Source organism: Xenopus laevis, chromosome 1S, assembly GCF_017654675.1.
Source record: "Xenopus laevis strain J_2021 chromosome 1S, Xenopus_laevis_v10.1, whole genome shotgun sequence".
NCBI classification, from domain to species: Eukaryota; Metazoa; Chordata; class Amphibia; order Anura; family Pipidae; genus Xenopus; species Xenopus laevis.
In genome coordinates this window covers 91,359,128-91,503,306 of record NC_054372.1, presented here as the reverse complement: position 1 = coordinate 91,503,306, position 144,179 = coordinate 91,359,128, and the positions used below count along the sequence as shown (strand labels likewise).

At 39.5% G+C, this 144,179-nt stretch overlaps 4 protein-coding genes and 1 non-coding gene across 8 annotated transcripts in view; 2 read left to right on the top strand and 3 right to left on the bottom strand.

The window, feature by feature from the left end:
• plppr3.S (phospholipid phosphatase related 3 S homeolog) overlaps positions 1 to 543 on the bottom strand; it is a 15,409-nt gene extending 14,866 nt beyond the window's left edge. Inside the window, exon 1 of one of the 2 annotated variants that reach the window (XM_018243618.2) lies at positions 314 to 543. The gene's annotated coding sequence lies outside the window, so the exon portion shown is untranslated. The other variant, XM_041579911.1, reaches the window with a different exon arrangement.
• A 9,842-nt stretch (positions 544 to 10,385) lies between these two features.
• On the top strand, positions 10,386 to 15,061 carry prtn3.S (proteinase 3 S homeolog). Its single transcript, XM_018243617.2, has 5 exons — positions 10,386 to 10,491; positions 10,594 to 10,747; positions 11,466 to 11,607; positions 12,589 to 12,822; positions 14,178 to 15,061. The coding sequence occupies exons 1-5, from the start codon at positions 10,434 to 10,436 to the stop codon at positions 14,325 to 14,327; spliced, it is 738 nt and encodes a 245-aa protein (XP_018099106.1). The 5' UTR covers positions 10,386 to 10,433; the 3' UTR covers positions 14,328 to 15,061.
• A 23,526-nt stretch (positions 15,062 to 38,587) lies between these two features.
• Positions 38,588 to 56,659, bottom strand: med16.S (mediator complex subunit 16 S homeolog). Of its 2 annotated transcripts, XM_018243615.2 has the most exons (14): positions 56,230 to 56,658; positions 54,035 to 54,142; positions 53,686 to 53,855; positions 53,021 to 53,452; positions 51,654 to 51,759; positions 51,398 to 51,553; positions 51,095 to 51,303; positions 50,307 to 50,513; positions 48,849 to 49,059; positions 48,439 to 48,572; positions 44,407 to 44,599; positions 43,100 to 43,313; positions 41,929 to 42,012; positions 38,588 to 41,322 (listed from the first exon to the last, which is right to left on the bottom strand). In XM_018243615.2, exons 1-14 carry the CDS (start codon positions 56,363 to 56,365, stop codon positions 41,196 to 41,198), a joined length of 2,487 nt encoding a protein of 828 aa, XP_018099104.1. In that variant the 5' UTR covers positions 56,366 to 56,658; the 3' UTR covers positions 38,588 to 41,195. The 2 variants fall into 2 exon arrangements, with proteins under 2 accessions (XP_018099104.1, XP_018099105.1); XM_018243616.2 differs by lacking the exon at positions 50,307 to 50,513 and having other exon boundaries at positions 56,230 to 56,659.
• A 253-nt stretch (positions 56,660 to 56,912) lies between these two features.
• Positions 56,913 to 57,019, top strand: LOC121399607. Its single transcript, XR_005965208.1, has one exon. It is a non-coding gene; the product is annotated as a U6 spliceosomal RNA (small nuclear RNA).
• A 6,348-nt stretch (positions 57,020 to 63,367) lies between these two features.
• r3hdm4.S (R3H domain containing 4 S homeolog) lies at positions 63,368 to 79,064 on the bottom strand. Of its 2 annotated transcripts, XM_018243613.2 has the most exons (8): positions 78,910 to 79,064; positions 75,592 to 75,746; positions 73,303 to 73,424; positions 70,477 to 70,594; positions 70,059 to 70,144; positions 67,217 to 67,302; positions 65,301 to 65,356; positions 63,368 to 64,489 (listed from the first exon to the last, which is right to left on the bottom strand). In XM_018243613.2, the coding sequence occupies exons 1-8, from the start codon at positions 78,957 to 78,959 to the stop codon at positions 64,386 to 64,388; spliced, it is 777 nt and encodes a 258-aa protein (XP_018099102.1). In that variant the 5' UTR covers positions 78,960 to 79,064; the 3' UTR covers positions 63,368 to 64,385. The 2 variants fall into 2 exon arrangements, with proteins under 2 accessions (XP_018099102.1, XP_018099103.1); XM_018243614.2 differs by lacking the exon at positions 65,301 to 65,356 and having other exon boundaries at positions 64,354 to 64,489.
• Between the last annotated feature and the right edge of the window lie 65,115 nt (positions 79,065 to 144,179).

Sequence of the window (144,179 nt, the reverse complement as noted above, 5' to 3'; positions counted from 1 at the left end):
AAGACTCACACCCTCTGCACAAAGAGACCCAGGCACATATATATTCAGGAGTGACTGAGAGGTTTACCTGTCACAGGAGCCAGAAACAGTGCAAGGGGAGCAGGAATCAAACCATTCCACAGGAACAAAGAGAGCAGAGGAGGATAGAAGGTAGGGCAGTAAAGAGAGAATGAGGGGAATGGGAAGTAGGAGAAGAAAGAACAGAGAGAGAAAGATGTTTCAGAGAAATCTGTATACTATTTTCTAAGAAAAGAAGAATATCTGTGTTTAAAGGTTATATGGGGAGCTGGAAGAAAAAAGACAGAAACAGCACCTGGAACCCGCCGTCAAACATTCAGTCCTATGGTCCAGACAACCTTTCAGTGTGTCTCCACCCCCTCAAATATTGTCCTGCTTTAAACAACAGCAGGAAAAAGCCTTATCAACCTGGTCTCTTTCAGAGGCTCATGGGGGCCCATCCAACCTAGAAGAGATAGAGGCAAGGAGAGAGAGAAAGGCTGGTGGGGATCAGGGGCAGAGCAGTGTGTTGGAGGGACAGACAGAGGAGGAGACAGATGTAGGGGCTGAGTCTGCAGCACACACAAAAGCAATCACGATGATGGAGTGTGTGTACCTCATGCTGTGCATCTCTATCTCTGTGTGGGTGTGCCATATGAATGAATGAATGAACGTGTTCTATCTTGATATCATGTTCATATTTAAATGCAATTTATGCCCAAATATTTTGGGCAGTATGTAGGCTATTATTGTATATAGTGTGTGCTTTTCTGTGTAACTATATCATATTCACGTAGACTGCATTTTTATTTCAGATTTAAATGTATACATGACCTAACTCGGCTTATAGAATGTGTAATGGAATGAAATAAAGGATGTTTTAAAACTGCACTTTATCATATCCTTTATTGAAGTTGCAGCTTTGTTAAGACACATTTATAAAATGTGTTGGAGCGATATTGTATGCAAGCCTATATTCAATGTGACAATGAGCTTGCTCCAGCATGCAGAATGATGTATGGTTGCTGTATATAGATATGACCAGCCTCAAGCCTGGTTGCCATGGAAATATTGTAGCGCTTAAAATGAACAATAATACTGGACAAGCCTAGCAATTGCTCGTCCATAAGGGCCTTTGTTTGCCAGCCAGCAAAAGAAAACATAGGGAGGGAGATGGTGAATGGGGGGGGGGAGGGCTGTACAAAAGGTGAGGGGAACAAAACAATAGGGCCTGGGACAAGGAGGTTAGACAGAGAAGGGAAATACAAGTACGAGAAAGTCTGTAGCATTGTCGAATTCTTTCCACAGGTTTGGTTAAACTGAATTACAGAAGGGAAACCAACTAAAGGCCTGGATCAAGCAAATATATACAGGGTTGCCATTTAGCCGGTAAAAATGATGATCAATCCCTAAGATTATTAATAGGGAAGAAATATAAATTTATAGGGTGGCTGGTATTTTTTCTCCAGAAAAGGTAGCAACCCCAAGTATATATTATCTGCCAAGAGGTAGTAGCAGTAGATGGATTAGCCAGAAAAAGTGAGATGAAAACATCTCCAGACCCTTTAGCCTAGAACACAATTCATGCAGCATTATATTCATGCTTTTTCTCCAGTGACAGATTAAACCAAACAGGGATTCTGTCATGATTTTTATGGTGTCGTTTTTATTTCTAAATTACACTGTTTACACAGCAAATAATTCACTCTATCATGTAAAATGGTATTCTAACCCAACAAAGTGTACTTTTTTAGTTGTTATAATGGTGTGTAGGCACCATCTCAGGTCATTTTGCTTGGTCGTGTGCTTTCAGAAAGAGCCAGAAAGCACTATGAAACAGCTTTCTGAGAGGTTATTGTTTGTCGCAGTGTTGCAGTGGGACATGGATTTTTACTATTGAGTGCTGTACTTATATATACCAGGAAGCTGTTATCTGGTTAGCTTCCCACTGTTCTGCTGATGAGCTGCTGGGGGGAAGGTGATATCACTCCAACTTGCAGTGCAGCAGTAAAGAGTAACTGATGTTTATCAGAGCACAAGTCCCATGACTGAGGGCACCTGGGAAACTGACAATATGTCTAGCCCCATGTCAGATTTCAAAATTAAATATAAAAAACCCATTAGCTCTTTTGAAAAACAGATTTCAGTGCAGAAGTCTGTGGGAGGAGCACTATTAACTGGTGCATTTTGAAAACAATCACGTTTTCCCATGACAGTATCCCTTTAACCTCTACCATCCTCTTCCCTACATCAGCACAACTTACACTAGCAACCATTTCTTCTCCCGTTTGGCCCAGATTTTTGGGTGCTGCACATAGGTTTCCATAAGAAGTTCCAGCCTATCCTATCCTTACCATGGATGGGAATGGTCCACCCAAAATGCTGGATGCCATCACTGTCTTCTTGGTGCAATTGAGAGTAACACGGAATGCCAAAGCACTGAATGCAGAGGAACTGCATAAACTAGTAAATATATATGGAACCCATTTTTTTTGAATGGCTGCATCAAGTTTCATGAGCTTAATAATTTGGTTCCACTAAAATGATAATAATGCCCTGCATTATAATAACAACCTGCAATGTCCCATGGCCCTCTATGTTTCCAGAATTATGTCAGAAAATGCAGGATTTCCCATTCTATAGCAATTTCAGCAGGGATGGAGCCCTTATCTGCCTGGGCCTTGGAATAATTATTCGTTTTTTACCAGTAACTCTCCATACAGGTGGCAGAATCCAGTCTCACAGCAGCCCACAGCTCCACAGACCCTTCAGCAGCAAAAGAGCAAAGGATTTACAGCAGCCAATCCCCCAGTAACAATATAGACTCAAAGCACAACATTGGAGGAACACACTGCAATAATGTCTGGCTGTGAAAGTCAGAAGTCAATGCTGGCTTTATTGAAACTGATGTATCTGATGGGAAATAGCTGGAAACAGAGAGAGGTACACCAGAGGAAAGGGGATTTTAAAAAATCAAGCAAAGGTTACAGAAATCAAAATACAATGGTTAAATGAAACAATGTAGACAGCTCTAGAATTGAAGGGGTTGTAATAATCTTTTAGTAATATGTAGTTGGAATTGGTATTACATTTTTTTTCTTTTTGTGCATTTTAAATTAATTACCTTTATTTGGTGTTCAGCTCTAGCCTCTTGGGCTTGTAATTCTTACAGCTATCTGGTTACTAGTGTAATTAAGCTCTAGCAATCAGATAATAATTAAAATTATAGGTAGCAGTCTGCAAGTCAGAATGAAAGATGAATAGTAAAAGAGCCAGAACATAAAAATAATCAACCCTGGTGGCTGTAGGTCTCAGTGTAGGTGGGACTAGTGGAGAGAAAAATCAGTTTCAAGCTGCGGAGGGTCAGGTATGTCCAGAAGTACCTGTGAAGTAAGCCTATACCCCCTGAACAATGTAGGTCTCTATAAAAATATATTGCATAAAAGAGCTCATATGTAAAACCCTGCTTCATGTAAATAAAAATTTTCATAATAATATACTTTTTTAGTAGTATGTGCCATTGGATAATGCTAAACAGGAAATTGACATTTTAAAGGGCCACCCCCTGGGATCCTATGATTCACAGTGCACACAAACTAACCATACATGTTAAGTCACATGAGCCAATTAACAGGCAAGGTTCTGTCTTTGCGTTTACACTTCTTTCTTTTACAGTCTTGTAGTATTTCTGGTCAGGTGATCTCTGTGACAGCACAGAAACACAAAGACCATCACAAAAGGGTGATTCAAGGCAAGAGATGTAAAAGAGCAATATTTACTTAAATATATAAACCAGTTTGGTAAGATTCTTTAATAAGCCACTTAATTTGATTTAAACTGTCTGTTGCTTAAAGGGGTTGTTCACATTTGTGTTACCTTTTAGTATTATTTAGAGAGTGATATTCTGAGACAATTTGCAATAGGTTTTCATTTTTTATTATTTGTGGTTTTTGAGTTATTTAGTAGTTTCAGCAATCTGGTTGCTAGGGTCCAAATTAACCTAGCAACCATGCACTGGTTTAAATAAGAGACTGGAATATGAATAGGAGAGGACCTGAATAAAAGTAGTAAAAAGTAGCAATAACAATAAATGTGTAGCCTTACTGAGCTTTTGTTTTTAGATGGGGTCAGTGACCCCCATTTGAAAGCTGGAAAGAGTCAGAGGAAAAAGGCAAATCATTCAAAAAATTTAAAAAAATAAATAATGAAGACCAGTTGAACGTTTGCTTAGAATTGGCCATTCTATAACATACTACAAATTAACTTAAAGGAAAACTATAACCCCAAAATGAAAACTTAAGCAACAGATAGTTTATATCAAATTGAATGACATATTAAAGAATTTTACCAAACTGGAATATATATTTACATAAATATTGCCCTTTTACATCTCTTGCCTTGAACCACCATTTCGTGACTCTATCTGTGCTGCCTCAGAGATCACCTGACCAGAAATACTACAACACTAACTGTAACAGGAAGAAGTGTTGAAGCAAAAGGCAGAACTCTGTCTTTTAATTGGCTCATGTGACCTTACATGTGGTTTGTATGTGTGCACAGTGAATCTTACGATCTCAGGGGGCGGCCCTTATTTTTTAAAATGGCAATTTTCTATTTATGATTACCCAATGGTACATACTACTAAAAAAGTATATTATTATGATAATGGTTCATTTACATGAAGCAGGGTTTTACACATGAGCTGTTTTACTCAGTATCTTTTAATAGAGACCAACATTGTTTGGGGGGTATTGTTTTCCTTTAAAGGTGAACCATCCCTTTAAGTATTTTGGGGTATAGTTTTCCTTTAAAAGAAATAGCATAGCAGGCTAGTGAGCCCCTAGGGATACTGCAAGTAAATGACAAGAGAGCATGGGGAATAGTAATGGTCTGCCCCTCAATAGTTCACAACATTCTGCTGGTGTAATTCAAGGCTACTGTTGCCACTGAAGACTGTGTAAATATAGAAGAGATACTGAGTGTGCTAAGTCTATACTATGCTTTTTTTCCACAGTAAAGGCCTACACAAATACCAATCAAGTGACGGGAGCTCTCCAGTCATGGATGGCCTCATTACAGGGCCACTGGACTGGGGCATGCCAGGATTTTGCCCAGTATTCTGGTGGTCCAATGCAACTCTGGAAAAAGCTAATAGGAGTCTATCCCAACCAGTGACTTTAATGATCCAATACCCTAAACTAGCACTCTTGTTTATAAATGACAACAGGCCAAGGTAGTTTTAGTTAGGCCAGGCTTTCACAATCTCCTCTCTTTAATCCAGGCATACCTTACCCCAGCCCTGAACTTTTTGGCCAAGTGTCTGTGTGTATTCCAAGCCTGACCTTGTTTTGTGATTGTAACATTAGTGGGTCTGTATTTTCGGGGGGGGGGGGGGGGGTGAGATTATATTGTTTATGTACTGTAAATAAGGTTGCCACCTTTTCTGGAAAAAAAAAAACAGCCTTCCTAAATATTTATCTTTTTTCCCTATTAATAACATTGGGATCAACCATGATTTTTACCAGCCAGGTGGCAACCCTACCTGTAAATTGTGTATATAAACTATAGCCCTTAATTATTGCACTACGTTTGTGTGTTGTGTTTTTACTATGCAAATTGATTTTTAAATATCTGTTCTATGTGGAACATGATATGTAATAGTACAAGCGTTTTACAATGTAAAGTCCCACACTGTTGTGAGTCTTTGCTAATGAAAACTAAGCACAGGGCAGGAAGAGACCACAGCCACATGTGTGATGCATGAGTCACTATGCCCAGAAAGAGCTGTAAGTGCTGAACATGGCAGGTGCCGTATGCCAGTTTCCTAGCAACCAAAGTGATGTGCCTTTCTCTCCGCTACCTGCCTCCTAACCCTGCCTCGTTCCCACGAGTATCTTCTATACCTTCAGGCCACAGAGAGGAAAAGAAAGCTACAATTTAACCCTGTGGTGAACGCAAAAAAAAATTCAGACATTTTTTATTTTTGCTTAGTATCCCAACTAATTAGCATTTTTATAGTTATTTCATCTTTTGACAAGTCAGTTTAATACCCCTGGTATTCTGAATCTGATGCCCTAGTGTCTGCAACCCAGGGAAGACATTGGCATATATTATAAATGGAATTACTGTACTACAGAGGGGATATGTACATAGAAATCTTTTAGGTGTAAAGGTCTGTTTTTTTTCGGAATCCATTTAATTTAGAAATATTTAAATCATTCGATTTTTAAATGAACATTAGATTTAATAATATTCTTGCAGAAATATATATCTCCCAAAAAATTCTCTTTGGGAAACTCTTGGCTTAGGTATATACATTATTAGTTATAATCTATATTTTGGCAGCCTGTGCGCCTTAATAACCTTAAAGTTTTAAATACACCTTCCTTTGTATTTGTTAAAATGACAATAGCCAATTCACACCTCCGTATGAATCCTAAAGCCAATCCAAACAAGCTATTTGTGGAAACTCCATTAATGCCTAAACCCAGGGTTACAAGATTTGCAGAAGACTGCCCTGCTGCAACTCCAATGGTACAATCTAACAGCATTAAAAAATTCCTGCCCACCAAGTCCACACTGCTGTTGGTATGAGTGGGTGGTTGTGAGCACAATAGGGAGGGGGAGTGTAGAAGCATGGTAGGTGGTGACTAGATTAGGAGAAAGAATCCTGTATTTATTGTTTCAGGCTACATGCACCCAGGCACTGTTCAATCTTATACGATATATATATATCTATATATATCTATATATATAAATATCACAGTAACTAGGGTATGTATGTTTTCTTCATATCTTACATACGGATTATTTTCTCTAATTGCAGTAGAATAAATAGTCTTCTAGCTGTCCTTCATCCTTTCAGCCCTTAGCATTCATTTTAGCAATCCTTAGGGGTCATTTATGGCCACAACTACAGTGGTCTAAGTGCAATTTTACATTCACCTTGTAGTTTACCCACAAAGTAGCGTTTTGCCCAAGATTCCAGCTTACCAGGAGAATTGCAGGCAATGGATCAAAATGGAAACTGCACACAAATCAGACACAATTGTGCTGAAAACTTTCTATGTCTGATCACATCATTTTTGACATTCAGCATGAGTGACATGTGCATCCTATTCTTCTGGCACAAATGCACTGTGGGAATTGATGCAGCCTACATTGGTGACCAGCCCCCCAAATCAGAAACACATTGGTGACTAAGGTCCCCCCTTTAAAGTAAAAGAAATATAGTAAATAAGGGGAAATAATAATAATACTGCATCCTATGTCACTTAAGGCCAGGATATGATTTAGTCTTCTTGTCTTACTAATTATGCTTTCATTTACATCCAATTACACTTGACAGGCTGAACAAAAAGGCTTTTGTTCCAGGTCACTTGGCTCCACTCTGTGGTAATCACTCATTCTTGAGCTCAAATCAGTCTCAAGGTGCTCCTCTAAATTAAAAAAAAACCCTTCTTCAATTCCCCACATGAAAATTTCAAAGTTCATTTTCCAGGGAAAGGTTTTTTTTATACTTAATTCCACAAAGTTGCATTGTTTTATGGCATTAAAAGTCGAGAACACATGCATTTTGACATGCTCTCATTTAGAATGTACAATGGAGGAATGCCAGGGGAAGCCATGCATGCCACCCTTTAGTGCCATCTCTAAAAGCAGGTATTAAGGATTCTCTTGGGCCTGTGTGCACTGTGATCTGGATACTTGCACAAGATTTTTAATAAGACAAAAGCTACACTGTTCATATTGCACACGCCATGGGTATAGGTGCAAGTGATCTGTTAATGTGCTCTTAAGAATTCCTGGACTGTACCCATTACCTATTACTTTGGTTTTGCTTATGCCACCTTTCACTAGACTACTCCCCACAGGGCCAGAACTAGGGGTAGGCAGAGTAAACGCCCGCCTAGGGCGCAATCATGGGGGGGCGCTCTTTTAAGAGGAATTTTCTTTCTTTTTATTTTTTAAAGAAAACCTTTAATAGTTTTTCAATTTTATAAACCACCTGTTCCAACCCCCTCTTGCCCGTCATTAGTACTGCAGGCAGAATCACTCCCCACCTCCTTGGCAGCTGCTGACACAGGTACATATTTGTGGGAAATATCTTGGTTGCTACTTGCACAGGTAAACAGATGATATGATGGATTTTTGGCTGCTGCTGGCACAAGTACATATATGGAGGCAATGTTGCGAGTTTTTTGGCTGATGCTGGCACAGGTACAGATTGGGGGCAATATGAGGGATGGCTGCTGCTGGCTCAGGTACATGGGGCAATATGGTGGCTGCTGGTACAGGTACACAGATGTTTGGGACAATATGATGGATTTTTGGCTCCTGCTGGCACAGATACAAATTAGCAATATGATGGATGTTTTGACTTATGCTGGCACAGGTACTGATTGGGGGCTTGTAGGCAATCGGAGGGATTGACTGCCATTGGCATGGGTACAAACGGAGGCAATATGATAGGTGCTGGCACAGGTACATGAGGCAACATGACGGCTGCTGGCAAAGGTACAGGGGGAAAAATGATAAGGTGGGAAATGGTAATGCAGGACCAGGTGGGGGGGGAGCACTGATTGAAGCCCTTGCCTAGGGTGCCAAAATACCTTGGCCCGGTCCTGACTCCCCGTGCCATACTGTTATTATTATGTCCAAGTCGACGATTGAAAGAAGGACTTCAGAGGACATAAGTAGGATTTTGAGAAAGAGAGAACAACAGGTTTTATAGACAGAATTTACCAGCAGAAATATGAACTGTTTTGTATGCATTCTGTATCAGCCTCCAAGGTAAGGTAGCACAAAAATATATTTTTAAGGGGGTGCCATCACTAAAACAATCTACAGTGTATAAGGAGCCCTACTTAACAATCCTAATCACCAGTGCTTTTGTTTGCCAGACATCTAACCTACTCCTAAACACATTTGCCACTGCATTATTCAGGAATTCCCAGCTCATAAGTCCCCAGAGTGTGCTGCTTTTCCTCTTGCTTCATATGCCACTGTTAATCACATGTGTTCAGAACCCAGAAGCGCTCTGCTGCAGCAGGGTATTCTACTATGGAGCAAGACATTTACCAGCACTTTGCTTAAATTTAACAGTGATATTTTTTTGTTAGTTGTTAGTGTGGGGAGAAGAAGTGTGTTTAAATGGGTGAGATCTACTTTGAGTGGACTTATTATTGCAGGAGAGAAAAATGCAAAAGATTGTGGCATTAGAAGACACTCCAATGAGATGTACAATGTAGTACTAACACTGATAAACCAGCAGTTATCCACTGGTCTGCTCATTTTTTTTACTTCTGAATGTACGGGCTCCAGTAATACAGAAATTAACACAGTTCGTCCTTATCATCAACAATATTGCATTGCCTTCCACGTATTAACAAACTGCCTTCCTATCATCTGATATAAGGACCAAGAACTAAAAGTTTTGATTGTTCCCCCAACACTATTACCTCTTCTTGGGTATACTATAGAGGCATTTTTTAGTAGGTTAGAACAGGTGCCCCAAATGGTTAGTTCCTGGTCGTGTTCCTGTTGAAGCAGCAGGCAATTTGGAAAGATTCATATGTGGAATCCCCTCATCACCTGTGATTTGCTTTTTAACAAAAATAGGCATGAGGGGTGAAGGAACATAGGTTAAACGAGGATCTGGTAATAGTAGGGGAAAATTGGGGTTGAGTGGTGGATGGGGATTTCTTTGACATGACGGGGGGGGGGCAGAAGTTGTATCGTCACAATATACAAAATAGTAACAGAAATACATGTATTTTTAATAATGCAAGAAGCTTGTAAATTGCCATCAGTGAGAATGCAACTCAGATCCCCTCATAAGAAAAAAGGTATAAGTAGTGGCTAATGCTCTTCCAATAGAAGAGACTGCTAGTTTGGGCCAAGGCTTAATTATGGGTCTTTAAATTACTCGAATTCTACCTGGCAGAACTGTACTGTGAAGACATTATTTAATGGAAGCAAGTTTATAAATTTGCTGCAAGATAATTTCATGTCACAAATGGTCGAGTCTCGATACCTGTCCCATAACTTTCCCAATTTCACAAGGTGCAAAAATCAGGCAGACCATAGAAAGGAGTGCTTACTGAATGTTCTTCTTCTGGTCAATTTTAATTTCACTTTAAAAGTTGTCATTTATTTCACCCTTATTTGCCTTGAATCTTGCATTCATTTTGTGGTCTGTACTGTTTAACTGAACCATACCTGGACATATAACATAGTTGGTACATTTCCCGCACTCTTTATTCTTCACACTTCTTGTTCAACTTCCCCCTCTTCCAAAATACACTACGGTTGTGGTAAGTTGCAAACCTCTTTTTCAGTTAGACATTTCTTGTTAGAAGAAAGTTTTGCAATCTCGTCACCTAGCGCAACCTATAAAAAGTGCTGAGCCTCTAGCATACACACATTAACAAAAGATGGAACATTTCCTGCTGGTTACTTTGGCACTTTTGTGGACGAGTCAAGTAAATGGAGGTAAGCTGTGTGTTTATGCTGGTGAGTGTGTGAATCACTGAAAGTGTTTAAATTAGTGGGTGAATCTATATTTATAACAATGTAACATACTCTCTCTCACAGGTTCCATGCAAACTCAAATTGTGGGTGGCAGAGAGGCATCCCCAAACTCTCATCCCTACATAGCTTCATTACAGCTGAGAGGTCGGCATTTCTGTGGGGGGTCTCTTATTGCCCCACAGTTTCTCATGACTGCTGCTCATTGTATGGAGAATACGTGAGTAACTGATCTCATTAAGATCTATTTAGAGACTGATTGAATGCTTCATGGTGTGACTAATATCCTGGTATAAGAATATTGTATGCTGGAGAATAAATGTGGTGGGTAGTGTTAACAAATATTACATTTAAATGGGGTGTTCACCTTCAAGTTAACTTTAAAGTATAATGTAGAGAATGATATTCTGAGAACATTAGAAAATGGTTTTCATTTTTTATAATTTGTGGTTCTTGTTTAGCTTTTTATTTAGCAGCTCTCCAGTTTGCGATTTCAGCAATCTGGTTGCTGGGGTCCAAATTACCCTACCAACCATCACTGATTTGAATAAGATAATGGAATATGAATAGAGTAGAAAGGCGAGTAATAAAAAGTAGCGACATGTTACCATACAGAGCATTTGGGTTTTTTATATGGGGTCAATGACCCCCATTTGAAAGCTGGAAAGAGTCAGAAGTAGAAGGCAAATAATTAAAAAACTATAAAAAAATAAAAAACAAATAATGAAGACCAATTTAAACGTTGCTTAGAATTGGGCACTCTATAACATGCTAAAAGTTAACTTAAAGGTGAACCACTCATTTAAATATAACACTGTATGCCACTATATGATTTTGTAATCACCTGCGCCCTTCCTGTTGCCTTATCAATTTCCTTGTCTTTGTTTCTATGTTTAATTTCCCTTTTATCTGTTTCCCAAACTTTCCTCATTTTTTAGTGCACCCAGTGTGGTGACAGTGGTGTTGGGGGCTCACTCCCTTCGTGAAAATGAAGAAACCAAGCAAAGGTTTAGGGTGAACCAGGTCTTTGAAAATGGCTTCAATCCACTGACTTTGGAGAATGACATTGTCATACTAAAAGTAAGAGCAAGTAAGAGTTATTTCTTTTCTGTACGTATAAAAATTGAGGAAGATTCCATGAATATTATCACAGAGTGCTATTAGCTTTTGTGTCTCCAAACAAATTTTATCTGGTCCCTAAACAAATATGGTGTCTTATTTACTAATAGAGACAATGTGTAATAAAATCATTGCAATCTACCAATTTTTTTTAACCATGCTGCATTTTAGCTCCAGAATTCCAGCATAACTACACACATCAAAAGCCTGAATTTAATCAACCAGGGCTCCCTTGCACCTCTATGACTTTACTTTGCAACTTGCTTCTCTTTCAGATTAATAGGTGGGTGCATGCTCACTGGGTCAGACACTTAAAGCAGAAGTGCTTTACATACATGTTAAGTGCCTTATATACATGTGCAAACTATGCAATGTACCATATAAAATTAAGGGTCAATTTAAATATGAATATGCTTTTAAGTATCATTATGTGAAAATGTATATGCGTAAATCATTTTCTGAAGTTACTTGTCCATTATAGAGAAATTGTAATGACTGATATGAAATAGTATTTTGAATTATACACATTGTGCAGATATACATATTGAACTTTTTAAAATGGAAGAGAGCTTCATAATTTGAAATATATATTATATGCTGAAGCCAAAGAGAAAAGGTCATTTTATGTAGCAAGTATTTAATTCTGTTCCCCAGAAGGTAAGGTAGATGTTCCTGGCCTTATGCCAATTTTTTTAAAGCTTATTTATTAGTCATAGGGTCCCCTACCACAAGCAGGTAAACAGTTCATATATTTGAACAATACTGTATGCACCATAGAAATGGGGATATACATATTTATGAATGATGTATCATAATTTTTCAAGGATAATATTCAAAATATATATTAGTATTGATAGAAAGATAGACATACAGTATGTACTATGTTGTGCAAATCTGCTGAAATTGCTTTCTGAAATTATTTTCTGGTTCTTACATTGCCAGCTTGATCGACCTGTGTCTTTAAATGGCAAAGTGCAGGTGGTGTCTCTGCCCAATGCCAATGAAGATGTCCCTGCAGGGACTCAGTGTGTGACTGCTGGGTGGGGCCAACTTTCCACAGAAGGACGGATACCCGACCGCCTTCAGGAACTTAATGTCACCGTAACCAGCAGAAACCTGTGCCGCCCCAATAACATCTGTACAGGGGTCTTCATGCAACGGGCTGGCATCTGCTTTGTAAGTCTGAGATTTCCAAATGGAGGGGAAGAGGAATGGAAGATGCTAAAGAAGCAGGGACTGTATTTTATGTGTTTTAGGAAAGTATATCTGCCTTCAACAGCTTAGTAAATCACAGAGTAGACCAAAGTCATAATGAAGAACATATCTCATTGGGACTTGTACCCCCATGATCTATCCTTTTTAGTTCAGATTCCATTAGAGACCTAATAGCAAACAATTCCATTAAATAGTAAGTAGTATCATTCCTGTAACTAGTAGTATATGAATGTGCCAGACATACCTGGTCAGCAGTACATCTAGAAGCATGGCAAGCTAGCACTGGGCTACGCAGAGAGGAAGAGCTCTGTGTCCAGTTTTATTACAACAGAACAAGGCACAATTTTGTTTTGCTCTACCCTTATCCTTTACTCTTTATTCTAATATAGTAACACTGCAAAAGAGCAACCAATCCAGTAATTTGCTATTTCCCATTGGTGAGTAGCTATGACCAAAACATCACTTAGCCTCTTTCTATAATGGGTACAGAGCAGGATAAATAAATATAAAAATAGATTATCCCATGGCACATACTTCAAGAAAAAAATATATTCTATGGAAAGGCTTCATTCATATGAAACTGTGAATAATGATGAATAATAAAAAGTACCAGTGACAATAAAATTGTAGCTTTACAGAGCATTTAAGGTAGGGTCAATGACCCCCATTTGAAAGCTGGAATGGATTAAAAGAAGGCCACTAATTAAAAAAAACTATAAAAAATAAATAATGAAGACCAGTTGAAAAGTTGCTTAGAATTCTATAACATACTTAACTTAAAGGTGAACCACCCCTTTAAAAGCAAACATTTTTGGTTGCTAAGGTAACTGTACTTGGGCAAATTATGGGCCTTTTTCATATATGTGATGTTTGTTAGTCTTCATATAACAAACATTTCACCCATCAACAACACCAATGCCACATAGTACCAGTTCTACATTCCCTGCACTTCCATTTATATAGTGGATTCTTATCAAAGTCAACCCTTTTGCTTTTATTTTTATAAATAATCAAGTGTTTAGAGATTCTCCATATCCCTACTTGTTCCCTGTAGTCTTCAGAGTCAGGAAAACTTAAGATATCCAGTGTAGCACTATATAATTTGGATTGTATACTTTCTATCACACAACACCCACTATATGGAACTCTACCATACACAATACAAATGGAATCTTGTTTGGATATTTTAATTAGGTTTTTTTCACCCAGTCTATTTGAGGACAAAAAGAAGCATCCAAACAGAGAAAAATTGTATGAAAAAGTTATAACTATCTGTACAGGGACTATGACATACTAATCATTGCTCTCTCTTGCAGGGTGACTCTGGTGGCCCACTTGTGTGTAATGGCGTGATCCAGGGCATAACTTCCTTCATTATCCGCACTTGTGGGAATGGCAGGTCTCCCGATTTCTTTTCAAGGGTTGCCCTTTTCCGGAGTTTCATTGACAATGCAATTAACAGCTGAATTATGCACAGCCTTCTTTTCCACCAACATTTTTCCTAGTCTACTAAATAATTCCTTAATTACTGCAGAAATAAGCAAAGTTTAATGTTTCAGTTGTAGAATTGCTTTGGACTTGCTAATGGAAGATGCTTGGGAGTTGTAATTCTGCAAAATTATGAGCATCATTATCATTGGGTTTTCATACCTTCTGTCTCCTCACTTTTAATAACCTACCTTATGCTTCATGTATTAGACTATTAGGCACTTACCTAGTTCGATATCTGAGACGAACCTGTTATTATGTGTTGTCCATAAGATGAATATCCATCTTACAGTGTAAACTATAACCAAGAGCAGCCATAGGGAACAGACAACTCATAACATTTTGTTAAACTACACCTCCCAGAAGTCCCTGGTGTTTTGGCATTACGGAAATATTTTCACGTTTTCTACACAATCTTCAGAGCGGCAGTTTCCTGTTAGTACAGAGGCCATGGTCAGACTTGCTTTTTGGCAGCCACAGTGTACTATGCCCACATAAATGGCATACCTAATGAGCATGACAATTGTAATACCTACAACTTATAAAGTAAGGGCAATCATTGACAAATACTAAGTGGTCACAGCAAAAATTAAAATATCCAAAAAGTCTGTGTTGTTTGTTTTAAAATTTGAGTAATTAACAAGCCAAATAATTCCAGAAATGCCTGCCAATCACAAATCAGATGCTAATAAATACTTTTGTGAATGTGAAATGTGTTCACAATGTGTACTGTGTATTATTGTATCTTTTGGGTGTTTTTGGGTGTCTTTCTATGCATGGTTTACATTGAATAAACCATCACATTTTTTTGTATATTAGGAAATTATTTCATATGCTGTCCAAGGTTATTTATCACGTCCAATATTACTTACAGCAGTTTGAAGGCATACTGTATATTGTGAGTAGGTCCCTAAATTCAGATAACTGACAGCAGAAATGGGGAACTATTGTGAGGCACATACAGTATCTTCACTGTTAGATCCTTGGACTGGTGCAGAGCCCAAAAACATATTATGTAAGATGTCTAGAATGATTCTTTGATGAGTTTAAGTTCAGTTTTATCCAAGTGATTTATCAGACTTAAAATAAAATACTAACTAACCTCTAGCAGGAGAAGGTCGTGATACTTTTTGGTAGAATTATACAATTGATGAGGGATCTCCCTGAGCACCTGTACAACTATTTTACATCACATGCCGTTTTGAAATAGGGCTGAAAAGAGAAAAATTGTGTGATGAAATAGAATTCAGAAGTTATTAGATGGTAGTAACTAATTGAATGTGCAAATTAAATGACATTTTTGGGGGAGGAATGGAAACGATTATACAAGAAAGTGTACCTGCCAGTGGCACAGTGTGCTGCACTCAATACCCATTTATCAGATGGGTTCACATTGGTGGACTCCATTCTGCTGAACAATGTCATAAAAGGCCTGAATTCTTCCATCGAATCCTGCCCACCTAGAATACACCCACGTTGCTGACAAAAGACCAAGAGAAATGGAGGCCATATTTAGAACACAGTTTCTACAAATAATGTAAGAAACACAAACACTCATTATCACAAACATACTGCTGGAATGGCAGATGCACAGCTATACACAATGCTGTAGCTTGGATACATTTTTCCTCATTAATGAACAACATTCAGTAATAGCACAGCATTCATGGCCAGATATTTTCTCATTTTTCACTTGTGTTTAGATATTTCCCTCTAGATGGAAAGTTATTTGCTTAAAATAGTTATGTTTTTGGGAAATAAATAATACTGGGAAAGTTACTGAGACTTCTTATTCTTGCATGTAGGAATGTATTTCCTTGTAAACATGTAACTTATTCTTGTGCCAAACAAGAGCAGGCCCATTTTGCTTTACAGCACAGATTCTAATTAGTATCAAATACAATAAGGTTTTAGATTGCAAACACTTGGGCAGGCCCATTTGATCCTATCTGTATTCTATTGTCAGGCCCGAGGGCCCTGAGGTAGTAAGGACCAAGGAGGAGGTAACAAGTCCGAGTTCGCAGTACAAAAGGAGTAAGCAGAAGAATGGTCGTAAACAGGCAGTAGGATCAGTTCAGGCAGACGAGGTTCAAAGACGAGAGTTCAGGCAAGGTCGGTACACAATATAATCAAGACGAAACACACCCAGGAGTCAGCAAGTGAAAACCTATAATCGGGCACTGAGGAAATCCTGGAGCTGCTTTAAATAGGCCTGGATTTGGCGCCAATTTTGGACGCGCTGACGTCATGACGCTGACGCACTGACGCCAGCGTCCTGACGTTGACGCACATTCTGACGCCGGCGTCCGTTCCGACGCCGGCGACCAATCCGGGAACGGAAAGACGCTGACGTCACAGTGCTGCGACCAGCAGGATCCAGGAGGCCGCCATCTTGGAGAGGATTTTCGGGTTTCCTTACAGTACCCCCCTCCTCAGGGGGGGCCTCAGGACCACCTGGGCTGGAAGGGAAACTCCGGTGAAATTTTTGGACCAAGAGAGGAGCATGGACTTCGGAGCTTCTTACCCAAGAGCACTCCTCAGGACCGAATCCCTTCCATTCAATAAGGTACTGCAGGGTGCCTCTAGAAATTCGAGAGTCCAAAATCTTCTTTACCTCGAACTCTTGATGTCCATCCACAATGACCGGAGCTGGGGAGGAAGAAGAAGAAGACGAAACTGCAGGTTTAAGTAAAGAAACATGGAAGGCATTAGGGATCCGCATCTCAGGAGGAAGTTGCAAGCGCACAGCCACAGGATTGATGATCTCAGTGATAGGGAAGGGACCAATAAACTTGGGACCAAGTTTAGGTCAAGGGACTTTGAGGCGGATATTGCGAGTAGACAACCAGACCTTGTCACTGGGAACATACAGAGGGGAAGAAACCCTTCTCTTGTCAGCAAACTTCTTTTGTGCAAGAGAACTCTTCTCCAGGTTGACAGTAGTAGTCTCCCAGATGGCCGACATGTGGGCAGCTTGATCGTTGGCGGAACATTTGTGAGCAGTAGATCTTGAGGAAAGGCCAGGGGGTTAAGACCATAAACACAAAAAAAAGGAGATTTTTCAGAGGAAGAGTGTAAGGCATTATTATGTGCAAATTCGGCCCAAGGAATAAGGTCAGCCCAGTCATCCTGACACAGGGATACATGACACCGAAGGAACTGTTCAAGAGCCTGGTTAACTCTTTCTGCCGCTCCGTTAGACTGGGGATGATATGAAGAAGAAAATTGAAGAGAAATATTCAGGGCTTTACAAAGGGACCTCCAAAACTTTGAAACAAATTGGGACCCCCGGTCAGAGACAATCTCAGCAGGAAAACCATGGAGACGAAAAATATGTTTAATAAATAATAACGAAAGTTCTGGAGCAGAAGGAAGTTTCCGAAGAGGAATAAAGTGTGCCATCTTACTAAACCTGTCAATCACCACCCAGATGACAGTGTAGCCAGAGGAAGCAGGAAGATCCACGATGAAATCCATTGCCAAATGGGTCCAAGGGCGGGAAGGAACAGGTAAAGGTAAAAGTAGGCCTTTGGGAGGAGAATGTCCTGATTTGGATACAGCACAAGTGGAGCAGGAAGAAACAAAGTCTTTAACATCTTTTCTTAAAGAAGGCCACCAGACGAGACGAGATAAAAGTTCAGTCGTTTTTTTAATTCCAGGATGACCGGCCTGCTTTGAACTGTGAGACTGGACCAAAATGGAGTGACGAAGCTCAGGAGGAACAAAGGCTACGCCCACAGGAGTTTCCACAGGAGCAGAAGATTGAATGGACAAAAGATGAGAGGCAAGGAAAGGGAACAGGGCGGCGATGATCTTTGTAGGAGGCACAATGGATTCTGGTTCTTCAGAGATGGGATCTTCAGGGATAAAACTTCTGGAAAGAGCGTCCGCTTTCTTGTTTCTAGAACCAGGACGAAAAGTTAAGATGAAGCTAAAACGTGAGAAGAACAATGCCCATCTGGCTTGTCGGGGATTGAGGCGCTTAAGGGTCTGAATATACTCTAGGTTTTTGTGGTCGGTGAAGATGGTTACAGGGACCGATGACCCTTCAAGTAAGTGTCTCCACTCGTCTAGAGCAAGTTTGACCGCCAATAACTCACGGTTCCCCACGTCATAATTCCTTTCGGAGGAGGAAAACTTTTTGGAAAAGAAGGCACACGGATGCAGTTTGCCGTCAGAAGAGGATCTTTGGGATAATATTGCTCCTGCTCCGATATCCGAGGCATCCACTTCGATGAAGAAAGGTTGGAGAGGTTCAGGGTGCCTAAGGATTGGGGCAGACGAAAAGGATTCTTTAAGAGTCTTGAAGGCTTCCAAGGCTAGAGGAGGCCAATGCTGCGGTTTACCCCCTTTACGAATAAGAGCCAGAATTGGAGCAATCTTTGACGAAAAACCTTTAATGAACTGTCTATAATAGTTAGCAAAGCCGATGAATCTTTGCACAGCCTTAACACTGGTGGGGAGAGGCCAATCTTGAATTGCCGAAACCTTGGCTGGATCCATCTTGAAGCCTTGTTGGGAAATGATGTATCCTAGGAAGGAAATGGATGATACTTCGAAGGAACATTTCTCCAACTTGGCAAACAGGTTGTTCTTTCGTAGACGAGAAAGTACTTCTTGAACTTGAAGACGATGTTCTTGGAGGTTTTTGGAAAAAATAAGAATGTCATCCAAATAAACGACCACATATCTCCCCAACAGATCCCGGAAGATATCATTAACGAATTCTTGAAAGACCGCAGGAGCATTGCAAAGGCCGAAGGGCATAACCAAGTACTCATAATGCCCATCACGAGTGTTGAATGCGGTCTTCCATTCGTCTCCTTCTATGACCCGGACAAGATTGTAGGCCCCATGTAGGTCTAATTTGGTGAAGAGGCTTGGACCCTTGAGTTGGTCAAACAATTCTGAGATGAGGGGAAGAGGGTACCGGTTTTTCACCGTAATCTTGTTTAAACCCCTGTAGTCAATGCAAGGCCGCAACCCGCCGTCTTTCTTTTCCACAAAGAAGAATCCAGCCCCAGCCGGGGAGGAAGATGGACGAATGAACCCCTTTTGGAGATTCTCCTGGATGTATTCTTTCATAGCAGAGGTTTCGGAAGGAGAAAGTGGGTATGTGCGGCCCCTGGGAGGCATGGATCCAGGAAGCAGTTCCACAGGACAGTCATAGGGACGATGAGGAGGTAAGGTTTCAGCAGACTTTTTATTGAAAACATCAGAGAAGACTTGATAAACTGGAGGTAAAGAAGAATTCGGGGTTACAGAAGAAACTTTGATAAGAGGTTTGGTAGGCAGACAGTTCTGTTGACAAAAAGGACTCCAGCGGGAGACCTGAGCTGAAGACCAATCAATAACCGGATTGTGAATATTCAGCCAGGGTAGACCTAGCACAATGGGAGTTGAAGGGCAGTCAATTAAGAGAAAGGACAGTCTTTCGAGATGCATTGTACCCACAATGAGAGAGAGTTCCAGGGTAGACTGTGAAATAACAGCAGAGGATAATGGACGATCATCAATGGCTAGAACACGGAGGGGAACAGCCAAGGGTTGAAGAGGAATGGAATGTCTTTCAGCAAAATCTTTGTCCATGAAATTCCCTGCTGCGCCAGAATCAAGGAAAGCTTGAGAAGAAATCTTTTGGGTTCCAAACCGGATCTGTACAGGAAGAAGGAAACGTAGAGTTGAAGAATGGGGAGAAGGACCAATTCCACCCAGGTAAGTCTCCCCAAACATACCTAGGTGTTGGCGTTTTCCGGCTTCAGAGGGCATTCATAGGCAAAGTGGGCCTTGCCCCCACAGTAAAGGCAAAGGCCAGCAGCCCTTCTTCGAAGCTTCTCCTGTTCGGAGAGACGAGCTCGTCCAATCTGCATCGGTTCTACAGCCGGAGGAGAAGACATGGCAGGAGTCACAGGAGAAGAAGGAGAAGCTGGGGAAGAAGCCGAACTGGGAAGAAATGGTCTTTGGAAGCGAGGAGCCAGTACAGGTTGGAATCTCTGGAATCTCCTTGTCCGCTCCCGATCAACTTGGTGCTCCCTCTGCCGGGTATCCACTTTTACTGCCAAGGCAACGAGATCTTCCCAGCGTGGAGGTATTTCACAGGATACAAGATCGTCCTTAATGCGCATTGCCAGACCATTATAAAAGGCAGCATGGTAGCTATCATTGTTCCATGAAGTTTCAGCCACCAGGGTACGAAATTCAATGGCATACTCAGGAACTGTACGAGTGCCTTGCTGTAGTTGGAATAGGCGGGCAGAAGCAGAAGCAGATCGACCAGGGGCGTCGAACACCGTGCGAAGGTCACGGATGAAGGCCTGGGCATCGTCAATGACCGGATCCTCCTTCTCCCAGAGAGGAGAAGCCCACTCCAGAGCTTTCCCTTGCAGGCGGGTGATGATGTAGCCCACCTTCGCTCGCTCCGAGACTAACTGACCTGGAAGCAGGGTGAACTGGATCTCACACTGATTGATGAAACCACGGCATGATTCCGGATCACCGCTGTACAGGGGAGGTGCAGGGATGCGAGGTTCGGAAATCTGGAGCGGAGTAGCAGGAACAGGCTGACGAACAGAAACCGCTGGAGACAAGGCAGACAACTTCTCCAGGATGGCTTCTAGTGCCTGGCCGAAGTGGGTTTGCTGGGCTTCGTAGGTCTGCATACGAGAAGCCAAACCGCAAACGGCTCTGCCGACATCCGTAGGAACTTGAGGCTCCTCAGAAGGGTCCATGGCCCGATTATACTGTCAGGCCCGAGGGCCCTGAGGTAGTAAGGACCAAGGAGGAGGTAACAAGTCCGAGTTCGCAGTACAAAAGGAGTAAGCAGAAGAATGGTCGTAAACAGGCAGTAGGATCAGTTCAGGCAGACGAGGTTCAAAGACGAGAGTTCAGGCAAGGTCGGTACACAATATAATCAAGACGAAACACACCCAGGAGTCAGCAAGTGAAAACCTATAATCGGGCACTGAGGAAATCCTGGAGCTGCTTTAAATAGGCCTGGATTTGGCGCCAATTTTGGACGCGCTGACGTCATGACGCTGACGCACTGACGCCAGCGTCCTGACGTTGACGCACATTCTGACGCCGGCGTCCGTTCCGACGCCGGCGACCAATCCGGGAACGGAAAGACGCTGACGTCACAGTGCTGCGACCAGCAGGATCCAGGAGGCCGCCATCTTGGAGAGGATTTTCGGGTTTCCTTACATCTATAACCCATATTTGGTAAATAAGTACATTTATAAAATATGTAAAGTGGTGTGTAACTTGCTTGCTCTATATAGATGTGATGATAAAAAGGATAGGGACTTTAAGGTAAATTAATCGCACATAGTTACATAGTTAAATAGTTACATAGTTAAATTGGGTTGAAAAAAGACAAAGTCCATCAAGTTCAACCCCTCCAAATGAAAACCCAGCATCCATACACATACCCCTCCCTACTTTTAATTAAAATTCTATATACCCATACCTATACTAACTATAGAGCTTAGTATCACAATAGCCTTTGATATTATGTCTGTCCAAAAAATCATCCAAGCCATTCTTAAAGGCATTAATTGAATCAGCCATCACAACATCACCCGGCAGTGCATTCCACAACCTCACTGTCCTGACTGTGAAGAACCCTCTACGTTGCTTCAAATGCAAGTTCTTTTCTTCTAGTCTAAAGGGGTGGCCTCTGGTACGGTGATCCTCTTTATGGGTAAAAAGGTCCCCTGCCATTTGTCTTTAATGTCCTCTAATGTACTTGTAAAGTATATGTCATGTCCCCTCGCAAGTGCCTTTTTTCCAGAGAAAACAACCCCAACCTTGACAGTCTACCCTCATAATTTAAGTCTTCCGTCCCTCTAACCAATTTAGTTGCACGTCTCTGCACTCTCTCCAGCTCATTTATATCCCTCTTAAGGACTGGAGTCCAAAACTGAACTGCATACTCCAGATGAGGCCTTACCAGGGACCTATAAAGAGGCATAATTATGTTTTCATCCCTTGAGTTAATGCTCTTTTTTTATGCAAGACAGAACTTTATTTGCTTTAGTAGCCACAGAATGACACTGCCCAGAATTAGACAACGTGTTATCTACAAAGACCCCTAGATCCTTTTCATTTAAGGAAACTCCCAAAACATTGCCATTTAGTGTATAACTTGCATTTATATTATTTTTGCCACAGTGCATAACCTTGCATTTATCAACATTGAACCTCATTTTCCAGTTTGCTGTCCAGTTTTCCAGTTTAGACAAATCACTTTGCAAAGTGGCAGCATCCTGCATGGAACCTATAGTTCTGCACAATTTAGTATCATCTGCAAAAATAGAAACAGTACTTTCAATGCCCACCTCCAGGTCATTAATAAACAAGTTGAAAAGCAAGGGACCAAGTACAGAGCCCTGTGGTACTCCACTAACAACACTGGTCCAATTAGAAAATGTTCCATTTACCACCACTCTTTGTAGTCTATCTTTTAGCCATGTAGTCATTAAATAAATAATGAATACATATAAAGTGTTCTTAAGGTACAGAGCAGGTTCCAGTTCAGCACCTGACACTACAAAAAGTGTGTATCTGTCAGGTGAGCACTCCGCATTAATAAGTATGAAAGTGCATACATAGGTGGACACATCATAAAACAGCTGCACAAAAAAGTTGTTAAAGGGATACTGTTATGGGAAAAAAAAAAATTTTTTTCAAAATTAATCGGTTAATAGTGCCACTCCAGCAGAATTTTGCGCTGGAATCCATTTCTCAAAAGAGCAAACAGATTTTTTATATTCAATTTTGAAATTGACATGGGGCTAGACATATTGTCAATTTCCCAGCTGCCCCAAGTCATGTGACTTGTGCTCTGATAAACTTCAATCACTCTTTACTGCTGTACTGCAAGTTGGATTGATATCACCCCCTCCCTTTTCCCCCCCAGCAGCCAGACAAAAGAACAATGGGAAGGTAACCAGAACACAAGATAACTGCTGCCTGGTAGATCTAAGAACAACACTTAATAGTAAAAACCCATGTCCCACTGAGACACATTCAGTTACATTGAGAAGGAAAAACAGCAGCCTGCCAGAAAGCATTTCTCTCCTAAAGTGCAGGCACAAGTCACATGACCAGGGGCAGCTGGGAAATTGACAAAATGTCTAGCCCCATGTCAGATTTCAAAATTGAATATAAAAAAAATCTGTTTGCTCTTTTGAGAAATGGATTTCAGTGCAGAATTCTGCTGGAGTAGCACTATTAACGGATGTGTTTTGAAAAAAACGTGACCGATGACAGGATCCCTTTAAACTACATCTCACAAGATAGATTGCAGCTGGCTAGAGGTATTGGTAACTGTAATGCAGGTCTGGACTGAGAATTAAAATAGGCCCTGGCATTTCAGGTACTCACAGGCCCAATCAGCCCACATAGAGGCCCAATCAGCCCCCCACCAGCCCACTAATACTGACTTTCTATGGCACCTTAAAGCGGCCCCTCTGACATTTGCCAGAACCCACAGATTGCCAGTCCGGGCCTGCTGTAATGGTGCATCCCTAATAAAAACATCTGGATGCAGAGTACCTTGAAATACATACATCTGCCTAGGTACACTTTTGGAGGGAAAAGGTTTTCTGGTTTGTGCGTGTTGCCAAAAACATGCAATTATGCATTGACTGATATAAAATGAATAATATTTCACAGAAGAGGTGCCTACTGACCAATGGCATAACTAAATATCACTGGGCCCCACAGCAGATAATTTTTCAGGCCCCCAGGCTGACCAGCTTTATTTATTTAAACTGTATATGAAATAGGACCTCGTGGGGCCCTTTTACCTCCTGCCCCCCCCCCCGGAATTCGCAGGGTCTGCTTCCTCTATTGTTTCTCCCCTGCTACGTACCATAGGAGGCAACAGTTACTGTAGTACCAGGACCATCACGTACAAAGCCCAGGAAACATTTATGTTTGACACTCAGTCTAACTCCGTGTGATGTCTTCCTATTTATAAAGTAGCACAGCTCCCCCAAATCAAACAAAACTTTCCTGTGCTGACTGCACATAATCCCAGTAATAAACAGGAAGCAGGAGATGAAGGGGATAAGAGAGAATGTGAAGGAGGATTAATTATTTTCTAGCTGAGAGTTCAGCCAGCAAGCAAAGATTCACTGGTAACCTGTTTAAAGAAAAAAATACCCAGTTTAAAACAATGGCTTACATTAACTTCTCTAACTGTTTTGAGGGCAATTAGAAATTGGAAACCAGGTTATTTTTCTTTGAAATAAGTGGGAGCTGTCATTACACAGCAGCTCAATGAGTAGCACCTTTGCTTTTCAGTCAGGCTAACTGACTGAAAAACTGCAATAGGGACCTTAGATTGCAAGCTCCACTGGGACAGGGACTAATGTGAATAATGTGTAATCTCTATAAATGGTTTAAGAGATGTGTTGGCACTATATGAATGACAAATACAAATTAAATAATGCAGCTAGTTGTTGGGCTAGTTGTGCACACTCTGACATGGGTCCACTCAGTCATCTCTGTCTAAAGGGCAAACACCTTGACATTTTTAAAAATGTGGATTTTTTGCATAAAGTGGAGTCTATGAGAGACAGCCTTTACATAATTCAAAGCTTTCTGGATAATGGGTTCCCAGGTAACGGATCCCATACCTGTATATATATACATATATATCGGATGCAGAATTTTTAAACCTCCCTTGTTATATATGGGTACACATAGGTAACAATGACAAAGTTAGAGGAGGTGGTGAAGACCTCAAGAATGGTTTTTAAAAACTAGGTGTAAAATTGAGGGCGAGGACTCCCAAAGTAATTTTCTCAGAGATATTACCTGTACCATGAGCAACGTTTAGAAGACAACGAGGATTTAGGGAGATGAATGCGCAGCGTGCAGGTGTAAGGAGGAGGGCTTGGGGTTTTTGAAGTTTTTTTTAAGTATATTAATAGTAAAAAGATGCTGGTTGAGAGTGTTGCCCCTTTAAAGGGGACCTGTCACCCTAAGAAATAATTTCAAATTCTTTTCTATCACGTTAGTTGAGCAAAATAAACTTTACTTACACTGTATTTATTATTTAAATTTTGTTTCCTTCTGTATTGGAATTATACAATCACAGCAAGCAGGCAGCAGCCATTTTGTGGACACGGTTATTAAGGGAAATTGTGTATCACCCCAAAATCTTGTGTATGCACCAGAATGGGGGACCTAATGTCCATGTGCATTGCCCTACACAATTATAGAGCCTGAGGAGGGACGGGGGAATGTGGGGAAAGCAGTGACATGTAGGAAGTGCTGAATGGAAAGTGAAAGTAATTGACTGCCCCTCCTCTATGCCACGGGCATAGAGGCGGGGCAGGTAATATTTGATTGACAGTTTAGATATTTAAACACCTTCATAACAGGTATGGATGTTTTATTGAAAAGTTTTTTTGGGGTTTCATATTTAATTTGCAAAGGACTTTCATTATGCAGCTTTTTATGTGTAGGTGACAGGTCCACTTTAAATAAAGGTACCTGTATGGCACCCCCCCCTGCTCGCACGCGTGGGGGGGTGCGTGCAGAGGCCGACGGGCAGGCACTAGGACCATGGGGCCTAGGTGTGCCACTGAGAGAAATCAGGCCCTGTGCCCAGCAACTACTAGGGAGATAATGAAGTGTAGGGATTTAAAGCCATAGGGACCAATGGGTCCCTACACTAGCTTTTGGCCATCCCACCTGGGCATTCCTGCAAAGTCACATTCATCTTATACCCTTCACCCTCCTGCTTCCTGTTTATTATTGGCATCATGTGCAGCTATCTAGAAGACAAGAAGAAATCATAATTAGGGATGCACCGAATCCACTTTTTTGGATTCGGCCGAACCCCCGAATCCTTCGTGAAAGATTCGGCCGAATACCAAACCGAATCCGAACCCTAATTTGCATATGCATATGCAAATTAGGGGTGGTAAGGGGAAAACATTTTTTACTTCCTTGTTTTCTGACAAAAAGTCATGCAATTTCCCTCCCGCCCCTAATTTGCATATGCAAATTAGGATTCGGATTCGGTTTGGCTGGGCAGAAGGATTCGGCCGAATCCGAATCCTGCTGAAAAAGGCCGAATCCTGGCCGAATCCCAAACCGAATCCTGGATTCGGTGCATCCCTAATCATAATAAACATGGTGATTATTGGGATCTATAACACATGGTGGCTCTCCCTGAATTTTGTATTCCTTTCTTCACACATGGACTGCACTATAGATTCCATATTTTTTTTGCCATCACTAATATGATTTGGTCCTCAAAGTGTCTTTTATCAGATTATGAGTTGATATTATGGAAGTTAGACCTAGCTAGTATTAGGCTAATGCCATATGAGACTGTTTCTCTTCCTGCATATAGGTAAGAGTGGAGAAAAAACCAATGCGCTCTCATTGGCTCTATGCTGTAACTGTATTGCCAGTCATGGTGTTGGTCTGTGTGCACACAGAGCGGGTTTTGGTGAGAAAATTAATACGTTTGTGTTTTTACCCTAAAATCCGCAGCCTGATTTTTGACAAAACAATGGTTTGGGGGTTTTGGGGACTACATATGTATCACATAACAATTTCACAGTTAAAAAAAAAAAAAACTAGCCATGTAAAAAAATAAATAATACATGTGCCACCAGCTTCATTACATGTACAGGTATAAAACCTGTTATCCAGAATGCTCGGGACCTGGGGTTTTCCGGATAACGGATCTTTCCGTAATTTGGGTCTTCATGCCTTAAGTCTACTAGAAATTCATTTAAACATTAAATAAACCCAATGGGCTGGTTTTGCTTCCAATAAGGATTAATTATATCTTAGTTGGGATCAAGTACAATGTACTGTTTTATTATTACAGAGAAAAAGGAAATCATTTTCAAAAATTTGGAATATTTGGTATTTGATAAAATGGAGTCTATGGGAGACAGCCATTCCGTAATTCGGAGCTTCCTGGATATCGGGTTTCCGGATAAGGGATCCTATACCGGTATATATCTTCTACCCCTCATGATAACTTCATATCTTGGTTTTGGCTGGAACAGGATATGTTTACATTTTTTTTCCCTTTTATTGTCAGTTTTTATTTTAAACATGTGGGCCTTTCACTTTAAACCCTTTACACTTTAAATATATTTATGTATTTGAAAATGTATGACTTTTGTGTTACTGTGTATACTTCCTGGCAAAAACTAGCATTCCTGACTAGTTTGTGGCAGGGATTCAAGATAAATATATTCCTTGCTATTTTAAAAGACCATGGGAGAAATTGGCAAAGTTGGACTTTGCTTAACATTTTCCATTAATATGTCTTTTATCTAATGTAACTGTTGTACACCTCACCAATTTGCCATATAGAAATGTTTTTCCAATTAAAAATTATTTTAAAATGAATCTTCATTTACTAATATTTATGGATGCATGCATACTCTGCTGTAAACTATGTTACTCTAAATATGTCATTTTTATATAAAGTTCAAGTTTTACAAACTATAGCACCTGCAAGGAAAGGATTAAACAATTCTGTGCGATGGATTCCACATTCTATGGCACTTAAGGGGTTAAGGAATTATCCTAACCAGATTGGTTTCTCTGCTTCAGAATTATCACACATTAGTGTGTCAATCCACTAACTGGGGGCAGCAATGGCAGTAAATAACTATTACAGAGCACTGCTCGGGTAAAATGCTTTAATAATACCTTCGAATTTTTCTAAGTGCCCCTACTTTCATCTGTCTACATATAATATTTGCTTGCCAATTGTTGGTAGATTTCTGTAATCAGCCTGCAGTGCATAATTTGCCCGACGAAGACTGCATAGTATAAGAAAACCTCAAATATACTGTATGATATACATAATAAAGTACATAATGTAAGAAAACCTCAAACTGAGCTGTCAGCCAGCAGATGTCAAATAAATCATTTACATCTTGATTTTCTGAATTGCTATCACAGCAATGTTCAGTGAAACTAAATGAATGTGCGTTGCAAAGATTTAATGACCTTAAAGGGATACTGTCATGGGAAAAAAATTTTTTTGCAAGATGAACCAGTTAATAGTGCTGCTCCAGCAGAATTCTGCACTGAAATCCATTTCTCAAAAGAGCAAACAGATTTTGTTATATTCAATTTTGAAATCTGACATGGGGCTAGACAAATTGTCAATTTGCCAGCTGCCCCAAGTCATGTGACTTGTGCTCTGATAAACTTCAATCACTCTTTACTGTTGTACTGCAAGTTGGAGTGATATCACCCCCTCCCTTTTTTCCCCCAGCAGCCAAACAAAAGAACAATGGGAAGGTAACCAGATAACAGCTCCCTAACACAAGATAACAGATGCCTGGTAGATATAAGAACAGCACTCAATAGTAAAAACCCATGTCCCACTGAGACACATTCAGTTACATTGAAAAGGAAAAACAGCAGCCTGCCAGAAAGCATGTCTCTCCTAAAGTGCAAGCACAAGTCACATGACTGGGGGCAGGTGGGAAATTGACAAAATGTCTAGCCCCATGTCAGATTTCAAAATTGAATATAAAAAAATCTGTTTGCTCTTTTGAGAAATGGATTTCAGTGCAGAATTCTGCTGGAGTAGCACTATTAACTGATTCATTTTGAAATTTTTTTTTTCCCATGACAGTATCCCTTTAATATAATTATGATTATCACTCATGAATATATATGAAATTATACAGTGCAGGTGAAACTGGAACCATACCTTAAAATATATCATATATGGAGTCAAAAAGGTACAGTAAATATGTTGTGTGCCTATCCACAAAAATCAGAAAAAAGTGTGTTTAGGACTATTCATTTGTGCATTTTGCAAGTTTATTGAAAGATTTTAGACTGATGAGCCACTTTGGGCTCATTTATCAAAAATCTGCACCTGGGCAGTAACCCATAACAACCAATTAGTGATTAGCTTTTTTTTAGCCAGCTAGAACAATATTGGCATAACTAGAAGTTGTTGGGCCCATAGCAAATTACATTTAGGGCCCCAAAATATTGTTAATTCACCTATTCCAACAAGATATATTAAAATTGCTCAATAATTAGAGCCTTACTGGGCCCTCTACACCCCTTTGACTCTAGAGTCTGCTTCTTCTGTAGTTACACCCTTGTACAGGTACTGTAGTTAGTGGAAGCAAAAATGCTAGTCTAAATAAATTACTCTCTCTCCCCTCAGGATGACCCTATAGAAACCAATAATTTATAGACAGAGGAGTATGCAGGTATATGTCTTAAAGGGTGGTTCACCTTTGAGTTAAGTTTTTGTATGTTATAGGAAGGCCATTTCTAGGCAGCTTTCCAATTGGTCTTCTTTATTTAGTCTTTATCATTTCTTGATTATTTGCCTTTTTTCTTCTGACTTTCAAACGGGGGTCACTGGCTCCACCTACAAAACAAATGCTCTGTAAGGCTACACATTGTTATTGCTACATTTAATTGCTTATGTTTCTATTCAGGCCTCTCCTATTCATATACCAGTCTCTTATTCAAATCAGTGCATGGTTTCTAGGGTAATTTGGACCCTAGCAATCAGATTGCTGATATTGCAAACTGGAGAGCTGCTGAATTAACTAAGCTAAATAACTCAAACCACAAATAATAAAAATTACAAATTGTCTCAGAATATCACTCTTTACATCATACAAAAATGTAACTCTTTAAATGGGTTGTTCATCTTTAAATTAGCTGTCAGTATGATGTAGACCAGTGGTCCCCAACCAGTGGCTCAGGAGCAACATGTTGCTCCAACCCCTTAGATGTTGCTCTCCAAACCCTTGGATGTTTCTCCCAGTGGCCTCAAAGCAGGTGCTTATTTTTGAATTTTTGCCATAAATGCAAGGTTTAGTTGCATAAAAACCATGTCTACTGCCAAACAGAGTCTCTTGGATGCTGCAAGTCCACATAGGAGCTGCCAATACCGAATCACAGCCATTATTTGTGATCTCCAGTGACCTTTTGCATGATTATGTTGCTCTCCAACATTATTTTACACTTGAATGTGGCTCATGGGTAAAAAAGGTTGGGGACCCCTGATGTAGACACTGATATTCTGAGAAAGTTTGCAGTTGTGGTTTTAGCTATTTGTTTAGCAGCTCTCCAGTTTAGTATTTTCAGCAGCAATTTGGTTGCTAGGGTCTTGCTTACCTTATACAGATACTATAATATGAACAGGAGAGGGACTGAATAGAAAAGTAAATAATATACTGAGCAACAGTTTTTGGCTATCCGGGTCAGCGACCCCCTTTTGAAAGCTTGAAAGATGTAGAAGTGGGAGGCAAATAATTTAAAAACTATAAAAAAGAAAAAATAAAGCCGAAGTTGCTAGGGATAGGCCATTCTATAAAATACTAAAAGTTGTTTGGAAAATTGGGTTCAACACTCAACACAATCACAGAAACCATATTCATTGAATTCTGATGAAGTTGGATGTGAAATATAATCTTGCAATCAGGACCGTTTTAAGGCACAAATGGGCACCTCTTTCCTGTTTCTTGTAAACAATTTGTAAGGATTAATCTTTTTTTTGGATCAGTTTCAGAATTATGGATCCAGTTATGGACAGGCCCGGATTTAGGGAAAGGCCCCCTAGGCCCGGGCCTAGGGCGGCAAGATGTTAGGGGCGGCAAGAAGGTGCCCCCTAACATCTTGTGTAAGTCGGCTGCTCCTGATAGATCCGGCTGGCTTTAGGACCGCTCCTCCAGCCTATCTCCCGCTGTGGCTCCGCCCCCTCCCACTCCTCTCTGTGCTCGTGCTGCTGCTGCCTCTGCTGTGCTGCGTGTGTCCCAGCAAGGTGATCTGTTCCTGGTATGTACATTTAATATTTCCCCTGCAGATCTGCTGTATATCGGCCATGTAGAGAAATATGTCATAGTCAACTTGCAGATTTGCTGGAGGTGCAGAATCACAAGTGTTCTAACTTCTAAACCTGTTACAGATTTATTGTAAGGGATAATGTACCCCCTACTGTAAATTATAAGGATATTAGAAGTCACTGAGGGGTTCTATGGCCATATAAAGGCACAAGGCTGCAGGCTGAGTTATACAGGGAACTCTGAGTATCACTTATGTATTATAATGGATAATGTACCCCCTACTGTAAATGATAAGGATATTAGAAGTTACTGACTGGGTTGTTCTGTGACCATATAAAGGCACAAGGCTGCAGGCTGAGTTATACAGGGAAGTCGGAGTATCATCATGTATTATAAGGGATAATGTACCCCCTACTGTAAATGATAAGGATATTAGAAGTCACTGAGGGGTCCAGTAACCATATAAAGGCACAAGGCTGCAGGCTAAGTTATACAGGGAACTCGGAGTATCACTCATGTATTATAAGGGACAATGTACCCCCTACTGTTAATGATAAGGATATTAGGAGTCACTGAGGGGTTCTGTGACCATATAAAGGCACAAGGCTGCAGGCTGAGTTATACAGGGAACTCTGAGTATTACTCATGTATTATAAGGGACAATGTACCCCCTACTGTAAATGATAAGGATATTAGAAGTCACTGAGGGGTTGTTCTGTGACCATATAAAGGCAAAAGGCTGCAGGCTGAGTTACACAGGGAACTCGGAGTATCACTCATGTATTATAAGGGATAATGTCTGCTGAGAAATAGGAACTACAAAGATTATGATGCTGCCAAGATTTGACTTTTTTATTTTATAATAAATATTTAACTGATGCTGCGGCTGCCCACTGTAGTACAATTGACAATTGACTTATCAAAACAAGGGACACATCTCTCTCTGCATCTATGTATAAAAAGGTGTCTATATATAGAGAATATATATAGATATATCTCAAACAAGCCTAACTGCTAGTTGATCCATCTGATCCACTTTTGCATAAATGTCCTGATTGGAAAAAGATTCACATCCAGAAAATGCGTGCGGGGGGGGGGGGCGGCGGCACAGTAGCTGGGCCTAGGGGGGCAAGGAGGGTAAATCTGGCCATGGTTATGGATGGAGCAAGAAAGTGTGCTTCAGCTTGTTCTAGGGTTTTATAGCTAGTATACTTTCATTACCTGAAGTTCAGTATTTTGGCACTTAGGAAAAGCTCAAGGCATCATAAGAATCAACAGTATCTCCACAGTCACTTTTGTGCCCAAGTCCTAAGGAAGGTAATCCCTTCACTTTCTGGTATATCATGATTGTTTCCTTCCTGGGCTCTAACAAGATTCAGTTGAATGTTTCGTTGCTATGTGTGGGAACAATCTCCCTGTTCAAATGATCACTGCTGGTGTTTGCTTTGAGTATAAACCTATGCAGTGGTGTAACTATAGAGGAAGCAGACCCCATGGTCACGGGGGGCCCAGGGAACAAGGGGGACCTGGACTTCAAGGTCTGCTTTCTCTATAACAACTCTCTAGACCCATATCGTTTTCAATGGGTCAAAAAATTCAAAAACCTTGCATTGTAAAAAAAATATTTGCCATAGGTAGCTCCCATTGACTTTTTACATGACCTTGACCATGGCAAAAATGTGAAAGTTGCTCAATGGCACTAAGTTTCCCAACATATTTGGAGGTTGGAATCGGCTTTTAACCTGGATGTAGATTTCGAAACAGAGTGGGATAAAATCTCTGCTTGAGAAGGTCGTTCACGATTTCTTGAAGCTAATAAAGTCTGGCATTGGGTTTCTGCTTTCAATAGATCTCTTAAAACACACTTAGAGAAGCTTACCCTCACTCTGTTTAGCTACCAAGTGATACCATTGTAGTGCTATAGTAAATTGTGTGTTATTTACACCACTATTGAGCTCCACTCCCAATAAATGTGCCCCGGATGAGACCTGTAATCTTAAGGAGTGAGCCCTCGCATCGGTGTGGAGGCAGGGTGTAGAGCAACTGTAACTGGATTCAGGGTATAATAATTGGGCGCCAGTGGTTCTTATAACTTAAACATGAACTGGTTTATTGAACATACTGTACACAATCCTCAGTGGAGTATACAATAGAGCATGACAGGATTTGGCATCACATTGAATAGGCAATACTCACAGCACCATATGGTCAGTATTAGTCCCCACAGGCAAGAGGACGTGCTCAGCACTAATAAAGGTTCACCCAGCTTTCAGCCTTTTCCCTAAGTGGAACCTGAGGGGAATCTATCTACCCTGTTCCTATACACTTAGTCCCTACTTCTGGGCTATTAGTACCCAGGATCTTAATCCCTCTGACTCTCCTCGTCGGAGCCTTGAGCTGCTCAGCTAAATAACCTGTCTATCTGTTACTCCTAGAGCAACCTATAATGGTGAGTAGCCTATTCTTACTAGACCTGACCTGTCTAGGTTCCACAGGGCTCTACCTGCCTGTTCAGGTCAGAGCCAGCACAAAATGGACACTGAAAGCATGGCTTCAGGGCCTTTTATATCCCAGCACAGTGCCATCTGCTGGTCACTGTGAGAAGCAGCAAGGGGCATAGCTTAGAGCAGAAAGAGCAAACAGTACCCCTCCCAACTGTATTTTAGGACCCAGTTAGGTGTCTATAACACTGAGGGACTGCCTGCACATAAAACTAGGGGTGGCTATTTTACACATCCCTACACCATATAAAAAAGAATTTACCTATTGCTTTGCACCTTCCCATCCCTCTTAGTCCAAAAACACAGTCATATGGTTATTTTCTATTTGATGGGAGGTGCTCCCCAATACTCCTTACTTATCAAGTGATACCATATGCTACAACTCCCACCATTCTTATTTCTGATCTTGCCCACTCCCACACCTTGTGTCTCATTCCCTTCCCCTTTAGATTATAAGCTCTTTTACACACTGCACCTCCTCACCTTTTGTACCAGTACTGGTCATTATTTATGTAACTCTGTATGTTCTATGCATGTTATTCATGTGATTTCTTTGCATAAGCACATTTATTTTACAGTGCTACACAATATGTTGGTGTTCTAATAATGTTAATAATGATATTGCTCTATTAATGTTAATAATAATGATACTCACGAGGAATCTTTGGAAAATGAATCACCGTGTGTGTCATAACGCAGGCGACTCTCATTACAGCTGGCGCAGGAGAAGAGGAAGCAGTTCGGGGAGATTAGTCACCTCAAAGAAGAGGCGATTAGTCGCCAGGTGCTAAATCTCCCCGAATCACCTGGTGTGGACTAAGCCTTATTGTTATGGTACTTTTTATTACTTGTCTTTCTATTCAGTCTTTTTCCTATTTATCTACCAGTTACTGGTACATACATAGCACTGCCTGATAGCTGCTGAAATTCAAAACTGGAGAGCTGCTAAACAAAGAAAAGAGCTAACTAACTACAATAAATAAATAATGAAGACCATTTGCAAGTGGCCTCAGAAAACAATTTTCTGCTTCATCCTAAAAGTTAATTTAAAGGTGAACGTCAACTTTAAATGGGACCTGTCTCCTTCAGCAATAATTCCAAATACTTTTTTTTTATAATGTTAGTCAATCAAAATATACTTCACTTAAATACAGAAATTCTTTAAATCTTGTTTTTTTTTTAGTCTTGGAATTCATGATCACAGCAAGCAGGCAGGTGCCATTTTGTTGACACTGATATTATGGCAAGCTTTGCATTATGCCAAAATCTTATTTATGCTCCAGAATGGGGGACCTGATACCCCCTATGCACTGGCTACACAATTACATAGTGAAAAGGGTGGGGGAATGTGAGGAGGGCAGTGAAATCAAGGAAGTGCAGAATGGAAAGTGAAAGTAATTGCCTGCCCTGCCCCTATGCCTAAGGCACAGAAGAGGGGCAGTCAATATATGATTGACAGCTGATATTTTTTAAAGGAGTTTATAACAGGTATGGATATTTCAATAACAAAAATTATTTGTTTTTCATGCTCAATTTGATTATACAGCTTTTTATGTCTGGGCAACAGGTCCCCTTTATTTAATAGGGAGTCGGCTGGGAGAAACCTGTGCTGGGGTATCTTGGAAATCAGAGAAAACAATTAGCGATGGCTTTATCTTGATCTATTTGATTTTGTAGAAGAGAAGTATCACAGCAAGAACCACCTTTGTAAAGTAAAATGATGTTTAAACAAAACACAGGCGTATTTATGCTTGGATATTTCAACTAGTCTTATCTGAGGAAAATGTGCTACCGCTACAGCCAGCTGAGTGATTCTCCCACAGTGCATTAGACAGTTATTGGGTCTGGTTTACATTCTAATTTTCTTTCTCTAATCCTATAAAATCAGACTTTTGATTAACATGATCTGTCCTTCATGCAACTATGCTGTTTATTCTTCAGTCTATTGCAGTTCCAGGTGTGTAATTTCTTCATTCAAGTAGTTGTTCGGGAAATCATCAGTTAGGAAACGGTCCAATGCAATTAAGCCGTATATTAATTACAATATCCAGAATATAACAGATTTCATTACACGCTTGAAGTGTAGTCAACAGTATGTTGAAGGACTTTAAAGGAGAGAATTAGGGAGCTTCGTTCTCAGATTAATCATAAAGATGGAAGGAAAACAAAAATGTTATTGAACACTTTGCTAGGTGTAACATAAATGATTTGATTGCTTTACCATTCAAATAATTGTGAAAATCATTTTAGATCCCAGGGCTGGGAATTTACTGGAGAAGTTACAGAGAAATACGCTTTACTTGTGTGTTTGTATACTGGGCTGCAAATGCAAAACAAACAACAAAAAAAACATGAATTTGCATTAATTTTAAGTATACAAACCAGGTTACTGTATGCTCACAGGAAAAAAATACTAGCAGCAACATACACAAGGCCCCAGCACCACAGTAACCACTCTAAAAGACAAAATCTGGTGCAGTTGTGACTTTAATGAGTTATATAAGTTGGCAGCTACTAAATAGGCCCTATTTCTGTTCTGGATTTTAGTTCCCCCCTCCATAAAAGAAATTTTAGCAATGCTGGCAAGAGGCCATAAAAACGAAATCAGAAGAACCACATCTTAAACTCAGGTGTACTGATATTGGTCTCTTTATTTCAATCAAGTAGACTCTAGGCACAAATCTAAAATGTTGGAGCTGTAACAGATTTAACTATTTTAATTTTTGGACAACATTAATGTCTGGGTGTCATTCTAAAACTTTTTGATGTTGTAAATCCACCATGCGAGGTTTGGTTTTATGTTTGTCTGGTGCTTATATTTATATAATTATTATATACTCTTATACTCTTGTGTTGTAAACTGCACGGCATATGCATTTTTTTTTAATTTTATCGTACTTAACATGCTCTGTTAATATGTATATCTTTTATGCTTTGGAAAACCCAATAGAAATGATGAGCCAAAAAAAAAAAAAAAAAAAAAAGGTTCAAGGGCAATCCCACAAGAACTTCTTAATGCTCCATATACTGTGGGAAATGATCCTGCAAGGACTATTCCATGCATACTCATTAAAGTGCTAGATCATTGGGAGCAAATGGTAGTGCCACTAATCCGATTCCCTTTTTAGAGATCATAATGGAACTTTTTTCCCTTTTTGAGACCCTTTCGGATGTTTCTTTCCATATTTTTGTGGCATGTGCATACCTGACCTGCCATAACATCCTTAATGAACCAACAAACAGGAACAGCCAATCTTGCAGTTTCCAGACAGCAATCTAATGAGCTGAGCTATTTGCCATTCAACTATCTGACTAATCAGATTGATGACAAGCAGGAACCTGGAAACTGCAAGTTGAGTGCAAGTCTTGACTGCCCCTCTAACTGCACAAGATTTTTGTGTTGGTAATGAGCTAAAGTCCTTCACCACAATACTGCAAGCACATCCCTGGCCATTTAGTGGCATGTGTACGATGTAAATACAATATCAGAACAATAACAGAAATGAGTTAACTTATTGAAAGTGGAATGCAGGAAAAGGTTTGATCAAAGTAAAGAACACATTTCATTACCACTAAGAAAAGTAATAGTAATTTTAATTCAAAACTACATATTCAGTCCCCCATGGGCAAATGATGTATATATAGCATTAACTCAGCTCTTTCCCTATCGTGTTTCCTAACCTGTACACAAGGGTGGTGATTTCCTGAACACATTTACAGGATTCTCACTTGTATTCCAGGAAACAGACAATATTTATGGCAAAGATTTCTGAAGTTTTCAGTTTTGAGCAAAACATTATACTTTCTGAACTGTTTATACAGTATATTGGCAGCAAAACACAGGCAAATATTTTAGATTTATCTCTGTTTTGGATGCATGCGTGTCCCTTACGGTAGCTGCCATTCATTATTTAAATAGGGAATTATTCACAGGTGTATGTTAATTGGCTCCCAACTTTCTAACTAGCTCTTGAGCTAAGAGTAAGTGCACAATGGTCTTACAACTCATTCACACTGTTTGCTGGGGGACTTGATTTTAAATGCACTACATACTTAAAATGCTAATGGATAGTACAATACTCACGTACAATGAGGGGCATTGATATGGCATGTGAGTTCACATATTTTGGCCAAAGTGTGGTACCAACGCCTCATTCTTTGTAATAATTATTTTTAAAGGCAATTTTTTTTCTGTGTAAGAATCTGTGAAAGGAAACCAAGTTTTGCTTGAAATGTTTCCATTTTCATGGAATATCTCATGAACTAAAGCTCAGTTGCCAGTCTTAGTATAGCCAGGGCAGGTGGCGGTGCTGATCAACTAGATCATTATCAAATGCCCCAGTCATGTGAAAAAAGCACTAAGGGGTGCAAACGAATGTGCCCATTATTGCTAATGAACTTGTGCTTTTTGTTGTAATTGTACAAAGGAATAATATGTTTGTCTTATCTCTGCCTTCACTCCAGTGAATGAGTTTGGCTCAAACTGCATTCCTAATGAGCACTAGGCCACTAGGTCATGCCCTCATTCCAGTCTTTCATTGTTGACATCATTCTATGAACTGAATACCTTATTAATGAATTTTTAACATCTGAAAAACTGGTAAAAAAAAACGGTGTGCTATTAATTCTTGTCCTGTAGAGCTTACAATCTAAATGGATGGATAATATAAAGGCAGATTTTGTGCAGGTCTAAAGAAGTGCTAAAATGTTACTATGAAGAAGAGTAACAATAAAAATGTGAATTATTATTCTACTTTTAACCAGATAGCATTTGGCTGGATGCTCAAAAATGGACAATAAAATGGCTAACAGATCAAAAACACAGAAATACAGAATGTTCTGCCCCATAAAGCCATTGTAGAGGCACATGGGGGTTTGTACTTTTCTTATTAAAGAGAAAACAACTACAGTTAACGGCAACGCTGGATTTAATGGAGTTTTGTAGTTAAGTTAGGGTTTTCTCCAGTCGTAGCATAGACAAGTGTCATGGCTGTAGCAAGTTTCAAATTTGAAAAGCATTAAATAGTTACACTGCTGCATAAATATGAGTGTGTGTGTTCAATGGCAATAACATTAAATCTGGCATTAAAAATGGCAATAAATAAAATCGGTTTGTTTACACAGCTTTATACATATGAAACAACTTTGGGATGTTTTAGTAAGCAGTTTAAAGTGTATGAACGGGTTCCAGTTGGCTTCAGGCTTTCAAATTTCCACTTGAACAGAAAGATGCCAATGTAACAGATGGAGTGAGGTGCTTCACAGCAGGATCACACCCACATTAAGAAAAAAGGCAGCATGTATTTATTTTAATACTGTTACATTCCATGTACATCTTTTTGACGGCAGGTTTAATTCAGCTTTTGGAGGTTAGACAATGACAGCCAAATGACAGTGAGCTCCCACAGTATCCTGCGGACATGCTGCACTATCATTGCATGTTTAAAAATAGAGAATTGCGGGTTTGGCTTGGTTTATATTAAACATCTTTAAAAATTCTAATGAATGCTTAATTATTGACATTGTTCATGACCTGTATCACTATAAGTAATTGTCCTCAAAGCACATTATGCTATTATATTCAGGCCAAAGAAACTACCCCTAGCTGGGTGAAGATATTACATGAAGAACTAATGTAGATTGATGTGACTGCAAGTTAATGGGGCAAATTCACTAAAGGGCGAATTTTCGCCAGCGAAGGCTTCACCACACTTTGTGCCACTGTGTCAGATGCAAATTCGCTATATCACTATACTAATTCACTAAATTGCGAAGTTGCATCTCAAGTGGTCCCTTGTTATTAAAAATATTAAAGGAAGCAAAATAAAGACAAAAGAGATCCTCTAGTGTCCTAGGCATCAGCTCACCCAAAAACAAATGTGGCATGCCCCTCAAATGGTAAAAAAAAAAATGTTTCCCGCTTTAAAATATGAAAAAATGCCAGTTTTTTTTAGTAATTTTTAAGACTTTTCGGCATACAGGATATGTCATCAGTGAGGAGAATGTAGCTTCATCTTATCAGTTTGCCAGGTCTAAGGTGGCAAAGGAAACTCTGGCAAAAGGGGTAACGTCCTGTAAAATTCACACTTTAGTGAGTTTGCAGAGTAACGATCATTCACATGAGTGATTAATCTCCAGTGAAAGGGTGTGAAACTTCGTTAGCGATGTACTCTTTCTCTAGCAAATTGTCCTCAATTTTGCCTGTGCCAAAGTGTCAGTGATTTTCTCAGCTTTCATCTGTATTGTGGCCCTTACACAAAAACTTTGTAGACCACTGATCTTTTGTATCATTACAGTTGTGGTCATCACATAATTACATCCCATCTGTTTTCCTATAGTAATCTCAGTTTTGAAGCTTTTAATATTGTGTTAACGTGAAAACATTAATCCAATATTAGAAAAATAAAATGTGTTTATTTTTCTTTTGTAACACCTTAAAGGAATATAAGGCATTTCTGTCCTCGTTTACATGGATGAAAAAATACTTTTGATACATTTCAGTGTTTTGGTGCCATTATTTCTTTCACCATAGCTATACTTATAAACTGTAGCTCAGACTATTCTATATTTCCTGCTAGCACAGTATGTCCAGAATGTGAATAATGCTGACCTCTATAGGTCAGTAACAGTAGTGATATTTTTAGTGCTTTCTGAATTGTGTTTTTATAATACAGTATAATAAGCTTCTGGTATAGGAACCCTTGTAAATCTATAATTGACAAACATCAGGGCTAAGGCCCATGACACACAGGACAGTTTGATCACCGCTGGTGGAGAACATATGCGGACAAAACGTCTCCCTCCTCACCGTTTGTATCTACTTGTCAGCACTGTGTTTTGTTATGTGTTTTTAGTTGCATGCATGTCATTTCACTAGTATAAGTAAGTAACACTGCTATCAGATAAATAAAATACAAATATGGCCCCAAAATCCTTACTTCCAAGTTTATGCCCATGTAAACCAGAGCGAAAGAGAGCGAGCAAGCGAGAGTTTTTATTTTTTATGGATAACTCCATATATAGTTGAATCTGGCTGTCAGTCAATCCTCCATAGAATACATACTAGAAGCTGCTAGGAACATAGTTATAAGCAGTAAAGCTGAACAGAAAAGTAATTGTTCATTTTCTGTTAGATCTCTACACCCTCTTGGCCAATCCCAGTTTAGGACAGAAAGAAAACATTTACAAACCAGTATCCTAAAAAGGATATGGCAAAGATGCTTGTTAGCGGTCTTTAATTCCTTAGGTTCTTCTGCTCTCATTGTACTTGTACTGCTGATTTTTTTTTTTTAAACCATTGATTTATGATACCATTATGAACCATTCATGGAACACATCCAGGTGACAATTTTATGAGTTACTGAAAAGAAAGCTATGCATCTGTTCCTCCATCCTTTATGCACCATAATTGGTACAATGGTTTGACCTGCACTGTTTTTGTACCCCCAAGTTAACCATAAGGCTCTTGTCTTGTGGAAAATTCTTTCAAGTCTGCTTGCCAGCAGACATAGAAGTGAGGAAGTCACGAGTAAGTGTGAGGCATTTTTCTCCAAAGGCCCCCACACAGACAGGTCTTAATCCATCTCTGTTCCCACTGCTTCACTGCGGTTGCTTTATTTGGGGACTTAAGCATTGTCACACAGCCACATCTACAGTGAGAGAATGAATTAAATACAAAATATTCTATTTACTGCTGCCCATTTTGCAAAGAACAAACCAAAACACATATAGCTACCCCAACACAATATGAATATATATTTTACTAGTTTAGGTGAGTGGCAATGTATTAAAGAGCAATACTGCAGTATGCTGGACAATGCTTTTTCTGCGTTCAGCCGCAGTGGAGCGCAGGAGTAGACGCATTACATTTTTTCCAATGGGACTGTACTCACACAGGCACGTGTAGGCGCTGAACGCAGGTTGAGACGCAACATGCTGCATTTTTCATGCGTTCGGCGCCTACACGCGCCTGTGTGAGTATAGCCCCATTGGAAACAATGTAATGCGTCTACTCCTGCGCTCCCCTGCGGCTGAACGCAGAAAAACAGAACGCAGGGGAGCGCAGGTAAAAACGCTCGCCTGTAAGAGCCCTTAAAGGATTTCATGATAAGTGTAATGAAATATTGCCCATGAAAGTATTCTAGTGCTATACCAGGCCAGTCTGTCCCTAAACCGGTTACCCATAACCCTCTCTGACCTTTCTAGGAACCTATAAGATGTTTTGTATGGTATGAGAATAAAGTGCAGTCTCTTACCTAGTGCAGGACTTGCAAGGCTCTGTAGGGAATGTACCTAGGTGGAGTCTTCTCAGGTGATCAATCTTTGGTTGTGTAGGGGACCTAAACAAGATCAGTAAAGTCATTTCAAGGGAAACTATCATAAAACAGAAACATCTATGTTACCGTCTTTAGGTTTCAAACTGTTCTACAATTCATATTAAATATATAATTCTCGCAGATGACCTATTAGTATACTTAGCAGATTCAAGGCCATCACTGAATACATTAGCCACAATTATAATACACTTTGGGAAACTCTCTGGACTCCAAATCAACTGGAGAATGTCACAGGTGTGGAACTGATGGGGCGCACATGGCTTGGTCTTGCCCTGCAGTGGCTAAATTCTGGACTGTGGTTCTGAATCTCCTAGATGACAAACTAGATTCCCAGAAGGTACTAACACCACAGGTGCATATACTAGGAATCTTAGATGACCTCATAACTACAAATCCTGCCAGAACCAGATACAGAACCCTCCTAAATTATGCTGGATGGGTCCTAAACACCCCACATTGCAAACTTGGATTACATTAATAAATCAAAACCTACCCCTCATCAAACTCACCTTGTTAGCCAGAGGCTCACAAAAGAAATTCGACAAAATATGGAGCCCATGGTGGGAGGCAGGGTTAGAGGGATGCGGTTCCCTTACATAAAACAATAATTGCTGGCAGATCTAACCCTGGTTATTTGTGGAATCTTTCATGTATAAATGAATATGTGCTCAAGGTTTAAAGAGGCTAAAATATCAACCAAATTGTTGAATGAAACATCAATACAATGTAAATCAACTATAATTTGTCATGGAGAATTGTTACTTTTAATGGCATGGTTTGTCTTATGTTGTATGTGTTTTAAAACAATAAAAAAAATATATAAAAGACATTATATACAGATATAGGGCTATTCTTCTGAGAATAGTGTCACAGAATGGCATTAGAAACAAAGTGATTTAACACTACTACCAGTTAGTAGTTCTAATGGATGCATACTAGCAGTATATTTTAATTAACATTACCATACCACATAAGTCATTCTGTTGTTTACAATTAAAGACTTTTACAGGTAGACAAACACCATCCATATAAAGTAAACCAAAAAATACCTATAAGTTTTATATAAGTAACCATTTGAATAGGCACTAACCTAGTGTAGGCCTCATAATGTACTGAAGCATAGCTATGAGCTCCAGGGGTTTTTCCAAACTGTAGGCGTAAGGGAAGTTTGCTCTGAAGTCGGCTGATAATACCATTTCCAAGGGGCAGCCAATCCATGTTGGGAATAAGGAGTTGGCTGGGGAGAAGACAGCATTCATCTATTAATGATTCATCTGGGTCACATGGATGAGACTCGTCTCTGCCTGCATGGTAGCGATACATAGAAAGTGGATCAGAGAAAACATTTCTTAAACAGGAAATTGTGTATTTAGTTTGTAAAGACAGTGGCACCCTAGTCAAATCTGTTCCTATGCCATTTTGGTACAAAAATGCATATATTTTCTAGTTTCTGCCTGAAATTCTTAATTGCTAGGATGGTAGTGGATCTTCTTTTTCTCCATATTCCATTCTCCATTTTCATTTCTACACAGGTGGAGAAATGGCTTAAAGCATGAATATTTTAACAAAAGTTTTCGCCATTGACAGATATGTTTGGTAACAACAAAGGTAATAGGTAGCACCTCCCATTGATAGAGAGATATAACATATAATGGTGTGCAGGGTCACATGATATATAGAGCAGAAATACAGGAGAAAAAAGTGTGTCCCATATACTTGCACCATCCCATTATTAAGTCTGAAATCCCAACAATATAAGTTAAAACTTAACTTTTATTAAATCAACTAATTCAACACAAGAAAGAGAAAAAAATTAATTTTAATTCTTCTTTTTTTCTCTTTCTTGTGTTGAATTAGTTGATTTAATAAAAGTTAAGTTTTAACTTATATTGTTGGGATTTCAGACTTAATAATGGGATGGTGCAAGTATATGGGACACACTTTTTTCTCCTGTATTTCTGACAGATATGTTTGTCCTGATGGCATGCATCCAAACTGACTTTGAATAGGTAACTAATAATCCTAGCTGCATTTATTTGGAGGATATTGGTTATAGTAAAAATATGGTTTCAGTGATTATGATGATGAGGCTTCAAACTCTGGTCCTTTTCTGTAGCCAGGGCAGCAGGCACCTCTTACTGTATGTTCTGATTGAGGAAGTTGCCAGTTGAGTGGCTACACGGAGACCCTCTTAACTACACAATTTCAAAGTAAAAAATAAATATGCAAGGTTCAATAACTGCATGTGTTATTGTAGCAATGCATCTCTTAAACAACGATTTTCTGCAGCTGTGTTCTGCTATGCCACAATCACTTTAATGTCATGTTACCTGAAGGCCACACACTTTTGTTAAAAATAACTTTGCTTTGGAACAATGGAGAAAAAGAAATGCTTACAGCACAGCCAAAGACGGGTCAGGAGGCGGAATAGCAGTGACATGCTGTCTTGTGTATCTGAAGTTGCTGTATATACAGGCAGGCAACTTGGTTTTAGAAGACCCCAAATTCGGATCATCACCATCATTTCACGTAAGGTTCCAAGAGATGCTCCATCACGCAAAAAACTGTGCCCAGGCCGGACTGACAAACCCTGCAAGACAAAAGCACAAAGTTCACAACCACAGGAGATGATATCAAAGGAACAGTAACACCAAAAACTTAAAGCGTCTTAAACTAATGAAAATGTACTGTTGCGTTGCACTGGTTAAATGGGTGTGTTTGCTTCAGAAACTCTATAATAGTTTATATAAACAAGCTACGGTGTAGCCATGTCGACAGCCATTTAAAGCTGAAAAAGGAGAAAAGGCACAGGATACACAGGAGATACCAGATATGCGTCATACTATACAATGGTATTCTCCAGAACTTATCTGTTATCTAGCCTGTGCTTGCCCCCATGGCTACACAGCAGTTTGTTTATATAAACTATACTTGTGTTTCTGAAGCAAACACCCCAGTTTTACCAGTGCGGGGCAGCAGTACATTATATTGCGATTCCTTTAAAACACTTTTACTGGTGCTACTGCTCCTTTAGAAGCATACAAAAAAAAAAAAAAAAAAAGACTTAAAGGACCAGTAACATCAAAACATTTTTACAAAAAATTTGAAAAATAAACACCTTGACAAATTAAAATTGTAAATTGCAAAGCCTTTATTTAGAAATAACTTACCGAAACTTCACTTCTTCAAAACAGGCGATACGGTGACCATCCATCCTGCAGTGCTCGATTTCTCCTCCCTGGCTATTCTAGTGACAGCTGTATAGGAGGCTGAGGCTCCACTCTCAAGTGTTGACTGGTGGAGCAGGGTTTGTAGTGGGGTTCCCGATGTGCCCCAAGCCTGCCAGTGCCTGAGTACACCTCACCTTCCCCGCACTCAGGCAGTGGCAGGCTTGGGGCACATCGGGAACCCCACTACAAACCCTGCTCCACCAGTCAACACTTGAGAGCGGAGCCTCAGCCTCCTTCACAGCTGTCACTAGAATAGCCAGGGAGGAGAAATCGAGCACTGCAGGATGGATGGTCGCCGTATCGCCTGTTTTGAAGAGGACAGGAAGTGAAGTTTCGGTAAGTTATTTCTAAATAAAGGCTTTGCAATTTACAAGTTTAATTTGTCACAGTGTTTATTTTTCGTTGTATACTAACGAATTTTTTGTAAAAATTTTTTGATGTTACTGGTCCTTTAAAGAAGTCTGGAGGTGACAAAATCAAAGTAAAAAAATCCCACCAAGTCTGGAAAAAAAGCCACAAAAAAAACAAAACAAAAAAAAAACAGGCCGGGCTCTATTCATACCTGCTTCTGTATCTATACTAATAGGAATCATTAAATACAGTTGAATAATAGCAGTGTGTTTAAAAAAAGTAAATAAAGCTCAAAATACTTATAATCACTTTTATTTCCACACAAGCAAATGCATTGAGAACACTGCACATTCTATTCCAATTCAAAACATGAAAAACTGATCAAATGTGTTTTTCCTTTACAGAGAGAGTGAAGAAAATGGAATATTAGGCTGTTTCAAAAAAATAACAGTGTCTGTATTCTTCTTTATAGACTCAAACATCCACTATATAAACTGAAAATGTTTCAAGATTTTGCTTTCCTTTGAATCACAACTAATATTTAGTTGTATAACCAGTGTTTCTGAGAACTGCTGCACATCTGTGTTACATGGAGTCCATCAACTTCTGGCACCTGTTACATTCCCTAATTCTTTGGCATTTCTTGGTTTTGCCTCAGAAACAGCATTTTTGATGTCACAAGCTTTCTATTGGATTAAGGTCCAGGGATTGGGCTGGCCACTCCATAGCATCAATCTTGTTGGTCTGGAACCAAGATGTTGCTTGTTTACTGGTGTGCTTGGGGTCATTGTCTTGTTGAAACATCCATTTCAAGGGCATTTCCTCTTCGGCATAAGACAACATGACCTCTTCCAGTATTTTGATGTAATGAAACTGATCCATGATTCCTGGTATGTGATAAATAGGCCCAACACCATAGTATGAGAAACATCCCCATATCATGATTCTTCTACCACCATGCTTCACTGTCTTCACACTGTACTGTGGCTTGAATGCAGTGTTTGGGGGTCGTCTGACAAACTGTTTGCAGCCCATAGACCTAAAAAGAACAATCCAAAAAATATTGCACCATCTCTCTTTAGGCCAGTCAATGTGTTCTTTGGCAAATTGTAACCTCTTCAGCAACTTTTTTTCCCCAACAATGGGACTTTGAGGGCTTCTTGCCGATAGCTTGACTTCACATAAGCATCTTCTAATTGTAACAGTACTCACAGGTAACTTTAGACCTTCTTTGATCTTCCTGGAGCTGATCACTGGCTGAGTATTTGCCATTATGGCTATTGTTCTTTCCATTCAAATTGTAGTTTTCCATTTTCTTCCACGTCTTTCAGGTTTTGGTTACAATTTTAAAGCATTTGAGATAATTTTAGCTGAGCAGCTTTTCATTTTCTGCTCTTCTTTATACGTTTCCCCTCTCCAATCAACATTTTAATCAAAGTACACAGTTTATCTAAACAATATCTGGAGCGACCCATTTTACTATTTTCAGAGAGAAATGCACTAGAACCACATATACGTTTGCTGCCTTCCTTCTTTAAATAAGGACCATAATTGAAACCTATCAGCATGCATGTGATGACTGTTGGGTCTGTTGGATTTCTATTACTCTACTACAACTACTAGAAAATTATTTGCATGTACATTATTCTGAACACACTGTACATGCTGTTTTGAGTGTGAAATGCTGAACCCTTAAAGGCTGTGGACACATGGGCTGAAGGACTCTTTAAGCCTGCATATTTTTGCAGGCCGAGGGAAGTAAATTTGTTCTGTGTCCCTGCTCAATTGATTTAAATCTGATCTGCCTGCTTGTGCACACACAGTGGAGGTCAGCCGGGAGATACCTCCTATTTGGGCTGACATCCGCTTCTGCTACACTACATGTGGGTGTGCACATGGGTGGATCAGATTCAAATCAATAGAGAAGGGACACAGAGTGGACCCACTTCTCTCAGCCTGCAAAAATACGCAGGTTGAGAGCAGTGAAGCCCTTCATCCCATGTGCCTACAGTCACAGGATAAGTTCACATTAGAATTAACTTTTAGTATGATGTACTTATTAATATTATATGGCAATTTTTACATTGGTTTCCTTTATCAACATTCCCTTAGCATTTTTAATTGTTTGGATGTTGATCTGCTCAGGAAAGATCAAAAGCATCAGATGCCCTTTCCCCATCTTCTTCCTTAGCAGACCAACATCAGCAACCCTGCATGGTTTCCTTTAGAACGTATAGCTCTTTTAATATCTTTGACTGTACAGTTACAGGATCGGACTAGCAGGTGGTGCTGTTACAACATTCACTATTGCAAACGTGCTTAGAAAAGCACCCTGAGCAATTTTACACGCAGATTTGTATGGGTTATTCATCCTTTATTTAAAGAAAATCATAACATTATGCATTATTTTGGACCTATATACAACTTTTCTGGCGACTGCCACACCATGCGTTTTCTTGGCCTGTGGATAAATGCAGGCCTAGAATCAACCCCTACAATCCTGCACCCAGAGAAATTGTGCGCCTGTGATCAGGCACACAGAATGGATTTTGCCACCAAAATGTATACTTGCATGTTTTGTACCAAAATACACTCCATATGCCCCCATACCAAAGCAGTGTTTGTGGGTGCAGGCACATCAGAAAGCTGACTGAAGCGGACTCAGCCTATTATATGTAGACTGAGAATCCACCAGGCATGGTAGTAGCCTTACGGTGTGCTTTTTATTGAAATTCTTCAGAATTAGTAACACTCTAAACCTCACACGAAAAGATATTGCACAAAGAAAGTTTTTCAAGAAGGAAAAACATCCAGCCAATGCTATCAATCAAAAAGTAGAAAATGTTACCTGGTTTGGTAAGCTGGCCAACAGATAAAGTACAAAATCTCCAAGCCACTGTATAAGCTGTTGAAGAGATTGAAGGGTTGGCATGTCCAGCACAAACTCCTCTGTCTTCAAGTTAATCATAACCTTGTCTATATCTGTGTACACAGAGAGAGTACATTAGATCATGCTGATCCAACTGTTTGAGGCAAATTACTAGATCATAACAGGGCGATCAGTTAGGATAGGACCACCTAAACATTAAAAAATGTGGTCATTGTATGAGTGGATTTTTAAAACCTGCCCAATTGATTTGGATTGTCAGCACCAGCTAATAAGCTGCCAACTTGGCCTGGATGGTCTGCAGCTTTTGTGTGCCTGTATACTGTCATCTTTATAGAAAGGAATTCCTTCTCTGCAGAGCTCCCACTCACCAGTATCGGTGAATTTGCTGCAGATCTCAGTAAGTCTGTCTCCAGGACTCTTGTCGGGAGTATTGAGAACATGAGGACGAAGAAGAGATTTTAAGGTACAACTGATGGAGATGAGGAAGAGCTTTGCATGATAATCACAGACACGTGTAACAGTGTTCTGAGACAGCTTACATAGAGATGCCTTCATGGCCAGAATCCGAGTGGAAAGAACCTAACATGACAAAACAGAAATGTAACAAATTGGTACAGGATTCTGTAGTAAAAGGCAATGTCATCCATCTTATCAAAGAAGGAGCACCAGCTACAGAAGATCATTGTGTTTGGACTATTCCTAATATAAAAGCAATGTATCACTCAGAGGGAAAATTAAATAGTATACTAGTAGTTGTATAAGACCAGTTTAATGGATACTGCAATCATGCATCAACATGTCTGAAGTCATGATAGCACCCTCGATATGCAAAGCCAAGATTAAGAGTGCTCAGCAAAACTTAAGACAAGTACACATACTATCCGTATATTCGATATGTGCACTGCAAGGCCGACTATCCCAACCAGAATCCATGCACAATGGCTATAGAATAATTTGTGGATCAGCGATTGTAAACATCACCTAACAAGGCACCACAACTGCCTGTGTATGGGACATCATCAGATTTGAAAGTGAAATCCTTCAATTCCTGATGTTCAAATCTTTCAGGCAGTTGGCCTAAGCAAACAAAACATTATAGAGGCAGCCATACGTACATGGTTCCTTGTATTGTTATTCCAACAATGGGCAGGCCATTTGTCATGGCATGTATATCTACTTTAAGGAGCTAAAAGTAGACATTAAACAGATGAATTAAAGGAGAAGGAAAGGCTAAAATCAAGTAAGCATTATCAGAAAGGTCTATATAAATACACCAGTAAACCCTCAAAGTAATGCTGCTCTGAGTCCTCTGTCAAAAGAAACACAGCTTTGCTTTCCTTCTATTGTGTATACATGGGCTTCTGTATCAGATTCCTGTTTTCAGCATAAACCTCCAGGGCTAGGGCTTGAGCATGCTCGGTTTGCTCCTCTCTCCCTTTCCCCCCCTCCTTCCTCCGCTCCCTGCTGTAATTGGAGCTCAGAGCTACGAGTGAGCAGGGAGAAACCCAGGCAGGAAGTGATGTCACACCAAGCTAGTATGGCAGCCGATATCCTAAACAAACAGAGAGAGCTTCTAGAGTGGTTTACTCAGGTATGGTAAAGCATTCTGCAGAATAAATAAAGGGTTATAGATTGCACTTTTGTGGCTAATCTATTGGCAATAAACTGCCTTGGTAGCTTTCCTTTAAAGCTAGGTAGCTTCAGCGATGTGGTTATAATGCTGTATGTGAAGGCATATAAGTAATATAAAATATCTTCACACTGCAGAATACCTCAGTATATGGGATTGCCTTTACTACTGTAATACAGCTCTGCATGGAATTTACCTGTTGAAGTGCTGCATTCTGCCTTGTGTATTCCTCATTTAACTTATCTACTAGATTGTGTACCATGCCAGGCTGAACATGGAGCAGTATATCCCACCAGTCATACCCAGTCACCATGCAGTATTCCAGCAAGAAAAGCAGGTGACGTAGGGATGTTGACATGTCCAAGGAATGCCCCATAGAAGGAGAGACTCGAAGAATACTTAGCTGTGGGGAACATAAATACAACAGCACCAGAGAGAAAGCAATGTGATTATATGGGCCAGAAATTGTGAAGACAGTGTTCCAGGCAGCAGTTCAATCAGATACTCTGAAGCCAGTGTGTCTTTCTTTTAATGAAGACTAGCAAAAAGCTGTGGAGTAACTAGAAGTTACTGGGCTCTATAACAAAATAATAAATATAAATATTAGCAACACTAAACACTGCAAATAAAACATTTCTGAAACTGCTAATGAATTAGTGTCCCCATCAGTCACAAAGTTTGCTTCCAGAATAGTCTCACACATAGGCATAAAAGTGTTCTGTTTTAAATAAATATATGGCTAAAGTTCAAACAAATGTTATCATTTACAAAGTCATTTTTGCATCTCAGATATTATGTTGTATTAGGATTGTGATTATGTATTGTGATTGAAGTTCAAATACAATATCAAATGTATTAATGTTGGTTTATTTTTTAAAGATGCGGCTTTGATAAATGGATATATCCATAAAAATAGTGCATTACTGGACGCTGTATTTATATGTGGCCCCCATGCAGGTAACCCTATCTTTAAGTAACTCTGACCTTGCCCTGTGTATCTAGCCCAACCAAAGCAAGCGAGGTCCATGACATCTGCAAAGCTTTGAAGTGGATGCAAGGGGTAGGAGAACGCTGCCGTTTTAAGCTGGGCTCCTCAGAAGGCCGCAGGGAAGATCCATACAAAACTGCCATTGGCTGAAGAGAAAGCCTATGAACTATCTGAACATTTCCATCGTGGAATGCCAATGCTAGACCTGTAAAAATAGAGAGAATAATTAAGTGAAAGAGTCCTAAACTAAAAAACTTAACCCATTTATTTGCAGATCATGATACTGGGTAATAACTCACCTAGCCCAGGGTAAAACTTGGTTTCACTTGCCACCTTGATGTCAGTATTTGTAAGAGAGATAGGTAGCTTGGGTAGTGCCACAGCAGAAACACGCTCTAACTCATTGGTGGCTGAGAGGATGCGCCATTTGAGGATCATGGGCTGCTTGTCACTTACTGAAAGACGAATGTGGACAAATGGCACAAGATATGATTTGGAGTGAGGGAAGCATCTAGGGGAGGAGGAAATGTTTAGCAGAAACAGGAAAATACTTACCTGCTGGGGAAAGTTGCTGGAATATATTATTAAGTGGAAGACCCTCTTTCCGCAGAGACCAGCACTCAGCTATGCTGGAACACTGATTGGAGGCACAGAGAAGAACCTTGACCAGAAAAGAAAGAAAAAAAAAAAAAAAAGGAAAGTCCTTCGCTTTCAGAACTCTTATTTAGACAAAGATATCAATGCACTAAAACTTTAAAGGGCAAAAAAAGGTTAATCACTAGGGGGCTGCAATTTGTTAGGAACCCCACAGTGATTATAACTGCTTGGGCTGACGCTTCTCCTTCTACACTCCACCTGGTGTAGTATTCTCAGAAGTGCTGCACTGCCATCTTTTTTCCTGTGTCAAGATTTGCTCCAGCCCTGGGCTGTGCACATGTGCAGTACAGTAAAAACATTGCCCTCTTTACTCTACTGTGCACAGCCCAGACCAGCTCCAGGAGATCCATAGAAAAGAAAAACAACTTGTGAACACTAACAACATTTGTGTCACAGGCATCCCTTCTACCATGCTTGGTAAGCGCATGCTCACAATAGAATGTGCCAATATCTGTGAGGCACAGGAGATTCCTTGGCAAAATGGCAGCATGAACTGGTACAGTGGAGTGCCAGCCTAAGGCTTGAGGTAAACAATTAGCTTAGTAAACTAGAATCTGATAGTCTGACAAAAACCCCAAGTGATTCTACCTTTCCTTCCTCCTTAAGGCCTTAATTTCCAGTTCCGATACATTAAAACTCAACCTTCACATCTTCACATCCTTCCTATGAGATATATATATATATATATATACACATACACACACATACATACATACATACATATATACATAACAGCATAAGTGTGCATTCAACTTAATAAGGTTAGAAGTATGGATGCTATAGTCAGGAAATTATGAAAACATCGCACTCTCAGGTCTTTAGTGATGAACAAAAAATTAATTTATAGAACAGGAATTTCAGTCTCAACATAGACCTTCATCAAGGTGTGTGTGTGTGTGTGTGTTGATGAAGGTCTATGTCTGTATGTCTATATATACACACACACACACACACACACACACACACACACACACACCGAAATGTATATTTACACAAACAAAATATAAAAATCACAGACGTAACCTTGATTTCTATTTATGTTTTAAGTTTTCCTAAAGTTTAGCATCTTAAAAACAGCCCAAAGCACACTGAATATGTGCAGTGCCACTGGCCTGTCAAGATCAGAAGATGGGGTGCTTCTTTGTAGGACTGGTACAGTAATTTCAGTATATAAAAAAAACAATATTTCTCAGACTTTAATTCTTCTTTTAGAGGAGTTTAATTCAAATCTCATTTGCCCACCCCTTATCAAATTTCCTTCTCACCTGTTCTGACATATCCCGGGCAAGGAATTTAAGGTGTGTCACAGCTGGGAACTTGTCCTTGCGTGCAGGGTCAGTCGTACATCGCATAAAGAGGGAAGGAAGGATTTCCGTGTCGATTTTGCACTTTTCACTTACTACAGATACACACACTTTGTAGAATTGTACTGGAGATGTGCTGCTCCCATCACAAGTGGCCACGACAATGTTTCCACCACCAGTAAATGCAATGTCTGCAAGTGCCACACGACAACGTAGCCGGCATAGGCTTTCTGTAGCCGTCAGCACCTGCCCATTAGGCTTCAGCAGAGACACTGTAACCAAGCCACTGACTGTGACTGCAATCCAGCCCTCCATTGGCTTTCCACCAAACAAAGTAAGGGATGGGGAGAACTTCACTCGGGAGAACTTTTCCCCAAAACTGGAAACACCAGACTACAGGAGGAAAGAGAGAAGTATTAAGCATGGTAAAGGGCCTTTTAAAAGGAAGAGAGTGATGGGAAAGCAAAACTCTAAAAATTAAACGATTGATCTAGATAATGAGTAGGAGTGAAAGAAATGATGATCTCTGTGTAAATAAAAAAATAAAAAAGACAAGCAAAATGAAGTGAAAGAAATCTCTAATAACACAAACAAATCTGTTAAATACACATTAATCATTCACCCACCTTCTCAACATGAAGAGCAAGTTTGACTCCATTGTGCAACCAAGACAGAGCTACAATGGGATCCCCATCAACCTCACTGCCTACAAGACTCTGCCAGCTGTTGGCTAAGTGGTCAGTCATCCCCCAGCATTTGATTCTACCATCTGCATCAGCGGAAAGCAAATGGGAACCTAAAATGGCAATGAAACCAACGCAACATATCAGTAACGTATACTGCCTCCCACATGTGTCCTTTCTCTGCCATCCTCTTCAGGTCAGATTTCCCTCTGCTCTCTGCTTTTCCCTTATATGTTATATTGTTTTCTTGACTTTTTTTAAATTATAAAACTATAAAAAATGTTTACTGTACCAGACTGGTCCCACTCCAAGCTGGTAATAACCTCCTGGTGCCCAGAGTTAATGGAATATACATCCCAGGGATGCTCAGTGTCAAGGATATGGATCAAATTTGTGATATCTAAGAAGAAGGAAAAACAAAACAAGTTATTGCAGATGTACCTGTATCTCATAAATGTTGCCAGTCCTGCAAAACTTTTTTTGAAATTAAAACCCCAGCAAAACAACCTGGTGAGAATTATGCAATGTTGCAATACACCACAGTCAAATTAAAGTTGCTTTTACCAATAAGACACTAAATAAAAATAACTGTCTCCATTATGCTTACCATAATGACATTTTTTTAGTGTCGTAATGCCTATTTCCTTGGTCAAACTCATTTGACACTGTGTTTTCTTTTTATGTTATATGGTGTAACAATAATGTTTTTTTTTCTGTTTGCTACCTTGCCTGTACTGGTTATTGGCCATGCAATAGACCTAATATTGTACCTTAAACCATGTTTACTTTGGTTGTTCCCCCTCTGTTAAATACTTTCTTTATAACTGAATAAAAAGTCTAAAAAAATACACTTTTAATACATTTAATGAAGGGATTCCATATGATAGATGTTGAGCTTTCAGCTGAACGTTTTTGAGATAACAGAATAATAACATGTACAAAGTGCTACAGTATTTTTCCCAATACAATGTGGCCTGGAATGCTATTAAATGAAAAGTAGAATTTATTGCAGGAACACATGCATAGGCTCTTGATTATCACCCCCAATGCTGAAGGTTACAAGGAATATTGTGTTCTGTTTTAAAGGAGAAATAAACCTTAAAAATTAACCGTTAAAAATGCCATATTTTACATACTGAACTTATTGCACCAATGTAAAGTTTCAGCTTGTCAATAGCAGCAATGATCCACAACATCAAACTTGTCACAGGGGGTCACCATCTTGGAAAGTGTCTGTGACACTCACATGCTCAGTGGGCTCTGAGCAGCTGTTGAGAAGCTAAGCTTAAAGGTCATCACAAATTATCAAGCAGAAAATGAGGTTGGTCTGTAATATAAGCTGATGTTACAAGGCTGATTATTAAATTCTGAAGCTAATTGCACTGGTTTCTGTACTGCCATGTAGTAATTATCTGTACCAGCCTTATATGGTGACATTTCTGTTCTGTATATACAGTAAATTTGGAGTTGGTCCCTAAGCTCAGTAAGTGACAGCATCACAGAGCATGTGCAGTGAATCAGCAGAAAAGAAGATGGGGAGCTACTGGGGCATCTCTGGAGGCACAGGTCTTCCTTGCTAAAGGACCGCGGTTGCCTTGGGCTGGTACAGAAGCCCAAAACATAAAACATTTCTAACCTACTTCTTTAGTTAGCCTTTAAACTGGAGTTAGACTATCAGACTGTGTCAGAAAAGCAGCCAAGCTATGAGACCATTTATTTCAATGCACACAGTCAAGCTATCAGACTACTCTTTTCCCACACATTCCAAAACTAGTGCCATAAAACTGACCCTAACGGGAGTAAGCCCACTTAGTTCGTTGAAATTTCACTGTGATTGTTATGTGCGATTTGCTGTTTCTATGGTAACAGAAAAAGGCACACGAGGAGGAGACATTAGTTTGACTTGCAATATTTGGCGCAGTCTAGCGGTAAATTTCGACAGTGAAATTTCACCAAACTAAGTGGACTTACTCGGGTTGGGGTCAGCTTCATGGCACTAGCGGTGGAATGCATGGGGAGAGAGTAGTCTGATAGCTAGACAGTGTGCATTGCAATAAATGGTCTTATTGCTTGACTGCTTTTCTGAAACTGAGTCTGAGTCTGATATCTTGACTCCAGTTTAAAGGAGAACTAACTAAAGAAGTAGGTTAGAAATGTTTGTGAAATACCACAGCCCTTTAGCAGGGAAGATCTGTGACTCCATAGATGCCCCAGTAGCTCCCCATCTTCTTTTCTGCTGATTCACTGCACTGCAGTTCCTTTAAGGCAGTGGATGCCATTATGAGTATTGTTATTTAGCATTGCCTATGTGGTTGTGTGTCAGCTATGCAGCACCAAGAGATTCAGTTGCTTTTTTTGTACCTGGCAGCTTTTGTTATGTGCATTCCAAATAGAATTATTTTTAATCTAGGTCATTAACAGTAACACATATGTATATAATATAATCAATCCATAGAGCAGTGCTGTAATAACACAAGGAAACGTTACCTTTCTCTTCCTCGTTGCGCTGATCTGTGGTGAAAGCAATAAGATTGCGGCAAGACCAGGCGCAAACTAGCGGGATTGAAGGGCAGTGACTTGTCCGTGGCCTTTTGTCCCATTCACATATGTATGCCACATCCATGCTGACAGCACCTAGTAACGAGGGGGCAAGGGAAGACGGGCTACAGATCAGGGAGACAATGGATTACATTGGAAATGGACAGATTGACTGTAGCCAGAAAAAACGATGGCTGGTGATAAGAAGCAACAACAGGCGAAAATGTGTTACAGCCTCGTGTAGGGGAGCTGCTACTAAACTACTGGGTCCAGGGGTCGCTAGAATAACAAGAAAGGTCTGTGGGAAAATAATAATGAAAGTTCCCGGCTACAACCTGTGCGTCTCACAGAATAAGAGTAACACGGACGCTTTGCGATGTCGTCATACTTAGATTAGCATGCAGACCTTTCCCATCGTGCACCGTGTCAAACTCGAAATTTGCAGCTATAGTTGCCATCGTTTTCTTTGTAATTTTCATGTGCTGAATAAGTAAAATGAGATTGGTCTCGCTGAAGTTAGTTATACCTCTCGCAGCTCAGTGTAAACATATATTTAAATATATCTTGTCGCACCAATGTGTAACAATCAGCAGCCAAGGCCTTTAAATACGGATAGGAAGTAGTAGCTTGTTGTGCTCGCTTCGGCAGCACATATACTAAAATTGGAACGATACAGAGAAGATTAGCATGGCCCCTGCGCAAGGATGACACGCAAATTCGTGAAGCGTTCCATATTTTGAACAACTGAGCGATAAATAAATTGTGTTAATTTTTTCATTTGAATTTAAAATGAACATAGGGAAAAAAAACTGCTTGCTTTCTGGCTAGGTGGCAACGCTAATTACAGATACAAAAAAAGCAAATCAATCAAAAATAAAGGCAAGGAAGGGTACCACTGTCATAACTGAAAAGCAATGATTTCAGATTCCTACCGCACACCTCCAATTCACCAATCCTGCAACAATCTGTGTGTGCGGATCCGTTTTCTTCAAAAATAACTGAAAAGCAGCCACGTTGCAGGGGTCGCGGAAAAGGGGGACCCTGGATTCCAGGGACAGCTTATTTATTATTACTTACTTATTATAATTATGAGTTCCCATGCTGATGGAAACAAGATTCAAATAATTTATACAGTGTAATTAAAGTTCATTCTGCTTGACTAATATGATAAAATAGGATTTGGAATAATTTTTTTGGGTGATGGGTCCCCTTTAAAGTATAGAATTAAAATCCCCCATCCCAATGGCTTTTCTGTAAATATATGCAAACAGTCGCACAAGGGGGGGGGGTAAATTATTCACTGTGTGCGCACTGGGCCTCTCAGAAGATTTCGTTTGGGGGGCCTTTACAACAAAATTCTCATTGGTGGTCAGGCCCCCCCCATAAAAGTTTTTTTAAAAAAAACTTTGGTGGCCAGGGTGCCCCATAAAACTTAAAAAAAAAACAATGGTGGCCAAGGATTAAAAAAAAGCCCGTTGGTGTTCAGAGGAACTTACCTTTAAAGGTCTTCATTCTCCTCTTCTTCGGGTCTGTTCACTGGCAGCTTCTCCTCTTCTACAGGTCCAATCAGGGGCTTTTGGGTGTTTTCGTGGCTCTCAGCTCCGTTCGTGGGATCGGGTCTTTGGCTCCGTTTGCAGCTTCTGGTTTTCGGTTCTGTCCATGGCTTCAGGTCTTCACCCTCGGATCTTCTGCAACGTCCATGCTCTTAAGGGGGGCCTGGCTAATCCAGAAAAGTGCAGCACAGTTGAGCCCCCTTTAAATTGCCAGGCACAACTTTACCCCCTGTGCCCCCCTGATGGTGGCCCTGCTAATCAGTACATGTGCATAACCTGTATTGGACATGTGCCCAGACTAGAGCAGTGCGAGCAATGTATTATTATTATTATTAGGCTGCTCAACAGAATATAGTTTTGGAATACACTGCAAATCCCCCCACCTCTAGGTGCCTATACTCTTAACCCAGTATAGTTCAGAGCAGTGCTTATTTTGAACTCTACGTGTAGCAGGAGAGCCAGATTATTTACCTTTTAAATCAGGCAGCGGAGCTGGGGGGTAACAGGTATAGGACCAATTTTAGCAAATCCAACAGTGACAAATCTCTCTCTCTCTCTCTCTCTAGATAGACTGTATGGTGATGAGCAAATTAATTTCATTTTATTTCACCAAATATTTGCAACACAGCACAAATCTGCAAAAGGAAGTAAAGTCAATGGGTGTTGGGTATTTTTTGACCTATGACTAACCCAGGGCCAGAATAAGGGGTAGGCAACAGAAGAGGCGTGCAGCTGGCGGGGGGGGGGGGGGAGAACGCTAGGTGCATATCCTTTCTATTACCTACCCCTAGTCTGGGCCCCTGTTTCACTTCTCCACAATCCTGCTGTTAACACACACCTGTGTTTTTTGAGGCCTTGTTTGCGCATGCTCATGCCTAGGGAGCCCAGCTGGCTTGGCCTGCTACTGTCTGCTCCCTGTTTTCTTTCTGCTGTTCATGATAGATTGTAAGCTCTTCAGGGCAAGGACCTCATCTCAACTGTGTACTGAATACACCTAGCACTTCAGTATTTAGTTAGTTTTTGTTTACCCCTTGTATACACTGCATCTGCAACAGTTAATGGGTTAATAATCAGGCTCACATTTGGCAAACATTGGTAAATGATCCTCAGAGACTCTTGCATCTGCATCTTTGCATATTATTACAGATGAATTCAAGGAGCACAAATATATAAATAAATATAAATGATTATGATGAAAACAACATGTTAGACACAGGAATGCCTTTAATAAACAACTAAGAACACATTTGAACCCAATTAAACTATGAGGGACAAGTTATGTGTTTGTATGCACTTTATTTTTATATTGTTGCTAGGATACACAGCCCTGTACATTTTTAAAATATTGGAAAGTAAACACAGGGAGGATAAGCATTGTAAGAAACACGTATAACTATACAGATATGAAGTGCCACATGGTAAGAAAGACAGAATGAAGTCCTCGCCGGTGGATCTAAGTGGGTGGATAAAAAGACGACACAACTAGGAGGGCAAAAGTACAGAAAAGTTTGGGCAGTGGTAGATCATTTTCTAGTTCCAAAAGGCAGGATCTGGGTTTCCTTTTGAAAAGACCCCTACATGGTAGTGATGTGCAGCTTAACCCAAAATCCTTTGTAGGTTTAAGTTGGGTGTGGAACATCATGGAAAAGTAGATTCCTACAAGTCCTACAAGTACATTTGGCTGTTTAGGAGCAGGTGCAGTCCGTGTTTTTACTGTGCCAAAAAACCCTACTATTGAGGAATTTACAGATAGAATTACATGAGCAGCAACAATGAGGTATATCTTGGCTGTGTACCAAACCAATAGGGTTAATGGTCACGCCATCAGGCGCAGTAGTAAAATGAGAAGGGCAAGGTTTGGGTAGAAAAACAATGGCTTCTGTTTTAGCAACAATCTCTTTGAGGCATTGATGATATCTCCAGAAGACAGCCAGGAGGCACTTAGAGTCTGAATGTCAATGGTTAGGTGAAGGCATGTCTAAATCTATGGATGTCATATAATGTCTTATATATAAGCATTATTTAAAGCAGGGATCCCCAACCTTTTTATACCTGTGAGCCACATTTAAATGTAAAAAAGAGTTGGAGAGCAACACAAGCATGAAAAGAGTTCCTGGGGGTACCAATTATGGGCTGTGATTGACTTTTGGTAGTCCATATGTAGTCTGGCAAACTACAGGAGGCTCTGTTTGGCAGTACATCTGGTTTTTATGCCTCCAAGCCAGGAAACTAAAAATAAGCACCTACAATAAGGTCACTGGGAGCAACATCCAAGGTGTTGGAAAGCAACATGTTGCTCACAAGCCACTGGTTGGGGAAGGCTGATTTAAAGCCAAATGAAGAGATAAGCTCTCCCCATGGGAAAGAGAAACACGGAGAACAGCAGAGATCAAAGTACAGAACCTTGATGCACCCCAACACAGGAGATATTGATTTAAAAGCACCTAGATGAAACAGTATATAGAAACTGCATTGTAATGGGATGGTCAATAGTATCAAGTTGTGTCCATTAGATTTGGCGACTGTTTGTATATCTAAATAACTCATTATAGTGTGAACAAGACAGTTCAGAAGTTTAGAGGCTACGGGTAAGAGTGAGACACGGTGATCGTTAAGCAGGATGGGATGGATCTTTTTAAAAATGAGCTTCACACTGGCCAGTTGAATACAGAGGAGAAAGTAAAGCTTGGGAGAAATTGAATATATGCATAGGAGCTGTAGTAAGGGCAGGAGTTTATTCACTCTACACCTAGCAGGGTCAAAACTAGGGGTAGGCACTATCCTGAGGAGCAAAAGTCGAGTGGTGCAATTATGACATAGTGAATAAATGGACAGGGGTGTGTATCTGGCACGGGATTGTGAGCAGTGGGAGCATAATATAATACTTTTATAGTAGAGGTCTGCATTTATACAGGATTTCCTCATCTTGTTTAGATGAAATTTTAGTGTAGGCTACTTCCAACTGCCACCATAAGTTTATACTTTCTCTATATGTACTAACAGTCTCTACTTCTGAAAATTTGTATTCCCTTCTTGGCCCCTAAAATGCAGTTGGATTACCATTTATTGTTTAAGCAACATATTACCATGATTTGCTATATGTCTGTTGCCATTTTGATGACATCCAACTCTACTAAAAATCACTTACTACTACCTTAGTAAGGGAATTCTATAACCTGAATTTTCCTATGGAAAGGGTGCAATACACTTTTTTCACAATATTATTGAGAAAATGTTTATACGGACATTGTACAATGCCATTTTGCCAAGCCAAGAATGTGCAATATTCTGCCTATGTTAGATAGTAGTAGGATGGCTGACATAACCCTGTTATGAAGGATAATTACTGGAGCATCTTCTTCATTTTGGTCTCAAAGTTTGGGTGCTGTTGTTAACTCTGACCAAGTAATTTTTAAGGTTTCCAAGATAATTCACCATATACTAATATTTAATAAATATATGCATATACAGCATAAACTAGAGTTACACCTCTTCCCTCAAAACTCCATTGGTTATTTTCAACTAAGCATTAGAGAATTGAGTTTACAGAAGTAGGTCAGGTCAGAAGTGCTTTAAACCTGGGTTCTGAAATTCTTCTTGGATGTAGCCTTTTATGTTCAAATTTTCTCCCACTTTTCATTTCTATAGATCTTATAATCATGAACAGGTATTTGATAGTTTATAGCTTAGAAAAGAGACAAAGCATTTAAGGCCAGATTTAATTTATTACACCAGAAAATATAGAATTACACCACAAAGCTCTACATGTAAAACACTGATAAAAAGCTAATTAGCACCAGTTAAGTGAGTAACATGATATTTTTCTGAACTTTACAACAGTGATGGAGATGAATTAACAACAAGGTAAACAACAGAGGGGCCTCAATAGCTCACCATTGTCTCCAAAAACACCCTAATTACACAAAAAGATAATTTCTCTCTACATAAAAGGTTGTGAAAACATGCAATGTTGCACTACAATTTGACCACTACATTGGATTTTGTGGCTAAAATTGGTAGGAACTGCAGTACAGAAGCACCTTAAGATATTAAGGTTGCTCACACAAAAACTGCAGAACCCATGCAAGGATCAGGGCTTGCTTGTTCAGGGATATAGGATAAAGGATAAATAACCTGGAGGCTCGTGTTTTTTTAAGTAGAACCTTACAGCAGATTCATTTATGTGCTGAATAATTTAATTCTGGTGACAGGTAAAAACTGCTTTAGGTAGTACATTCAGGAATTCCACAGTGGACGGTATAAACTAGGGATGCCCAACCTTTTTTTTTTTACCGTGAGCCACATTCAAATAAAAAAATATATATAAATAAAATTAAAAAAGTTGGAGCGCAACACAAGCATGAAAAAAGTTTCTGGGGATGCCAATTCTGGGTTGTGACAGACTTTTGCTGCCCCTATGTGGACTGGCAGCCTACAAGAGGGTCTGTTTGGCAGTACAACTAGTTTTTATGCAGCCAAATCTTTCCTCCAAGCCAGGAATTCAAAATTAAGCACCTGCTTTGAGGCCAATGGGAACAACATCCAAGAGGTGGGCGAACAACATGTTGCACATGAGCCACTGGTTGGGGATCACTGTTATAAGCTATAGTTATTTCCTCTTAAAAGGACACCATTTTGTTTCTTTGTAGATGTATTATTTTATATTTAGTGCTTTTTAATTAGTACAGGCTAATCACACTAACGGGGTTATTTATTTAAGTCCAAATGCTAAAAAAAAACTCGAAAAATTTGAGGTTTTTTTTTTTTTACTATGAAATTCAAATTTTTAGTGGAAAAAAAAAAAGTAAAATTTTTCGAGTTTTATTATACCTCGAGGAACTGTCAGAATCAGAAAATACTCTCAACCTTTCGAGGTCCTGCAGAAGCCAATGGCAGAGGTCCTATTTGCAATTTGAAGATATTATTGGCTGTGCTTGGTTTAGTGTCATAATCCAGACATTTCGGGCTATTCTGCCGATTTCACAAAAAAATTGGGACTTTTCAGGAGTAAAATTCAGATTTTTTGCGCGAAAATCTGAAAAAATCAGATTTTTCTCATGGTGTTTATTGATAAAAAAGGGTAAATCAATGCTTTTAGTTTGGTCTGACTTTTTTATTTAAAAATTTGGATTTTGATGAATAAGTGTCCAAAGTATCCACGCCAGGAAAAAATGCCAATTTGACCCCTTTTTCCATTGACATCAATGTGCACTGATAGGTAGCATATGCAAACAGGATTTCAACACAAAATGCATAGTTTTTACACCAAAATTCCCCCCCCTCCCATGAGTGCAGGCAGAAGCAATGCCCATCAGTGCACAATGAAGTTGGGCCAGAAGGGAGTGCGTGTGACATTACCCTAAAAAAATAAACAGTTTTTTTGAATAGACACTAATTAAATACTGGTCTAGTACCGTATATACTCGAGTATAAGCCGTCCCGAGTATAAGCCGAGGTACCTAATTTTACCTCCAAAAACTGGGAAAGCTTATTGACTCGAGTATAAGCCGAGGGTGAGAAATGCAGCAGCTTCTGGTAAGTTTCAATCAAAAAATTGAGGGTTTCTGCTGCCATTGGAGGTGCCGGCGTCTCGGTTTTTGGATGCCGGCGACCATTCTTGGACGCCAGTGTATATTCTTGGAGACTATTCTTGGACGCCTGCGACTAATCTTGGACACCTGTGACTATTCTTGGATGCTGGCGACTATTCTTAGGCGCCGGCGACTCTTCTTAGACGCCGGCGACTATTCTTAGGCGCCGGCGACTATTCTTAGACGCCGGCGACTATTCTTAGACACCGGCGACCGTTTTTGCGCTTGACCCGAGTATAAGCCGAGGTAGCGTTTTTCAGCATATTTTGGGGGCTGAAAAACTCGGCTTATACTCGAGTATATACGGTATGTCCCTTGTAAACTTACTTTGAATTGTTGTTAGTAATGGTAAAAATAAATAATGTTAATACTATAGCAATAGTACCTGTCAGTGCTGCACACATATTAGCAGTGTGCTTTGACCGGTACTTGAACGTGTGCAGCAGCTCTGCAAAAACACGCGTAAGAAAAAATAAAGTGACAGCGTCCCTGTAAAATGCATTACCCAGTAAACCAGCATCAGGAAAAGGAATATAATAGCTCACGGATTTGCTTTAGTGACATCACTGTGAAAGATAGCCCTTTTGAGTTTGACTGCTCGTGTTGATTAGAAGTCAATTACATTTTCATATTTACAATCATACATTACACATGGTCTTGTTCTTTTTTCCTCTCATCACTTTGCACACTGGTTTGCAGCAAGTTATAAGACCTACTTGCAGAAAAAGTATGTCAGCTTTCTGCAAAGATGCACAATTTGGCACATAATGACCAACATGCCTCTATATAGCACTAGACTAGCCAGAGACTTCTTTTTTTAAGTGATTTTTTCACTGCCTTAGGGCGCAGTGCTGCTGTGACCCACAAGAAAAATTTGCAAAGCATTTATGGACAGGGCCACTAGCAGTGTAACACCAACATGCCACTGAGTACTTTCCAGTATTGAATGTCCTAGAAATGGTCAACATCTCATCTGGAGGTAGGAAGAGAGTAGCAGCTCTGGGGGACAAAACTCCCGGTGTCTGTTTATCACACGCATCTGACGTTTGCCTTTGAAGTCAGAGCCTAAAAGAAAGAGTTCATAACATAAGTCAGTTTTAAGTGACAGCAAAAGGGGCACACTGGCTTTTTGAAGGCTCAAAAATGTAACCTTTAGCTTTTAAATAGGAATAAGACACAAATGCCTAAATTAGGGATCTCAAAGCAACAGAATTAATAGCTGGTGTTTGTAGCCAACAACAGTTTGTGGGCCATGTTTTAGGCATAGGTTACATTTAAAAAAAAAAAAAAAAAGATTATTTTAAACTGACCAGCTCTATTTTCTGGGTTTCTCTGGTTTTTCTTCTGTTTAATAGTAGAAAGGTTCAGTGAGCATCAGTAAGCACATATTTGTTGGGGAACCCAATGTTGAGGAGAATACAGGGCTCTGCCTTTAAAGGGGTGGTTGACCTTTAAGTAAACTTTTAGTATGTTATAGAATGGCTAATTCAAAGAGTTTAAATAACTCAAAAACCATAAATAATAAAAAATGAAAACCATTTGCAAATTGTCAGAATATCACTCTCTATGTCATACTCAAATTAACTCAAAGGTGAACAACCCCTTTAATGTGGCCAGTGACAAACAACCATATGCATTAAACAACTTACATCTAAGCTGTTTTGCTGCTTTAATTAGGTAGTCTATATGTCTACAGGAAATTATAAACTCAATTCTAGCCAGCTACAAGCAGCAGCAAAAATGCACCATATTCTGTTATTGTAAACCAATTTCAAATACAGTAGCTGTCCATTGCACTGTTTTTATTTTATTTTTTTAAATGCCCTTATAAATAAACCCAAAACAACTCTCCCAGAATTAATCCCCATTCTCTTACTGGCAGAGACCAAATCCATGTACTGGCAAACAGCATGCAGCAGGAGGCGCTGGTAGCTGCAAAAGAACCAGAATGAGTCTGAATGCAACAGTTCCTCTTAACATATTGTGTGCTCTTTGTAAACCAGAGATTGAAAAGACAAAAAAAGCAATATTTATTCTAATAAACCTGGGATCAAACACTCCAGCTTATTTCTAGCAAAACTTGTGGTTAAAATAGAATAAAGCTAGAAATGCTGTATTTTGTATACTAAACATAAACATGAACTTACTGCACCACACACCCATCTTGTAACTTTGTTAAAGGGGAACTCCATAAAAAAATAACTTGAGCTTTTTGAAAAGTAAACTTAATTTCAAGCAACTTTGCAATATACATAATTTAAAAGATATGCAGACTTTTCATGATTTTTAATGGTTTCAGACATTTCCCTCAGCATAGCCCCCTGCTCTCCTGCTGATCTCTCGGACTACTTTGCTGAGCTTCGCTCAGCCTTCATCCATACCTCCCAACATTTTGGAAATAAAAAGAGGGACAAATATTTTTTTTCCGCACGTAGCGCAGCAATTTTTTGACCACACCCCTTTCTGTGGCCACACCCCCTAATTACCATGTTTGTTTTACAAAATTTGGCAGGTTATGAAAGTTTGAAAATATTTATCCTTATCTAAACTGTGTTTTTGTGTCTCAAAATTGTTACAAAGTATCTTATTTGCACCTGTTAGCTGTTCTGGGCTCTCTGCTAAAAGCCAATTAAGTGAGAAACTTTGTTTCTTTTTCTGGCTGTTCAGTGCAGAGAAAAGAGGGACTTTCCAGTACAAATGAGGGACTGTGGATTGAGCTGTCAAAAGAGGGACTGTCCCTCCGAAAAAGGGACAGTTGGGAGGTATGCTTCATCCTCCAAACCCCATAATTCCCTGTACACGTGATTTCAATAAGAAAAGGAACATCACAGTGCAATGCATTGTGGGTTATGTAGTTCCTGCATGCTGTTCTGTAAGCTGTGGAGTAGTTGTTACAATTTGTAACATCAGTGTTTTAGTCCCTCCTTCCCTGCCAGGATTTCAAATGATGCAGAAAGACAAGAACTGTTGAACAGCTGGATTTCAGAACAGAAAATGGCATTTACTCATACTTTTTGAAGAAACAGGTAACTGTGATGGATATACTAGGGGTTTCTGTGTTATTTGGGCCGCTTTATCAAATTTTGGCATGGAAGCTGGAGTTCCCCTTTAAACATATTTGCAAGACCAAGACTACGCACATGCTCAGTGTGATCTGGGCTGCTGCTTAGGGATCGTCATATAAATTACCAAAACAGCACAAGTCAAATAATATCTGACATAGAAGCAGCTGGAGTTGGAAACATTAAAGAGGATGTAAAGGCAAAAGTAAAATCCCATTTTTACTTAAATAACTGAAAAAGAAATCTCCAACATACTTCAATTAAAAAATATGTACAGTTTTTATAAGAAACCTGACTGTATGAAGTGAAATTCCTCCTTCATTAAGTTGCTCTGACTGCCGCAGATATGAATCTCTACATGGTCGCAGGCTGTTCTACAGGGAAACAAACAAAGCTGCTCCAGTTCTGGGAAGTCCCTCCCCCCTGCTGTTTGAAAGTACTATTGTTTCCCTGCACAGCAGTTAGGGACCTATCTGCAGCTGGGAATTTCACTGCATACAGTGAGGTTTTTTATTAAAAAAAATGGTAGACATTTTTTAATTAAAGTATATTGGAGATAGGTTTTATTTTCATTAAAGAAAGTAAAAATGGGATTTTATTTTTTTTGCCTTTACAATCCCTTTAAGACTACAAACTGTGATGCAACAAGATGTTACAGCACAGCTTTTACATTACAAGTTATAGACCTGAAGCTTGCAGTGTAGTATGATGCAGGAATAGAATGCGGTACCTATTTTCCATCATGGCAATGTAAACAGATTCTGGGCTGACAGAAAAGAAGGAGAGCATTTCCTCTTCCAGGCACTCCAAGGTCCCCTAAGAGTAAAAACGGAAACAAAGTATTTAAGGAACAAGGCAATTTTACAATTTTCTGTGAATTCCAGTAGTGTGTCAATGCACATCATTTCTGGAAATATATTCCAAAAGCTATTTGTGGTATTTTCTATACCAGGGGTAGGCAACCCGCGGCTCCAGAGCCTCATGTGGCTCTTCACCCTGCTTGCTGCGGCTCGGTCTTGTCACGTCGTCTATACAGCCCTCGCACCTGCTGGCGGCTTCTTGAGTGGCGACCACAGTAAGCGAAGAGCAAGGCCAGCCGTTGGCCATAAATATGCCACTGAAACCACACGTGACCGTCAACATGCGTTTTTCATCATTTAGGTTACTTTTCCCAACATGCACTTCTCATTGTTCTTGTTCCCCATAATTCTGCTGGCTTTGGAGGAAGACATCTCGGAAGATTTTAAGCCAAGTAGAAAAGCTATTTACATTTGCAAAATGGAGCCAGAATGATCGTCAATACGCAACGTAATTACGTCACCGGCCTAATACGCCGTAAAAACCATTAGGATTAAAAAAAGATTAAAACTTTTAAAAGTTTATAAGCTGTGTTATGTTTTGCGGCTCCAGACTACTTTTCTTTAGTGGAAGATGGGGCAAAATGGCTCTTTTTATAGTAAAGGTTGCTGACCCCTGTTCTATACCATTTAGGTAAATAGTACATCTGTTACAGGTAAGAATGGTGAAACTCCTCAGTTAACAACTAGATAGTCGTTTAAATGCTATAATGTTCTTGGTGACCCAGATACCAGTCAAAATGCCAGGATAGAGGGGGGGAAAGGAGGTTAATAATTTAAACCCTACTTCCACACAGTGAGAAGGATTGCTCAATGAATACATATATTTTTTACATGCATTTTGAAAACAAATAAAAACATTTGTGGAAAAAAAAAAAAAGTTTGGGAACCCCTCTCAGCCTGCATAATAATTCACTCCACTTTAAACAAAAAAAGATAACAGTGGTATGTCTTTCATTTCCCAGGAACATCTGAGTACTGGGGTCTTTTCTGACCAAAGATTTTTAGTGAAGCAATATTCAGTTGTATGGAATTAAAGCAAATGTGAAAAACTGTCTGTGCAAAAATTTGGATACCTTTGTAATTTTGCTCATTTGAATGCATGTAACTGCCCAATATTGATTACTGGCAACACCAAATTGGTTGGATTAGCTTGTTAAGCCTTGACCTTCATAGGAAGGTGTGTCCAATCATGAGAAAAGGTATTTAAGGTGGCCAATTGCAAGTTGTGCTTCTGTTTGACTCTCCTCTGAAGAGTGACAACATGGGATCCTCAAAGCAACTCTCAAAAGATCTGAAAACAAAGATTTTTCAGTATCATGGTTTAGGGGTAGGCAACAAAAAGCTATCTCAGAGGTTTAAACGGTCAGATTCAACTGTAAGGAATGTAATCAAGAAATGAAATGCCCCAGGCACAGTTGCTATAAAACCGAGGTCTGGCAGGCCAAGAAAAATACAGGAGCAGCATATGCAGAGGATTGTGAGAATGGTAACAGACAACCCAAAGATCACCTCCAAAGACCTGCAAGAACATCTTGCTGCAGATGGTGTATCTGCACATTGTTCTATTATTCAGAACAATTTGCACAAAGAACATCTGTATGGCAGGGTGATGAGAAAGAAGCCCTTTCTGCACTCACGCCACAAACAGAGTCGCTTGTTGTATGTAAAAGCTCATTTAGACAAGCCACAGTCATTTTTGAACAAAGTGCTTTGGACTGATGAGACAAAAATTTAATTATTTGGTCATAACAAAAAGCGATTCGCATTCCAAAAATAAAACACCTGCTACCTACTATCAAATTTGGTGAAGGTTCCATCATGCTGTTGGGCTGGGTGGCTAGTTCAGGGGTCCCTTGTTAAAGTCAAGGTTTGGATGAATTCAACCCAATATCAACAAATTCTTCAGGACAATGTTCAAGCATCAGTCACAAAGCTGAAGTTGACAATGACCCTAAACAGACTTCAAAATCTACAAAAGTATTTATGCAGACGCAGAAGTACAATATTCTGGAATGGAAAATCTATGGGATGATTTGAAGCTGGCTGTCCATGCTTGGCAGCCATCAAATTTAACTGAACTGGAGAGATTTTGTATGGACGAATGGTCAAAAATACCGCCATCCATAATCCAGACACTCATCAAGGCTATGAGGCCTCTAGAGGCAGTTACATTTGCAAAAGGAGGCTCAACTATGATGTAATATCTCTGTTGGGGTGCTCAAAAGTATGCACCTGCCTAATTTTGTTATGATGCATATTTTCTGTTAATCCAATAAACTTTATGTCACTGCTGAAATACTACGGTTTCCATAAGGCATGTTATATATTAAAAGCTACTTTGAAAGCTCAGCCAATGATAACCAAATTTCAAAGAATTAAGAGGGGTTCCCAAACTTTTTCATATGACTATATATTCACACCATATAGATCAAGGATACTATAATAAATATAGACATTTATAAGCTTAACCTGTTTCAGTGTTGGCTTAGTCTTTAGCAGCCCTGACTAGATATACAAACAGCGCCAAATTACACATTATATACTACTACGCATAATCGAGAAGGTATGATCTTTTTTCACTTGTATCCCAGAAAAGGCCTTCCCTTTGGTAAAATTTGAGGCCAAAAGGATTATGAGACACTTTTGAAACTAGTGTTGCTCATGAGATGTAAAATCAGGCCAGATGAGGTTTAGAAAGAAAGACCTTCTTACCATGGGAATCTGGCGTTTTCGTAAAGTACCACGTAGACTGCGGCTGATTCGCCGATAACATTCCTCAGGAGTGTATGCAGGGTACTCTAAAGAAGGGATAATCAGTGATAATCAAGTATGCAGCAGCTGACATGTTAAAAAAAATACAATATTCAATAAAATACAATAGAATGTAACCTCCAGTTAATGAAAAAAATCCCAAAGGCTGGAAATTGAGACCATCTACTGAATACTGTATGGTGACAAATGACACTGGCCCATCCTCCAGGAAATATTAGCTGTCTTGCACAACAAAGTTTAGAATTACCTGATGTTATCCCTAATAGCTGGATATTAAAAATATTGTGCCTTGATCCCCAAAAATGACTGATAAAAGAAAGAGAAAAATGATAATGAACCAAAAAGGTTTTAAACATACCTGTCATAATGTCTTTCGCCTTGTCATTCCTTTCTCTGGGTCTTCTCACTTTTTGCTCCAGAAAAAGAATGACCTTCTCTTGTTCCTCTCCAGAACGGTTCATGAAGTCATTCCATATCTGGAAAATAAGACTTGATTGTCAATGAATTGCCATAGCCATCTGTTGCTTAGAATTATGCATTCTTATTGCAGTGTTTAGACATGAGAATAATATTTTCACAGAACTTTGTACAGAAGGCTTGATGGCCATAATCATACTTATCTGTACACTTTATGTAAAATGCCTGCTGTTCAGAATCCTCACGCTACCCCTAAGTTTGCAAGTTTTTCTGTAATTGAGTGAAACATTTTCTGCAGGAACATAGAATCTAAGAGTCAGGAAGAAGGAACAATCAGTGCTTGTTCCTATAGCTTATTACTCAGCCCCTCAGTTGCTATACAGTACAGACATCACAGGCACCAATACATTCAGCTATAGAGCAAAAGAAACTATCCAATGCAATTACCAATTCCATAACTACCCTGTTAGAAGAGTGTAAGAGGAAGAATATAAATGTTTCCGTAAAACTAAATATAAATGTGTTTAAAGGGGAGGTAAAGTTTAAAATAGAATAAGGCTAGAAATGCTGTATTTTGTATACTAAACATAAACATGAACTTACTGCACCACAAGCCTAATCAAACAAATGATTATGCTTTCAAAGTTGGCCACAGGGGGTCACCATCTTTGTTAAACATCTTTGCAAGACCAAGACTGTGCAAATGCTCAATGTGGTCTGAGCTGCTTAGGGATCGTCATAAATTATCAAAACAGCACAAGTTATATAATATCTGCCAGAAGCCGATACAGTAAGACTGATATTCAGAATATATATTTTAAAACACATTATCTTCCTTCTGAATACCTATTTATGAAGTGACTGAAAAGTGACACAATCCTCCGAGTGTCTGAACCAACTATGTCTGACCACAATTTTTTTACAGTTGTTTTAGACTTTATATTATATTATAAAAATAAACATATAATCTTTCCCCCTCACATCACTAGTTTCAGCAAAAAGTACAAGGGTTTAACCTAAAGTCGGTCACTAGGATTACGGAAATGCAGAAAAACCGGACAAAGAAACAAAATGAATTGACTTTTAAAATTACATTTTATAAAACTGGTACAATTAAAAAAAAAAATGTTCTATTATACTATTTGTTAATCAACAGTTTTTTTTGGGAGTAAAGTATGTTTACTGTTACTTTATCCATACACTGGTATGTGGATAAAGCAACACAACTTTATTTCTACAGTGAATTGCTCTAGATGAAACAGTTCTGCCACCTGTTTCTCACTACGGTAGTAAAGAGGATACCAATCTGCCCTGGTCATTTTGGGCCAGGCCTCAATTTAAGCTTACCATGTCTCTTAAATAGATAGGTTCTCCAAGCTGGGTAAAGGAGAAGGAAAAGATGAAAAAGCCCCCCCCCAATGATTATAACTTGCACTAACACACTATATTTCTGTAGTACAACCGAGCACTCCTCATCCTTTTCCTCTTCATTTTTATCTATCTTTCTTCTTCTTCTTTCTGTGTACAAATATTGGCTTCTATTCATTTGCAGCAGCTGGTCAACTGCAGAATGTGGGTTAGACCAAGTACTGGCACAAGGGTGTTTCTAGCAGCTGGTCAACATCACAGCGCGCATTAGACCGAGCACTGGCGATTTTTTCTGTGTTTCATTTACAAACAGTAGCCTAATATTGCCTGTAGCTGAAATCCAGCCTTTGAAACTGAATTATTTATAGGTGTATGTTAAAGGTTAGGGGGCTTAAAAGCTTCCCACTTTTTCACTATAGTTCAGTGTTGGACTGGCCCACCGGGATACCAGGAAAAGTCCCGGTGGGCCCAGGTGTCAGTGGGCTCAATGCTGTTAAACATTTGGCCTATTTTATGGCCTTTCCCTATTTTTTATGAGAACAAAGAGGTTAAATAGTTGAAAAAAAAGAATATTGTATGTAAAGAATAGAGATTAGGAGAATAGAGGTTGAGTGAGGAGAGGAAGATAAATAGTACTAAGAGTGGGCCCCTGGTCAAAGGTTTTTGGGTGGGCCCCTGGTGTCCCAGTCCGACACTGCTATAGTTCACTTACACTTTGCTGGGGGACTTGATTATAAATGCGCTCACAAATAGTGTAGGACTCACGTATAATGAGGGGCCTCGACATGGCACGAGGGCTTAAATATTTTGGCCAAAGTATGGTACTAACACCTAATTTTGTAATAATTATTTTTAAAAGGTAAACCATACGCTGGCAATCTTTCCTCTTTTTGAGTACAAATATTGGCTTTTTATCATTTGTAGCAGCTGGTTTTAAGAAACTATTTTAGTTCCACATGTATTTAAGCAAAGCTGCCAGAAATCTTTTCCTACAAGAACCCCGTGGGCTGAGCTGAGAAACATATTTTCAGCCATCTATTGGCAAAAAGTTGAAAACTTGACAACTGAACATAAGGTTCATTTATCCTTCTAACACAACATGCAATATAGTGCTGGAATCTGTAACACTTCATGCTCAACTATCTGGATTATAAAGAATAATTATGAATTGTGATTCAAAATTAAAAAGCCTCAGGACGTAAGACTTAAGTAATGATTTGTAATTAAACTCACAGTCATAAGTTACAAAAAGCTAGCTCTGCTTGTTTTACTTAAAAATTGTATATTTAATCAATTGTATAATAAATGACAACATAAATCACGGTACTCAAGTACTAAATTGCCCATCTTTCAGGTAACAATTCAAATTGACTATCATATTTCTTCCCTAAACTCTTACCTCCACATATGTCTCATTGTTACATGCCTCAGAGAATATGCTGGGAGATGCACGAGAGCAGTTGTTTTCCCCTTCCTCACTGGTATACTCCTCCCTCTCCAGGAGAGTCATCAGGTAACGATCTAAGAACAAGCATGGAGAAAATGAATCTCAATAATACATGCTTATTTAACTCATGTGGATGTAAATTTGCATTTAAAGTGGGTGAGGAAGATCAGACTAAGGCAGTTAAATCAGCACTATTATGTTATTGTGAGTACTGCAGAACTGTACAAGCAAGATACTAGGTATTTCATACTGAATATTCATAGACAATTTTGTTGTCCGTGATTCATCATAAGAGTAACTGGCAATTAAATTGTTCTGGGCTGCTGGATTCGGTGTTTGCCGCAAGACAACAAGTGTGACTATCCACAGTAGCGAAACAGTTGCACTGTGTTTTTGCTTGTGTCCCTAGTTGCAACCAGTCGTTTCCATTTATTACACCATACTAAATCTCCACTTATGAGTCATCTGCAATAAACCGTCACAACACAATAGTCTGCAGAAACTTAATGAACTTATTTTAAGAGGATTGCCTTGTATGGAATAAAGTACCTACTGCGAGACAAGCTTCTTCTACCTGTCACTGTCCAATCAGAGTAGCAGAAGAAGCTTATCTACATTACCTGGCATGGACACTTCAAAGAAAGACAATTTATTTCTGCTCAATGACATGATAACACACAAGTGTTTAAGAAAAAAAACAGCAATGTCATTCTTCAGTCATATGAGAAATATCTCCTGTACCACATTATCCATTATCAGCTGTTCCTTTCAAACATTGACTTAAGCTAATCTTTTTCCTATTAATTTACATTTATACTTATATACAGGTATGGGATCAGTTAAATGGAAACTTGTTATCCAGAAAGTTCCGAATTACGGAACGGCCGACTCTCATAGACTCCATTTTATCCAAATCTTTTAAAATGATTTCATTTTTCTCTGTAATAATAAAACAGAACCTTGTACCTTGATCCAAACTAAGATATAATTAATCCTTATTGAAAGCAGAACCAGCCTATTGAGTTTATTTAATGTTTTCATGATTTTCTTTTAGATTTAAGGTATGAAGATCCAAATTACAGAAAGATCCGTTATTCTGAGGTCCCAAGAATTCGGATAATAGAGCCCATACCTGTACTATATTTAAGCAGCCTTTACCAGAATACCTGTTCCAGGGTATCTTTCTGATTAAGTTTCCCACTAAGGTACAAGAACACAAAAACGAATACAGAACACCCAGTCGAAATACAATCCGGACTTAATATGCTATTTACAGACAAGTATCAGCATTTATTGTATTAACATGGAACAGGTATGGGAACGGTTATCCAGAATGCTCGGGACCTGGGTTTTTCCAGATAAGGGGTGCTTCATCACTTGGATCACCATTCTATAATATAAGTCTACTAAAAAAATTATTTAAAGATAGTTTAAACCCAATAGGATTGTTTTGTCTCCAATAAGGACTAATTATATCTTAGTTAGGAAAGGTATGTTTTATTATTACAGAGAAAAGGGAAATCCTTTTTAAAAAATGTAATTGTTTGATTAAAACACAGTCTATGAGATCGCCTTCCCAGAATTCTGAGCATTCTATATAAGGGGCATACCTGTATAATAAACAAATACAATACAATTCAAATACACTAAATGGTGAAAAAAATGTGTTTTTTGTTTAAATGTGCACTAAGACTAGTTGATATCTATTCCTTGTTTATGGCACCATAGGAGAGAAGCATATTAGCAAAATATTTACTTTAGAAAATATCAAGGGTACAAAAGCAGAATGAAAATGGTATTTTCAACAGCCTCAAAAAAGAATGGGGAAATAGCCAAGCAGTATGCAGACTGATATTAAAGGGAAAGGTGATATTAAATGAGCCCTATAAGCTTTATTTGTATACGTTTCGGACCCTCCAGGATAGCAGGAAAACTCCCTCAGGTATCACTGGTCTCTTTTGTTCCCCCTACCTTTTGGCTTTTCATACCTATATCTTGGTCAGTCTGTATTTCTGTAGGAGAATCAGAATGAGAAATCCAATCCGACACTGGATTAAATAACCTAGGTGTTACTGATTAAATTACAACAATGCAGCTGCCCATGACAACTAAACAGATGTTTGCTTTATTTTAAAATTGGTATTAGACAACCAAAACAAATGACTGATTTGTTGTGATACTCAGCGCCTATGCTTGCAAACGAGTCCTGATAATTATGGAGGTATTGGCCTCCCATCTCACTATTCTCAAGGCGTTGCAGACTCTTGCGTCCCTTGGCTCGAGGCGTCAGCTCAGAATTACGGATGGCACGGTTGATGTAATACTGTTTTCGCTTGGAAGGAGAGAACTTTTTGGAGGGAGAGTGTGGCTGAGTAGGGAGATCATCCTCTATTAGTCTGTGGAGAACAAATTTGCAGTTCAAGCAAAACTAAAGACATTATATAAAACAGTGATGCCTACAGCCCACCATTTTTTTGACGTGCTATAATGGGGTTTTACATTTTTATTATGTATAGCTTAATAAAAAAGGTTTTATCAACACAAACACACAAAAATCATTACACCAAGTATTTTTTATTAACTTAAATAGTTACTAATCTATGCATTTTGTTTATAGACAATACTGCTTGACTAAAAGCTAGACAATAGAAGTAGAAATTACAGTACTTGGCTTTACAAAAACCATTTTCTTCCCTCAATACATGTCAGAAAAAGCAAAGCATAACAAGCATGGCAATCAGAGGTAAGAGCACCAGTCACTAGATTTTAGACAGAATGTGTGTAGCAAAAGCTTTATAATGCTAGACATATATAAATGTCCTCCAAGCAATTAGGAATGTGAATGGCTCTAAAAGCCTTCTAATAAAACGGTAATAGTTGCTGGCATGATATAATATATATCAAGCCACAGGTTAGACATCACATCTTTAAATCAAATGACATTGTAAAATCACTGGGAGTAAGGACATCCTTTCCCAGTACCTTCCTTTATTTCTAGTATTTAATCCTAGCCCATTGTTGTGTTCAGCTCTGTTTATATAAATGCTTTCTTTGTACAAATAAAAATACAGGCTTTGTTGCAGGCTATAAAGAGTGCTTTGTGATTGCTGGAAAGTGTTTCTACAGAAATGCCAGAACTATGTTCTCTACCTTTCTTGTAGGGACTACACGTGAGATTGTATATTATTTTGAAGGAAATAAGGGGGTGTAGTATATGAAGCAAATACATCACTTACATTAGGAGCTTTAAAAAGGAACATTTTCAGAAAGAAAAATTCAAGAATTGAGTTTCAGAAAGATGTCATTTTCTACTTCAAGTACTGATGGAACTTGTGTAAATTCACTAATCCACATGTCCTTCAAATCATTTGAATTGTGTTATAGAATAGCCAATTCTAAGTAACTTTTAGATTTGCCTTTATTTCTTTTTTTTATAGTTTTTGAATTATTTGCCACCTTCTGACTCTTTCCAGCTGTAATATAAAGGTCCCAAACCCCATCTAAAGAACAAATGCTCTGTAAGGCTACAAATCTATTGTTATTGCTACTTTTTATTACTCATTTCAGGCCCTCTCCTATTAATATTCTAGTCTCTCATTTAAAGGAAAACTAAACCCCACAATTCGAAAAAACCCTACCTACTACCCTAGGCAGTCCACCTCTCTGCTCCCCCCCCCGTGCATAGTTAGTTACCCCTGAAATTGCCCTAAAGAGTTTGATCAATATTTGTGCAGAGTAAGCGCAGCAGAGCTCATGGGGGTGATCTTCTGTATCATTCTTCGGGTCCTGTTCCTTCCCCTCTGCAATTACCGGCACTTTTGGCATATGCGTAGTTGCTACAAACCAGAAGACTGCTCCAACTGCACACGCGCTGCTATGGCCCTCCTTTATAGAAGAAGGCCAGAGATCCAGAAGGTTGCATGAGTTCTGCTTCACTTACTCTGCACTGATACGTGAGCAAACTCTTAGGGGAAATTTCAGCTCATCCATTCATAGTCCCCAAAACAGACATTATGGAATGGAAATAATAGCCCATATAGAAAAATTACACAAAAAGCCTTTGGCTTTGAGGGTCTTTTTTTTCATACGGTCATGGCACTCCTCTGTGACATAATATCCTTATAATACACAAAAGCCATGAATATCCTGTAAATTATATCCTTATAAACGGTGAGTTCTGATGTCATCAGTTATAAACGGTGAGTTCTGATGTCATTTCCGTCACATGACTCACTGAAACTTGTGTATTATAATAAATAAAGTACCCCCAATTGCAAAATATGAGGATATTAGAAGTTACCTCGGAGTTCCATGACCTGTATAAAAACACGAGGCCGAATGGTCATGAAACTCCTCGGTAACTTATAATATCCTTATATTTTACAAGAGGGGGTACTTTATGCACTATATATTTCACAATAGATAGGGGGCACATTAATCACTATATACACTGATCAAATTTCATAAAATTTCACGCCCACTGCTCCATTGTATCTAAGCTAATGCTGCTAGGAGAAGGAAGTACCTAGTGCTGTTAATTTATTATAGTATAGGGTATATTATTCTTAGCTAGAATCCCCCTTTACAGTTTGGGACACAGGCAAATGGCCAGTCTGTAGTGCTGTAACCAGTCATGTGACTTACTGCCTTGTAACAGAAAATATGAGAATATTGGAAGGTACCTTGGAATACCATGACCTGTATGGTGATCTAATAACCTTATACTTTACAATATGAAGCACATTATTACTTCTATTAAGCCCTTTCAGTTTTGGTTGTTGAAGGCCATTTAGGGAACCAAGGTTCTATGTTATAAAGACTGGTTGGCAAAGTTGCAATTGGTCTCCATTTTGTGGGATAATTAGTGTGTGTGTGTGTGTGTTTGTTTTTAAATATATATATATATATATATATATATATATATATATATATATATATATATATATATATATATATATATATATATTTTTTTTTTTTTTTTTTAATCTCTGGATGCATATTCATCAAAACAAGCTCCCAAAGGAGGGCACAAAGGTACCTGGCAGTTACAAGTAAGGAGTTTTTATTATTAGACACATAAAAATCTATTTGGCAACTGCTGCTGCATTTCTATATAAGGGGGTAGGTGATATAAGACTAAATAAACACAGGAAAAATAAAATGTCAGCTCCACATACTGCAAAACCTATACCATCATACATTCTATTGATATCTGTATATATTTCTATAATGCGATGTGACCTGTGCCTTTTGGCACTGACTAGCCCGGCATAGCAATCGTCTGACGTCAGGTAGCTCAGGGCAGTGACTAAACACAACACAAGTAATGACTCGATCCCTTTATATGTACCCCTGGTTTCCCCTCCGCCTCTGAAACGTTTTAAATGACATTAATCATTCTATCCCATTTCTATCTTTTTTTTCAGTGATCACAGCACAGGCAATGAGTTGAACGATCCCCTTCTAGGTGCCCCTTAATTCTCCTCCGCCTCTGCTTTTTATTTTCCATGACATTTCTAAATACCATCCTATTTCTATTCCAGGACCTGTCTCTCTCACCGGTAGGACTCTTCTCCCTGCCCTTCTTCCGTAATCCGGTTGTTCACCATTCCGTGAATTCGGTAAAACTTCGGCTGAAACGTCTTCCACTGGCGGAAATGACGCCGGGCGGGCGTTCCAGCTGGGCGAACACGTCATGTTGTTTGTGGCATTTCAGGGTGGAGGTGGTGCAATAAATTACAGATAGTGTCGGGCATTTTACAGTGATTATTTAACACGCTTGTGTGTTCAGGTTCTGGAATTGCTGGCTTTGTTTCAAACTGAAATCCATAAATAGAAAACAGATACCGAAGTCCTATAGAAATATCCTTTAAAGGTACAGACTTGGCATTTTCATGTAACCCTACTAACAGGCTGTTTTTCAGCCTCTTCTATGGGGAATGTCACACTTTTGGCAGGTAGCAGAGAGCTGTCAATCAACTCCATGTCACAAGAGCTAAGGATCCATTCCTGTGTTGTTTTTGGACCTATGAGTAAGTGCCCCAACATGCACGAAATGCATCAGGTTCCTGTCTAACATGTCCTAATAAATATTTTCTATTTTTTTAATTCATTGGCCCTTTATTTTTTGGAGGCACTCACAATTATTGGAATGTTATTTTGAATTCCTCTTTACCAGGAGCAATCCTGGGGCTGCTGCCGTCTGATGCCCTGATGTCGCCCCATCTGTCGCTCCATGCTCAAAACATCAGCTTCGGAGTGGGTCAAAGGGGGAACTGCATTTCTAGTGCAATGAGCTCAATAGTGCTCTATGCCCTAGCAGAAGCAAATTTCTGAGTTAAAACCTGGAAATTCGGCTGCTAAAGTTACACCCCTTGTAACTGGCTGTTCACTGCCGCTTTGCCTCATGGAAGGAGAGCCCTGCATCATTACACGTAATGATAACATGAAAGAAGTTCTCTGGAGTGGATCATTACCTCAATGAGATATTGCACATGTATTATTTAACATAGTAAGTTAGGTTGAAAAAAGACACACGTCCATCAAGTTCAACCTTTTAACTCTTTTCTTTTTTAACCTGCCTAACTGCTAGTTGATCCAGAGGAAGGCAAAAAATGGCAATTGGACTAGTCCCTGGATCAACTTGTACTATGAGCTATCTTCCATACCACTGTATTCCCTCACTTACTAAAAAGTCATCTAACCCCTTCTTAAAGCTATATAATGTATCAGCCTGTACCACTGATTCAGGGAGAGAATTCCACATCTTCACAGCTATCACTGTAAAGAATCCCTTCCGAATATTTAGGCAGAACCTTTTTTCTTCTAATCGGAATGGGAGACCTTGCGTCAGCTGGAAAGACCTAATGGTAAATAAAGCATAGAGATTATTATATGATCCCCTTATATATTTATACATAGTTATCATATCACCCCTTAAGCAACTCTTCTCCAGTGTGAACAACCACAATTTTGCCAGTCTTCCTCATAGATAAGATTTTCCATACCATTTACCAATTTAGGTGCCCGTCTCTCCCTCTAATACAATAATGTCCTGTTTGAGCACTGGAGACCAAAACTGTATGGCATATTCTAGATGGGGGCTTACCAGTGCTCTGTACAGTGGAAGAATGACACCTTCCTGCCATGAATTAATGCCCCTTTTAAAACAGCTCAAGACTTTATTTGCTCTTGGATAGTGGCTTGGATATTTTTACATCCCAGGTGCATGACTTTACATTTATCAACAGTGAATCTCATTTGCCACTTAGCTGCCCTGATTGCCAGTTTGTCAACATCCTGTTGCAAGGATGCTGCATCATAGATGGAATTATTTGGGCTGGATAATTTTGTGTCATCTGCAAACACTGATACATTATTTACAATACCCTCCCCTAAGTCATTAATGAACAAGTTAAATAAAAGTGGACCCAATATTAAGCACTGAGGAACCCCACTAAGAACCTTACTCCAAGTAGAGAATGTACTGTAAACAACCACCCTCTGTACCCGATCCAGTTTCCTATCCCTGTTCACACAACTTTATTAAGCCCAACAGACCTTAGTTTAGAAAGCACTCGTTTGTCCAAAAATCCAAATAGATCACTTTTGTTATAATGCTGTCCACTTCAGATGTAAGCTTATGGAATATCTTAAATAATTAAAAATAAAGTTATGTCTCTATGACACCTGTCATAAAGGAGTCATATAAGCTTAAAATTTTCAAAGACATCAACCATCCCCATGGCATGAGGGATTGTGATCCATTCCATGCCTTTTTGAGCTTTTACATCATGTTACAGGTTAGTGTGGAAAAGGAATTTAGGTTTAAAAAAATCGAGAACCAGGATCATTATCACCCACTTGACATGGGGCTAGTTGACGTCTCCTTATTTGGGTATGCAGTTGTAATGCTGTAGTAAATTGAGTGGAACCATTCTCTAACTATGATCTATACCCCAATACTTTGCTCCAGATGAGACCTTAATTCTCAGGGGTTAAGTCCTCGCAACTGTGTGGAGGCAGGGTATTGTATAACTGTAACTGAGTGCCATGCACAATAATTGGGCACCAGTGGTTCTTGCAATTTAATCAGAGAATGTGTTTATTGAAGGGAAGAGAACATACACAGCAGCAATGAAGTTACACTCAGCTTTCAGCCTTTTCCCTAAGTGGAAACCAGGGAAGTTACTACATCCCTGTCTGTACAAGTCTGTACACATAGTCTCTACTCTGGGCAATTAGTACCCGGGATCTTAATCACACTTACACTCCTTGTAGGAGCCTCAGACTGCTCAGATAAATAACCTGACAGTCTGTCACTCCTAGAGCGATCTCTTAAGATGAGTAGCGTATCCTTACTAGACCTGACCTGTCTATGTTCAACTTTACCATTCCGTTCCTGCCTGCTCAGGCAAGTGATTAACAAAATGGACCCTGAGCACATGGCTGCTCAGGACTTATACTTTATCATCTACTGGTCACTAGTTGAACTACAGGGGGTAGAGCTTACTATGCATTACCTTCAAGAGCTTTGAAGGAAAAATAAGCTGTTAAGAATTCTTCACATGTCAGGTTTTAAGTGATGAAAGAAATAGATAAAAAAAACACACAAATGGAGCGCAGTGCAGATGCAAATAAAAAAAATCCATGCAATGTCGTTAACTTGAAATAGTTACATAGAAATAAGATTGCAGAGAAAAAGGTCAATATGACCTTAGGGTCAGTCCACTTATTTATCAAAGTGAAGAAAAAATACAGAAACTGTAGTTATGGAATGTGCTGTTAGATTATTTTGCACAAATTGCCTGCCACACCTTGGCTTGGTGCAGAAGGTGATAGAGAACATGACAGGCATTATCCTTTTCAAGTTTTAGGGAAAGGTGTAATGGGCCTTTTTTGGAAATGCCAAAATAATTGGCACTTAAAAAAATTTGTCTGAAAATACCTGCCCGCACTTTCAGGTGATATGTATCTAAGAGTAGCATCGGTCTTGTGCTTTACCTTTCTTTTTAATTAATGAAAATGCTTTTGATAGCAGTAAGTCTACCCGAGGAACTCAACCAAGGGATTCAAACACACACACATATATATATAAACTGAAAATTTGTTTGAAAATGTGTTTGTTGTTTGACTAGACGATTCCAGAAATTCTTCCCAAACATTATTATTTATTTGAGAAGTTATTAGTTTTCTTAAGACCAACAGAGTTTGATTTATATTCTGTGTGATGCCTTATTGCAGCTCCAGCACACCCTTACTTATGCCACTGGGTGGACAATGCATTTGGAGATCCAAACGTTGAAGCAGAAGGAATTACCTGCTAAGGGCTCCTGTCAGACTATGCCTCCTAGGGAGCAGAGAACCTGTCATTTTCAAGGCAGGTGGTAAGGACAAGGCCCTGATACAGCTGTGCTTCCTTCTTCTGAGCTTTTTATGTCACAGAATGACACGTAGGTTCAGAGCTGTATTAGCAAAGGGAACTGTGGTTCTCTGCACTCTAAAATGGAATGCAGCAGAGGCTAAATTGCAACTGCACCTTTTTTTCAATATGCACACTGCGTAGGGCATGGTAAATAAAAGTCTTCAGTGCATTAATGAATTAAGTGAGAAGTACCGCTCTTCCTTTTCTTTCAGAATGCACATTCTACTTTACTAATTCACAGACACTGAACTAATTTGGAAACATCAACTTGCATTAAGGTATGCATACAGCATAATCATAATATATTGCTGAATATAATTGCTGAATTGAAAGGAAGCTTCACAATTTAAACCAATTACTGAACTTGGCATGTTGACTGCAGTGGACTGAATATGGATGGTCCTCTACAAATGATAATTTTAAGAGGATATTGATCATTTTAATATATACAGTATTTAGTGCCTCCCCAAATCTCTGAAATCTCTGCTAAGTGTGTATGGTCATCTTTACTGACAGAGGACTGCCAAGCCCTGACCTGATATCAGACATGGAGGCCCTTCTTTTGGCCCTATGTACCATTTTTGGCATCCTATAGTGATCACAGCTTAAAGCAATTATTTTAGAGTTATGATTTTACCGTTGGTTAGCAACCAATATACAGACCTTAGTTTGATAAGCCTGAAAAATCAGTTTGGGCAGCCTGCAAGCAGGACTCTTGGCAAATACACAATTATGGACTTGTGAAGCTGTGATATTTCAAAAATATACTCAGAGTGCTGTTTTGGCCATCTGATGATGTCAATTGCCTACTTGTTTTGCTCAGACAGTTCTGAAGTGCAGGCTGTTCTCTGTCAAAGGCTTCTGAGAATACATCACTCTAGTTCTGCCACAGCTGCTGTGACACGATTCTAAAGAGCCTGCCGCCTTTAGCAATTTATTTCTATTTATTCAGATAAATATCTATGGTAAGCTATGTTATTACTGCAGCCACTAAATAGATTACTGACTGCACTGTTGCTATGCATGGGCTTGTCTAGTAGAAATCTGAACACAGCTCAGTTTATTACATCGTCTTCAAGCTATTTCCAGATAAAGCCAATTTAAGCTAATTCATTGCGTGACAGCAGGAGATTGTATTGTGTTTTAATGGAAGTTGTCTTTATGAAGCAAAGCCTTGAAACAAACATTAGCCATTACAAATGTACTCCGAGTTCACCCTGGTCTGATTATAAACAAGCAGTGACAGTCCAAGGATGTACTCTATGTTAGAAAACAAACACATCTCAGAAATAATTTTGTCAGTGCTTTAGATAAGCAAAGCAAATAAACAGTACTCTTAGGGGATTTATCAAAGGTCAAGGTGAATTTCCGAAGTTAAAAACTTTGACTTTTCAGCTATTTTTTGTGTACTTTGACTAGAGAATAGTCCAAATTCGATTTGAATTTGAAAAAAACGTGTGTACTGTCTCTTTAAAACTTCAATCATTCGCCATCTAAAACCTGCTGAAGTGCTATTTTAGCCTATGGGGGGCCTCGTAGAACTTATTTGGAGTCAATTGGTGGACTTTGAGAAATCAAAATTTTTGGGAGGGGGAAACTTCGAAACAAATTCGATTGAATGCACTATTCTTTAGATCGTACAATTTGAATACGGCCGAATATGGACCTCTTCGACCCAAAAAAACCTTCGACTTCACTTCGGTTGGTCTTTTTGAATTCGAATTCCGAAGTATTTTCAATTTGAAATTCAACCCTTGATAAATATGCCCCTTAGTAAAGTCACTGCCAAAATAATCAGTTTGTATTTTCCAAGAAAAACCAAATCTGTAGGGAATGCATATTTTCTCTCTTAACTTACCACACTCATATATGTACACCTGATGGAAATGCTCATATGAACACAAACACAAATAATGAAGGTGTCTGCCCTCACACCCATTACTATGGCGATCATTATGTACCACTATTGACTGCAAGCAATTCATGTTTAAACATGTAAACAAAGCTTTGAGGCCTGTTGAAATACAACATAAGAACTCAAAGCGCATTGCCAAGCCAATTACTTCTAATCTTCACCAACTCCCTCTTGTATGTGGCCAATGGATTGGAGGTAAACTTATACAATTTATTTTGAATGTGCTCATGTTGTACTGTCCTGTATTAAAATAGTTATGGATTGAGGAGGAGATGGTTATTCTAATTTTGACTGAATTGTAACCGCTGCATCTAGATAATCTAGTTTACCTTTGGTCTATGGCCCTCAAAACCAAGATCTTTCACAACTAGATCTTTCGAGAGGACACATTGGAATCCATTGAGCTAAAAAAATGAAATTTGTAAAAAAATTGGAAGCTGGTAATTTGTGGAATTTTGTCCTTAAAGTGTTTGCACCTGCAAATACACAAAATGCCTTATATTATATAAAAGAGAAAATAAAAACTAGTCTACCAATATTACGACGATCCAAAATGAGCTGGTGCATCACCTTCTATGCCCCCTGGCTCCATCCTTATTTTGCCCCTGCAGTGCTCCCTGCTCTTCTGCTTTGGACAGATATTGGAGGGCTTCTGGTGATGATTGTATGCATTTCAGTTGAGCAGGTCCAAATTGCTGACAGTGGGCGATGTACCTATTACTTCAGTTGACTGGATGAGGAGGGATTAAATCAGGGTGACTTATGCAAAATAAGGGTGAGCTGACATGTCTGGTGCTGGTACTTTTAATAGTCTATATACCATGTTAATTGAGAGGGTGATTTGCTGTTTTAAAATCAGAAGGAAATGGCGTAATAACCATACAGCAATCCCTTTTAATGCAGGGGGCAAAAGACAGTATTGCAGGCAGAATGGGAGGGGGTTTTCCCACAGGGGGGCACATCCTGCACCCAGGCTCGTCCATCTCTAGTTACACCACTGGGGCAACTGAGAAGCGGGAGCTGGTGTAGAGAACAGATTCTTTTTGTCCAGCAGTGATAACATCCTGACAAGGATGAAGACTCATTATTTAAAAAGCAGCTGGAGTGATTTTATAACTACTGGGAGCTAATAATGAAGAGTTACTGGTATATCAGGAGGGTAAGTAATTACAATGGCTAATCACAGAAGTATAATTGCAGACCCTTTTTCATCATGGTCCTTGGTGTGACAAGAGAAAAGAAGACTGTGTTTTTTTCATTTCTGCCAGCAAAAAGCCCTTTTCACACTATGAACAATAGTGAAAGATTTACATTGCAGCCTCATTAATCTTTATTTGGCTATGTGCAGTGATGTGATTATAAGGCCCCTTTCATGTCCCTCCAGTACAACTCAGTGGTAATGTAATACAACTTTCACTGATAACTATGATTCATAGAACTAAAACTTATTTAAAGCAATTACGTTACCCTTAAAACGAAAGAAATACTTTTTTCTATGGGGGTATTTTATAGGTATTTTATACCCTTCTACATCACACGTTATTACAAAGGTATGCAAAAGGCAGAAAAACCTTGCTGTGGGAGCCGTATCTTCAGCTTTCAGCCTTGAACATTGGCAAAGGGTGTGAGCCTTCCTTAGTGGCCCCCACAGCTGTGAAACAAACCATACATAGTACTGATAACTCCCGCTCTGAAGATGTTATATGTGTAGATAATCCTGACACTACCCATCTTTCACTCCTTTCATACAGTTATTCAAAAAATCTTTGTGTTTTTATTTACCGGGAACTGCCTTTTCACACTTCAGATTGTCAGCACCCCAGCTCAAAATTAATTCCATGGCCAGAACCATATACTGCACTGCTTATCCTCTGACAAAATACTAACCTGTACCTTTTAGACTCCATCCTCAGTAACATTTTTATGATGTTTCATAGATAATCTGGATCACAAACATATACAGCACTAACATCAGTTATTATTTTTCCTGCATTCACAAAAACAAGCTTTTTTTTGCACTGGGCAGAGAAGCTGGTAGGTCGCAATAAGTGCAAAATTATGGACTATATATCCCAAAAATTTGATTTGTGTAGTCTTAAGGGTTTATTTTTAATCTTGACTAAACATTTTATTTATTTTTTTTAAAAAATCCAAATACAAAAAGAGAACAAATAAAACTGTTGAATGGACAGGAATATGATAAAGAAAACCTCAAAATCCTTGTTTTGTGCAATTACAAGCAAAAAAATCCTAAAAATAAAGATTTTCTGATCTGATCTGATAAGGACAGCTTCAATGAACTTAATAAATGAATAAATATTAATTTTTTTATGGTTTGTGGTATTATTTTGATACACGATTTTTAGCTCTAAAAAGTTTGGTTTGAGGAAATGAAAAAAATATACAACCGTTAATAAATCAGCTCCTACATTTTCAAAAAAATTCTTTGTGTGCACTGCAATTTATTGTGTGCGCTGAACATAACATTAGTTTGCAATGTATAGAGCATAGTTTTCCTTCAAAGTAACATAAGAACATGTCAGCACTACTGTTAAGCCCTATTAAGTTTTTCAGTAACAAGACCCATGAGCAGTCCCAGTCTACAGGTAAGAACCTCCTGATATTGAGACAGCAATTTGGAGATAAAAGCTTTTTTTGGTTCACTGATGGAGCTTTAATCCTTACAAAAACCATGTTACAAAAATAAACAGTGCACTCTTTTGAAGCATGGCATCTACAAACCAGCATAGGATCTCTGCTCTCAGGTAAGGAGGAGGTAGCTGCCAGTTTGCTGGGGGTTGCATAGGGGCAGTTTTGTTGCAAAATGGAATTGTGTTGATTTCAGAAGACCGTGGCATTCATGTACAAAAAAAATTATCCTAATGCCTCTTGATTTCAAATGAAATGCGTATATTGCAGAAGGGATTACTTCTCTAACTTATATTTAGATTCTGTATACAAGACAGGCCACTCCTTTCTCCTTTGTCTCCTAGTATGTGGCACTTAGGAGTTGATTTATTATTTGTAGGATAGGTTCAGCTGATTCCATGTAACAAAAAACTAGTTCATTGAAAGAGAACTAAACCCTAAAAATTAATATGACTAGAAATGTTTTATTTTACCTACTGAACTTAGCTGAAGGTCTAAAGGTTTAGCATCTTTATAACAGTAATGCTCATACAAAGATGTGCATTGAAACTCATCATTTTATTTGGGTCTTTGTTGGGTGTCATTTTCATGAGAGACTGCCAGTGACCTTGCACAGTGTGCTATGAGCAGCTGCTCAGAATATAAGCATAGCTTCTGGTCTACCTCTTTGTTAATCTTTAGTTTACCTTTAATTAGCATGTGCCCCCCCAATTGCCTTGGCAGTTTTTAGGTGGCAAGCATTTTATTTCTTGAAAAAAACTAATGTATTTTTTCCTTGCTTAAGGAGCACCTAATAAGTTATAATGAATATGAATATGTATGCTATGTGTAAGCCACATTACATAGGAGCATTATTGTCGTTGTTATTAATTTTATTAATATTATTCATAAGAGTTGATTTACCTGTAGTTGCTAATCATCCTTATGCTCAAGGTCAAATGTTCCATTCTCACACAACCTACAGACATTTCTTTTCTATGCCTTATAGCGTAGTCTCATTTACAATTGAAAATTGTTCTTTCTTTATTATCAGACTGTTATTCACAAAGCACTGGGTTATGAATCAGACTGCTTTCCCTCTATACTGCCCTCATTTATGATCTGTGTCCTTTCTTAGTAGGACTTGCTGTACTGGATGAAAGGATCTGAGTTAGGATCTGCACTTATGAACACAGCCGCAACTATGGTTCTGCTAAAAAGCTGACCATCTGCCCCTGTCCCACAGGGACAGATCCCTGTAGAGAATTGCCCAGTGAAGCGTCCCCATCTGCAAGAATATACAAAATCCCCTTGGAATTCTAGGGTAAAACATAGCAATTTAATTTTTCAACATTTGCACTTAACCATAGTTGTAAATAAGGCTTCTGCTGTCAAACCTCACTGCAGTGATCTGGTATCTGTAATTATTGAGTTACCATGTTAGCAAGTGTGTTAGACAGCAGGCTGATTTCAGCTCCCAATGTGGCACTAGCCTTAATATACTAGCAATCCACATTTTGCTAAGGCCCAGTTTAATTTTTCTGCCCTTTTTAGCAATTGGAAATGTTGAAAACATTGGAAATGTTGCTACAGAACTGAGTCAGCATGATAAGCTGAAAGCTGACTGTATATTGGCAGATAATATCCACAGAGCCGCAATACATGTTTTTTTTTCAAGATAAGTGGCTAAAGTTGCCTTAGAAGTGTGATAAAGAGTTGAAAAGGTAACTGAATCAATTGTTAACATCAGCGATCAGCTTGTGCAACCTCTCCTTCATGCATTATGACATGAGTGAGACTCTCAAATGGTGGTTATTAACCCACAGCAAATCAAAACCTTTTTGTGTGTTTGTAGATTATATTTAAAAGCCAATGTGTTGGTGCAGAATTCAAAGCACCTCAAAAAACCCCGGCTATGTTGGTTTTTTTATTTTAAGGCACTGTAAGTAAGTGGACAATCATCGAGATAACATACATCCAAAGGTGGGCAAGCAAGTTTGTGTTAGAATAGTGGCACAGACTGGCTTTATTGCTCTTTCTTGTGATTGTCAGTAGCAACCCACCATATCAGTGTGACATTAAAGGTGTACTGTCATGGGAAAAAAAAATCAAAATGAATCAGTTAATAGTGCTGCTCCAGCAGAATTCTGCACTGAAATCCATTTCTCAAAAGAGCAAACAGATATATTTATATTCAATTTTGAAATCTGACATGGGGCTAGACATATTGTCAATTTCCCAGCTGCCCCAAGTCATGTGACTTGTGCTCTGATAAACTTCAATCACTCTTTACTGCTGTACTGCAAGTTGGATTGATATCACCCCCTCCCTTTTCCCCCCCAGCAGCCAGACAAAAGAACAATGGGAAGGTAACCAGAACACAAGATAACTGCTGCCTGGTAGATATAAGAACAGCACTCAATAGTAAAAACCCATGTCCCACTGAGACACATTCAGTTACATTGAGAAGGAAAAACAGCAGCCTGCCAGAGAGCATTTCTCTCCTAAAGTGCAGGCACAAGTCACATGACCAGGGGCAGCTGGGAAATTTACAAAATGTCTAGCCCCATGTCAGATTTCAAAATTGAATATAAAAAAAATCTGTTTGCTCTTTTGAGAAATGGATTTCAGTGCAGAATTCTACTGGAGCAGCACTATTAACTGATTCATTTTGAAATTTTTTTTTCCCATGACAGTAACCCTTTAAGGGTTTTGTTGTAGAGTACTTGCTGAAATTTAGTTTGTCAGCAGTGAATTCTGCAACTCTGAGCTGTGGGAGTATGGTAGACCATAAAGAAAATGGAAAAAGGTATAATGCAAGGTAATATATAATTCTTGTATCCCTTGGTGTCCAGGTGCTCATGTCTGAGACCTCAACCACATTTATACATTCCCATATTGTCCAAACATGTAGTTGTCTGATGTTTATCATTAGTAACTAGACTTGTTGTCTACATTTTTGTCTTTTTTTGACTTTTTATATGAAATTTTATGTTATAAACCAGAATTTATAGTAAGTCAGAAATTCATGTAATGTACTATTATGAATACAGAATGGATTTATTATGTTCTTTGTATTTTCTTTTCCTGTTGTCTTTGATTAATTGATCTGTTACTCTTACACTATTGGTTTCTTGCCCTATGTTGCTAATGTTCTGTGTCAGATCAACCGAATATGTGAATGAGTTTGCTTTTTTTCACCTTTATTAGATTCATTTATGTGGATTTTTCTGAGTGTGTTCCTGTATGGTAGAATAACTATTCCTAACTTAATTATTGATGTAAAAATGATTGTATAAATCAGGCAAGACAACTGTTGTTAAACCACCAAAGCATTTAATTACTTGACCTGAGCTTTTATTTCCAAGAGAGATGTTTCCAGAAGAATACAAAAGCAAATGTCAGAAATGATCTCATGTGATTTAGTTGTATAAACACATTAACTTTATAGCAATGCGCAATATGTTGGCACTATATAAATACATGGTAATAACAATATACTATACTGTTTTGGCGCCTGAAGTGAGTCGACTGAAAGCAACTCAGAGCTTGTACTGAAGATAATATGGGCAACAACTATAAACATTTTTGGAGGCACAGAGCTTCACTGCTAAATCTGTGGTGCATTTAGACTAATACAGAATCCCAAAACACGTGTATTGATCAATTGTTTTTAGATTTTTAAATTCAAATCTAGAATTCTGCAATTTCATAGCTTTTAGCCACATTTAGATTGTGACACAGGACCTGACACATCAAAGTTCAAATTTCCTTATACACATTGCAAACTTCAAACTTTATTCAGTAGTGTAACTTAGGAAGCCTGGCCTGGGCCCAAGTGCAGGATGTGCACAGCGCCCCCCCCCCCGCCAGGCCCTCTTTCTTGCTGAATTTGTGACCCACACACTAGCGCATACAAAAATTCACCAGCCTTCTTGCCTGCAAATTATCTTTTCCACAGTTCAGGGGGCCCCAAGGGTGCATGCCCAGATGCGATTTCGCCTCCGCACCCACGGTAGTTACGCTTCTGACTTTATTATAAACATTGCAATTATTAAAGCATTAATTATGCTTTTAGTGTTCAAGATATTGGCAGTTTTACACTGCTTATGTAATGACTTTAAACTAACAGCAGCAACTGCTGCTCATTTCAACCAATTGGTTACAGTCAGGGAAAAAAATCCTGAAATAAAGAATCATGTGATGTTGCTCTGCTTCAAAAATGAAGTTAGTTAGAATAGAAGAGTCATCTTACATGCCTCTGTTCAGTTCTATACCTAGCAAAATCACAACACACTTCTATCAGGAAATATATTTTTTGCTCACTGTAGCCATTTGCCCAAAATAACTAATAAAAAACAAAAAAGTGCGCTAAGGGTTACATTTTTTTAAGGAGTAAGCTAAAATTCATCACCACTCCAAACCTGCAAAAGTTGAAAGTCATTTAATTACCTGCCCAATAAATCATTGTACTGTAGGTAGCTGATGTGCACACCAACCACAGCAATCCCATCTTGTTTACAGCAGTAAGGCCAATAAGTTGACATCCTAATATGAATTGTCTATAATATTTTTCTGCTGTCAGGTAGGTAATTCTGTTAATCTGCACCAGCTTTACTGTTTTCCCTCAGAACATTTAGCGATTAACATTTTCCTGCAGAGTCTTATTATTAAAGATAAAAAGCTAGAGAAGAATTACCTGTTTCCATTGTTCGCAAGTCCATCATTTAGAAACTTGGAAGCTCTCCAAACCATGGTGCATCATGAAACAATCCTCCAAGCAGACACAGAAGCAGTCTATTTATCTTTCTTATTGATTTATAGGATACAATTTAAAGATAAAAGTTTTATTGTGTGTTTAAAAGTTTAGTAAGGACACAAAAAGATGAAAGTTCTACTTGAAATAAAGACAGATATAGTTCCCTGTTTCTTGCTAAAGTTGCCTCAATTGAAAATAGTTTTTAGGTGCAATAGGGGGCACACCTGCTACATACATTATGCCTGCTGATCATGTGCATTTCATGACTCTTTCGATTAAAGGAAAACTATACCCCCAAAATGAATACTTAAGCCATAGATAGTTTATATCAAATTGAATGACATATTAAAGAATCTTACCAAACTGGAATATATATTTACATAAATATTGCCCTTTTACATCTCTTGCCTTGAACCACCATTTCGTGACTCTATCTGTGCTGTCTCAGAGATCACCTGACCAGAAATACTACAACACTAACTGTAACAGGAAGAAGTGAGGAAGTAAAAGGCAGAACTCTGTCAATTGGCTCATGTGACCTTACATGTGCTTTGTATGTGTACACAGTGAATCCTACGATCTCAGGGGGTGGCCCTTATTTTTTAAAATGGCAATTTTCTATTTATGATTACCCAATGGCACATACTACTAAAAAAGTATATTATTATGATAATGGTTCATTTACATGAAGCAGGGTTTTACACATGAGCTGTTTTACTCAGTATCTTTTAATAGAGACCTACATTGTTTGGGGGGTATAGTTTTCCTTTAATGTAAGTTAGTGAAAGAGGAGACACTAAGAGCTCATAACTGAAACATTGCTGTCTCAATCAACAATTTAATACTGTATTCTACCTTTTTCAGACGAGTGTGAAAGCTACTTTCATTATGGCACCTATATAGGGGTTGTTCATCTTCGAGTTGACTTTTAGTATGATGTAGAGCAGGGATCCCCAACCTTTATAACCCGTGAGCAACATTCAGAAGTAAAAGGAGTTGGGGAGCAACACTAGCATGAAAAATGTTCTTGGGGTGCCAAATAAGGGCTGTGATTGGCCATTTGGTAGCCCCTATGTGGATTGTCACCCTACATTGAGGCTCTGTTTGGCAGTGCACCTGATTTTTATGCAACCAAAACTTGCCTCCAAGCCAGGAATTCAAAAATAAGCACCTTCTTTGAGGCCACTGAGAGCAACATCCAAGGGGTTGGAGAGCAACATTTTGCTCACAAGCTACTGGTTGGGGATCACTGATGTAGAGAATGATATTCTGACAATTTGCAAGTAGTCTTAATTTTTTGTTATTTGTGGTTTTTGAGTTATTTAGCTTTTTTTTTCAGAAGCTCTCCAGTTTGCAGTTTCAGCAGTCTGGTTGCTAGGGTCCAAATTACCCTAGCAACCATGCATTGATTTGAATAAGAGACTGGAATATGAATAGAAGAGGCTTGAATAGAAATATGAGTAATAAAACGTAGCAATAGCAATACATTTGTAGCCTGTTACAGAGCATCAGTGAACCCCATTTGAAAGTTGCAAAGGGTCAGAAGAAAAAGGCAAATAATTCAAAAACTTTATAAAATAAATAATGAAGACCAATTTAAAAGTTGATTAGAATTAGCCATTCTATAACATCCTAAAAGCGAACCACCCTTTTAAGAAGAGACAAATATTTTTCAAACCAATTACACAGCAATATACTTCATTACTAGATATATATCTAGCAATCAAGGTACAGAGTTGTAATCAAAAAAAGAGACTAAAATGGTTTACAACAAAACAGAACACTACTTGATACATTTGGCGGCTTTAGTTACTTCTACTGCTAATAACCTCATATTAAATTAATAACAGGCCTGGATTTGTGGAGAGGCCACCAAGGCCAGGCCTAGGGCCGCAGGATTTTAGGGGGGGCGGCTTGCTGCCCAACCACACCCACATTGGTTCAGAAACACTGGGGATGCGCAGGAGATACTATAGTTTTTAAAATTTTCTGTGCACCAATCCCCATCGCTCTGGTCCCTATGATGTAAATTTGAGCAAAGAAAAGGGAGGAGATGGGGCACTGAACGACAGCGAGCCTAGGGGCGCCCGCTATATAAATCCGGCTCTGCTAACAGTATTACAATGTGTAATCCTTTTCTGATATTGTTTTCTTTGATTTGATTACAGTCTATAGTCCCTCGTTGGATACTTACTAGATGACAGGATAGGAACCCTTTACAGAAGCAGAGGGAGAGACACTAAGTGGGACATTCACTAAGATGCGTAGTTGCGCCAGCGTCCGATTCGCCGCACTTCGCCAGTATTTTCGCCAGCGCTATGCAAATTCACGAAAATCCGAAGTTGCGCCCAGGGGAAGCGTAAGGTTGCGAAGTTGCACTGGCGTTAATTCGACAAGCAAATCGAAGTTACGCTAGCGATGCTTAATTTGCATATGGCGCCAAATTGAAGTTACAATGAAGGTATATGTAGCATCACTAGACAAGCCTGGGAAACCTTCAAAACAGCAAATAAAATTTTTATTTTGCCCTACACTTGTGCCCACTGTATAGTTAAGGTGCCATGAGTTAAGAAATGTAGGGGGGAAGGAGGGTAGCACCAAAAAAATTTTCGATCTTTTTCAGCCTATCACCCATAAAAAAAGAAAAAACACCAGCGTTTTTTGGGACTTAGAAAAATGTTAAACTTTTTTGGAAGCAATCCCTATCTACTCTATTGCACTTCGCCTGGTCTGAGGTGGCGAAGGAAGTCTGACGTAAAAGGTAGCGTTCAGAAAAATGCGCACTTTAGTGAATTTGCGTAGTTATGTCCGTTGCGCAAATTCGCCAGGCGTAAGGGTGCGAAGTAACACTAGCGAATTTACGCCAGCGTCCGTTAGTGAATCGGCGAATTAAAGTTTAATTAACGCTAGCGTTAGGCGCTACATCCTTTGGTGAATTTGCCCCTAAGGGGCAGATTTATCAAGGGTCGAATTTCGAGGGTTAAAAAATCCTCTAATTCGACCATCGAAGTTAAATCCTTCGAATTCGAATATTGAATTCGAAGTATTTAGCGCAAATTCTTAGATCGAACAATCTAATAAAAATCATTCGAACGAACGATAAAATCCTTCAAATCTAACGATTTGAGCGATTTTAAGCAATCGATCTAAGGATTTTTATGCAGTCAAAAAAAGCTTAGAAAAGTGCTGGGGAAGGTCCCCAAAGGCTAACATTACAGCTCAGTAGGTTTAAAGTGGCGAAGTATGAAGTCGAAATATTTTTTAAAGAGACAGTACTTTGATTATCGAATGGTCGAATAGTTGAACGATTTTAACTTCGAATCATTCGATTCGATCGAATTTGACCAATTCGACGATCGAAGTACCAAAAAAATACTTCGAAATTCGAATTTTTTTTCATTCGAATTCTTCACTCGAGTTTAGTAAATCTGCCCCTACATGCGTGATATACTGAAAGAATGGGAAAATCTTGTGTTGGTTGACTTCATGGCTCCCTGACTTGATGCACTTTTACAATCTCAGTATTATATTTGTAAAATGGATTTAATTGACATGCAAGTAGGTATACGTCCAAGACCTGCTTCTTCACACACAGGTAGAAGTTGCACCTATTTGTAACTGGCTTAGATCTTTGGTATTTGTTCAGTACCAACATATTTCAACAACTGCTGTGGTTCAGCAGAGAAACAAATGTCATGCCCTACTTGGAATATTCATTGTGTTTCTCAGAAATGGCAAAATACTGGGACTGTCACCTTGGAAAAGGTTATCTCTAAATAAGCACAATTCAGTTAGGGGTGTTAATTATTTTGATGAGTCATCAAGAGCTAATTTTATAGATAAAAAAATGCTACTTTCAACAATGATTGCCTTTCATTTTCTGGCACAAATTGCCAAAAGTGCACTTATTTTTTCCACTTCAATTTATCTATTTTTACCTCATTGGAAATAATAAACTTGAATCATAAAGCCATTTAGCTGAGTATTTCATCTGAGAAATAATATGTAATTTTTCTGCTGCATCGACTTTCATTTGAAAGTCAATACAGCAGATGTCTATTGTTGAATATCAGTTTGTGTGTGATTGTGTGACTAGACATGTTTTTGAGAGTGTGATACGCATGCTGTGGGGTAACTTGCTTAGTTATAAATTATTTACTTATCTCATTAATCACATATTATTATACCATTACTTATTCTTTATAATGTTATACTGTTATGCTTACAGTAATCGCATATACTGCATATGTGCAAAATAGATCTATATAAAAGGAATATAGAGGGGGGTCTGTGGAAAAAGTGTAGCCTAGGAGCCTCACATCTCATTAATTAGCCACTGAATATGGCCTATAGAAAAGCAATTAGTTTGGAAATAAATTAATTCATAGTTTTTTGACAAAAATAACTAAGTTTTACCTACAATTTGCTTTCCAAGCTTAAAAATTCAAAATGGATTCCCTTTTTATTAGCCATCACTGTGATCAGCTGACTGTAGTTGAGGATGATGAGAGCTTCAGCAAAACTGGGTTGCCCTTGAGCCAGTTCTGTAAATACTTAACAAAGAATAATATCATTTATCTGAATAAGGTAAGTGGCAAGAGATACATTCTTTAGTTCTTAATGCAAATTGCATCATCTACACTGTATATGTCAAGGTGTGACTTTTTATGTGTATGCGTAAACCCTCCATGATGGCAGATACCTCTTTCCTCTTGTATCTTTTCATACTTAGCTAATACAGCTGTACTTTGGTATTTTATCATGTAATGACCCCATTCGGATCAATATTTTTATTGTTCTACTGTACAGTGCTGCATAAAAAAAGTAGTGCTTTAAAAGTATACATAAATATATACATCTAATACATTTCTTTTTGACCAGTTGATGAGTACAGGGCTGCTGTGCCTATATGCACCTTGTGTTATGCCTGTTCAGCTTTGTACAGTATGTGCACACTAATGCACACCCTGTGCAAAGCAAAATCCATACAAAATGTGTTTGCTATAATGGGAATGGAATATCTTGAATGGCCAGGCCTGATCACCCAAAATCAAAAGGTCCAACATCATGCACTTATTGATTAATGGAAGTATATATCAGCAACAGGAGGACCAACTTTATATTGCTACCCTTTGTTTTGGAATATGGATAATAGATGGATAGGTGTCTAAATACATTTGGCCTTATAGTGTATTAATAATGCTATGCAACTATAAACATTCACTTGTGACATACAATCATAAAAGGTGTATCCTGCCCCTTTAAATTAAATACAAATTTAAAGTGGAGCTACAGTCATTTTATGCATTTTAAAAATACATACTGTATATAAGTTATTAGCACTAAATTAAACAACTGTCTTGTTAAAATTATATGCACCACGGGTCACCCGTGAATTTTACCTGGGGGGTTAGGGCCCATGGGGGGGATTTTGTAGGCCCCCCATAATTATACCACTTCATATATACAGTAGATATTTTTTCAGAAATTGCTGCCACACAGATTGCCAGTGTAGCAGAAATAGATAACTTGTTTAATTTAGTCCAAGGAACCTTAAATGCATTTTTCAAAATGTAATTTTCATGCCCTTTAATCATTCAATCATATACATTGTTTAATGAAACAATAAACACTTTTAATGATAGTGTCCCTTTAACTGTAAGCTACACTCATCATTCCAGAGGGGTTGCTGTAAGATGCCACAGACAATCACTTTAATTGGCCCTATGAGGTACTGTTTAGTCCTATTATGAATTCCAGTCTAGACCTATACCTTGGGCTGGTCCTTCTCTTCTTCAAATATGCACCAGGTACTGTTTGAGGAGCCACATGCCCAGTGCCAGGCCAAGTTGGCAAGGCACCCTAGGCAACCCGGCTGTCTACCTTGCCGCCTCCTCCTGTTTGTGCACAAACAATCGTGCACATGCATGGAAGAGGGAGTGCTGCTGCATGTGGGGAACACAAGGTTTCAAGAGGCAGAAGAGGTACGTGCCTGGTTCCCCTCTACCTATGTGTCCTAGCTATGTGCCTCTTCTCCCTACCTTAGTTACGGCACTGAACACACCTCTCATTCCTCTTATACAGGGCGGTTCATGAGCTCTACAGAATTGTTAACAACTTGATATCCCCAGGCAATTTCACATTACATCTCCTTCAATAGCCATGGCGCCTTTCAGCACCCAAAGATTAGGGATTTTAGCCATCTTTAGTGAAACATAAAGATTACTGTAAAATTGATTTCATATTACAATCTTAGCATGTACTGAACCAAAAATTTTGTAGGCACCTCTAGAAGGCCTTGGATTAAAGGGAGCACTTTACTTGCCTATACACTGTTTTTCAAATGGGCTGCCACTGCAAATGCAATATCAAAGCAGTGCAGGGGGTCAGAGGGACTATACCCCAATTCCCTGAGGTCCTCAAGCTGTTTTCCTTTGCCACCCAATTTCTACACCTCTGCATATGTAGCCACTCCTTCTTGCCACAGCTAAATCACACACAAGTGCCATTATTAAAGAAACAGTAACACCAAAAAATGAAAGTGTTTTAAAGTAATGAAAATATCATGTAGTGTTGCCCTGCACTGGTAAAACGGATGTGTTTGATTCAGAAACACTACTATAGTTAATATAAACAAGCTGCTGTATAGCAATGGCGGAAATTGAAAAAAGGCTATATAGCACAGGTTAACTAATGGATAACAGATAACATTATGTTCTACAGAGCTTATCTGCTAACTGCTGTGTAACCTGAGCCTTATCTCATTTGAATTGCTGCCCCCATTGCTACACAGCAGCTTATTTATATAAACAGCGAAAAAAACCCCATAGATTCTGGGAGTTTGCTATGAAAATGTCACATTTTTGTGAATTTTTCACTGCATTTTTTTCTGTGAAATGGGACAGATTCTCCTATCACTAGTGAACTACATTTTGTTCTAGTAACACCTCAAAAAATATTTGTTCTGGTCAGGCCCGGACTGGCAATCTGTGGGTTCTGGCAAATGCCAGAGGGGCTGCCATAAGATGCCATACAAAGTGACTATTTAGTGGGCTGGTCTGGAAGCTGAAGGCCTCTCTGTACTTGTAATGCCTGGGCCTATTTTAGCTCCCAGTCCAGACCTGGTTCTGGTCAATAAAACTGGGAAGAAGCTCTGGCATTCAAGGCAAAGGTGATTATCTGCCCCCCATGACTCCATCGTCTTGAAGAATTAGCGGTTGCCATTAGCTGAAAAGGAACAATGAGGGGATACCAGAAGTTGGCCTAATATAGGCAACTGTGGTGGATAATGCAATAAATATATTGTGACGAAAACTCACCCTGGTGGTCTAGTGAGCTGGCGGGGACACCTGCCAGGCAGCCACGCTCTCGGCAGGGACACCCGACTTGCTGATGCTTCTTCCTTGGCTGCCGGTTCCTCTATGGCGCATGCTGCACACTCTTCCCTGGATTATGCACAAGTAGCGTCGGCATGATGACGTCATCATGCAGGGGCGCAAAGTTTAAAGGTATTTAAAGGGACCTTGTGTATTTATTTATTGCCCATTGTTTGGTTCCATTTGTGAGTTCCTGGGTGCTATTCCTGTATATTCTGATTCCTGTTTTGACCCCTGCCTGTCTGGCTTTCTTCTGACTTCTGTGGTCCTGACCTTGGCCTGTTATTCGACTATTCTACACTCCGTTATCCGACCCGTGCCTGCTGTTAAAGGCAGAAGTAAGAGCCGAGACCAGGGAGCCTAGCATTGGTTCTGAATTCTGGGTGCCGATTCGTGACATATTTATTCTGGGATATATTTTCCCCAAATACTGGCACCCTAAGAAGTTATCTCTGCTACTTACCACTAGGTCTGACCTGGCTCATCCAACAGGATTTCAGTCAAAGCTACTCTAAGCAGTGTTTAGAAAGGAAGTTTAGTAGAGGTATGCATGGAAGCTCAGTTTGCTTTGCCAACCTAATCTCAATTCTGAAGGAAGTAAACACAATTTAGTTTAAATAGGTTACTTTTTCAAATCCCTATTCAATGAAGCTCAAAAGGCATTCTTCAATAATAATCTATAGAAATGATGATTTTGTGCTACTGTATGTTCGAACCCTTTATAATTAGTTAGATATAGCTACGGCTACAGTCACACTGGGCTGATTGCATAGCCTCTGAGAATCTATTACTTAATGCATTTGAAATGTCAGTAAAAAGGTATTTTACTTTTTAACAATAAAATGAGTCACTCAGTCATGGTGTTTCCCCACAGTTTCAATTTTCTGGTAACAAATGTTTTCATCCATTGTCAGCATAGCCATATAATTGTTAACACTGGTTATTATGAAGAAGTCAAGGTTGACTCATAAATAAATGTGCAAAGATAGGGTTTGACATTTTCTTTCATGAAATGGTTGGAGAGCAAGGATTGATATTGATGCCCTTTACATGATTTAGCTTCATTTTCGCTGTGAGACATTAAGTCTAAAGAATGATAAAAAGATACATTATTTTGCTATTGTAAACCATTAAGACAATCTTATAAAATATGAATGACAAAAAAATCTTTACAATTTACCATTGTAGGTACAGATTTGCACCAGTAACGGATTAATGAGATTTTAGGCTCCTAGTCAACACTTTCCACAGCCCCCCTTCTAGGCTACTCCCACAAGTTTATACAACAATTAATCAGGGTCATGGGTCATCTGTAGACACACTGCCTAGCTTCTTTCAATTATTATTTGTATTTTCGTTTTTTTTTTCTATTTATTTTTATCTGCTTTGCTGGGCCTGGGTCTGGTCTGGTTAGGTACACAGTCATTACCTGATGGGAGAAGAAGACAAGTTAAGTCATTGTCAGGTGACATCACAGGTGGGCTTAAATTAACGTGTCTTAAAGGGATACTGTCATGGGAAAAAAACTTTTTTCAAAACGAATCAGTTAATGTTGCTGCTCCTGCACTGAAATCCGTTTCTCAAAAGAGCAAACATATCTTTTTATACATTAGTTTTGAAATCTGACATGGGGCTAGACATATTGTTAGTTTCATAGCTGCCCCCAGTCATGTGACGTTGATAAACTTCAATCACTCTTTACTGCTGTACTGCAAGCTGGAGTGATATCACCCCCCCCCCCCCGCGCAGCCTAACAACAGAACAATGGGAAGGTAATCAGATAATAGCTCCCTAACACAAGATAAAAGCTGCCTGGTAGATCTAAGAACAACACTCAATAATAAAATCCAGGTCCCACTGAGACACATTCAGTTAAATTGAGTTGGAGAAACAACAGCCTGCCAGAAAGCAGTTCCATCCAGTGCTGGTTCTTTCTGAAAGCATATGACCAGGCAAAATGACCTGAGATGGCTGCTTACACACCAGTATTACAACAAAAAAAAATACACTTGCTGGTTCAGGAATGAATTGTATTGTAGAGAGAATTATTTGCAGTGTAAACAGTAAAATTTAGAAATAAAATTTCATGACAGAATCCCTTTAAAAAGCTTAGGTTCACAGAACACACAGCCCTGGATCAGACTTAAAGGGGCACATTTACTAAAGAGAGCGAATTAAGTTTTGCAGTGCAATTTACGAAAAGGCAGAGACAATTCGCTAGAAAAAAAGCTCAGTGCTAGAGGACTTTGTGCCATTTCACCAGTTGAATTCTCGTTCAGGCGAATGATCATTAAAGGAGAACTAACCCCCCTACAGCTAAAAGTCCCCATTTGCTCCACGGGCCCCCTTCCCTGCTTCATCCCCCCATAGTGTTCAAAAAATTTACAGAGTAATGCAGCAGAGCTCTGGGGAGACATGTTCGGATGATTTGGTATCTTTTTGACATGACGCAGATCCTTCAACTGTTCAACTGTTGGGGCATGCGCAGTTGTAGTAGGAGAGCTCCAACAATTACTGATACTGAAGCGTCCGAACATGACGCCCCTTAGCTCCATTGCGTTACTCTGCAAATTTAGGTCAGTGTTGCTGGAAGGGGCATGTATTCTTGTTGAACACTATGCGGGGATGAAGCAGGGAAGGGGGCTAGTGGAGAAGGCGAATGGGAGCTTTTAGCTCTAAGCAGGAGTGATCCTGGCCCCTCCGCTGCCTGGGGCAGCTTGCTGTTGCTGCCACCTCCTCCCACGTGCACTCACCTTTTCGAGTGGTCCGGGGGGTTCACGAGGGCGGCGGACAGGGTCAGGACTCTAGTGCAGAGAGCATAATTGCACTCTCTGCTATAGTAGAGCCGAATTTCCGGTTTCAAAACCCAAAATTCGGCTTGTAAAATACCAGGAGTGGCATTTTTGTTGCCCCTGTTACCTAGTGGGGCGATGCAGCCTGAAGTGAGTTTCTCAACTCGTCTCATTGGCACAGTGCCCCAGGCTCTAAGTGGCCACTTCCAGCAATTTCACCATCAATAATAAAGACATACATATGACCTGTATGTACCCCCCATATTTAAATTGATGTAAACTTAAGTATTTTAACTAAGTTTCACTAGGAAGAAATTAACGCTAGATAAAATTTGCTAAGAAATGTATGCACTGATGAATTTTTGCTAGCAAAAATACACCAGCATTCATTTGCAGAGACAAATTTACGCATTTTGATCAGTATGCAGAGTCGTATTAAAATAATGTCTGACATAGTTGCACGAAACATGGCGGAGCCTTCTGAAATGAAAATTTGCACATAAGTAAAGTCAGTTTGTTAAACTCTGTACAGAGAATTTGCCTACCATATATTACATGCAGGTTGACATTACATTATTACATAGTTATGTAGTTAAATTGGGTTGAAAAAGGACAAAATAAATCAAGTTCAACTCCTAAAAATGAAAACCCTGCATCCATACACACACCCCTCCATACTTTCACATAAATTCTATATACCCATACCTATACTAACTATAGAGATTAGTATCACAATAGCCTTTGATATTATGTCTGTCCAAAAAATCATCCAAGCTCTTAAAGGCATTAACAGAGTCAGCCATAACAACATCACCCGGCAGTGCATTCCACAACCTCACTGTTCTCACTGTAAAGAACCACCTACGTTGCTTCAAATGAAAGTTCTTTTCTTCTAGTCTGAAGGGGTGGCCTCTGGTATGGTGATCCTCTTTATGGGTAAAAAGGTCTCCTGCTATTTGTCTATAATGTCCTCTAATGTACTTGTAATCATGTCTCCTTGTAAGCGCCTTTTTTACAGAGAAAACAACCACAACCTTGACAGTCTACCCTTATAATTTAAGTCTTCCATCCCTCTAACCAGTTTAGTTGCACATCTCTGCACTCTCTCCAAAGTGCATAACCTTGCATTTATCAACATTGAACCTCATTTTCCAGTTTGCTGCCCAGTTTCCCAGTTTTCCTTAGACAAATCACTCTGCAAAGTGGCAGCATCCTGCATGGAACCTATAGTTCTGCACAATTTAGTATCATCTGCAAAAATAGAAACAATACTTTCAATGCCCACCTCCAGGTTATTAATAAACAAGTTGAAAAGCAAGGGACCTATTACAGAGCCCTGCGGTACTCCACTAACAACACTGGTCCAATAAGAAAATGTTCCATTTACCACCACTCTTTGTAGTCTATGTTTTAGCCAGTTATCTATCCAAGTACGAATACTATGTTCCAGTCCAACATTCCCTTAATTTAACCAGTAACCTTTTGTGTGGCACTGTATCAAATGCTTTAGCAAAGTCTAAGTAAATCACATCCACTGCCATCCCAAAATCGAGGTCCCTGCTAACCTACTTGTTTGTTTCAACACACACATGTAGAGCTGAATCATCAAATATACAGGTAGAAACTTGTATTCTACCTTTATTCTACTTTTATCGACAATTCATCACTAACAGTGGCTGATGTTCGGGTGCCTTAAAAGGAGCCTGACCAAAATTTTTCGGCCAGCCTGATTGACGAGCCAATCAATATCCAAGTCTTCTGCCAATATCGGTCGGCTCGTCTTCCACATACACGCACCTAATATCGTACGATATTATTGTTGCATCTATGGCCACCTTAAATTGAAGTGAATTGATGTTTTTCCCCCACCAGCATTATTTGGTTGAAACACCATATGTGACAGTACCCTTTAAACCTTATTCGATATAAGACAATATATAACAATAGTCTGATCATTGTTGCTTATACCTTGCTTATTATTTTTGTATCTTATACTACATAGAGCTGGAGTATGTTACATTTGTACATAAAATTAGTGGACATCTGAACTCCAGAGAGGTAAGACAAATGGTGTCTGTCTTGCAGATGAGAGTGTTTCTTTGTCTGTAACACTTTGGGGGCTATTTACTAGACTCCAATTTTTTTCTGGTCAAAGTTTTAAAGGGGACAAACACATTATTTCACAGAAAAAAAAACTAAAATTTTTCATGATTTATTAAACCCCGATGGTGTTAAAAGTCTGAATAAAAAAGTACTCCAGCTCAAACCTGCCAAGGTCATGTAGAAGTCAATGGCAGATTTCCCATTTACAATTGGAAAAAATCATGATCTGCTCTGGGTTTCATATAATAATCGGAATAATCTGTGGTTTTTGGGAAATAATACACGTTTTTGGCGCCAAATCCAAAAGAGTCTTACAATTCAGATTTTTTCATGATTTTCTCGAGTCTTTTCCTGCACCAGATTTTTACGGTAAATTTATTGATAAATACAATTAAACTTGGATGGAGTTTTCCAGTTTTAGTAGGTAACCCCCTTAGTGTATTCATGATAATCTTTATTACATGAAGAATTTTGGTCAAAATACTAATCTTGCTGAAAGACACCAGTAGACAGTAGAAGGAATTGTGCCAAATCCTAATTAATTGTACAGCACTGTGGAATATGTTGCCATTTTAGAAACACGTGTTTAATAGTAATAAATCAGTGAAACCTCAATTTTACGTTTTCCTGCATTTTCAACTTTTTTGTGGTCCTAACAATATGTACTGTAACATACCATTTCCATGATTTTACAATTTCCCCAGATTTTACATCACTTTTTTCTGCTCTCCAAAAAAACTTGAAATAGGTGTTCTACTTCAACTAATTTACGGGAAGGCAATCTTCCATAGACTCCACAGACTTTAATAATAATAAATATATAATTATAAATAAATAAATATTTAATTATAATAAAAAAAATTAAGGTTTATAAAAATTATTTCTTTTTTCTCTGAGGTAATAAAACAGTTACTTGTACTTGTCCCCAACTAAAATATAATTAATCCTTATTGGAGGAAGAACATTCCTATTGATTTTAATTGAAGCAATACTGACACATTCCTATAAAATCAAAGAGGTGCTGCACACTAAATATTTACCTCCAAAAGCCCCCCACCAAAGCTGCCCCCAGTCCCGTGAACCTTTGTGAAGGTGACCCTCTGACACTAATGGTTCTTCTGTTGTTGTTTCAGTCACCCTGGGCAGGGGGTAGTCCAGTCTTACCATAGGCTGAAATCTTGTTTTCATTTGTAATTAGCCTATGGAAGGATCGGCCTCCCCCAGCCCAGCATGACTGAAAGAACAGCAGAAGAACCATTAGCAGTGTCGGAGGGTCGGCTTCACGAAGGTTCGTGGGAAAAGAACAAAGTAGACTCCGGAAAAGAACAAAGAAGACCGCTCCGGAGAAGAAAGCTTCGGTGGAAAAGAATAAAGAAGCCTCAACAGAAAAGAGCTAAGATGACCACTTGTCTAGGAGGATGAAAGCAACCTGCCAAAATTTTAAGATAAGTTCCACTGAACACCAATGTCCTTTTTTTTTTTTTTGTAACCCCTGGCCACCAATGTTTTTTTTTAACTAGTGGGGCGGGGGCTGGCCACCAATGTCTTTTTGAATGTGTAGGGGCCCTGGCAACCAATGTTTTTTTTAACTTGTAGGGTACCTGGCTACCAATTTTTTTTTAACTTGTAGGGGCCCTGGCCACCAATGTTTTTTAACTTGTGTGTGTAGGGGGGGCCTGGCCATCAATGTTTTTTTGAATGTGTAGGGGGCCATGGCCACCAATGTTTTTTTAACTTGTGTGTGGAGGGGGCCCTGGCCACCAATGTTTTTTAACTTGTAGGGGGCCTGGCCACCAATGTTTTTTTTAACATGTACGGTGGAGCCCTGGCCACCAATGTTTTTAACTTGTAGGGGGCCTGGCCACCAATTTTTTTTTAACATGTACAGTGGAGCCCTGGCCACCAATGTTTTTTGAATGTGTAGGGGGCCCTGGCATCAATTTTTTTTTTACATATTCTTTATTTGGTTTTTCTTTTTCAAAAGGGTAAAACAAAGACAATATACAGAAAGAAGAAAACATAAAATAATAAGAATAATAAAAAATTATATCAGAAGGGTGTGACCCCTGGTAGCATTCACAAGATGTATGTACAGTCAATGCAGGCAGTAGTACACAATAGTTGACATCATCTCGGAAACAGCATAAATAGAACCCAGTAACATCCTTTTAATCAGTGGTAGCAAGGGTCATCAAAAGAATAAAAAGACAAGGGTGGATCAGTACATCACAATCTAACAAATCCTAATGATGCAACAACATCATCATCACGATCTATCATCTAGTTCACAGAAAAAAGAAGTTCACAGATGCAGACATTACCCATTCCATGAAGGAACATCATACAGCAGCTAAAGCACGGGTATAATCCAGGGAGGATTTGAATAGGGTCCAGGATGCCCAGGTTTCAATATACTTGGTAGTGGATTTGGTTGTGTATGAGAACAACTCTTCCATACAGCCACTGTGGGCGGTCTAGTACTCTTCCATAATCTAGGAATGACAGTTCGAGCTGCCGCTATTGCAAATGCTACAAAGCCCTTAGGTACAATTTTCAACTGAGTAGTGGGGGAAGGTATCGTTAGCAGTGCTAATGAGGGGTCAGGTGGGATATCTACCCCTACGACCTGAGAGATGAGCTGGAAGACTGATACCCAAAAGGGTTGCAATAAATGACAGCCCCACCAAATATGTGTCATATTCCCTTTCTCTACGTTACAGCGCCAGCATAAATCGGGCCCCCCCGGGGTAAATACTATGCAGGGTCGTGGGGCACCTATACCACCTGGTGAGAATCTTATAGTTAGTCTCCTGTGCTTTGCACGCAGTTGCCAGTTTGTGAGTAAGGATAAAGGATTGTTCCCAGTCTTTGACACTAAAGGAAGTATTAAGGTCTCTCTCCCAGTGTGCTTTAAATTTAAGATCTTGGGTACCTTTCAGCTCCAAGAGTATGGAGTACATCTGCGCTAGAGTATGGGCAGGTTTCAATTTAGCTAAACAGAGATCATCAAATGCTGTACCGTCCGCCAATAGCAAGTCTTTCTCTGGATGTGTTTGAAACCAATGGGTTAATTGATGGTGCATAAACCTCTGTGCAAAGGACTGCGTGTGGGTCTCCAAGATATTTTCTAGTGTAGCCACTCCTGTCAAACTTCTCACCTTTATAAAGGGATAATTCTCCCTCTGTCGTTTAGCCAAGAAACCCTTACTAAGCATACCCGATCAGGGGTGTCATCGGCCCTGGCCGAACCGACAAGGGTATTTGTCGTATGAGCTTGTCCCATGTCAATAATATATTGTATATAGTTATGGGTAACATCGAAGTGCCTTGTCTATCTTTGGGAATAATCCAAGGTAACGCCTCTAAAGGCTGCTTCACCTGAGACTGTTCTATCTGAATCCAATCTTTTTGGTCCCGATAGTGAAAACAGTCAACCAGTCTAGTGCAGGTTGCCACTTGCCAATAAGTATACAGGTCGGGTAAGCCTGCTCCTCCATTCTGTTTGCGCCTGTGCAATACTGACATTTTGATACGGGGTGACTTATTAGCCCAAACAAATTGCGTGATGAGCTTATTGGCTTTTTGCAAGATAGTCATTGTAGGTGGTGTGGGGAGGGTCTGGAAAAGGTATAGAAATTTTGGTAGGATTATCATTTTGATAAAATTAATCCTCCCAAACCAGGTGATGAGTGACTGGTCAACCCTTTGTAGGTCAGACTTAATTTGGTTCAATAATTTGGAATAATTGAGTGTTGCAGCTGTGGAACTGTCGTGAGGGACCAGAATCCCGAGGTATTTGAGGGAATTAGGTTGCCATGCATATGGAAAATTTCGTTGCAGTCTGAGTAGATCGGGTTTGGACAGAGAGACATTTAACGCCTCAGACTTGGTCATATTAATTTTAAAATTGCTATAGAGGCCGAACCTGTCCAATTCTTGCATGAGTGGAGGGATTGAAAGAAAAGGGGATTTCACATAAACTAATAGGTCATCTGCAAATGCAGCTGCTTTAACCTCCCTGTCACCTATTTTCACGCCATGTATCAAAGTATTATTCCTGATTGCAGATATCAAGTGTTCCATTGTTAAAATATAGAGCAAGGGGGACAAGGGGCATCCCTTGAGAGAGAAGGCTGCCAATAGAGTTCCATTTATCCTGATCCTAGCCGTTGGGACTGTATATAATGCCATGACTTTAGATATAAATGACTGCCCCAGACCAGTCTGCATGAGAGATTCCCTGAGAAATTTCCAGCTTACCCGATCAAAGGCCTTCTCCGCATCCGTCGATAACAAGATAAGTGGGATTTTATGCCTTTGAGCATATTGGAGAACGGAGAAGGTCTTGATGGTGTTGTCTCTCGCTTCCCGACCCGGGACAAACCCCACCTGATCAGTGTGTATAAGTATGCTCAGCAAGGGTTTCAATCTGTTGGTCAACATCTTGGCGTACAACTTCGTGTCAACATTCAATAAGGAAATGGGGCGGTAGCTAGCGCAGTTTGTCGGGTCTTTACCCGGCTTGGGCAGTACTGTTATGGACGCCTCCAGGAAGGACTGGGAGGGAGGCTTCGTATCAGAAATGGCGTTAAATGCTGGGGGGATAACCGATGCTAGGGAGTCCCCTAAATGTTTATACAGCCCTATGGAAAAGCCGTCCGGCCCGGGACATTTCCCCTGGGGGGTAGAGGAGATGGCCAGTTTTAGTTCCTCCTGAAGGAGGGGCCCGTTCAGTGCCTCTAGTATTTCTGGATCTAATAAACTCGAATGGGTGGTTGCAGCTATGTAATCCTTCAGTAGTTGTTCATCAGGGAGGGGGTCCGCCTTCAAGTTGTATAATTTAGAGTAATATTGAGTAAAAGTCTGAGCAATCTTATTGGTATGGTGGGTGGATTGCCCCTCAACTGTTTGGATGGTTTGGATATAATTTACATTCTGCTTCTGCTTATACAACCTCGCCAATAGTTTACCACATTTATTGCCCCAAGCATAAAATTTCCCCTTGCCCCTCTCAATGTATTTGCAGTATTGGAATTGGGCCAAGTCCTTAAGCTCCTGCCTGGCTTGTTGAAGTTTACCGTATGTTTCAGCATCAAGGTCAGCCTTGTGAGTGGTCTCCAACACATGGATCTGCTGGAGTAATTGACTATACCTCAGTGTCCTGGCCCTCTTGAGTCTAGAGCCGTGTTTAATAAGAGTGCCCCTAAGCACACACTTCAATGCCTCCCACCTCGTCAGCGGGGTCGTGTCGTCCCCTTCGTGGTCTCGCTGAAAATTTTTACGGTTTGTTTCAGATGAGACATACAGTCCTGATCCCTCAATAAGGATTCGTTAAGACGCCAGGTCCACTGGCGAGTGGGGAGGTCAGGAATTTGTATGTCTATAAACACGGGGTTGTGATCGGAATTAGTTCGCGGTCTAATGTCGGATAAGGAGACCCAGTCTAGGATGTGATGGGACACCAAGATATAGTCAATTCTGCTGTATTGGTTGAAAGGGGGGTGTAGTAAGTGAAATCCTTGACAGTCGGGTGTTGGATTCTCCAAGGATCAATAAGCTGGTACTTATAAAGAACCTGTTTGGCCTGACGTAAACGGTGGAATGGAATGCTAGACTTGCCAGTCGAAGTGTCGAGGCGGGGGTTGAAAGCCATGTTAAAGTCCCCTCCCACAATGAGCTGACCTTCTATAAACCCCTCTAAAAGCAATAACATTTGTTCCAAAAACTGCGTCTGTCCTGTGTTCGGGGCATAGCAATTGATGATCGTTAGAACAGTCCCCTGGATTTCTATTTTGATGGCTTGTATGCGCCCAGTGCCATCTACTTTCATATCTTTCACAGTGCAGCGACAGTTTTTATGTATTGCTATAGCCGTACCCTTACATTTAGCGACCGGGTTATCATTACAAAACTAGTTCGGGAAGTATTTGTTGGATATCTTGGGCCTATGCTCTACCTTAAAATGAGTTTCCTGCACTAGGAGTATATCAGTCTTATCTCTATGCATCTCATAAAGTAGTTGAGATCGCTTCTCAGGTGTATTGAGGCCTCTACAGTTAATGGATGTTATCCGTAATTCTGCCATAAGGACGTGCTGTGAGGAACAAAACCGCCGAGGTCCACTACACCTGGAGCGAATTGCATTTCAGGGAAGATTTTGATCTGATCCAGAAGGAAGAAAGAAAAAGAAAAGGGGGTGCATTTCAAGAAAACACATATCAAAAAGACAAACAAATCTAACTGTAACAATATTCTCATATTCGTGGGTACCTGTCCCACATGTGTCCACATGTGGTGGTCCGTCACCTGCCCTAAGGGCCGCATAGAAAACTCTGGTGTCGTAGGGGGTCAATAGAAACCTAAACGTAATTGGACGGGTGCCCAAAAAGAACAGAGGTGGAAGACATAGAGAGCAGCAATCTACTTGCAAAGAACAGAAAACAGTGATAGAAAGATATATGAAAACTCTATGTCCATCAATCATATGAGCAAAACTGCTCCATAGTAGAATGTCCATACATTACCAGGTCATCGGAGATTAGGCGTAGAAGGAAACATAAACCTGTAACTGTATAAGAATAACTGTTCAGTCAATCTTAAACCATGAAGGCTGTTGGTCTCGACCATGCTTCACCGGACTCGCAATAGAATCGACCATCTCAGATCCTACACTACGACATCACTCCGAAACCGGCCTCGCCGATCCAGCCGCAGCAAATCTCCAGGAGTCCGGTCCCTTCCACGTAGGCAACGTCATCGGGGGTAAAGAGAGCCGCTTCAGAAAGCCTTCTAGATCCGCCGGATGCCTCAAAGTGGCGGGTTCGCCCTGGTGGAAAGCTGTTAAGGCAAAGGGGAATCCCCACTTGTATTTAATCCCCTTCGCTTGGAGGACCTGCAGTAATGGACGCAATGCCCTCCTCTGGCCCATTGTAGTTCTGGATAGATCTTGGAAAAATCTGAGCTTAGCTCCATCAAAGTCAAAGTCTCTGGCTAAGTTAGCCTTCGACATGATTCGCTCCTTCTCAGCATAAAAGTGAACACGACATATGACATCTCGTGGAGTGGGAGCCTCTGGCCTTAGCGGCCGCAATTCTCTGTGTACTCTATCAATCTCGATATGAGTTGTAGGAGGCCTACCCAGTAGTTGATTGAAAATGCCTTGCACCGAGGGCCTCAGGTCCTCCGGACCAGTGGCTTCAGGGAGCCCTTTAATGCGGATGTTATTGCGCCTTCCCCTGTTTTCCTGGTCATCTAGGTGTTGTTGCAGGAGATATATCTGCATGGCTTGCATAGTCACTGTTTTCTGGAGGGCCCCAACATGCTCCGACTGCGCGGATTGAGTTTCCTCCAGTGCCTGGACCCGACTGTTAACTTGTTGAAAGTTCTTATTGAGATCAGCCAATTCTGTTCGCAGGGCACTCTCAAGCTTGAACACCACCTGGGTCAGGTCTGCTTTAGTGGGCAGGCCGGTGAGTGACTGCCGGATCGCTCTCAAGTCCGCCGTCAGCGCTGCTTGGTCTGTGGTACATGGACCGGCAGCCGCCAATCCCAGCCCAGACTGCATATTTGCGGGGGTAGCAGCCCCGGTGCCCCGTGGTGTACAGTGGCTATCAGGCCATGGCGGGATGGTAAACGCTGGGCTGGGCAGCACCCCATTAGCATTGGTACGGTACCGTTAGTGGCGGCGGTAGACAAGTGCCCCACAGGCGTGCCGTCTCGGGTGTGTCCGGTTTGCCAGTCTGCTCCGTCTCCTGAACTCCACGCCGATGCACTGCTGTCCGGAGTGTTACGCGGGGCATCAGCCTGCGTACCGTGTACTTGTGCATGGATGGTCATCTGCCGCTTACTGCTGTCGGCTGGCGGGGAAGGTGCAGGCGTGGTTACTGTATCTTCCTCTTCGTTTTATGTCTCCGCTGCCTAGTCATTGCAGCTTAGGCACCCAGAAATAGGATTAATTAGACCCCTTTACACGGAACTCCTGTTACATGCGTTCTACTTGGTTCAGCGCTAGGCCACGCCCCCCCTGGCATCAATTTTATTTAATTTGTAGGGGCCCTGACCACCAATGTTTTTTTTTTTAACTTGTACCGCGGGGTTCTGGCCAATAATGTTTTTTTAAATTGTATGGGGGGCCCTGCCCATCAGTCTGTGGGCTCTGGGAAGGGCTGGGCCCAGAAAATGTTGTCATACAGGGCCCTGCGATTTCTGATGGCAACCCTGCATGTATTCATGCAACTAGGTAGCATGTGTTGTGATACTTGGCCACTATTGAATACATGGTGAATTCCCCCCCGGAAAACTGTCCCTCCTATGTAGTAAATAACATTATCAGAAAAAATATTTCCACTCTCCAAACCTTTAACATCTCTCCCTAATTTGTGTAGAATGATGGACATATTTGGGACCCTGTCTGGCCTTAAAATCAAGCATAACAAGACAGAGGCTTTGAATTTTTCCGTCTCACACCAGGAAGTTAAATTGTTACAGCTAAACTTTGAATTTGGCAGCCACACTATATTTCCATATTAAGGGTCAAATTTACTAATTCATATGAGATTAAGGGGCCGATTCACTAAGGGATATATTTATCAAAGAGTGAGGTTAAAGATCGACACAGTCTGCTAGTGTGAAATTCCACCACTCTCCATTCATTTCTATGGAATTTTACTTTCACCCATTGATAAATACTCTTTTAAAAATCCCATAGAAATGAATGGAGATTGGTGGAATTTCACTCTAGAGGACTGTGGTGATCTCTTATATCACTCTTTCATAAATATACCCCTAAGGGTCGAATATCGAGGGTTAATTAACCCTCGATATTCGACTAGGAATTAAAATCCTTCTACTTCGAATATCGAAGTCGAAGGATTTAGCGCAGATAGTTCGATCGAACGATCGAAGGATAATTCCTGCGATCGAACGATTCGAAGGATTTTAATCCAACGATCGAAGGAATATCCTTCGATCAAAAAAAGTTAGGCAAGCCTATGGGGACCTTCCTCATAGGCTAACATTGACTTCGGTAGCTTTTAGATGGCGAACTAGGGGGTCGAAGTTTTTTTAAAGAGACAGTACTTCGACTATCGAATGGTCGAATAGTCAAACGATTTTTACTACGAATCCTGCGATTCGAAGTTGTAGTCGAAGGTCGAAGTAGCCCATTCGATGGTCGAAGTAGCCCAAAAAAAACTTGAAATTCGAAGTTTTTTTACTTCGAACCCTTCACTCGAAGTTTGTGAATCGGCCCCTAAGTATGAGTACAATTACCTTCCAATGTTTAAAACCTTAGGGTCATTATTAGATAACTGTAAGCATCATTACTTATGCTGGATTGGTCGCATTAATTCTATAACGATGACCCAAACTATTGTATCTGTTTAGGACTCTCCCCATCCCAGTTCTCATATTAGATCTTGATAAGTTTAGTTCTAAACTAGTACGATTTGTATGGGCTGGGAAATTCTCACAAATCAAAAAAACTATTTTAATGTTACCTAAAGATAAAGGGGGCCTGGGATTCCCCAACTTCCTTCTCTACTATAAAGCAGCCCAATTAGCTCAGATACTAACACTACATACGACTATAAGTAGTCCTCCCTAGGTCCAATCGGAAGAACTTTTTTTCATTACCATACTCACCTTTAGCATTGATTTGGTGCCCTACCACTAGACCTGAGACAGGTAATATTTGCTTACAACACACAATGAAAACGAACTTAAAATCACCGTTAACACCAGCAGCCCTGCACTTAAAATCACGTTAACACCAGCAGCCCTGCCAACATAACCCTTTAAGTGGTGGCTAGAGCTGAACATCTTGACCACTGGGCAATTAATTTCTCTATCAGGTCCTTATACATCCCAGGTATTCATAGAAAAATAAAACATTCCCCAGAAAGAACTCTTTAGGACATATCAAGTATTACATAATGCTCAATCTATATGGGACTCTTTTTTGACTATTGGTGTTATAAGGTTCCCAAAGCCCAGAAGGTGATATCTACTCTCTATAATAATTATCATAACTTAAAGGATATTCAACAAATATCATATACTCAAATGTGGCAAAATGAGATTGGCTGTCAAATGAGTTGAAGATTGGGAATCAATATTCTAATCTCTAATGTAAGGAGATCTTCTAGGGATGTCTCCCTACTAAAAACAAATGATAAGTTTTTACTTAGATGGTATCTAGTCCCTGCCCAGTTAGCACAATTCATACCTACAGCTGATAACAGATGTTTTAGGGGATGTGGCCATAAGGGAACCATGTACCACATATGGTGGCAATGGCCAACAGCCCAAAGATTCTGGATCAGAATTTATAACATGATTTTATCAATCTTGAATATTTCAATTCCAAAGCATCCCAGTACAGCCCTCTTATGTAAAAAAACAGATGCACTAACATCAAATCAATTCCAGTTATTCCTTTTAATAATGACAGCAGCAAAACAAACTATTGCAAAAGTATGGAAAACAAAACAGGTCTCCACAGATGCCACTAAAGGTACTCCCATCAAAAATACCTTCTGGTGTTTACCCCCTGGTTAAAATATAGAATTGGTACAGAATGCCCAACAGCCCTTTTAAGCATTTAGCTTATAAATACCTTGCCATGTAATAAAGAGCAAACTCAATATAAGGCCCTAGGTTCTGTTAATTAGTTAGATATAAAATGTTATTAATAAACATTTATGAGCAATTTGTAACCAGATGACAATAGCTTGTTCACAGGGTAATGTTGAAAACTGGGAAAAAATATGGTGGAATTGTTTTAAGATGGATATAACATTGTATTACCAGAAACAAATATGTAACAGATTACTTTTCTATACTATTGTATTCTACAATTGAACATTAAAAATATCAAAATATAAAAAATATTTCCAATATGACAATTGCTTAAATCATTTTCCTTTACGCACATTTAAAATAAAATAAAATATGTGCAAAAATGTGGCCAACACAAGAAAAAAAAGATTGCAAGATGCGATGTTTGCAATAGTGCACAGTGAAAGTAATAATACATTGTCTTAATAAAAAAAAGCAGATTTTTTGTGCAAAACAAAAAAACACCCTTATGCTGATTTTAAGAGTATACACACATGGGGTCTGATTTTTTTGTGGTTGGAGTTTTAAAGGGGAAACCCCTCAAATTAACCCCTTATAAGTCAGAATAAAAAACGAATCCATCTCAAACTTGCTGAGGTCATGTAGAAGTCAGCGAAAGATGTCCCATTTACAATTGGAAGATATCAAGATCTGCTCTGGGTTTCAGGCGGTAATTCTAAAAAATCGGAGTTTTCGGGCATAAAATCAGAAAAAAAGTGTTTTATCGAGTTTTTTCCTGCACCAGGTTTTTTATAGTAAATTTATTGATAAATACAATAAAAATGTACACGGGAGTTTGGTCAAAGTGGTTTTAAGAAAATAGTGAGAAATTTTCAGATTTTAGTAAAAACATTATTGCATTGTAGAATGTAAGGTAATTTTTATCCTTAGTTTTTATTCTGTTTATGCATTATGCATTACATCTTGCTATATATGTGTGTGTGTGTGTGTGTGTGTGTGTGTGTGTGTGTGTGTGTGTGTGTGTGTATATATATATATATATATACTGTATATATTCAGTGAGAAAATACATTCAGAAGGGTGTCATGCCCCTACAACAACAATTATGGTTGCCATGGATTTATATTTTCTATCTTCTCTTTAACTACCCAATTTATATTCTGCCAACATAAATAAAAAGCTCTAACTTTCTGCGTCTTAAATGGATGTAGCAAAATAACTAAATTAAATAGAATAAAAATCTAAGCAGGAACCAAATTGTTACTATGGTATCTGAAAATATATAATAACTAAAATACATATTAATTACATTTCAGATTTCTGCTGAAAATAGTTTCTAGGTAGAGTATACAGACCCCCCATTCAACATCTTTATTCTGAGAATCTGAAAACTGAGAAATCAAAATCATTAATATGCAGTGCTTTATGTGGAGATTATTAAGCAGAGTCATGTGTTTTCCATTTTGTTTTTAAAGCCAGTTGGATCCATCCAAAGGGGAGGAAGATAAAATAATAATACACACTGTATTGACTTCCTCCTCATCTGTTTTGATCCAGTGTCAAAGGTACTTAAAGGAAAACTATACCCCCCAAACAATGTAGGTCTCTATAAAAAGGTATTGCATAAAACAGCTCATATGTAAAATCCTGCTTCATGTAAATATACCATTTTCATAATAATATACTTTTCTAGTAGTATGTGCCATTGGGTAATCATAAACAGAAAATTGCCATTTTAAAAAATAAGGGCCGCCCCCTGGGATCGTAGGATTCACTATACTCACAAACATACCAACAAACCATACATGTTAGGTCACATGAGCCAATTAACAGACAGAGTTGTGTCTTTTGCTTCCACACTTCTTCCTGTTACAGTTAGACTTGTAGTATTTCTGGTCAGGTGATCTCAGAGGCAGCACAGAGACCATCACGAAATGGTGGCTCAAGGCAAGACATGTAAAAGGGCAATATTTACTTAAATAAATATTCCAGTTTGGTAAGATTCTTTAATATGCCACTTAATATGATATTAACTATCTGTTGCTTAAGTGTTCATTTTGGGGGTATAGTTTTCCTTTAAATGGTTGGGGTCACTGTGTCAGGAAATGCTGAGGTAATTGCACCATGACATTCCTGAGCTACTGTGCTATTAAATAAAGTCACACCGTCATTAGACTGGGGCTCTGTCATGAAATTCTCTGGGGGTGTTTCTCTGGGGGTTTGTAGTTAGTGGAAGGAAACAGGAACTTTTCTCAAGAGAATTTAGTGTAGTGTAGGAGTTTGTTGTAGGCAGTGCAAGGAGGAGGAGAAAATGTAAAATCTATGAAGAAAAGATTTTACTGCGGACAAGAATGTCTTCAAACATATAGGATAAGTGAAACAGAATGCAAGAGATTATAGCACAGATTACTTAATTGGTACATCATCCTTTAAAACAACATTTATTGAATGAAAGGGTAAATTTAGCTTTTAGTCTGAGTGTACAGTTTATTCACTCATCTGTGTTTGGATTTACTCCTGGAGAACACCCAAATATAGATTTTTGTGATTTCAAATTAGTGGCATAAATATAAAAAAAATGTGTGAGTAAATGGTTGTTCAGTCCCGATGAAAGGCGGTGTCACCCACCTAAAATGATGCTCTGCTTATATATTGACAAGATGTAATAAAGACTTTAAATAAATAACAGAAATAAAGCTCGACAAATGCTTGACAATAAGTGCAACTTTAGTAGACCTATTCATTGAAGGAACACAATTCTTAATAAATAGGAATGACACTATGATATAAACACATCTGCAATAAATGTGTTCTGAATCTGAGTTTGGTGGCTTTAGTAACCAAGGTAAGAGGTATAAAATACTAACCAGATGAATACTATGCCATGATACATCTCATACAGTCATACACAAATTACTTATTGCTGTAGGTTGTGTACAAGAAAATCAGAAAGGCCATGCCAGTTCCCCCATAGTGTAATATTAATGCTGCACATATTAACCCTTGTCATTAACACTGTACATGTTGTGTTTGTAAACCTTGCCAGGTTTTAGGGGTAAGCTTTTTATGTTTTTTTTTAAAAAAAGATCATGAATCACAACACAATTTTGGGTTAAAAGAACACTAATAATGTAAAAAAATGCAAGTGAGATGAACTACTCACTTGTACTTTTTTACATCTTATTACCCGAGCGAGCCCAATCCAGGATGAAAAATAACTTTGCCCCCCTCCTCCAGTGTCAAGGAGCTACAATATATACGTGCGCATTCTAGCAGCCCTATGAAGGGAAGTGTTTTAAATAGAAAATCTGTTTAATCGGGATAAAAAGATAATTGCTAATGTAAAGCTAATACAGTTAAAACAATACATTTTCTTAACAAGATAAATGATCCTTTGTGATCTACAACAACAGGCTAAATGTATCTTGGAATACATTATACAAGTGCCTGTACAACTATTAAATGGACGCAGCAGCTTCCTTCTGCAAGAAATTCCACTTTGTACTTCACTCCTTTGAAATTGACTGTAGGCACCCTGATGTGCACCTTTGCTCTCCTAGAATGGAGCAGCGATTCATGCAGACAGGGAAACAAAAGGGCAGTACCGGAGCAGCCCAGGGAACTTTGCTAGTTGGTAAGTCATTCAGAACAGGTAGCAGGGTTTTGTCTATGGCAGGTGTTTAGTAAACAGCTCCCTTGCGCCCACGTAAGCAGTTTTTCAACTGTTAGGGGCACATTTACTATTGGTTGAATATCAAGGGTTAATTAACGTAAAACGTGGGTTAATATATTATATAAAATATTTGATATTCGAAGTCGAAGGATTTACCGCATTTCCTTCGATCACACGATTCAAAGGATTTTAATCCAACGATTTTCCTTCGATCAAAAAAAGCTAGGAAAGCCTATGGGGACCTTCCCCATAGGCTAACGTTGGTGCTCGTTAGGTTTTAGGTGGCGAAGTAGGTGGTCGAAGTTTTTTTTAAAGAGACAGTACTTCGACTATCGAATGGTCGAAAAAGTCGAACGATTTTTAGGTCGAATCTGTCACGACCAGCACCCAATACCAGAACAAGTGCCAAGCACCCTGGTCTCGGCTAAACCCTCAGCTTACTTGGGTGCGATCTGGACTTAACGAGGGATGCAAGGCGAGATATTCTGGCTGGCAAAGGGGCACGGCTGTTAGCAAAGTCTTTTGGGCCGAAGGTCACGGTACAAATGGAGCAGGCAAGAGAATCGTCAGATAGGCTGGGTCGAGGCAGGCAGAATCGTCAGGCAGGCAAGGGTCAAAACTGGGTAATCAAACAGATGGGATCAGGCAAGAGAGTGGTCAAAGTTCAGGCTGGGTCAGGATACAGAGTTCAGCGTAGTCAGGATACAGGCAGGGTCAAACACGGATAATCAAGATATCAGAATAACAAGAACAGACGCACTAAGCTCAGAAACGACTAGAAACAGAGTTCTATCACGGGCACTGGCTGGGGGTCAGAATGGGCCTTAAATACAGTCAGGTTTCGCGCCAAAACTTGTGTCAATGCTCGCTGGCGCAATTACACCAGCGGGCGTGTACCCGCGCCGCGCGTGCCCTAGGAAACAAGATGGTGCCTAAAAACCACGCGGCGAGCGTCCCCGCCACACAGGTAACTTCGTTACAGAATCATTCGATTCGAAGTCGTAGTCGAAGGTCGAAGTAGCCAATTCGATGGTCGAAGTAGCCAAAAAAATACTTCGAGATTCGAAGTATTTTTTATTCTAATCCTTCACTCGAGCTAAGTAAATGTGCCCCTTCATGTTCTACTGCTTTTTATTTACATTAAATTGTATAATGTGGTTTTCTGTTTGAAATATTTTATTTGGTTTTCACAATAAACCATAAAATCAATATGATAACAAATAGTATGCAGAAAAAGAAGAAAGAAAAAGCCCATTGTCTTGGGAATGTCAGATAACCCCCCCTATGAACATTTTATAATTGAAGAAACTGAGATATTTGACTTCTAGTATTGAAGTATTTTCTTGGGACTTAAATTCTATATTAAAATTTGAAGAGAGCCTACTATCATCTAGAAGCAACAAAGCAAAACCTGGAGATAATTTAATTTTTATTTTCAAATTAATGTTTAGAAAACTGGTAACTTCCTTCCAAAATATACTGATCTTTGGACAAGTCCATAGATAGTGAAAAAGGGACACATTATACTCATCACACTTGGGACAGTATGATACAGGACTAGAAAAGATACCTTTAGAAAAAATCTTCCCATAGCCTAAGTGAACTAACTTAAAATGTTGTATCCTCCAACTCTCTGCCAAAATTAATTTATTGTATTTACAAATAGACTTCACCAAATCTGAAGGGGATATTTGAGTATAATGTGGTTTTAACATTGCATGTATCTGATTCAGAGCTGATTATCTGTTTGCCGTTTTATATCAAATGAAACGTGGAGATCATGGACATGGATGAAGATGACTTTCTGTCAGGCTTCTTTATTGATATCATATTAGAGACAGTTTGTCAGGATACATCAGCAAGTTCAATATTCTTTCCAACTGTAACTCTGGCTAAAGATGCCCTCAGCATTAAACCCTATTTCCTGTTTACTAAAGCCCCTTTCTCTTGGCATTGACCGATAAAAAAAACTGTACAGCAATGTTATATTGGTCATGAACTGTAATGGGCTGTTAATTGTCTAGATACATAATGGCTCCATTGGAATAACCTTTATGAACCCACGCAAATGCTCTATGTTCATAAACATACATTTGCTGCTTTTTCTCTGCAGAATATGTCTTGTTTACACAACTTGCCCCCACCATTTTCTGAAGAATTGTGCCTAAATGACAATATTTTTTTTTTGTTTGTGCTCCTTAAATTTCTGAATTATGGGCATTTATCTCAGAAGGACAAGTTAGAATCTTTCTTTAAGTGGTACAGTTGCTTTGGAGAGGATATTTCAGTGTATTACCTCATTGTAACTCTATAAAGAGAAGAAAAAAAAAACCTTGGATACAATTATGGGCATTTCTATAATAGTAATCTGCTCATTAAAAGGTCTTACAGAGGAAACATACATGCATGTTTTCTTTTTATACTACCGTTCAATTATACCATTTAGCATTTTCATCAACTAATGAGTATTTGCAACAATAATTAATTTAGCCACCACTAGGGAACATCTAGATCTAGAACATAAGCCTGAACAAATATAAATATTTTTATAATATGAAGTAAATAGTTTTTTTTTAATAATTCTATATAAAGTTGTTTTTTCAAATATAAAAAGCAACACAAACACACGCCACCCACTTGAACTGTCGCTTGGGAACACTGACTGCCGTGCAGATTTTATAGCCATAGAAGTGAGTGGGGGTTGAGTTTGATTTTGTCCACCGCATATTGAGCTGGAATCACTGGAACCCTCACATTGCGACCCCCAAATTAACAGTTCCCTTTTTTGCAAAGCATGGAAATCATTTAAAGGGATACTGTCATGGGAAAAATTTTTTCCCAAAATGTATCAGTTAATAGTGCTGCTCCAGCAGAATTCTGCACTGAAATCCATTTCTCAAAAGAGCAAACAGTTTTTTTTTTATATTCAATTTTGAAATCTGACATGGGGCTAGACATATTGTCAATTTCCCAGCTGCCCCAAGTCATGTGACTTGTGCCTGCACTTTAGGATAGAAATGCTTTCTGGCAGGCTGCTGTTTTTCCTTCTCAGGGAAGGATATATTGTCAATGTCCCAGCTGCCCCAAGTCATGTGACTTGTGCTCTGATAAACTTCAATCACTCTTTACTGCTGTACTGCAAGTTAGAGTGATATCTCCCCCTCCGTTTTACCCCCTAGCAGCCAAATAAAAGAACAATGGGAAGGTAACCAGATAGCTCCCTAACACAAGATAACAGCTGCTTGGTAGATCTAAGATCAGCACTCAATAGTAAAAACCCATGTCCCACTGAGACACATTCAGTTACATTGAGAAGGAAAAACAGCAGCCTGCCAGAAAGCATTTCTCTCCTAAAGTGCAGGCACAAGTCACATGACTGGGGGCATGACAAAATGTCTAGCCCCATGTCAGATTTTCAAAATTGAATATAAAAAAATCTGTTTGCTCTTTTGAGAAATGGATTTTAGTGCAGAATTCTGCTGGAGTAGCACTATTAACTGATCCGTTGAAAAAAACATGTTTTCCGATGACAGTTTCCTTTTAACATCAAATTAATCACATTTAAGTTTTGCAGATTTCCCAGTTTTCACACCCCAGAATACAATAGTATTTCTCTATCGCCTTCCTTACCATCAATTGCTGTCATTAGGGGACCATGTTTTCTGCTTGTGACAAAGAATTTACTCAGCTAAACCGTATGCCTTCCAAGGCAACTGAATGTGATGTGTTTTACACGTGTTGACTTACATTCATACCTGTGATAAGATATTTTGGGTGCTTTGATACCCATGGTAGAGGTGATTTCCCATAGGCAAAAATGCAACCCATGTGCCAACACCTTTTATAGTCTACTGTACCCACAGCTCTGTATTTGGTAGAGGTAACAGCACAGAAGTATGGAGCAGTATACGGTGATGTCTAGCCTGATGTGTCAATTTAAATATATTTAATGTTCCTATTCTTATAAATTGCAGGCAGATAAAGGAAGAAACTGGAACAGCACCACAAATATTTATCAATTAAAATGCCCTTATTGCACACACATTACAGCATCACTTCAGGCCAAGTTACCTACCCCAAGTGAGCAATAAAGGCATTCTATTAATGTATTAGTTAATAAAAATTTATTAGTTCAAGAATAATATTTTAAATGGTAGCATGAATTATTTATTTTATCAAAATAATCCCAATTTTTAAAATTATTTCTTTCTTTCCTGTAATAATGAAACAGTACAGGTATGGGATCCATTATCCGGAAAACTGTTATCTGATAGGCTCAGAACTACTGAAAGCCTGTCTCCCATAGACTCAGGTCTGGATTTCACGGCCGGCACCCACAAGCTGCACGGTCCTAGCGCCGCCTGCACTACCTCTCCCTGCTTGAGGAGGACGGATGAGGAGCCAAAGCACTGGGGAGCTGCGCGACCCCAGTGCTCCCGAGAAAGTGGCCCTAATAGTTTGCCACCCTAGGCCTTGTCCTTTGTGGCTTTGCCACAAATCCGGGCCTGCATAGACTCCATTTTCAATTATTTAGCTGTGCTGCTAAATAATACATAAAGAGGTCTGGCAGCCCAAGTTCCCTCTCCACAGTAGAGGGGTCAGTTTGTGCCAGGATAACCTCAGCCTCCATTCACACCATGCAAACTGGATTAGTAATTTAGTGCTTTGAAGAAGGATGTGGGTATTGGTGCTGATGTGTTATGAAGTACACACAGAAAACAGGCAGCTATACCATTTTGAAAATGTTGATCTTTCCCCACAAAATCAGTGGAAGTTTGGAAATTTGTCCATTCTGCTGTCCCTAAATAATTTGTTTTTATGGCCATCCATGCTACGAGAATTTGGGCAGATATAGTTGCAGTTTTGAGCATTTAATGGCCCAGGATTCTGTGCAGGATCTCTGTTAGTGGGGGAGAGCTCTCAGTTCACGTCTGCTCAGAGCACCATCTTGGACACGCCCCCGGGCATTTTACATGATTTTCTAGTAGACTTAAGGTATGAAAAATCAGATATCCGGAAATCCCCAGGTAGTGGTAGTTCCCCTTTAAATACAATTTTAGTATTCTGATACAGTTTGGAACTGATATTAATTTTTTATTAACTGTGTTTCTATTTAACTTTTTGTTCAGCGGTTTGGTATTGAAGCAGCAATCTGATTGCTAGGGTCTTATTTACCCTAGCAACCAGGCAGTTGCTAGAATGAGAGGCTGAAACAGGAGAGGGACTGAAAAAAGCCACAATAACAATAAAATTAAAGTTCTTAGAGCAATCGTTTTTGGCTGCTGTGGTAAGTGACCCACATTTGAAAGCTGCAAAAGTGGCAGAAGAGGAGCACAAATTATGTATTAACTTTAACAAATAAATAATGAATGACTAAATCTAGTTAATTTTTAAGGTGACTACCTCATTTAAAAACTACACCATAAAAATCATGACAGAATCCCTTTAATACACTGGTGTATGACATATACCTGTGCTATCTGGCTAACTGCAGACTGGTACTTCTGTATTTAGAGGGAAATTTACTTACCTCCGCTAACGTTGCCTTCGCCACACTTTGCCGCACTTCGCCAGGCGTAGATTCGTCAAGGCTGCGCAAATTCACGAAGATCCGAAGTTGCGCACAGGTTACTGAATGCTTGTGAAGTTGCGCAAGCGATAGTACGATCAGCCGTTCGAAGTTACGCTAGCGAAGGCTAATTTGCATATGGCGCCAAATTTAAAAATGGATGTGTATGCTGCAGCGCAAATTACACTACACAATCCCAGGGAAAGTTAATAAAAGTATATAGGGGTGTTCTAATGCCCTACACATGTGCCCACAGTATAGTTAAGGTGCCATATGTTATAAAATGTAGGGGGGAAGGTGTTTTTTGTTCGATGTTTTTTAGCCTATCGCCCTATAAAAAGTAAAACACACCAGCGTTTTTTTGGGACTTTTTTTTTCAAACTCCTATGTACTCTATTGCACTTTGCCTGTTCTAACCTGGTAAAGTTAACTCTGGCGAAAGAGGTAACGTTCATAAAAAAAAAAACGTAGTAAATTTGCGTAATTTCAGTGCAAGTTCGCCAGGCGTTAGGCTGCGAAGTTGCGCTACTCTATCTAATTTGCTGGCGAATTTTCGCCAGGGCCACTGTTAGTAAATTGGCGAAGTGGCAAAATGACGTCACGCTGGCGAATTTCCGCCGGCGTTAGCCACTTCGCCGTTTAGTAAATTTGCCTCTTAGAGTGCACATGTACTCTATTTTCACTTACTTTATATTTATGAAAGGTTATGAATGGGTTACAATTTTATGCACTGAGGAGGAGGGCTAGTTCATTCTCTCAGAGTCCCAGTGCAAAGAGTTGGTGTACAAAGAGATTAAAGTTCATGTACAGTGTCTAATTAACCAGCCTTTTATTTATATACCGGTACATGAACAGAATTACAGTACATAGTGGTGTATATTTTCTACTTTCTTGTTTCTTCCTAGTTTACATTCTGCCAACATAAATAGGTAGCATGGTATTCTAAAAAAAAAAGATGTAACAAAACGGGGACAAAACAGTTACCATGGTACCAGGAAATCCATAATAACTAAATGATATACATATTTAATTCCAGGGCCTCTGCAGTATACATTTGTCTATGTACAGTGCCCAGACCATAGCACAAAACACTATAAATTCCTTATATGTTGTCAGGTTATGCCTTTGGCAGTCCAGGTGCAGTCACAAAACAAAAGTGATGTAAAGTTGATAACTTAATTGGCTAATTGAGATAATAATCACAGTAAGCTTTCAGAACACTTCAGTTCCGTTATTAAAGCAAATATTGCTAATCTTGTTGGTATTGACTCTGCGCTGGTACTCTGACACCCCTGTAGCCTAGGGCAGAGACACACGCTGCTATTTCGGGAGATTAGTCGCTGGCTAGAATGTAAATCGCCAACAGGATGGCATTAGGATTGCTTTGGCTTTCCGAAGTAGCCCGAAGATTCCTTGTGAGGGGGAAATTTTTGACGATATCCATTTTTGTGGCCACACCCCCTAATTACCATGTTCATTTTACAAAAATTGGCAGGTTATGAAAGTTTGAACATATTTCTGTGTTTTTTTCAGTTTCAGTTTTGCTAATGAAGGTGAAATGCCCTTTAAGGTTAAGGGCACACCTGGTGATTCAGGGAGATTTAGTTGCCTGGCGACTAATCTCCCTGAACAGCTACCCCTGTCTTCTGCCGGCTATAATGGAAAATCGCCTGCGGCATGGCACACGTGGCGCTTCATATTCCGAAGTCGCCTGAAGATTCCTTGTGAGGCAACTTCGGGCGACTTCGGAATACAAAGTGCTGCGTGTGCCATGCCGCAGGCTATTTTTTATTATAGCCGGTGGAAGACAGGGGGAGATTAGTTGCCCCAAAGAAGAGGCGATTAGTCGCAAGGTGACTAAATCTCCCCATATCACCAGGTGTGTCCTTAGCCTAATCTGTGAGTTTAATTTTTCCCAAGGGACCTGTTATCTAATATTGTTACAATTACTTATTTGCTTATCTTGAAATTGTTACAAAAGTACCTTATGTGCTGCTATGGCTGTTCTGGACTCTCTCTCAAATTTGAGAGTTTTGACCAAAACAATTATTTGAAAATTCAAATTTTCACTTCGACCCTTAGAGATCGTTGTACCCTTAGAGATCTTTTTACCCTTAGAGATCTTACCCTTTAGAGATCTTTTTTCGCTAGAAATTATACGAAAAACTCAGTTCGTACTTTTTATATCTGGATCTTTTAATAAATTCCATGGCATTTGTAATTTTAGATGAATAGAGTCTAAAACCTCTAAAACCACTAAAATTTGACCTTTAATAAATAGGCCTCTACATTCAATGGAAGGAAGCTCATCATCATAGTATCAAATCTGCTTTTGTCAATGCTGTTTGTTTAATTAACTTATGGGTCTTTTACATACCACCCCACAGTTTGTAAAGTGCATTATGTACACAACTGCCATATTTTTACATCACCTTTGCCAGGAGAGAATTGTGTCTGATACAATTGTGGGCGATTTGTCAAAATTGACAAGGCTGAGCATGCACTTTGATGCAAATTGGATACAGTATGAGAGCACCAGTGATGTGCTCCAGGTTGACCTGGATTGGCTGGGTGGGTGCAGGTTGAAATTCGGCCAACCACTGTGGGTTAGGGTTGGGTGCAAGTCAGACTGGGGATGTACACTCCTCCACTGCTCCCAAAGATTCTATGCGGCAAATTCAATAACCTCCAAAAATTCTCTAGCGACGGCTTCGCTCACAGCGCAACACTTCGCCAGGCGTAGATTCACCAGGACAACGCTAATTTATAGAGTTGCTATATTGCCCTACACATGAGCCCAGTATATAGTTTATGGGCCATATGTTAGGAAATGTAGGTGGGAAGCCGGTTACCACCCTGAAAAAAGGAAAAGACGCTAGTGTTTTTTGGGAATTAGATAAAATTTTCAAATATTATTTGAGGAAATCCTATCTACTCTATTGCACTTCACCTGGTCTGAGGTGGCGAAGGCAAGTCTGGCAAATTCACCTGGCGTTAGGGAGCGAAGTTAGAGTCTTAAAGTTAGAGTCTACCTCTTTTGCTACTGAAGTTACGCCAGCGACCGTTAGTAAATCGTCGAAGTCCCGTAATAACGTCACGCTGCTGAATTTTCACCAGCATTAGTCAATTCGCCCTTTAGTAAATTTGCCCCTGTGTCTTGGAACCAAAGGTGTGCACAGAATTAGTATACAGAACGACCATAGACTTTGGGGGGTGGCAAGATGTTCACCCACGACCCTGGAAGTAGATGCAGACAGGTGAACGGGCAGCCTGGAGTTAAAAAAAATTCCAAAGCAAAACTTACCGTTCACACACGTCCCAAATCTTATGTTATACATGCAGTGAACAATAATGTCAGTAAAAAAAAGCTGCTTTTTCAGCTTCTTCAGCAATGGAATACAGTGGTTTTTTATTGAAGAAGGGGAGGGAAGAAGGGGAGGGAAATGACCCCTAAACTGCTCTCCTTGATCAGTAAAAGAGATGTCAAAGATAAAAAGTCTGACAAGGAATCTTTTTCTTTGTTGCCAAAAATTAGAGATGTTATGGGTAACACAACATATTTACTTTAATTATGTTGAGGAGTTTTTTCAATACCTTTTAGAAGACTTTACTTAGTTATTATACAGTACTCACTTCTTTAGGGTAACTAATATCAACTTGGAAACCTATCCCCAAAGCACCAGTATATCCCCAATTTCAACACTGATTCACTAAATAATTTAACTATTGTTTTAAGTAAGAAAAAACTATTGGGGAAATGTAATAAAATTTGCAAAGAGCTAAACTTTGCAAATAAAAACTGTGGTGCCAGGACCACAGTTTTTAAAAAAATTGGTGGTCAGGGCCCCCCTTGAAGTTAAAAAAATAAATAATTGGTGACAGGGTCACCCCCCTATAAGTAAAAAAAGACATTGGCGCCAGCCCCCCCCCTTACAAGTTAAAAGGAAACATTGGGGCCCCAGAGAATTTTTTATAAAAAAACATTTTTGGCAGGGGCCTATAGAGTATTAAAATAATACATTGGTGGCCAGGGGTTTTATAAAATAAAAAAACACACATTGGTGTTCAGTAGAACTGAACTCGTGGCTTCAAGACTTGAACATTGGCTCCTTTTTGTGACTTAGGGTCTTTTTGTGGCTTCAGGACTTCAACTTCGGCTCTTGTGGACTTTGGCTCTTCAGAGGTTTGGGACTTCGGCTCTTCGGGACTTCGGCTCTTCAGAGGTTCGGGACTATGGCAGTTCAGGACTATGGCAGATGCGCCATGGCTTTGGCGCTGTCAAGGGGGGCCAGGCTATTTAGAAAAGTACAGCACAGCCAGGCCCCCCTTAAGGCACGGGTCCGGTACAGCAGTATTCCCTGTGCCCCCTGATGGCGGCCCTGGGGCCACATACATATTTCCAGCAGTAATTTGCACATTAGCTGCTGGGGAAACATTAAGAGGTGATTATTTACCCCAGCAAAAGGACCTTTATCACGGGGAGACTAATGTAGTCTGTCTTTACCCTAAAAGTGGAGGGGGGTATATTGCCCCATTAACTTAATAACTTTAGATTTTGTGAATACTGGGGACCATAACTATAATCCATACTATAGATTACACTTTACCAATTTTTAGAAAGATCCAGAATAAAGTGCTCCATATTTCAGTGTTCAACACATTACCTTGTAGTCAGTGCTGCTGCTAATTCTCATTACTGGCTACAGCAAGGTTTATTAGCTATAGATCATTTTCTTGCAAGACTCCAGCTATTTTAGTCTTATTGAAGGTATATGTATTATACCTTACATCTTATAAGGGGATTTTTTGGTACAGAGAGGCTGATGTTACCATAGACCACCTAAGCATCACTTCGGCACTTTTGATTGATAGATTTGGACTAGGATGATGAAGGGGAAAACAGAATGCTTGCTTAAGTAATGTCAGTTCCCTGAATATTTCTCTTTCATTGAGAAGGTAAGAGATTTGCAAGAATTGATTATCCTTATATTCAGTTAAACTCTAAAAAGTTCACTTGAAAGAAGAAAGTCACTATGACAACTAGGGATGGATTTATTAAAACATGTCTATCACCTTCCTTTTGCCGCCCCCCACGGCACTCGCCTCTTCAGCGCCGGAGGGGGTCGGGGCTGAAGAGGCGAGTTGCTGCTGCCCCCCCCCCCCTCCCCAGGAAATTCGCTCTAAAAGTACCAGGAGCAGCATTTTTGCTGCCCCTGGTACCTAGTGGGGCGCTGCCGCCTGAGGCAACAGCCTCAACTCGCCTCATTGGCGAAGCACCCCTGCTTCTGTGGGATATTCCGGTGTTCTCAGACTTTTTTCTTTGCCTTGGACAGAATTCACTTGGATATAAGGGGTGACCCTGGGGAATTTGTCTCAACCCTATCAATTATGTAAATCTGTACCCCACAGACCTAATTATTCTAAGGTTCCTTGTGATCTAAGTAGGATGTCCTGTATAAAACATGAAAACATGTGTGTTGAAGTTCTGCATAAGACACATCTATAGAATATGCTTTCCTCTGTCATCCAGCAGAATAGAGTTGTACACACAGTGCTTTATTTTGTTCTTGTCCACTTTCCAAACACACTCAATTGAACCAGATATATTAGCAGAAAATGTAATTCATAAAAAAACAACCAGCCTGTAGATAATGCCAGATAGTTCCTACAGAACACAAATGGCCTATTTATGAAGCCTCAATCTCTTCTGGTTGAGTTCTTTAGGGGGAAAAAATTTTTTTTTTGAGATTTATTATGCTCCAAAGCTACCGGTACAAAAAATTGGAATCTGAAAATACTCCAGCTAAAACCTGTCGAAATCATGTAAAAGTCAATGGCAGATGGTCCCTTTAACAATTTGAAGATGTTTCTTGCCTTCATGATCATTGAGGGTTTCAGGCTGGTTTTCATTTGATAATCCAGTAATGCTATGCAGAATAATCTCCCACCTTTGCTTTTTTTGTACCTCTATATATAGTGTGTGACTTTAGTGTTGTCACCTTGCTCCTATTTTCTCTATGTGCATTTTTTAAAAATTCTCTTTGTTCCTCTCCACAATAACACAATGTGACATGCACACAGGAGGATGGACATCTTGAGAAGTGCCCTGTTGGTTGCAAGGAGGGCCATGGCAGGGCTGTAACTACGGGTAGACAGAGTAGGCACGTGCCTAGGGCGCAAACCTGGGGGGGGGCGCCAGGCATGTACCTCCTCTGCATTATACCCTAGTCCGGTCCCCTCTCTCCACTCTCATGCAGGCTGTTTCTGGCTGAGAAAGAGTGTGCATATGCTCGCAAGAGTGCACCAGCCCATTAGAGGTCTGGTGACAGGCCAGGTTGCCTAGAGTGCATGGCTGGCCTGGCCTGGTGCTAGGCCTTGGTGTCTTAGCCCCTGTGGGCCCCATATTTTTGTAAATGGAAAGCTCTCCTTCTTCACTATGTTCACATGTGTGAACAATACTGGCCAGCACTGCACATGGAAAGGAGAAACAAGAGCTGATGATCTATGCTCACCAAGAGGGTGAGTGAGCACTATAGGGCATTCTCAGAGCATATTTATATTGTCAATGGTGAGTCAGTCACTATAGTGCGGTGAGAGAAGTGATGGTAGATCCTCTAGAAGATAAACACTCTGTAGCAAAGAATACAAACAGGGTCTGATTTATCAACATTCAAATTAAAATTTTTGCTATTTAATTTTTTTTGTTTGAAAACTCATTGATAAAAAAATTTATTAAGCATAAAAGAACTGGAAAGCCTTGAATTAAAAAAATCAACATCTAGCAGCTGCTGAGTTCTTGTAAAAGTCAATGGGAGATGATGAACAAATGATATATAGAACAAAACAGTATATCATTTCTACAAATTTTATGGAGATTTTACTACAAAAAAACCGAAAATGAGTGCAAAATGCTAAAATTGCTTGGCAGATAATGCATGTGTTTGTAGAAAGAGGGTTAAATAAATCTTAAGCTTGTCATTTAAAGAAAGTTAGGAGTATAGGAAGACTGCAAATAAATAGGTAGTAGAATGTCATGCCAAGATTAATGGGACTAACATTTACACGGTGGGACTAACTGGATAGAAACAAGCGTCATTTGCTTTTTCATTGCTTAATCTATTGGAAATGTCACTATCTGTGATTCTTTGAATTTATGACTAGTAGGACTTAATCTCTGTATCATCATAAAGAAGACTGACAGATTCACTGGGGGATGTAAAAGCACTCCCTTATACTGCTAATGGGAGGGAGATATGGTATACATCTCTAGCCTCATCTTTTTTGAAGGCTTCCTAGGTGTGGCATTACAGTTATTGTTGCACATATTTCCAGAAATTTTATAACCTCAGAAAATGCTGTAGAATGCCACAAGCTGAGCACCTAAAGAGCATGGTGTGCTGTTATCAAAAAAAGATAAATTTTTTAGAGAAATAAATTTTTATAAATGTTTGGGATTTACTGCAGTTTGTGCTGTAAAAATCAATGTTTTACATTAAAATAGGTCAAAATAAAAGTACAATTTGGGCACAAATGTATTAAGATATAATGGATTATCTTCTTCTCCCCTACCACTTTCTGTTGGGGTTCCTCAAGGCTTTATCCTGGGCTCCTTATAATTCTCACTCTATACTTCCTTCATCAAAACTAATCAACTCATATGGTTTCCAATACCACCTCTATGCTGACGATACTCAGATCTATCTCTCCTCAGAATTCCTAACTCAGGTCTCTTTCTGCTATCTCTACTTGGATGTCACAATGCTACCTTAAATGAAACCTCTCTAAACCAGAAATGGTGCTCTTTCATCCAACGAATGCCTGTATCATCACAGAAGGATTTATCATAGATAACAATTCCACTATCACCATGGGTGGAGGGTGATTTTTGTGATTGAGCAGGCTAAACATAGGGCATGCCATAGTCAAAAGAGCAATTACTAGGATGGCAGTTAGGTTCCAGATAGCTAAAGCTCTAAAATTTCATCTGTGGCAGGTAGATGCATACAGGACATAGGGACTATAGGGATGTAATAAACAGTGAAAGACTGTGGGTACTGATCCTCAAGGGACATTATGCACAATAAGAGACAGTATTTAATATACAGTGCAGGTGGATATGACACTTGGGAAAAAAACAGAATCACTGGCCAAAGTAAGACAGTACCTGTAATGCATTTTCTGCATTTATTGCACACCTTTTATGCTTTAGGGACAAATGCATACTGCAGATTAAAGGAGAACTAAAGCTTAACTAAAGAAGTAGGCTGACAGAAAGGAATTCAGAAGTGGGGGAAGGGGGCAGAAGTCCACCAGTAATTGAAAAATTGTACCTTGGTGCTGTCCTGACACAAATAACCTGGGAAATGTAAACTATTGCTTGCAGCAGCCATTGATTGATTGGAAATGAAGACAGATCAGAAACTTCCACTTTTTCCCTTCAAAGTGTAAGTCCCTGTGCAGCCAGTAGGGAATTGACTATACTTTCAGCCTAGCCAATCCACTGTACTGTGACTTTTTATACTTTTATACTATTTTTTATACTTTTGTTTACCTTTTCTTTATTCTACCTTCTCTATTAGCTAGGTTTGGGAATGCTTAACCTTCCCTAGCCTTAATGAAAATCTGCCAATGACTGTGTGTGCCCAGGACTGGAACTTGGGGTAGGTAGAAGAAACATGATCTTAGAGCTCAACTAGAGACGAGGGGGTGTGTGCTAGCACTTTAGGCAGATGCCTCCCAACTTTTGAAAACTGTAAAGAGGGACAAAACATCAGCTGCACGCTCACCCCCTAGCTACCATGTCCATGTTACAAAATTTGTCAGGTTATAAAAGTCTGAACACATTTCTGGGAGTTTTAGGTCTTATAACAGTTTTACTCTCGCAAGATGGATTGCACATATACAGTACCTAGCAGCGTTGTCTGTCTCAGAAAACGGGACAGTTGGGAGGTATGGTATTGTACACCCAGAAGAACTTCATGGAGCAAAAGCAGCTCAGCAAGTTTGCTAAGGGGTTGATGAGAGTGGTGGGGCTACGGGGGTTGGAGTTTGGGGTGAGGGGTGGGACAGGGCAGATTAGAGGGTGGGCTTGCATTTGGCACTTCTATTTCTGGCCCGGCTTCGGTGTGCATGAGTTTAAACACTGTGAGCACAATGAAGTGTGTGGGTCAGAATAAGCAAAAAATTATGTATGATTCACATAATTTGGTGTGTTCACACATACACACAGCTTAGAGCGAACATTGATATTAAGAAAAATTCCACACCTCCCCTTATTTTAAAGTCCTTTGTAACTAGTGATCAGTGGGCCCAGGTGCAGGTTGTGCCCCCCGCTCTAAAAATCACACGCCATCCAAAAAATTCCCCCCTGCCCTGCTGGCCATTATAACACTTACTGTGTCCCTGGCAAAGATGTTCTCCAAATTGCATCTTAGAGGGACTTCCCTCCCGCCGGCTAGAATGTAAATCACCGGCAGGATGGCACTCGGAGCATTTAGTCTTCCAAAGTTGCCTAAAGTTTCCTCGTGAGGCAGTTTGGGGAGATTAGTCGCCCAGAAGAAGAGATTTGTCGCCAGGTGACTAATCTCCCCGAATCTGAGCGTGTGCCCTGACCCTAAGAGACACAGACATACTTTTTAAAACATCAGTCTGTCACCCCAGGACTGCATTTTCTGGATGAAACACCAAAACACTCTGTTTTAGCAATACAAGTTTATACAGCTTGAAATTCCTGGCCTGACTAAGGAGCAATTAGGGCCTGAGATTACTGCACAATTGCACAGAAATGATGCCCGACATCTTATCTGGCATACATGTTTATCATTTTAAACTGTAGGTATAACTCATTTATTTATTTTAATACATAATTACAAAGTTACATGCATGCATGTAACCTGAGAGGACGAAATAGCATGTTTATCAACGTAAGCCCTTTGTACAATCTGCCAACTTCTAATTACACTGGTATTGTATGTTCCCATGATAATTTATGTATCCTCCAAATGCAGATGTACTCAATGGGGAATCATTTTTGTACCTTGTTACTGTGACATTTCATGTAATAATTTAGCCATTACATTAGCAACATTCTATTTGTTTATTCTCTCTGTTGTCATCCACCCATGTATTATTGCAATTATTTGTTTCCTACCTTTTGTGTTATTTTATGAACTGACTCATCCATTCATAATCTGATGTCATTGACATCTGGTAGAATAAATAACATCTCATTCTTTCACATGTGCTGCCTGTTTTGTTACTATGTGTCTGTTAATTATATTATTATTCTCTTTCTCCACCTTGGATAAGTGCATTCCATGATGTGCTGTTCTTCAGTGATATTTCCAGCTTGAACACATGTCTGGGGGATAGGCTAGCAGGGTGGTAGGCATACAATCTGAAGCCTTAAAGTATGGAGTTATTATTATTATTATTAACATGTATTTATATAGCGCCAACATATTGTGTAGCACTGTAAAGTAAATGTGATTATACAACTACATCACATGAATTACATATATAGAATATATGGAGTAACAAACATCACAATCAATACAGGTACAAAAAGGTGAGGAAGGCCCTATGCATAGGCATACAGTCTAAAGGGAAGGGAGTAATACACAAGGTGTGGGAGTGGGCAAGATCGAATTAAGTGGGTGAGAAATGTGGTATTGTATGTGGTGTTGCGTTTGGTAGTTAAGCAGAGTGGGGGTAGGCTTCTCGAAAGAAGTGCATTTTCAGAGATTTTTTGAAAGCAGAAAGGTTGGGAGAAAGTCGGACAGACCGTGGAAGAGCGTTCCAGAGGAGGGGTGCAGCCCTTGCAAAGTCTTGAATGCGAGCATGTGAGGAGGTAATGAGAGAAGAGTTGAGTAGAAGGTCAGTAGAGGAGCGTAGTAAGCGAGTGGGTGAGTATATAGAGATGAGTTCAGAGATGTAGGGTGGAGCAGAGTTGTGAAGTGCTTTGAAAGTCAGTGTCATTAATTTGAAATTGATTCTGAAAGGTAACGGAAGCCAGTGCAGGGATTGACAGAATGGCGAGGCAGAGGAGGAGCGGTTGCTGAGGTGTATGAGCCTCGCAGCAGTGTTCATTATGGACTGGAGAGGTGACAGTCTCTGGAGGGGGAGGCCAATTAAAAGAGAGTTACAGTAGTCTAGACGCGATATGATGAGAGAGTGAATAAGAATTTTGGCAGCATCTTGGGTGATAAATGATCGTATTTTGGATATGTTCCTTAGGTGGAAGTGACATGATTTAATAAGTGACTGGGTATGAGGAGTGAATGACAGGGCAGAATCTAGGATAACCCCAAGGCACCGGGCATGGGGAGAGGGGGTGATAGTGGAATTGTTAACTATGATGGATACTTCGGGGATGCTACTGGTGTTAGTTGGAGGAAAGCGAACCATTTCAGTTTTAGAGAGGTTTAATTTAAGGTAGCGTTGCGACATCCAGATAGCGGACAGGCAGGAGGAGACGCGAGTTAGGAGTTCTGGGTTGAGATCAGGAGATGAGAGATAGATCTGAGTATCGTCAGCATAGAGGTGGTAGTGAAAACCATACGAATTTATTAATTTGCCAAGGGAGGAAGTATAGAGGGAGAATAGTAATGGTCCCAGGACAGAGCCTTGGGGAACTCCAACAGAAAGAGGTAGGGGAGAAGATAATACTCCATTGTAGGAGACACTGAAGGAACGATTGGTGATGTAAGAAGAGAACCAGGACAGGGCTGTGTCACGAAGGCCAAGCGACTGGAGGGACTGGAGGAGGAGAGGGTGATCTACAGTGTCAAATGCGGCTGAGAGATCAAGCAGTATTAGTAGTGAGAAATGATTGTTGGCTTTAGCGGTTAAGAGGTCATTAGTTAGTCGAGTCAGGGCAGTTTCCGTGGAGTGTTGTGGCTTAAAACCAGATTGTAGGGGGTCCAGCAGGTTATTGTCAGAGAGGAATGAGGTAAGTCGGTTGTAGACTAGGCGCTCAAGTAGTTTAGAGATGAAAGGTAGCAGAGAGATAGGTCGGAGGTTGTCAATATTGGAGGGATCAAGAGAGGGTTTTTTCAGAATGGGGGCGACAAGAGCATGTTTTAGTTGAGAAGGAAACAGTCCAGTTGAGAGCGAAAGATTAAATAGGTGAGTTAAGGCTTTGATTAGACAAGGATTGGTATTGCAGAGAAGTTTTGAGGGAATTGGATCAAGCGGGCAGGTGGTAAGGTGAGAAGAGGCCAGAAGCTTTGAGACTTCCTCATCAGTGACAGGGGTGAAGGAGCACAGGAGAGACTGGGGAGTGTGGAGGGAGGGTGGTGGAAGTCTAGGGGGGTTGAGTAGTGTAATGTCCCTTCTGATAGTGTCAATTTTGTTTTTGAAGTGCTCAGCAATATCTTGAGCAGAGACAGATGTGCATGGAGGGGGTGGAGAAGGGGAAAGGAGAGTGTTAAAGGTGGAGAAAAGTTGTGCTGGTTTTTTAGAAAGGGAGTTAATGAGTGAAGTAAAGTATGTTTGTTTGGCTTGGAAGAGGCTGGTGTTAAAGGAGCGCAGGGCAGATTTGTAGCTCCAAAAGTCTGAACGGGATTTGCGCCAGCGACGCTCAAGTGCACGTGAGTGTCTTTGGAGCGCTTTTGTATGAGCAGTATGCCAAGGTTGAAGTGGTCTGGGTCGAGAACGTTTACTTTTTATAGGAGCAAGCTCATTTAGGGCAGTGGTGAGAGTACTATAGTAGACAGAGGTAGCCACATTAGGACATGAGATGGCTGAGATATTAGAGTGAAGAGAGTCAAAGGAAGAAGAGAGATGTGACACGTCTACAGCTTGCAAGTCACGGTAAGTACGTGTTTGGGGAATAGCAGGGGGTGAGGAGGGAGTTAGTGAGAGTTGAAATGTGAGCATATTGTGATCAGAGAGGGGAAATGGGGAGTTAGTAAAATTGGAGGTTGAACAGAGTCTGGTAAATATGAGATCCAGAGCATTACCATTGGAGTGAGAGTTAGAACTGGAGTTGGAAGCATCCAGGGCTTTCTTCATCTACACAATCCACTCTGAGTTTGCTGATGTCCTATATACTGCTGATTCAGTGGACATCATCTATCAAAAACCAAATGACACCCGAAACTGGACTTTTTAAATGTGCCACAATTGCCTCCTCTGCAACTGACCTTCCACTCTGTTTAACTTACTTATTTGTTAACATGCACTCTGTGCTAGTAATTATCTTACTGTCTTACTGTAATTTGTTTTACTGGACTTGTCTGAACTTCCAATGCCTTACACAGCTCCCCTTGTTACTCATCTACTGCAACCACCCCATCAGTAAGGGCAATGCTACATGGTGCTATTTGACGCTAAGCATTTTGCTACAAAACACCAGAAATGACCCTGCCATTAGACAATACTGAGAATTGTCTCCACAATGACACTCAAATTGGGTAACATGGGAGATTTTTTAGGATGGTATTAAATCGACAAAACGCATCCAAAAGCCAGATGTGGTCCCATGGGTTAACATATAATGGGACTGATACAAATAACTCATATGTAATCTGCATGAAACATTTGGCATCTGACATGACAGGTCTGTCATGTGGGAACACAGCATGATGCATCTTCATCCAATGATATAAAAACTGATGGTGTTGGAAATACTTTTTTTTTTTTTTTTGCCTTTCAGATTTAAATGCATGAACAAAAGACTTCATCTGACTGCTGTTGAGTGGTGTTGCATGGCAAGATCAGATAAAATCTGACTTTCAAAATCTCAGTGTCAGTTAAGCCCTTACTCTATGCCTGTTTGCTGCCATCCACACCCCACTCACCACTTTTACCCTCAGGGAGGGAACACTAGCAACTCAGAACACATCCCATATCTTTCTCCCTTCTCTTATGCCCTTAGGAACTGCTGCTCCCCCTCTCTCTTTCCAATATAAACACCATTGTCCATGGTCTCTTTTTTTCCTGCTTTCTCCACCTGCTTGCTAACACTGGACCCGACTACAATCTTCAGACTCTGCTGCTGAAGCTGATGGATTTGGTCTCCTTCTCTTCTTACTCAAATTTTAAACCATTCTCTTTCTATCTTTCATATCAATCTCTTGACATACATGCTGTATGTATCCTGGGCCTCCCATCATCTCTCTGTAAATACCTCCTATGGCCTTCTACATGGGGCCTCTGGCAGCACTAATGTAGATAGCCCCTAAAACAATAGTGTAAAGAAAGCTGCATCTTACCATACTGCCATCCTTTGCATATAGTCTCAGTCCTAACTCTGTATTGTCTAAAAATACAACACTGCTCTGATTTCAGGATCTTCAGGCTCCTCTCCTCCCTCACCACAACACACCTCCAATCCTAGACTCTGGTTAAACACCAAGGCACATTTTGTCTCTGTTTTGTTCACTACTAAACCCCACACTGTAGCACAATTACTACCTGTCCCCCCCCCCCAAAAAAACCCACTTCAAATCCAAATCATCTCTGTCTATATCTTTCTGCCTGTAAACATGAAGCCTTGCTCACTGCAACATAAGATGAAGTGTAAAAGCTGCTCTCCTTCTCCCCAGCTACCACATCCTCTCTTGGTCCTATTCCATCACACTTTCTAAAAGATCTGTCACCATCTGGCACCATTTTCCTGCAGTAACACACAGTAGTCAGCTCATCCCTCTCAACTGGTATATTCCGATCCACTGTCTAGCAAGCTGTTCTCACATCAATACTAAAGAAGCCTTCCTCTGATCCAATTTCCCTTGATAAATATATATGCCTAGCTCACTCCTGCCCTTCTCTTCCAAGCTCCTTAAATGGATTACTCCAACCATTTGCTGATCTTCCTGCATACCAGTTATCTTCTTGACCCCTTTCATTCATGTTTCCACACAGGCTACTGAATCTGCTCTAACAAAGGCCAACCATTATACTGTATCCATGTTACTGTATCCATGTTACTAAAGACCAAGGACACTATTCTATATTGGTTCTGCTTTGTCATGTTTGTCATCCTATTTCTTATTCACGGTCCAAATACTTCTTTCAGTTCAGGTGTTTTAAGATTGTTCACCAGAAATAGAGATTTTTTTTCTACTGCTTTCCATTTTTAGTGTTTTCCCAGATTCTAAGTTTAAAGATGATTGTTCCTGTCTCTATTGTCTCAGTCCGGCAGCTCAGTGATTCCGGCGCAGATACTGAACTATTACAATTTGCTACATTTAGTTGATACATTTCTCAGCAGCATCTGTGGGAATATTAGCAACTATTCTATTAATTCTATTCTTATTCACCGTCCGAATACTTCTTTCAGTTCAGATGTTTTCACCGTCCAAATATTTCTTTCAGTTCAGGTGTTTTCAGATTATTCACCAGAAATATAGACTTTTTTTCAACTGCTTTCCAATTTTAGTTTTCCCAGAGTCTAAGTTTAAAGATGAATGTTCCTGTCTCTGGTGTTTGAGTCTGGCAGCTCAGTAATTCAGGTGCAGATGCTGAACTGTAACAATTTGCTACATTTAGTTGACACATTTCTCAGCAGCATCTCTGGAATATTAGCAACTATTCTATAAATTCTAATGGATGCCTTTTATGAAAGTCAGGGATTCAGCTCAGCAGGGACAAATATTGGAAATGTATCAACTAATGAATCAATTTAGAACAGTTAAAGAATCAGTGGGGCTCATTTATAAACAGTGGCCAAATGTGCACCTGGGCAGTAACCCATAGCAACCAATTAGTGATTAGCTTTTTTTCAACCAGCTGCAAGTTGAACACTAAAAGCAATCATGGGTTTCTGCCCAGGTGCAAATTTGCCCAATGTTTATAAATGACCCCAGTGACTTCCCAGAGCTGCTTAAGAAAGACATAAGAAGGGCAAAAAAACAACAGTCACAGTCACAAATAGGACATAGGAGGTAACAGAAAAAAGTATTTAATTCCAGTGAACTATCTAAAACCAACTGAGCTGAAAAAGTGTTGGCAGGTGAACAACCCCTTTCAGTGTAACTGTATCTTACAGCACCTATAAACCTGTTGATGCCCCCCAAGGGTTTGTTTTGGGGCCTCTTCTACACTCATAAAAGCATTCTGTTCCATGGAAAATATTACTAAAATATTATATTGATTTATGAGATAATTTATATTGCTAATTTATATTGCTATATTTAACAAACAACATTTTTTTATGTAAACTTAAGATAATGAAAGGAGTAAAATAGGAGGGTGATCTAGACAAGCTGTTGACAGTGTCTTGAGATCTACTGTTCTCTAGCTGAAGGTCTATTTGTAGACCCTGATCTACCTTTTGGGCACCCCTGCTCTGTCACCTTCCTCAGGAAAGCCCCACACTAACACTATTCTCAAATATGCTAGGGCCGGCTTGGCCCGGCCCAGCACTCAGCTAGTTTTTCTTTGCAGTAACAAACCCTTGAACTATGCACTTGTTTTACACCCCTTTTTGTTTCTGTCTGCCTTCTCTTCCTAATAGATTGTAAGTTCTTAGGTGCAGGACTGATGTATTGAAATCACCTAAGCACTGATTTATTTATACTCACTATCTAATCTATTATAACTGTACTACTGTTTGCGTCTATGCCATGTAAAGCACTGCATACACTGCGATTTTATATTAATACTTACATTAATTTCTAAACTTTGAATACTGGACAAGACTCTTCACTGCTAATCAATCACAAAACCACAGGTTACACCTAAAATCTTTGTATTGTGAATATCTTTCAGTTACTGACTTTTATTACATTCCCCCCAACATGTTCAAAAAGTCTGGCAATAAAAGCAGCAAATCAGCTGGCAGTAAAAGGGTTAAGTTGTTCTTCCCTTATGCTATAGTTGAATATTCTATAGTAATTTAATGTTCTCCCTCGCTTTACCACAAAAGTGATTCCTTTAATCACTTCCTTTAATTTTAACTTCAATTCTCCAATAACTATTGTTAAGAAGTATGCAATGAGATTCAGTGAAGATTTGTTGTGTAACCTGTGTATATTCATATTTTTTTTAGCTAAATATTTCAAGAAAATTTCAAGAAAAGCTAAAAATCTGAGATGAAGAATTTGATTCTGCCTGCATCAGAATTTCCTTTGTGCTTCAGAACAGTCATACAAAGCAATGCAACTTTCTTTCTTTGTAAGATTTCAGTGTCTTCGCATTGCTCTAAGTCATTGCTTTATAGAGCAAGAACCACTTCACTTTGCTACCAATTAAGCTGTTCCGACATGTTGAAGGACGGAATATGGAGGGCAGGACTCTGCAGGTTCTTTGTTAGAGCTTATAAGTGCAAAACAACCTATTTGATTAATTATATTCCCAGGGATGCTGAAGGCTTCAAATAACAGCCCTGCAAATATAATAATAATGTGCAATGAAATAAAATGTACTTGCCACAGACAGGCATTTCTGGTTAAAGTAGTGTCAGCAGCAGGACATTATCATTATAAAGAAGCAAGAATACACATACTGAGGTCACACAGGATGACAATTAGGCATGCGTTTCAAATGGGCATGGCCATCAGAATTGAAATGGAATTAGAAAAGGCAAAAACATGTGAAACTGTGTAATTGCCAAATCAGAAAGGAGCATGCTGAAAGCCCTGAAGACATAAAGAGCAATTCTAATTTATACGCAAAAGTAACAGTATTCGTTGCATTACAAGCAGAGAAATAAAGCGAGGTGTGCAGCAGCATACTGAATAATACAGCATGGTATTTGCAGAGATGTATTGCATTATGAATACAGTAAAATAGCACAGAACAAAAGAAAGGGCATGCCACACAGACCAATACAATGACAAGACTATAGAGAAACATGCAGAGGAAGAGAATCTGAGGTCTTTTATAGTTTCTATATGAATAAATTCTGTTTTTTTTAAAGCCCCTAAAGACTGGATGTTTGCCAAGCTTCAGAGATATTTTTACTGACAATTCTATTAAAGATTTCTGAAAAATAATATATTATGCAGACACTCCAGGGGCCCTCACAAGCCGGCAGTGATGGGCGAAAAAGCGAAGCGCATTGAAGTCAATGGGCGTCTAAATAATTTTGATGCATGTCAATTTTGACACGAGTGCCAATTTTTATATGCACGACTATAAAATGCATTAAAGTCAATGGGCGTCCGAATAATTTTGACACGCTTAAATTTTTTTTTCCGTGGTGGATTTTTTGCCGGCGAATTGTGGCCACAGTTTTGCAAATTAATTTGCTTGCGTCGAAATGTGGAAATTCACTGCAAATTTGTGTCTGCCGAATTTATTCAGCAATCACTACCCCCGACCTCAGTCCTGGAATCGTACTTGTGGTGGCATAACCCTCCACCCCTTTTCACCCATGTGTACATGTTCCCTTGCAGCTATGATCCAAGAGAGGTAAGGGAGAGCACCAGCTAAGCAATAAGGTGTGTAGCAAAAGGGGGTCTGGTTCGACAGGGCCAACCAGGTTATTTTCCAGTGTCCAAGTCTGACCCTGCTCCAGGAACCAATCATGTAGTTACAGATGTTAACCTTTAGTGGCATTGCATTACACCACAATAAAAAAGCAAAATATTATGTCTACATAATATACAAAAAATCTCTTATATCACCCTTTTTCAAACATACTTTTTGCTTGTTGTATTAATGACGAACTAAGCATAGTTTTTATTTCTTGCATTAACAGGATAAAATCTTAAACTTAAAGTAACCTCACAGTCTACATTCTTTTCATCTGAGCACAATCTTAACAATTCACTAGTCCACTGAGAAGCCTTTTAGTCAGAAATGCTCCTAATCTAAAAGCCTAACAGACCTCAGCTCTTGGGAGGAATTTGTTTACACAGAGGGCTTCTCAGTGGACTGCTGATTTATTTTGATTGTGTTTAGACAAACAAATGTAGAATGTATCTTTACTTTCAATTTCAAAAGTTAGGGAAAAAGAGGTTTAGAACCAGTTACTGTATGCATCTTACTATTTCTAGACAAATACATGAGGTCCTCTGCACTCAACCCATTATCAATATATTTAAGACAGAGACATTTTGTGCATACTGCTACTGAAAAATGCCTTACCCTTTAAACAAAACAGGGATTGTTTGTCCATATATTGCAATATATTTAAGCTGGCCAACTACGTCAAAGTCATCCCATATCCGGCCAGTACTATGCTCAATTTTCATCTGATTCATTAAGAATTCTATTGCTTCATTTACATCTTACTATTTCTGTTATATTCATGGGGACCACAGAAACCAATTCCAAATAGCATGGAGATCTAATTTTGGTTAGAAATTCCTGGTCTACAGATATGTATATAATTTTAAGAACTGTGGCACATTTTACCTTGGAAGTTGAACACATATTAGGCTAAGTTGAAAACAAGGAGAAAAGAGAGCTCTGGATATACAGGTATAGGATCTGTTAACCAGAAACCAGTTATCCAGAAAGCTCCATATTATGGAAAGGCAATCCCACAAAGACTTTCCATAATATGGAAAGTCATAAACTGGATTTTACCCAAATAAGCCAGATTTTACAAAATTATTTCCTTTTTCTCTGTAATAATAAAACAGTACCTTGTACTTGATCCAAACTAAGATACAATTAATCCTTATTGGAAGCAAAATTAGCCTATTTGGTTTATTTAATGTTTTCATGATTTTCTAGTAGAATTAAGGTATAAAGATTCGTTATCCGGAAAACCCCAGGTCCTGAGCATTCTGGATAACAAGTCCCATACCTGTACCTGCATAATTGCCACCATGTTACTATATATTGGTCCCTCAGTAACTGTAAATTTAAAAGGGGAAGATCAGATATCAGAGTGATAACTGATAGTGCTAGCATCTCATAACAGCCCATGTCTTCCCCAAGAGTTGTCACAGTTCACTCATGTTTTTAACAGATTAGGAAAGTTAAATATGTGGCCGCGACTGTTAATTCATAATAAAAATATATATTTTTTGTCAAGACAGCAAAAAAACCAATTAAAGTATTAACTTCCAAATAAACAGTAAAGGACTATATAGCAATAGAGTCTGATAGTT

Excerpts from the sequence above, each read along its gene's own strand:
- med16.S (XM_018243615.2), bottom strand. The coding sequence starts at position 56,365 with ATGGATGTGGCATACATATGTGAATGGGACAAAAGGCCACGGACAAGT. Across the intron at positions 53,453-53,685 it reads TTGCTCTTCATGTTGAGAAG|TCTGGTGTTTCCAGTTTTGG; the intron begins GTGGGTGAATGA and ends TTCCTCCTGTAG. Across the intron at positions 51,554-51,653 it reads CCAGCAACTTTCCCCAGCAG|TAAGTGACAAGCAGCCCATG; the intron begins GTAAGTATTTTC and ends TTCGTCTTTCAG.
- r3hdm4.S (XM_018243613.2), bottom strand. The coding sequence starts at position 78,959 with ATGGTGAACAACCGGATTACGGAAGAAGGGCAGGGAGAAGAGTCCTAC. Across the intron at positions 75,747-78,909 it reads CAGGGAGAAGAGTCCTACCG|ACTAATAGAGGATGATCTCC; the intron begins GTGAGAGAGACA and ends TGTTCTCCACAG. Across the intron at positions 73,425-75,591 it reads TCTGCAACGCCTTGAGAATA|ATCGTTACCTGATGACTCTC; the intron begins GTGAGATGGGAG and ends GCTTGTTCTTAG.
- prtn3.S (XM_018243617.2), top strand. The coding sequence starts at position 10,434 with ATGGAACATTTCCTGCTGGTTACTTTGGCACTTTTGTGGACGAGTCAA. Across the intron at positions 11,608-12,588 it reads ATGACATTGTCATACTAAAA|CTTGATCGACCTGTGTCTTT; the intron begins GTAAGAGCAAGT and ends TTACATTGCCAG. Across the intron at positions 12,823-14,177 it reads AACGGGCTGGCATCTGCTTT|GGTGACTCTGGTGGCCCACT; the intron begins GTAAGTCTGAGA and ends TCTCTCTTGCAG.